This window comes from Pimephales promelas, chromosome 8 (genome assembly GCF_988280905.1).
Source record: "Pimephales promelas chromosome 8, fPimPro1.hap1.1, whole genome shotgun sequence".
NCBI classification, from domain to species: Eukaryota; Metazoa; Chordata; class Actinopteri; order Cypriniformes; family Leuciscidae; genus Pimephales; species Pimephales promelas.
In genome coordinates, this window is record NC_142776.1 from 6,297,251 (window position 1) to 6,439,580 (window position 142,330).

A 142,330-nucleotide genomic window follows, 5' to 3' on the forward strand; every position below is an offset into this window, starting at 1 on the left:
CATTGCATGGGGCGCTCTGGGTGCTGCGGAATTTTGTTTCCATGCTGCCCGCCAGTACACCTTGGACAGGTGAGCGGATTAGCATAGGGTTATCAAATTAACATTTATAGTCATAAAAAAAAACGATCGAAGTGCAATGCCTTAAAATTGTATTTTCATATGAAGTATGTGTAGAACTATATGAATGTGTGTTGTGACTTGTGCATATATACTAATTTTTAGCATTAGCTTTGTTTTGCACTTCATTCTAATCAAACACACCTGATTTAACTCATCAGCTCATTAACCCATCTGATTATGAGCTGATGAGTTGAATCAGGTGTGTTTGATGAGGGAGACAAAGAATACGCGCAGTGTTGGTGTGCCGCCAGGAACAGGGTTGGGAAACACTGCTATAGTGTGTCAAATTGATACAAAAATTCCATGTATGCATTATAATTGTAATAATGTTTTTATAATAATTAGGACCGAGTTTGTTTAACGTATTGAAGTAGCATGTCCTGGCTTTAATTTCGTATTTAATTTACAAGTTAGGGTTCGGTAAGATTTATTTATGGTTTTTCAGAAGAATAAGAAGTCTTTTATGCTCACAATGGCAGCATTTATTTGATTTAAAAATACAGTAAAACAGCAATATTATGAAATATTTATACAATTTAAAATAACTGTTTTCTATTTCAATATAATTTAAAATGTTATTTATTCCTGGGAATTTTCAGCATCATTACTCCAGTCTTTAGTGTCACATGACCCTTCAGAAATCATTCAAATATGCTGATTTGATGCTCAAAAAAAACAATTATTATTAGTGTCAATGTTGAAAACAGTTTTTTTCCAGGATTCTCTGATGAATATAGAAGTTTAAAGAGCAGAATTTATTTCGTAATATTATAAATGTCTTTACTGACACTTTTGATCAATTTATTGAATCCTTTCTGAATAAAAGCATTAATTTCTTTAAAAAAAACAAATTTTGAAACCGAAGTGTATTTGAATGATTTTCCCATTGTAGAATCCAGTTCGGAGTCCCACTGGCCAGAAACCAACTCATACAGAAGAAGATGGCAGACATGCTGACTGAGATTACGATCGGGCTGCAGTCCTGTATACAGCTGGGTAGACTCATTGACCAAAAGAAGTGAGTCTTCCGTCTCTGTCTTTATGAATGTTTAATGTGTAACACTTCAAGGAGTGCAGATCTGGTCATAATACACCTCGGCTGTCTCATTCCAAAAGAATCCTGTAGCTCACCGAATCTTCTCGCACATTTCTCCTAAAGGCAAGCGCCAGAGATGATCTCCATGCTGAAACGTAACTCCTGCGGTAAAGCCCTGGACATCGCCAGGCAGGCCAGAGACATGTTGGGAGGAAACGGCATAGCAGACGAATACCACATCATACGCCACGTCATGAACCTAGAGGCCGTCAACACATACGAAGGTGCAAGGAGAAGGAAAATACTGTTGGTTTCATTTTAAAGCGCCCCTTTAATGCTATTTTAAAGATTCCTCATTTTGTTTTGGAGGTCTCCTACAATAGGTTTACATGCATCCAAGGTCAAACAACACTTTAATTTTTTCATAATATACATTGCAGCCAATGAAGTCCATAGGCTGGCAATATGCAAATAACAAACCTACATAGTTATAAACAGGAATTACAGACGGCTCATTTTAGTAAGTTCACAACCAGATCTTTATTTTAGGGAAAAACTCTATTTATCGTGCACTTTGATCTTTTGCCGACATTTTTACATTCACATGCAGCTATATTACACACTGCATGAAAGATAATATCTGAAAAAGCATAATAGGGGCACTTTGAATGAAAGCTATATATTTGGCCAGCAGAGGTCAGAATAGGCTTAAAGCAAAGATAATGAATGACTGAGAGAGAGCGTATTAATAACACAATATTTTGCTTTTTACAGGCACTCATGACATCCATGCTTTGATCTTGGGCCGAGCCATCACTGGACTCCAGTCTTTTACTGTTGGGAAATAAACCCATATTTCTATCTTACCATGGGTATAATGGACTTTTGTGTCTGTCTCTACAATAAGGGAAACGCTATATCATCATCATCATATGCGCTTAAATCTTTTGCCTAGTAAATGGGTCCAAACTCACATCTCTGTGGTCACATGCATGTCTGCAAAGGTAAATATATCTTCCTTAGGGTACTGGTTTGACATGCATTAATATGTCATGTTACAATGATGAAACGGTTCATGATCTTGTCGTAAAATGTATTACTGAAAGCCATTTCTCCACATTATTCATTTGAACTAAATGAGAACTAAACAATAAGAGATAATTAATAGCAGTTTCAAAATACTACTTTTTAGTTAAACTACTTTAAAGTGCTTGCACTTTAGAGATCCAGTGTGACCCACTGATCATTGTCAATGAAGCTTGTTAATTTTGTTGTATTTATTAAATAAAGTGAACATCACAAGAATGTCACATTCATTCTGAATAAAATCTCGTTTGTTTTGTATGAGTGTCTGTGGGTACATAATGTTAATTAACAGTTAAACATCAGAGTTTTTGTATCTATGTCCATTTTAATAATAGTAAAAGCAGAAAACTATATTCATTGCCTAGAAAAACGAAGATTTCCTCAATAACACTTTAATAACTAACAATTGTAAATCAGACTCATTAGAAAACATAAAAGTATACTACACAGACAAAACACTAAATTTCCTCAATAACACTTTTAAATAATTAATTATTCTATGTTATATATATATAGTATCTACCAGATCATTCCAAAAAATGTGTTAATTAGAAATGCGTGAGACTATTTCTAATCTATGTATCAGTGTCTAAGGCTGCCTTCACGTGCTATAGGCTTTATAGTAAATACTAGTTTCCTATGGTACAAAAAAATGGACGAACTTGAATGGGATGAGCTCGTAATTACGACTTCAGAAGTAGAAAGTAGGAAAGTTCCGATAGCACACGAAGGCAGTTATTACAGTTGGCCTATAACATCTATCTAGAGCAGAGCACGATTTCTGGTTGCCCTTGACTGACCCGTGCGCGCGCCTTGAAGAGATTAAAGCGATGACGCGTCAAATCCACCAATCGTCTCGCTGTCCGAGAAAAGATCATGACCGGTTGATGGTGTGAGATCTTCAAACCTCCGACACTTACATCACAGTCCATCTGAGGAGAATTATAGCTGGAGTGAAATCGCGTTCTTGAATGAGTGCGCCGCTTTGTTTTACTGCATTAAACTGGCATTACTAAATTAATTTTCAAACGACATTATGCGCCTCGTCTACTCACCGACTCATAGTTTCCCGTAACTAAAACTGCCTGGAGGACAAGCAAAGTACATTTTGGAAGTGGAATATATTTTATTTATTTATTTTTGGGGGTGAAATTAGCCGTGTTCCATAATGAACTCTGTAAATATGAGCAGATTGAACGCCTCCATCTACGGGGATCACGCATCTCAGTATGCGGGATTTGAGTCTCCGCTGTACAAGACCTACAGACCTCCAGCCCGGGATCTCATCCAGATCCCCAAAGCCTTGCTCTACCTGATGATGGCCGCGGTGGTGGTGGTCGCTGTCGCTTATGCCATTGTGGGTCATTTAATTAAAGACCTCGCTTATGACATCATAGGTAAATCTTGCTTTGATTGGCTTGCTGTTAAAAGTGGTCGACAATTTGGCAGATTGTGCTAGTCAAGTAAAGATAAATATAGCTAGTTCAAAATTCAGCTAAACTCTATTTAGACCACCATTATGGCAAATGGTTGAAGTTAGTTCTTAGAAAATGCTTTGCATCGTTTGTTTGCAGTTATAACCATTTGATTTTAGTTATTTGAAATTGATGTAGGCCTAGTTATTATTTTAAGAATGCTATTATAGCATACCCCAGACCTGCTTATCTCCATCTCATGCAATAAGCATATGCTGAAAAGTGACATCTTTGCATTGTGATTTTATTTCCATGATACTTGGGCACCTTCCCCACATTCCCATTGTCATCATGTAAAAAGAAAATATGAAGAAAAAAAATGATGTAATGTTTTACAAAACATCTCAACATAATTTTTTTCCCATTGTAATTAAAAAAAAATCTGAATTACAGTAATGAGAAAGAAAACATTTGACACATTACACAATGCATTCTCATCCCAATGGGTCATACATCCAACGCACATGGCACCCTTTAGCGTCAATATAACACGCACAGAGTATGGGTTAGACCACTAGGAGGCGCCTTCTGGCCCAAATATATCTGCGTCTCATATTGACGCTAAAGGGTGCCATGTGCGTTGGATGTACACGTATTGGCAAAAGCGTAAGTATATGACGCCTTGGGATGAGAACGGGCTGCATTACAATTGAGAAAAAATATGCTCTGAAATAGGCTTCACTTTCTTATTTTATCTGTTAACATTTTTTCTTGAGATTCACACATATACTTGCTGTTTTCAGAGTGGGCTTTGGGTCCAGATGAGGAAATCTTGAAGACCAGCAGTGAAGGAGGTGATGATGGTTCAGCGCACATGCCACCAATCCTCGCACACTCCCACCCCAACGCCTTCCACGTTTGGGATCAGGATGATGTGGTCATCCCCCTCTCTGTGGATCACAGCCCTCAGGCCAGCCCTCTTCTGGCTGCCCTTCCATTTATTCCTCACTTCTTTCCCGCTTCTCACAGTGTGCTCAACAGTCCCGCACAAACTCATTCAGGGGAAAACAAGAGCCCCACCAAGACCCCACATGAAGCCTACGTCTTTCCTTGACCCAAAATTAGAGGACATAGCTCCACTCTTTCACACGGATCATTCCACGAGAGAAGAGATGGGACTGATGAAGTCTGAACTACAGAACAATGGCTCACTCTAGATTGCAGTCTAAGACCAATTCAGTCTTAAAATAATATTTCACCAAGAAATAAGAATTTTAGAACAACCATTTTCCATGAAACAAACAATTTTCCTTTTTGGATGAAGGTAACACTTTATTTTGATGGTCCACTTTAGACATTGTACGAACTATAAGTAACTTAATTTGCAACTACATGTCAGCTAGCAGTCATTAGAGTATTAGTACACTGTCTGCTTAAGATCCGCTAGCAATATATTTTGAATCTTCCCAACTACGTAACTTTGCAAGTACTTGCAAGTCAACTTATTCTACTAACTCTAACATAACTACTTATACTCTAAAGACAGTTGGTTGACATGTAGTTGCAATTTAATGAGTAAGAATGTCTAAAGTGGACCATTGAAATAAGTCCCCTCTAAGTCCCTCTCTTTAATTAGATGGACTGAAAAGTTCTGTTCAACGCCCAATGAGGGTGTTGTTGGTGCTTTTCAGTTTGATTGCAAAAGCTGGGCCTTGTCCTGTGGAGCATGTGAGGAGGATGAGTAGCCTGTTCTTAAAATAAGTGCTGTTGACCCTAAACGACCTCAATAAGCGGAGAGCAATGCCAGTCCAAGCCGCATTACCTGCTCTGTAAAATAAGGACAGGGTGAAGACACTGCACGATCACGTCTGTAGGATTGTGCCAATTCAGGAGCAGCCTTCATCCTGAAGCCAAAATATATCCTCAGAACATGTTGGAACTGTTGGATCATTCAGTTCAACTGCAGGATAACCAGCATTCTGCAGTTTATGGATTTGTCTATTTGGAAACAAGTAATTGTAAACCTGTGGCCAGTGAAACTGGATTGGATTCGGAATCCAACATCTTGTTTTCAAGGTGCACTAAGCAAAGGCTTTGTTTACACCTGGTTTTAAGATGCGTTTTGGTCAACACGAGTAGACGAGGTGTACACCTGGTGTTCTAATCCGTCTCTTTTGTCCACTTTCAACCACTTCTGTCCTGATTTCTTTCAGGGGGCCAATGTTTCAGATCATTCGATTCAAAATTCGATGAATGCGACCGGAGACAACGGAAAATTATACAGAGAGCATCAGCTTTTGCTTCTGCTCGGACGCTCAGGAATGGTGAGAGAACATTGAGCTTGATACGGTTTTCTTCTTCAAACCAAACTTGGGACTAAGTTTAAATCCCGTCTGGCTGGAGCGCTTCCCATGTTTACACATTAGGTCAGTAGGCTGAGAGTAGACGGTGTTTTGTGGCTGTTCAAACACATTCGAACACATTCGGTCTCCACTACGAATTTCGAAATTAATCCGATCTGAGTTTTCTACTACCTCTAGGAAGCAGGCCCGTTGCGACAAGGCAAGCAAACCAAGCCCCAAGACAACGACTGGTTAAGAATAAAATGCAACGAGCGCCCCTTTGATAGTCAATGTAGTAAAGTGCAATGACACTGTTATCGGAATCCCCCTCAAGGGGGCCCCGCCCAGTAGTCGCTGACAGCAGCCAGCCAACCACGTGATCTCGGCTGCCGGCAAATTACAAATCCTCGGCAGCCATTATGAAGCGGAATTATGCTTCAGGAAGCAAGAAAAAGAAAGAAGAGAAAGGATAAGGAGGATAAGAAAAAACAAGATAGTGTTAAAGTGATAGTGATAAATGACACTGGATAAAATAGCTCTACTTGTCTTGTACAAATGGTGTAATTTTGCAGCAGGTAAACTAGCAAAAATATGTATGTTAGCTGTCAGCTAAATGCTGCTTGTAACGAACAGTTAGTGCAACTTTTTTTCCGAATGGAATATGGTTACATATGTTTTTTTGACGGGATAAGGACGGCACAGATCTGTTCCAGAATCACTGTTTACCGTATTTAAAGAGCAACTAAACCCTAAACCAACTTTTTTTAGTTAATGATCTGTAAGAATGGATCTTTATTAATACCAGTCATTGATTCGAGTAAATTTTTTGGACATTTGTGTATAAAGTGTTTTATTTCTACAATATATGGTGTAAAAACGTTTTAGTGCTGCCCTCTTCAGGTTGAACGGTGGCTACTGCACTTGAATTTTCCTATTAGATGTCCAGTTGGTACGAGCTACGCCCTTGGCAGTATAAAAACCAGCTTGTTTCGTCAAAACCACTGTAGCGAGTCAAGAGTTGGAATTGCGAGTATTGAAAACGATCAGGATAGGGTGTTTTAGCATCTATTTCGTCTCCTCTATCTCGGCTGGGGTCTGCCCACTTTTCAGCATTTTTCAAATATTGCCAGTGGGTGGAGTCAGGCTCTGACCAGGGGTTTAGTTACCCTTTAATGACATTGCTATAGCTTTGTAATAGGTTTTGGTGAAAGTGGCATAGCATGCTATACTCACTATTCCACCGTGAAAATCTATTTATTCCATGCATCAAACATTAGCTTGGGAAGTTTTTAAGCATTGGTAGTGAAATCAGCTGCATCCCTTGCCTTCTAATGTCCATTTTGCTTGGGGCCCCCAAATTCCTTCAAACGGCCCTGTCTGGAAGTGGTCGAAAGTGGATAAGCTCAAAACCCCTTTAGACCCCGTTTACACCCGTATTTAGCGTCGTCCACTTGTGATCCGATCAACCTAACCGCATCGTAATACCAGGTGTAAACAGGGCCAAAGGCTCTTTTCTTTTTTGCTGTTTTCTCCAATGTAGCCTATATTTGGAGTGTGTTTAGGCTCCAAAACACTTGCAGAGCACCTAATGCAAGAATGTGGATATTAACGAAAATGTTAAGTTGTGTACATGTTGATTACATTTATATATTATACCTGGCCATTGACAAGTATAGCAAAACATTACTTCTGAACCCTGGTGTGTGTTACATAACACACTCTTTTCTATGCATGTGTCGCTCCTATTTCAGTCATGTTTAATGTAATGTAATGCTAAGCTTTGGCACCATTTGAGGATCAGCTTAACTGACTAGCTGGTCAAGAGAAAGAGTTAAAGAGTTTAGTAAGGATGTTATCAGATTACGCTCCCCTTTTTTGCCCTGTGAGTTAAACCGGAGCAGGAAACAGTGACAGATTTAGAAAATCACACCCTCTCACATTTTATACATTTCTATATATAGTGTTGGATTAAAAAAAAGAAATCCTAAAAAAATCCAGTCTGTCATGGTTTCCTCTCTTATAGAATTAGAGTTATTTTATACATATTTACAAATGTTTTCTGTATTCACTCTGTACTTGTCAATCTTTGGACTTAAATGACATTTGAGTGCTGGTGACCTCACCTGTTTAAATAACTGCTTTTATAACTGCATTTATCAAACTTACTGGATATGCTCATATACTTGATCTCATTATATTGATCTCAATATAATTCTATTTTATTTTCCTGTTGTTAATCAATTTGAAATTTATCAAGGATTCAAACAAATGGTCTCAGCAAAAACCCTTTCTCTGTAGTGAAATATAGGGACCAAATGTAACAAATGGGGGTTGGGGATAATTCTAACGCAATATGGTTAAGGACAATTAAACCTATTAGTTACCGGTAGTAGTTCAGTTCATGCTTCAATGTTACAGGCAGCAAATTAGCCTGCAGGTGGTTAGAGAAGGCTTAGCATTACACTAATACTAAAGAGCCACTTAAAATTGCAAACTGACCTGGCACACGCTACTTCATGAGATCAGTCTGCAACTGGTCAACCTCCACAAAATTCAGACCCTTATTGCGACAAAAAGCTATAAATAAGAACTGTAAAAAGTAATTTATGGAAAATAAGCATTATGAATGTTTAGTTTAACAAATGTCTTCTTTTTTGGGGCCTGGGTATAGGCAGGCCCCAAAAAATGGTGTCCTTTACATAATGCTTAAAGTAAATTAAAAGGGGCCACACATTGTAAAGGACTTTTTGAACTGTGAAATCAGGGTTTTAGGAATAAACTTTTACCAGGTTGAATTGAGGACAGTCAGCATGTGCAGAAAGGATTAGGGCTGGCATCCTGATTGCCAGGATATTGTGAAGGCTGATTCAGATTAAATCATGAAGCTTAAAAAACACACTATTCTTTAAACACATCTCCCTAAACAAATGATAAACATTTAGAGCCAAACTATAGATTTCCTTGCAAAAAAAAAACAAAAAAACAATTCATAACAATTCATTTTTATATTAGAAAAAAAAAAAGATCTCTTGAGGATTATTTTAGATTAGTGGCTTGAAGGTGAAAAGAAAGCATATGCTAGTTTAGATTAATGAAAAGGGATTTTCCCCAGATTATCAGCTATGAATCTTTCAGGTTCACCTTGCTGCAAGCGTTGGATTCTGATCTGTTCCAAATAGACGCAAATCAGGTACGGTTAGCAGGTGCCAGTGGCGGAACTAGAGTTTTATACATGGGGTGGCCACTGCTATTTTGGGGGGTACACACACACACACACACACACACTGGAAGTAATTGGGTCACTCTGTTTGTAATAAGTGTTGTTGAACATCCAAAATATTAGCAGAAAACAAAGCTGAAGCACCAAGGAGATAAGATACAGTAGCATGTGTCAGGTTATTTTATTTATAAAATTATTTGGTTACCAACATGCTTTAAAATATCTCTTTTTTTTGTTCATTTTTGGGTGAACTATACTTTTAATCTGACAAAATCATATCAACTGAAATTCCTGAATTCGGGATGTGACTGCCTGTGTCTAGATGCTCTGACCTGTTGCTGGTCAGAGCACCTGCAACTGCAATTCAGAGCACCTGTTCCTGAAGTCTGACCACCCTGACTCTGACTAGCCACAGGTAGGGAGCTGCTCCAGGTTCCAGTGATGCAAGGGCTGGGGTCTGTTTGCAATTGCACCTGATCTGTCTGTTTGTGCTTCTTTAAAAAGAACTCGGATATCTGTCCCCTTCTTTTCATGTTTAATTGACCCTGTTCAAAATATGAAAAATTGAAAATATGATTTCAATCATATTCATTTCTAATAATAATCATCCAAATAACCAACATTAAAAATAAAAATCAGCCACCATTAGCGTTTTTGGTCATTTTCACAATATCTGAACATGTCAAAAGAAAGAACAGATCACGTGCTTTAAAAAAACGGTTCTATTATAGGCCTAGCTTTATGCATCTTTTTTTTATAAACACTCGAATGTTGGTAAGTTTCATAAAAAGCAACATGAGCAAAAAGCTGAGAAAATTGCATTCATCAAAGACTACATCTAGATTCGATTCTGGTGTGGGTTTCCCGTACAACTAACTTATGCTGCCCTACAAAGGCAAAGTGCAGTAACTAACGTTACGCAAACAAAGAAACGGAGGAAAAGGCCTTTAAAGTTTTTATACCAGCCAGTCAAACATGTTATGGGTAGATTATGTGGTAATGCATCTCCGAAACAGGACATAATTTAACCCAGATATTTTTTCACAAGACAGACATGTCATAAAGCCCATTACAAGTCTTAACTCATTTTTGATCAAATATCTATGTAATTTTAGTTACTGCGCTTTGCCTTTGTAGGGCAGTGTGCAGGGCTGCCAACTCTCACGCATTGAGTGTGAGAAAATTCTCACGCTACACCCCCGATTTCTCATGCTAAAGTGTCAAGCCGGTCACTAAAATACCTGAAAAGATGAGTTTATCTATAGTTCCACCCGTTGAGCCACTCGTGATCGACTAGTTTTACCGCAAATTAGTTAAAATATCCTCTAATCTAGAGAGAACGTGCATAGCCTACGAGACAGATGTTAAAGGATTAGTTCACTTTTGAAAAAACTTTTGCTGATAATTTACTCACCCCCATGTCATCCAAGATGTCCATGTCTTTCTTTCCTCAGTCGAAAAGAAATTTAGGTTTTTGATGAAAACATTCCAGGATTTTTCTCCATATAATGGACTTCAATGGGAACCGGATGGTTCAGCTCCAAAAGACAGTTAAAAACTGTTTCAGATGCAGCTTCAAATGTCTTTAAACGATATCAGACGATGAATAAGGGTCTTAACATGCGAAACGATCGGTTATTTCAAAGCTTATTCCAAAAATGTAACTTTTCTAAGGACAAATGCTAGCCTAGCTCTATTCTGTGAGGCGCGTTTGTAACGTCACGTAATACGTAATTACGTTCAAAAGGTCACGGGCGACGTAGCCGGAAGTACAGAATCAAAATCGTCCGACATCGTTGTTTACCGTTTAATTCCTTTTTTGTAAACGGCGTTTGAGTTAGTTTTCACGTTCAACCTATGCGTTCAACTTGTAAACACTCTGACTCTGTACATCTGGCTACGTCGCCCGTGACCTTTTGAACGTAATCCTAACGGCGCGGACGCAAAGCCAGGACTGGAGCCAAAGCCCGTTTCTCTCTGCACTCTAAGCGTTCCGTTATCACTCCGCCCCCATCCACTACGGGTTTTCCAGTCTCACGCACAGGAAAAACGGACGATTTTAAAAGATAAACTTGTTTTATTTTTTAAAAAACTACTCCGATTTTAAAAGATAAGTTAATCTTATTTTTTGTTTTTATGTATAAACGTCTGAATTTATAATACTCAATGTAATGGCTTGGAAAGTATTCTACACGTTTAATTCATTTTCCAGCTGCCTTTACACCCAGGTAAAAAGAACAATTATACAAATTCTACGAACACTTTTAGTTTGCTAACAAAAATATCGTTGTCATTGAACTATGCTGATAACGACCGACTTGCGACCATAGTTGCATAGTTTTGCATAGTTGCCAACGATGCTTTCGGGAAACGCACCCAGAATGATGATCAAAAAACAGTACACGGCATGGTAGCCTACTGTATGCGTGTATTAATGTATTCGGAGTAAACAACCCTGATGCTAAAACTTATTTCAAATATGATGTTTCTTCTGTGAAGATGAAGACAACCATCTCTCGTCCTGTCCTCTGCTACTCGTCTGTTTGAAAAATGCGGCTGCCGCGTGCTGACGAACTTTTTTTTTTTTTTTTTTAAATCAGCATTAGCAACACTAGACCTCACCTGGGGGTTCTAAGCATGCGTCAAAACCGCCGCCATCTTGGAACAGGGGTCTTGTCATAGGAAGTAGCTAGGTAACGCTGATATCTCTGCCTTACTTCGAATTCATTGATGGTGGCAGACTTTTGTGCAGCGTATGAAGTTCACGGATGAAATCTGAACTAGGAAGAATGTTAAAAAAAAAAATAATAATTTTTTTTTTCTTTCTGGAATCAATGATAAATACATGTCTGACCGTTGGAACAAAAAAAAAACGCATTCATGATGATTTATGGTGATTTTATTTGCGTTAGACCTGTGTCTACTACAATGACGCTGATGCATTAAAGTGGAGGGGCTCCCCTGTTTCAAGATGGCGGCTCTATTGACGCATTCGTTCTAATGAACTGCCGTATTCAAGGTGAGGTCTAGTGTATAAGTGTATGATTAGCAACTGCCAATACAATTTTGGGGTGGCACCCGGGGTGGCCAATCGCATGTCAGGGGTGTCCAGTGCCACCCCGGACCCCCCTCTGGCTCCGCCACTGGCAGGTGCCCAACTATCTGATCCTTTTTCTCCCACAAAGCTATTCAAGTTTACATTAAAAGAGCCAACAAAGATAAAAAGGAGAGAGAAAAAGCCCTTGCAACAAGCTATAATATAAGCCATGTATAATTAGGTTTCACAAACAAGTGTTTGGGATTAGAAAGTACCACTACCATAAAAGCAAAGTTATAAACACCATACAACAAATACACAATGGCTAGCATACTCAAATAGCCATAGAGTAAAACTTGGTATGAACACCGATTAGTGTCAACATGATCCATAGAGTTACTAGACTTAAGGGACCAAAAAAGTAGTTTAAATGAGTTTTAATAATCACTTTAAAACACTTACAGGTCTTCAAAACAAACATTTAAAACTTAAAATACTTGATTCAAAAATGCACTTTTAATCAGAAGTGCTTCTCTAATTTATAACATTATGCTAAAAGACCTGGGTCAATATCCCAAAGTCACATTAAAACGCTTTAAGAAATTTCAACCTTAATCATCCTCTATGGAAGTCTCATCACGCCTTTTGAGAACAGCCCTGTAAAGAGAGGTTCCTCTAGCCTGGATAAAAGTAACAGTCAGCTGTTTCTTGTTGACCTCCATGTGGGCAAAGCCACCCAAGGTGCCAGCGTCACCATTGAAGAACTTGAGGTAGCCTCGAGGAACCTGGTTGCGGTGACGCACATCAGGATCCATGAAGTTACCAGCTCCGCTAACCACATAACCGATACCAGACTCCTTGATGTACTGAAAAGGCAAAGTAGAGGCACAAGTCAGACATCTTGAAAAACTAAACTGATCAAAGGTTTCTTGTATACCTACTTGTAGATTGTGATCATGGCCACACAGGTAAGCGGTGGCCTTGTACTTCTTAAGCAGTGGTCTCAAGCTCTTTAGTAGACAGTTGGTTGGCCCATGCTCTGATATGGACCACACGGGATAGTGGCCTGCCACCAGGAGATAATCAGCCTTCGACTTTGCCAAGCGTTCCTCAAGCCACAGCAGTTGCCTATTGGCCTGAACACCACTTCGGGGAGCTCTGGGCTGCTGGTCAAGGAAGTCGTCAGAGTTGCCGCACAACAACACCGTGTCCAACATGATGATGGTCAAAGTGCGGTGTGTTTGAGGAATGCGGAAGTTCATCTCATAGTAGTAGTATGGGAAGTTCCTGTGAGACAGAATGACTGTTAAAACAGGCTATTTGGACAAGAGCGGCGTGTTTGCCAAGCCAACACCAAGCACGCCTGCATTCAGTAGAACAGCAAATTGGATTATGAGCCAGGAAACCAAACTCAATTAGACATGGAGTCCTAGATGCGTTAGCTCACATACCATCTCTTTGACTTTTGGCTGTACTCAATCTGAGCAAGGACGTTTCCTGCATGGTCGTGATTGCCAGCAATGACGTACCATGGAATATTAAGAGAATCCTGAGTGTAGACGTCTTCAAACGTGACCTACAAAGAGCATAACGGGATTGTGGCCTACATTAGACTTCACTCTTGCACTTTCTAATCCCAGCACACAACTAAAAATGATCACGCCAATACTAAACCACTTACAGTAGACATGTTTCAATTCACACAAAAACCCTACATTCATAAAATTCAGAGACTCTAAACACTAAAAGCCAAACCTGGAATCTAGGGTCGTTGACGTCCCTGACGCCCTTATAGTAGAAGTTGTCGCCAAGAGCTAAAATGAAGTCGGCACCCATCTGGGAAGCAGTTTTGGCCATCATGCGGGCAGTGGCCTTTTCTATGGGGGTAACGTAAGGAGGATATGGCAGTCCACCCCAGTCCCCCAAAACTAGGAATCTGATGGATGACTTGTTACCTGATTGAGGCAATAAAAAGGCAGGGATGTAAACATTCTAGAGATTACAGATATCCATAACCCTTAATAACCAAGGTTTGGGTCAAAACACTTAAACCTTTTAACACAAATACTCACTTCCTTTAGGTTCCAGGTCAATAAATGATGAGTTGTAGCAGAGGACCCCAGGGAGAGCAGTTAAAAACACCAGCATTAGTGGTGACGCCATCTGTATGGAAAGACGGAAACAACAGCATCAAGTTCACTACCCAATTCCCACACACAAACACAAAACTCAAGCAATCACATGTTGAAAGAAACCACCTACACCAGCAGCTTTTGCTCTTTGAGAGTCCTCTCTCTACACCTCATTACCTTTCTACAGCATTACCTCTATATTTATAGCATTCTGATCATCCAAAAGCCACGCCTGATTTCAAATACAGCTGTTTTCATTTAACCCGATAATCAACTTTGGGATCGTGATAACCCTGAAGCTGAATAGCATACAACACTCTTAAATTAAAGGTACCCGTGATAGAAATATTTGTTAATGGTCTAAGAAGTGGTCAAAAGGGTATCTTCAACATGGAATGTTCATAAAAATGCAGATTACGGATGATCAGGTCAAAGACCCAGACGAACCAACAATCATTTGATAGGCTTAGATCATTACAAACCAATCACCAGAATGAATCACATCGAAGAAGACTTGAGTGACATTGATTTTTTACTCAACTGTATGATTTAATTGTACATCTTTCTATTCAGGAGACTCACTTGGTTGTTGTGACCAGATCTCCCGGCTGGGAATAAAACTTAATTTCTGCAAAACTTGGGAGTCGTGTCAAATACATTTTGCGCTGCTGAGGAATAGAAGTACTATTCTAAGCACAAAAGACGGCTCAAGTGTGATTTAGGTATTGTAGCGACTTACTTCAGGGAAGTATTGCATTGTATTGTAATTCAGGGAATTACCTCAAGATACTGTAGTATATTATTTTATTATACTTACAGAGGGAAGTTGTTTGAATTGTCAATGGTGAAGAAGTCAGATTTGGTAGGTTGTATTCGTATTGAGAATTTCCATGATGTACCAAAGCAATTTTGAGTTCCACAAAGAACCTTTAGTTTAGAAAACAGTTCTTAAAAGAACCATTTTTCTTAGTGTGAAGAACATTTGAAATCTACTATTTAAAGACCCTTGTGCAATGGAAGGTTCCATGGATGTTAAAGGTTCTTAATGGAACTACAGACGGCAATGAAATACCTTCATTTTTTTTAAGAGCAGCACACTACTCTTCATATATTTTTTTTTTTCACCATATCTGTAGTATGCTAGTATTCTGAATACACAGACATGCAAACATGTACATATATACAATTTCCCAGTGATGTGAAATATGAAATACCGTTTTATTATCATTTAAATGCTATAATTCAAACAGAAAAAAGGGGAACTGTATCCTAAAAGTCGCCTGACTAAACTATAACTGAGAAATAGACAGTAGGCTTGTGGTTATTAAAACACTATGGTTATATAAACTTGGACATTATGATTATCTAGAGTAGATAAATAAGACTCACAATGTGTGGCTTAGTCCTTGAAGTATCCTTGTGTGAGTGATCCTTCCACTAGATGCTCTGTTTCCTCTCATCCACTATATATCAGCTCCCATAGGGATGGGTGTGTGTATGCATGTGACTTTACCATGCAGGAAAAGCATGTTCCTACTGATTCAATGACCACAGACTCAATGACTCGTGACAAATACATTTGTTTCTAACACTCCAAGTTTAAGGTTTCCACTTTGGCATTATACTTCTGTTCTGTTTTTCTGTTCCGTCCCCATTCAGATGCCTGAAACAACCATAGACCATAAATGCAGTTTAAATCATATCAAGTTATTTAGACAACAAAACCCATGAAATGTTTTGTGACTTTTAGTTCCCATCAGCTTTGAGGCTATATGCTAGTTGACAAAATGGAGAGTGCCTGGCACAGACGTTTGGTGACGCAGTCAGCGTTCCAATTCATCCTGGTGTTCAGGTTTTGTGCAGGCCAGTCAAGTAACTTCACACCAGTCAAATGGATTTTGATTTGTGCACAGGATCATTGTGCTGGAATAGAAAAAGGGCCCTCCCCAAAGTGTTGTCACAAAGTGAATTCTCTAGAATGTTATTGTATGGCATAGAATTAATAACTTTTTGCAAATCTGTTAATATCTTATATCTGTTGAGGGATAAGAGGTGTCCACATACCATTCAGTTCAACTAACTCTATATTTTCCTCTATATTTTCCATCAGAGGCACACTTACACAATAATTAACCATGTGCCCAACATGATTTTTTTTTTCAAGTTAGTGTTCATTGACATTTTAGACCAAAAAAATAGTATCCCTATGTTTTTATATTATAAATCAGGCTTTTAAGGCTGCTAAGCGCTATAGTATGATAAAGGAAAATATATATAGCTCATACTTATGGCCCAAACTGTGCAAAAATATGCAATTTGATGAAGTTTTTTTATATGTAGCCAAAAAGTAAAATGATGGGAATAAAATACAATGCAAAACAATGATGATTGAGAAATCTAAATAATAAAGTTTGAAAAAGCCAGAATCATCACGTTTGATACATAAAAAAAGATGTATAATCAAATTGCTTCAGTCCAGTAAGTGTTCATCTTGAAAGGTTACTAACAATATAAAAGTTGTTCATAGCTTAATCACTAATTGGTTTCACAGCACAGGTATACCACAACCCAAAAGGTGGTGTTTATATTTTGTAAAAACATGTTTAAAACCTTTTGTCAAATGAATCAAGAAAGTAATTAAAAATAGAAAAAAAGGTTTATTTCTGCACAGGTCAAATATATGACTTACAACATCCACCTCAGAGAACAACATTTCCTGCACTTGCCTATTTAACAGTGAATAACTACATTCTACATAAAAGACGATACCAAGATTAAACTGAGTAGCGCAAATCAAACCTCTTAAAATTTCAAACAAGGGACAGCTTAAGTGGTTCAAGGAAGTAAACAAAGTCTGGTCATTCTGTTGTCCACATTCAGTCAAAAAAAAAAAAAAAACCTGCTAAAATTTTAGAGGTAAAATAAGAGAATAACTATAAATATACCCTTGGGGAAAAACAGAACACTAATGTGACACTTAATTCCCATTTGAGTCACACCGACCATTCAGGCACAGACAGAACTTCCACCACCCTGATGTATTATTTCCTGAAACTAATGGTGAATCAAAACCATGCTAATTCAGTTACCGGGGTGCAGTTCAAACGGCAAAAGTAACACAAACAGTATAAAATCTCAAAAGGTTTAGAGAGTCAATGTTGCAATTACAGAACTGACTTTTCAGTTGTTTGGAAAAGCATCTGTTTATCCTCAACCTGAGAGAGCAAAGGGAACATTTATCTGTATGTGTAGTCTGTGGTACTGGCTCCACTGCTGTAGCCGCCCAGGTTGGGATAAGCGCTCTGGGTGAAGCTATAGCTCTGATTTGTTGTTCCAGGTGGCCCGAACGCTGCTGTACCAGGTGGTCCACTGTATGCTATTAAGAAGAAATCAAGAGTTTCAGATATTTCTGGCTTAAATTATTACACAGCATGTCAGCACTGAAACTCACCTGCATAATTGAAATCAGGTGTTCCTCCCATACCCATGCCAGCCCCTTGATATCCATAGCCGTAGTCTGGTCCAACAAGAGGAGCTTGTTGATTTGTTGTTTTGCTCTGGTTTTGATTCTGGGTCTGGCCCTGGCCCTGATCGAGGGGTTTTTTGAATTGTGAATAGGATTGAGAGTACTGATTATAATAGCCAGTCATTGGTGGAGGGACAGCCTGGTAGGTGGCCGCGCTGATGGCAGCGGTTGCAGACGGGTCCTCCTGGGGAGTCATAGGTGTGCTGGAGTTGGTAACAGACACAGCTGGGGTCAGTCCAGCAGTAGCGGTGGAGCCTGAAGAAGGAGACAAATGGATAAGAGTTGTTCAGTAGACATCCACGTTAGAGGAACAGGCAATATGCCTATAATGACAAGTCACAGGCAAAGCGTTGATCATCTCCTAACAAGGCCGCATATTAAAGGATTAGTTCACTTTTGAAAAAACTTTTGCTGATAATTTACTCACCCCCATGTTATCCAAGATGTCCATGTCTTTCTTTCCTCAGTCGAAAAGAAATAAAGGTTTTTGATGAAAACGTTCCAGGATTTTTCTCCATATAATGGACTTACATGGGAAGCAGACGGTCCGAGGTCCAAACGACAGTTAATAACAGTTTCAGATGCAGCTTCAAATGTCTTTAAACGACACCAGACGATGAATAAGGGTCTTATCATGCGAAACGATCGGTTATTTCAAAGCTTATTCCAAAAATGTAACTTTTCTAAGGACAAATGCTAGCCTTGCTCTATTCTGTGAGGCACGTTTGTAACGTCACGTAATAACGTTCAAAAGGTCACGGGCGACGTAGCCGGAAGTACAGAGTCAGAGTGTTTACAAGTTGAAAGCATAGGTTGAACGTGCAAACACTCAAACGCCGTTTACAAAAAAGGAATTAAAAGGTAAAACAACGATGTCGGACGATTTTGATTCTGTACTTCCGGCTACGTCGCCCGTGACCTTTTGAACGTAATTACGTATTACGTGACGTTGCAAACGCGCCTCACAGAATAGAGCAAGGCTAGGATTTGTCCTTAGAAAAGTTACATTTTTGGAATAAGTTTTGAAATAACCGATTGTTTCGCATGATAAGACCCTTATTCATCGTCTGGTGTCGTTTAAAGTCATTTGAAGCTGCATCTGAAACTGTTATTAACTGTTGTTTGGACCTTGGACCGTCTGGTTCCCATTAAAGTCCATTATATGGAGAAAATCCTGGAATGTTTTCATCAAAAACCTTAATTTCTTTTTGACTGAGGAAAGAAAGACATGGATATCTTGGATGAGGAAATTATCAGCAAAAGTTTTTTCAAAAGTGAACTAATCCTTTAAGGTCTGTGTAGATTAGACAGTAAGAAAACAATCAGTTCTTGTAATCAACGTTTTAAATGCAGGAGAAATGGGCAAGGATAAAGATATGAGAGACTTTGACAAGGGTCTAATTGTTATGGCAAGGCGGCTAGGTCAGAGCATCTCGGAGCCAGATACCTTCAGGGATCTTGTAGGGATCATGCCTCGGTGGGTAGACGCTTTTTTTTTTTTTAAAGAAACTAACAAGCAAGTGGACTGAAGCATTTAAATGATGTTAGCATACCTGCAAAATTGCCAGTGTTGAATCCTCTGCCTCTACCTCGGCCTCTTCCTCTACCTCGATTGCCTGCATTGTAAGGTAATCCAGCCATACCATAGCCCTAAAGGAAAAACATATACATATTTATTTGAACAAAAGGACAAAATAGTATTAGACAAAAGGCTAAAATAAGATCCTTGAAAACATGTTGTCTTTACCATAGGAGGGAATCTCTTCTTCTTGAGTGGGTCTGCAGGAGAACCTTCTGGAAAGAGCTGGTCTAAAGCCGCAAGTGCTGCGTTGGCTTTGGCCAATTTCTTATTTGATCCAGAGCCCTGGAATTTCTGCCCATCAACCTCCACCTAAAATAGGGAAAAACACATGCACATAAAATATGCATAACTGAAAGTTGTTTAAAGCGAGAACAGCTAGAAAACATGTCAAAGGAGTAGATTTTAGCAGCGGTACTGTCCTCATGCTTATTCAAGGAAATCATCATGAGAAACGAGATTGAGGGCAACGGAAGGAGAACTATTTTTTTTTATATTTAAATCAGAATATATTGCAAATGATTGCACCGTTGCTTACAGTCTGAACTGGGGGTTGAATCACAGGAATATAATCACAGGATCTAGGCTTTGTAGCTGCAGTGTATTGTTTTCCATGAATTAATGCAAACAAACGTATTATATTATATAACATTATTTTAAATTAAAGCTATGGCACACCAAAAAAAATGTAAGACATGCCTCATAATCACTTACAATGCATCTCCAGCTTCATGTGGTTAATACAAAGAAGAGGTGTTCTTGCAATACTGAGTCACCGTAATAAGTGATTTATAAAAAGAAACCTCAGGCTTCTGTCATTCATCATTATGTATTTACGTCATATCAAAGAAAACAAGTTCTAGCTACACACAATTACAGTGTATGTTTAAGAATATAGGACTTTTAAAAAAGACGCTTGAAACATGGAAATTATTGAAACAATTTATTCACATAACATATACTGTTGAGTTGCTCAAGTTGTCTTTGACTGACTGGGTTCCTAGAGAAAAGGGAAAAAAGCTACGTTTTAATAACGGACATTTATTGGACATATGACGAGCGTTTTGTGTCGATGAATTACTGCTAATATTTGTTTCGATATTTTCTTTAGCGTTTATATATTTGTTTTCTGTTGTAGAAAATTGAAACTTTTTCATTTGAACAGCAGGGAAGAAGAACCAGTAAATATAAATCCACAATATATTTAGCACTATAATGTCATTTTACTGTTTGAAATCTTTTCTTGTATTTTTTTCATTGCTTTGTTGTTGTAATTTCAGGTTGCATAAACTGCATCTGAGATGTAAAACTTGGGACTGTTTTTATTTTGTAGCCTCTTATAGCCTCTAATCTCCCCCATTATAGTTAGGCAGGGCATATACAACTAAATTTAACATTCATTATTTTGATTTTACAGTATTGGATTAAACTAAAATTTTCCCCCTTTCCACTTTTATACATAATTTATTCATGCGATGACAAAGCTGAATTTTCAGCATCATTACTTCAGGCTTTAGTGTCACACGATCCTTCTGAAATCAAATATGCTGATTTGATGCACAATAAAATTCTATATAAACAGTTTTGCTGCTTAGTATTATGTGCAAACAGTGATATATATAGCATCCAACATAACACAGGGCGCTTTTGCAGTAACCATCCACTGTACCATTGCATCCCCACTAGGTACCACCCAATATGTCTTTGCAACCCATCACCACTAGCTTTATTCAACATGTCTAACCTCAATGGTGAAGGTCTTGTCATTGAAGCGTCCCTTGACAGAGACAAGTTCATATTTCAGACTTCGCCTCTTCTCGTTGAGCTCCATGACAGGATTCTTGCCATGTTTGGTGAGGATGGGTCCACCCTGCAAGATGAAGTGGAACCAATCATGCCAAAGCAAACTCCCAGAGTGTACAAACACATCAATCCCCAAAGCTCTTTAAGAAGGTCCAGTCTTTGGAAGCTAACCTCAGTGCCGTCATCAGACCCTGAAGGAGTGGTTTCATCGGAACCAGAGGCTGCAGGTGTGGCAACAGACTTCTTTTCATCAGCAGGTTTAGTTTCAGACGGCAAGGGCACACCTAATGCCAGCAGCACCTGTGTGTTGTGAACATGGCATAGACAACAACTGAAATTTACAGTTCATTTTTCACACTTACATTACATCTTGTAAAAATAATAGATCCCCTTTAATAGAAGTCTCAGGTGTCCCCAGAATGCGTCTAAGTTTCAGCTCAAAATACCATTTAATTGATATACCATATACCATAAAATATGATTTTCGTGCATGGATCTTTCACCACCCTATCGCAGTCACACTCGTGTGACATTGCAGTTCTTCATCATCATCATTAAAGCTTGTTATCTACATATCAATCTGAACTTCTGATATACAGAAATCATACACGTCCTGTGAGTACCAGCAGACTCACTTTCTGGGCGACATGAAGCTTAGCGCTGCGTTTGGAAGGGCCTGTAGCCTCATAAGTTATCCCATCCACCTCCACAGCCATAGTAAATTGAGGTTCATGTTCAGGCCCAGTCTGTGATGCCAATCTGTAGAGGGTCCCAGGCCGGAGCTGGTTCAACTTCATTAGGGCATTTGCTGGTTCGCTCTTTTCTGCCAGGTGCAAGCACAGGTATATAGGTCTTATTTCACTGAAAGATGAGACGTGCTATAATTTTCTACCATTAAATATAAAATTAGTGCAGGGTAACAGAAGGGGATGCAAGAAAAAAAATGAGATTGAGACGCATACCTTTTCTTGGAAATTTCGATTTTATGTCAAGGTCCCCAGCATCATAAACTTCCCTTGGTCTCTTTGCTGGGAAATCACCGACTGCAATTTAATTTAGAAGGAAGCATTAAATAGGATAACAGACATTTGCATTTGAGTTCATAATACCACGTCGAAAATGCAAAGGTCTCTCTCTTTAGTGCACCCAAAACATTGACCCATCTTTGTTTTCTGTTATTCAAAAAAATGGGATCACTCACTAATTAACGTTCACATGTTTCAATGTCTAATAATTCCGTGTTCAGAAACTTAGAAAATTACAATGTGAACTACGTCTATGTGAATAGCTTAACCAGTCCAAACAGTTGAAGCTACAGATACAGAAGCAAGCACAGCCTTTTAATTCAAAGACATGGTAATAACACGGTTTTTGAACAGTCTGTTTAGGACACCCGAAAAAGTTGCTTTGGTACCTCTGTGGTGTTCGCCGAGAATTCTAGAGGCTTTGGAATTGAGCCGGTCCATTCCAAGAACTTTGTAAAGCTGCCCAAAAGCTGACAGCCTTAAGGCAAACTAGGGGTGGGAGAAACGCAACAAGTTAAATGTGAAAAAGTCAAAGGTGTTTTCTCAAATGTTAGAAATCTTGTAAATGTAGCAACTTTATTAACCATTTTATTTTGGAGCTTGACAGACATGGTCACCATGAAGAATAATTACTGTATAGAACTGAATATAAAAAATAAATAGTAAAAAAAAAAAATAATATTATATATTACTGTATATATATATAAAAAAAAAAAACACTATATAGGTTTGGAAAGACATCGGGCCAAATAAATAACGATTTGTAAAGTTTATAGACTAGTACACTGTAAAATAAAGTCAAGCTATAGTGTAGGATTGCAAGTCACCTGGGCACTCTGGGTAATATCTTCTCGCTCTTGCAGTGTAAGATGAGCGCCAGCATCAGTGCTGTCTCGCTCACAGGGATCAGATATGCCTGGACCATCTGAAGAGAAGGGTCGTGCTCAGTATGACTCAACACACACCAAAATATGCTTGGACGATGTTTTTTTCCAGTCTTTACCCTGCATTAGTATCCCCGACGCAAGACACTCTAGAACTCTCCGGAACGCCTCTCCAGGTCCCAGCGGCCTCTCGCTGGTTGAAATGGACTTCTGACACAGCAGCTCAAGAATCTGCAGACAGACATATGAATAAAGAGACACATTCCGAAAAATCTACATTTATAAAAACACTCATCAACGTCTGACTGCAAAGATATCTTTTTTGTTGTTTGAGATTGACTCACCCAGCCTTTGAGCGGGGCCCACGTTGAAACACGGGAACACAAGTCCCGCAAGATCCGAATCACAATGACACACGACTCAACGCTGGACACTTTAGCCTGTTAACCCAACAAAGAGCAAATCTGTTTACACTTTATTATGGATCTAGAAAGAACTTCTAGACACTTTTTAGAGGACGTTTTGTATTAAGCAGATCAATCTGGCCAAATTATAGTTTCTGACCAAGAACGAACAAATTGCAACCTGGGTAAGATACATCTGACATTTAATCGGAAACAGGTTATACGCAATTCACTTTAAAGCATTTATGGACGTTTCAATATTCAAACAGCCTTTAAAAGAATTTCTCAGAGAAGCTCAATGTGCAAATATGTATTTTCCCCAGGTCAAAGGTCAGATCAAGTTACAAGTCGACTTTTAGACAAATAAAGACGGGATGCAAACCTGGAACCACTTGGCCTGGCGGAGAGACGCCAGAGAAGCCAGGCATTTCTGCCTGTCCAGAGCGTCCTGCGGAGAGCTTTCCGCGCACGGTTCTAGTGACGAATGGAGTAAGAAGACAAGGTACAGTTTGACCAAGGGGGGGTTCTGCCATCTGGCCAGGGGGAAGACGCAGTGTCCCAGTGCCCACAGGCAAGAGGAAGAGGGGGAACTGTTCAGGAAGTAATCCAACCAAATCAAAGCCTAGTATGCACCCCTGTCGGCTTTAACGATGGTTAATGACCATCTTTACATTACTCTACTTCATTAGACATTTCACCCTCTTCTTCTGTTGGCCAACTGCGCCCCCCCTTCCGAGACAGAGAGTTTCCAGTTGGTCAAAAGTCCAGCGCCCCTAAAACTGACAAACTAGAAGGCTTGGTTGAGAAAGTCAATTTGCAACCACAGGCAACAAAAGCAATACTTAAATTTAAATGAATTCAGATGTGAATAGGGTAAATACTGCAGCAAAATACACGTGAAACCTGTTCTAGACAAACAGATTACACCGGCTTAAGCACAAGTAACAGTTGTTGCATAAAATTAAGTTGGCTGCAATTATCTGAAATCGTCTAAAACAACCACTGTAGAATACATATTTAAAAATCAATCAACAAGCACCTCTTAAACTATGAGCCTACTGACTACTTTTTGCTGCAATGCAAACCCTTCGTAGCGCTTTAGAGGTGACGTTCGGAGGTTTCAACGTTCAACAGTAAAATGCTGAACAGTAGCGAAGACAATACTTGTAAATTAAAAATGCTGAAAGCATCCAGTATTTGGCTCAGAAAGAATTCAGCATCCAACAATTAAGTGCAGCAGGACTGTACTGCAGGACCCTTTATTTTCACTCTTCTGATGGTACTGAAGGTCTTTTGGGTCCTAAAATGAAAGTGTGAGATCATACCTCCAGATGCCTCTTTTTCAACCTGCTCCCTGACCATAGGCGAGGTCAGATGGATGCTCAGTTTCAGCATGGGCTCGTTCGTGCTAGTAACAATAATAGCAGCTTCTTGGATAGATGGAGTGATGACGTATTTCTCCTCAGTAACATCCTTTTCGAAGAAAGTGAGAGGACAAAGTGCATGTCAATTTCCTTTTTCATACATATTGGCTTATTACAAACCGCCTTGCAAGGAATCACACACTTGAACAGTTCTATACATGCACTATTCAAAAGTTTGTAATTGGTAGACTCTTATGCTCACTAACCGTACGTTCACACCACCGCCGGCGAGAGCGGCAAAATTCGTGGACGCTCTGATGTAGATCGAATGCGTGATCTTTTTAAAACTGTATTTAAAGGGGCCGCAAAGCAAACAAGCATGTCAACCGTTATTTTTGCAGAAAATTGATCAATGGAAAGAACTTAACATTTACAGTGACATGTTTGCTAAAGCCATTTGTGTGGTGTGGCTTTTGTGTTCATGGTTAAGTGCTATTATAATTTGCATTCCCGCTGAAAAAGTGTTCTAGCATGAAAATCTTGCCTATAAATAGTGTTGTGCGCCCTCTTATCAAATTCAAATGATCAACCTCCTCTATTTTGCTTGGGAACTATTTAATGTGGTGGGAACCAAAATTTACAGGACTGCGTTCTCTGGAATTCTCTCAAACGGAGCACATCTACATTTTGATTGGTTGCCACGGAAACGCGTCATTGAGTTGACCTGACTTCAACTCTCCTCGCCGCTCTCACCGTCCAAGACGCGCCACGCCACCCTCGCTCGTCGCCGGCGAAAATGAATGACTTCCGGCCACTTTGACGCTCTCGGCGGTGTGAACGCACAGTATGGCTGCAATAATTTGATACAATTAAAAAAAAAGCAGTATTGTGAAATATTTTTTCAATTTAAACTAACTTTTCAATTTTAATATATTTTAATATGCTTTTTTTTTATGGCAAAGCTGAATTGTCACCCGTCTTCAGTGTCAAGTTCCTTCAGAAGTCATATGAAAAAAAAATCGTATTACTTTCTTGTCGTTCATTTTTAGCATTATTTGATGAATAGATAGTTAAACAGCATTTATTTGAAAACATATATATATATTAATGTATTTTCTGTCATCTTACTAACAAATTTTGAATGGTAGTGAATACATTGCCCCTTGCATGTTTATTGAAAACATTATCCAATTTTATAATGCTTTCAAATATCAACACAAGTGTAGTGTTGTTAGCTCTTTTTAACTTTTTCCTACATTAGAATACATTCTGCAGAAAGATGCCATTTGTTCCTCTTTATGGGTCTACTGAAACACAAGCAGAGCTATTGGCAGACATTCATTGTACTGATAATAAAGGATTATATAATGATAGCACTGAATAATAAAAGGTGTGAAAAACCTTAATGAATTCCGAGAGTTTTCCCGAGATCAGCCTGAGCAGAGAACTGGTGGGCATATCCCTGCAGAGCAGCACCAACTCCAACTCCAAATTATCCTTCAGCAGGAGTCCTTTAGCCACCAGGCCCACTCTCAAAACACCACGCAGTTTACTTTGAGGTGAATCACTGCTGGGAAAACAGCATGGACGGCAAGCATGAGTCTATACTTTTAACAAAACGGAAATATAAAGTATCTTGCAATAGCTTAAAGAGATAACTCAATCCATATAATGCCATTGAATGACTTCCATTCATTTGATGCTTTAAAAACAATCACAACACAGTGATTGTAAGTAACAGTAAACCATACGACTCCAATGGATGAATCAATGTCTTCTGAAGTGTAACAACAGGTGTGTGCGAGTATCAAAAATTGCAAAAATACAACTGTTTTTAACTATAAATCAATACTTTCGGTCTATGGTGATACAAATGTTCACAAGAGGGACGTTGTGACGGGTGGGTGACATAAGTGCATCGAAAAAGATTGCGCAGAAGCACGTAGGATGTGAGGCCACCACTTCAATTTAAAAAAAGAAATTATATTTGTCTTACACACACCTATTGTTTTGCTTGAGAAGACATTGATTCATCTACTAAGGTTGTATGCATTACTGTCACAATCGCCTTGTGTGTTCTTTCAAGTGTCAAACAAGCGAAAGACATTGAATGTCATTATATGGACTCAGAGAATGAGAGAATTTGCATTTCTGGATGAACTATATGTTTTAAACATAAAATGAAATGCAATTTTTTAAAGTCTAAATGCACTAGAGCAGATGCCATACCTTTCATCATCAGCAGCACTACTCTCTTTTTCATTTAACCAATCAGAGACGGACTTCAGGGCACACTCCATATGAGACACCATGCTCTGCACTGCATCCAGCTGCTCAGCTGATGGGTACACCATTGTGTGCTTGGCCTTTATATAGCGATCCTCGTTCACAAAAGTTCGCTGAGGCGGTGGCCTCATCGGTGGAAGCGGCTGAGTAACACAAGTGTTGAATTAATGACAGTGGAGTAAAAATGTTGCAGTTGCACTTCATTTATTCATGTTTCTCAATTTCTGCAAATAAATATTGGAAAAAAAGTACTAGTCTTTTAAAGAGTTCTAATAAATATTCTATAACAAAGAATTTGCATTCTAATATTGGCATGAAATACCTCGCCTGAGTGCACATTCTCATCTTCCCACTTCCTGTACTCAACAATGTAATCATTGTACTGCCTGAGGTCTTCTTCATAACACAAGCAGTCATACCAATAACGCAACTCTTCATACCTGCAACAGAACTTCAATTTAGTTTCATTGCATATTAATATTCAATCAAGCTCAGTGTGGCAAGATACCACTCAGTGGATCTTTTTTCAAAAAGATTTTTCCAGATATTTGTGGATGGACAAAACTTGGATTTTTATTATTTATTTAAACAACTTTAAAAAATCCCACGTCTGTTTCAAAAATGTAAATCTGTTTAGCTGTAAGAATAGTTGTTTTACCGGTCGTAGTCGTGCGGGTGCAGGCGGTAACCCTCCTGTATGAGATTATCCCAGTATAACAGCTCCTCATAGGCCTGGTGCTCATCCCAGGAGGGTGGTGGGTGAGGTGGAAGAGGTCCTTCCCTCCGCCTCGTAAAATGTCCCATTTGAGCCATATCCATCAAACAATGATCTGCACACAAGTCGCACAATGTTGACAAACAATACAAAAAAAAGACAAACCCATAAAAACACGCGCGCGCTAATAATAAGCGAGTGAATATAAATGCTTCTCTTGGTGTTCTAAAAAGGTTTACCGTTCTTGGGGTATTTGTTATTTAAACTACAAATTCTTAACACTACAAAGGACAATAATAAAGTATGAATTCGACATAAATCATCAATTGCGTCATAACAAAACATTCGTTTCGGAGAAGCACGCTAGCACGCGCACGAACGAGTCATTTGGTTAAACGCACGACGTGAAATAGCCATTCATATTTACCTGCACAGCTGCTAGAGTAAATAAAAACTCGAAGACGTCTTGTAAGATCACGTTAACTTTAATATTGCGTGTCCGTGTGTTTCTCTACAAATCTAAACAGATTTGTTTTACTTACCATTCGCTCAGTTTATTCAATGGAAGCGAAAATGCTCAACTTCCGGGACACGCTCTGACCCCCGCAGCGCATGCGCACTCAATTTTCAGTACGCCTAGAGGACGTATATGGAACTGCATTCAGAGATTATTTTATTTGAATTATTATGCGTCTGCTGCCTGCACGGCAAATTTTGTTTTTAACAGTGTGAATGTAAAATATGCCCCCCCGGAGGTATAATTACTATTAGCCAGTGCTTTTTGAGGCATTTTCGTATAGACCATTTTGCAAAATGTAAACAACACTGGTCCAGAGATCCTGTTTCAGATTGTAACTGTTTTCTTTATTTCACATGTGAAGAAAACGTCTTAAAGATGTTTGTTCAACTTTTTGATTCAGTTTTATATGTTCTGTTGGTTGTATTTTATCCCAGCTTTTATGTAGTGTTAAAAAAACTGAAACAAGAAGTGCTTCTGGACCAGTGTTGCTTACATCTTGCAAAATGGTCTACAGTCGGCCTGGTTTCACAGACAGGGCTTAGACTAAGTCAGGAGTAGTAAAATTAGGATATTTACGTAGCTTTTAGAAATGGGCCTTAGAAAAAAAATATATAATTCTGGCGTGTCTCTTGAGACAAAACACTTACAGCACTGCGTATTACATTTACATTTTATTATTTTATAATAATAATAATATTATAAGCCTGCAGATTTGTTCAGTGTGCTCCATGCTGCAAATTAGTTATGAAGTAACACATAAAAAAAAAAAAAAAAAAAAACTTGTTTTATATTAGCAACAGAAATGGACACACAGTAATTCACACACAGCCATTTGTTTTGTTTTAGTATAATGCTTTTCAATGTAAAAATACAACAAGCCTCCAAAAATGGAGTGATAACACAAGAAATAAATTATACTATATAAACAACAATTATTCACATGAGCATTTTTTACACAGAAATATGCAAGATAAACATATGGTAAACTTAGCCTCAGAAATAGGCTATAAGTTTACCTCACAGTAATATATTATTGATGATCATGCTATATCAAATCTATCACAGGTTAACATTAGGTGAACATTTCTTTTCAAATACTTATCTGTTTAGTGCCACTTCACTATCATGCCATGTTTCATACCCAGGACAGTCGTAATGGGGAATAACTGGTGACAAATAAAAATAATGTCCCATAACTTAAACTACAAAACTGGCTGAATTGATGCTTTAATTACTAACTGAAGGACCAAAACTGTCATACTGGCATGCATGTTTCCAGCCAAATCCTTATTATTAGCGCTCCATTGGGAGTAAAAGTACTGTTCATCTCATGCTTTATTTATCTTTGTGCAAATTTGCTTGAATACATTCCTAGCATGCGAACATGCTGAAATAAAAGGGAACCACTGAGATCCTCAATGTTATTTGACCAAGTAGGCTTCGTCTTTTTTATTGATGTACACTATGACTCACACTCTACTGACAGGATTCTTCTCTGAGCTGGGGAAGGAATGGATCTCCCAGCAGCGATAAGTGCTTTCCTTAAAGTCTGTTTGACGTTTGGTGATGAGGTAAATCTTTTGGAGGATGGAACGGCGGAGAAGAATGTAAACCCATGGGTCCAGTATCTGGTTCCATGAAGCTATTCGCACCCCCATTATCATCAGGGTCTTATAGATGGCAAGGTCATCTCCAACAGAGCCCTCATACGACTGTTTCACTGTAATTAGGCCAACAATCTAGAGTTAAGAGTCAAAGACAAAACACCATAAGGATTATGATTACACAAAATAAATAAATAATTCAATGCCTTAACTCGTCTTGTGACACTTTGCAGACTCTGCTGTGTGTTTATGTGTTTTAAAGGAGGTGTGGCTTTGGAGACACTCTGAAGGGAGGGTGGGATCTCATGCTTTCAAAGCTAGCTTGCAATTGCTAGCCTCTCCGAAATTGCATGTTTTGAAATTTAGATCACTTCTATTATCGATTGCTATAAGTAGCCCATGTGAAGAGAGTTTCAACAAGCATAACAAAAAGTGTTTAAAAAAAGCTTTAAGGTCCAAGTAATCTATAATCTAGTCAATCTAAAATATTAGGTGTGTCCCGGTTTGCGTACTAATACAATTCAACGCCATTTTTTGGTATAAAGTGAGTAGGATGTTTTACACTGACGATTCAAAAAGAAAAAAGTGTACTTTACACTCAGCAGGAAAGTGAACATCAAGGGACAGCATTGAAAAGCAGTGTGTGCTTTGTTCCATTGCTCGCACTTACCAGAAGGGGGCTCCAACAGACACAAGACGTGAACATTATCCCCACAAGTTGTACCACCATCTCAATATCATGGGATTTAGCTAATCGACGGTTACAGGGTTTCCTTCGTATCCTCGCTAACACCAGAGTCAGTCCACTTATGGTGTTACAGACCAAAGCAATAGCAAGGGATGTCAACCCCAGTCCTGAGAACAACAACACAAAAGCTACGTCTGCCTTCTCGGTATCCTCCAGCACTTTAATGAAACACCAGGTTCCAGGGTACTGGTAGGTGTATGAACCCAGCTGAAAGCAGGGCAGAAGGGCAACGCAAAGAGCTGCTAACCAGATGATGGAAAGAGAGAGTTTGGTCCTTGCAGTCGTAACCAGTGAAGCATGGAGCAGCGGCTTTGTCACACCCAAACACCTCTCAGCTGCCATGGCACAACCAAGAAAGAGCGGACACAGCCCGAAAAACACCATGCTGCCCCCTAGAAACTGGCATAATGGGTCCGCCCTGTTGTATTCTTCAGAGGGTACACCTCCAGAAAGATACATCCTCATGACTATTGAACCAGGTATGACATGTCCCACAAAGTCTGTGGCCACCAGAGAGCCGGCGAACAGGAGAAATGCTTTGGATCGTCGACGTAGACGGGCGTATGCGTTTCCCAGGATGAGTAAAGCTACAATGTTAGACAGGATCCCCAGGGTCATTGACAACATCGCAGCTATGGGGCCGCTCAGGATCGGCCTCTCCGAGGTGACGTTCTCAGGATTGGAAAGTGATGGAGAGGTCGCCTGTCCTTCCCATTGACTGTGATTGGAAAATGGATTGAGTGGCGCAGCGCCTGATGAATTGGTGTGATGCATGGCTAACTCAGTGGAGTGTTTAGCTGTGGGGCTCCCATCTTCATGTAGAGCTGTTGGGAGAGTGGAGAAATATCTTAGAACGGATCATTTGAAAGATAGTGTTAACTTTAGGGCCATGTATACAGCTAACGTAACATTCTCAGAACCTTCTGGCAAAGTTCTCTCCAAGTTTTGAACAAACGCTGTTTCAGTAACATTAAAGGGATAATTCACTTTGAAATTAATTTTTGATATGTTTTAGCTTACCTCAAGGACATCCAAGATGCAGGTGTCTTTGTTTCCACAGTATTGACATTTTTCAGTCAAACCGTTGTTGTCTATCAGTCATACACTGGAGGCTAAGGGGGTCCACCAAAAAGCATGCACAGAGAAGTCAAAATTAAACATGATTTAATGACTCGTAAATGTAAGTACACATTGATGGCCTAAGACATGAAACGAGCGGTTTGTGTGAGAAAACTAACAGTATTTATATCGTTTTTACCTCTTGTAATCATAGCCATGACAAAATGATCTGACGGCACGGGCGCTTCGGTCTGCGCATACGCCGACGTCCCTCTTTGTTTATACCGAGATTTCTGAAGTTTTGCCTTTCACTAAACATATTTAGATATACGGAAAACCACAATGGAAGACGATTTCGGTATATCTAAATATGTTTAGTAAAAGGTAAAACTTCCGAAATCTCCGTGTAAATATTGAGTGACGTCACACGCAAGCGATCACTTCCGGCGTAACATTGAACTGATTCAGTTCGGTTCAGTCGGAAATTGCACAACTGATTCAGATCACTTGGACGTGGCGGTGTACAAGAGGTAAAAACTATATAAATTCTGTTCGTTTTCTCACACAAACCGCTCGTTTCGTGTCTTAGGCCATCAATGTGTACTTACATTTACGAGTCATTAAATCATGTTTAATTTTGACTTCTCTGTGCATTCTTTTTGAGGTGGACCCCCTTAGCCTCCATTGTATGACTGATAGACAACAACGGTTTGACTGAAAAATGTCAAAATTGAAAATACTGTGGAAAAAAAGACAACTACATCTTGGATGCCCTTGAGGTAAGCTAAAATATATCAAAAATTAGTTTCAAAGTGAATTATCCCTTTAACAGAATGTTCATTCAAAGTTATGGTCTTTAATAAAGTTCTCTAAACATTACAAAAAACATTATTTACAGTTTGTGTAAAATTTTTGAAATGTATAGGGTACTTCTATCAGAATGTTAGGAGAACAAGTAACGATTCCATAATGTTTGCAAAATTATATTGGAATAATGGAACGTTTCATAAATAAATAAATATTTATGAAGCTGCAGTCCTCAGTTTTACCTCTTTGTCACCATCTCCGTTCGAAATCCACAATTGCAGTTATTCGCATTATTATCAACTTTACGTGTGAGAATGTGCAGCTGTCAATCACTGTGCCGGTGTGGATACTGGCATTCAGATTCACAGATTTCTTTTTTTTTTTTTTTCAAAGTTTGTACTTTGTTGTCAAATTGTTAATGTTAACAACACCAACATAGCGTGACTACATTTAAAGTTTTTGCATGGGCCGATTGCAGTCTCTTTTTCCAAACACTCAGTCCAAAGTCTTTATTTACAAGTCTTATTTTAGTCTTATTTTACAACAGTTGATTCTCCAGTTGTCACTGGTGATTGTCGTTTGAAGCTTTCTGGATCTGCCATCAAATTGACACGTTTAATTATATCAAGTGCTGTGAGAAAAGGCTATAAATCTTCACCTCCAATATCCTCACTCGCAGAATACCCTACTAGTCGAGACGACTCCTTTATGTGTACAGATGTGACGTAATGACGCAAAGACATGCTCAAATCTCCTGTGGAAATCCACCAGTCACTGGAATTGAAAACATTTTACAAGCTTACCCTTTTGAATCGAGCTAAGGCAAGCAGATAGTTTTGAACACTGGCTGGTTATGTACTTGCTCAAAAATTAATTTTGGATCATTTTTTAACCCCAAACACTTACGGACTGCAGCTTTAAATAACTTAATGGAGATACTAGCAATTTTTTTTTTTTTGTTAGCTTTAAGTGTAGAATACCTTTGCTATTTTTAAGAGTGTGTTTCCATTTGCATTCAACTTAAATATTTGAGGCTTCCGTTGTCGCCAGCTTCCAATAACTGTACAAAAACAGTCTATTTATTTAAATATAATTTCCATATTATTTAGAAATCATAATCATACTGGTTTGAACTTTGTAGTGTAAGCTGTTTAACTGTTTACTGTACTTTGTCATTCTGCTATTTATTTATAGTAGAAGTCTCACACATTCACATAGCTTAGCTACTTTCGTGTTGGAAAATAAGGTGGATATGCCAGTTCCCTTTTAGCAAATATATGCATTTAAAATGTAAAATCTTTCTCTTTCTACCTGAATATACTTACTGAATACTCATACACTCTATGCTGCTCAAATAAGACAACAGTAAGCATTATTGCCAGATAAACGTTCGAAGTATGTTGAAAACAAACAAAAAGTTTCATCATTTAGTAATCATTTTTGAAATAAACACTGCAATTATGCATTTTTTATCCAGTTTTGTGTAAAATGTTGTCACGCCAAGTACATTTTTTTCTGTTTACAGATCAATCACATACAGTGAATATTAAACATAAGGCACACATTTTTCATACAGAGAAAAACTGTAAAAGACTGTAAAATATCTTTTAAGTAATTTTCCTGCAAAACACTCTCAAATGTATGTTATTTTGTTTGTCAGAACTATATGAATTACCATATATTATACAGTAAAAAACCTAAAAGAACCAAGAAGTCCCTGCATGACACATCACATGATTATGTTCTAGTTTTGTTTCTTCTTAATTTTATTATCAGAGGGCTATAACACATTTTGTGTGATATTCATTTTCCGTTTCATAGAGGCCACTAACAATGAACTCTGATTCAGCATATGGCTTTCTATACATTATTATTATGGTGGTTTTCAGTATATTAGGGTAAAACACCATTTTAGGGTAAAAAGCTGATTTTGAATGGTTCAAGTAGACTGGAAGTCATATCATTTGATGATAGGTTCATATTGTAAGTTGTAAAACATACCAATATGCCATTCTGTAATATCTATAACATTGTCACAGTAAATTTCTGGCAACCACAGCTGACAGTTTTTTTTCCTTTTCACCATAAGTTTAAAAATCATGGATAGCTTTTTAATATGACCCAACCAAACTTCAATATCCCATACTTTCATATTGTCATTAAAAAAAGGAAAGAAAATTAAGCTGAAGTAGGGGATAAATATTTAGCCACACCAAATGCTTATGAGAGACACAAACAGGCATGTACTGACAAAGGCTCCTGCAGCCTCAAATCGTTTAACATTCCTCAAGGTTCATTCGCCTGCCTTTGACCTCTCAATGTTATTTTTTAGTCCTGGAAATCAACAGCTCTCTTGAAGAATGCAGCAGTGAGTCATATTTAGTTGGTTATGGATAATTTACAAATCCAGAAAAGATAAAAATAAGTTGCATATTGCAACAAGTTCCTACATGACACAGCATCTTATGTACAACTCAGTGAAGACCAATGCAATGCTTACCGTTATTAAAGAATATCCATTGGGATTAAAATGTCAGAAACCATGAGGATTGACAAATTTTGTATTCTGTTTTGTAAACAAACTAAATATTTCATTTAATATACAAAGTTATTTTTACTTTTAACTAATAATAAAAAAGTAAATTGCTGTTAAAAATAAAATAAAATGATGTTTAACAAAAATTACAAAGTAACCGGTGAACGTAGAAGAAAAAGGGTGCATCGTCATATCCATTCCTCACGAGCGTCATCTTCACTTCAATAGCAGAACAAAAGTAAAGCAGTAAGTTCACATAGGTTACAAAATAGTTAACAATAAGAGGATAATATGTTTTTTTCCCCCTCCAGACTCCAGATAGATTAATATAGTTTCGCGATGGTAGCCTATTCCTCCATCAGACGCACGCGCGTGGATCAGTCGTTTCAGTAGTGTGTTTCTGAAAGAAACATGCCGGTGACTTCAGCCTAAACCCCTCCCTGATGAAACTCACTGCTCTTAGGTGAGTCAGTGTGAATCCCTCCTACCGCTTGAGGTGCATGTTTTTGAGAGAAAGATGCTGCTGCTGTTGTTGTTATTATTAGCCTGTTATTAATGGGTTAATTAATTAATTAAAAATAAAAGTCTTAGCAAGTCATATTACAAACTAACACTTGAGTGATTTCAGACGTTGGCTTGTCGTGATAGTTATTTATACTTTAAATAATAATTAAAAAATGATTAGCCAGCCTATTAATAATGATAAGAACTGTTACAGATAGCCTACCTGCATTCAGCATTAGGGGTTTTCTCTCGTAGGTCTGACCTCGAACATATCAAATGTTTCACCAAAACAGTTTTTTTTTTTTTTTGGTAGATTGAAGACAGGTGTCTGTGTTTGCTAAATTTTTTTTTTTCAACCTGGCAAATTAGAGTGGCTCCACACTTGTGGTTTGGATTTTGACTTGCAGCTAAATTTTTATGTGGTGATATTAAAGAAGGCAAGAGAAAACATTATGTTGAAGTGCCATGGGTGTATTAAAGCAACGATTTATTCTCAAAAACTCAATAGCTATGTTTGGACTTTATTATGCACTGAAGCAATGCGATTTAATTAACTTCAGTTTACAAAATAAATTGGCTAAAGTTGATGCGTTAACACCAACATCACACAGCAATTTAAGCAATGAAGACTATAATGTGTGATATGGTATAATATTATATTAATGCATAATGTAGTAAAATATGTAGGCCTACATATTTGGCCTGATCAGTTTTCAGAACAGTTGTTGCCTGCTTTAAATGAAAAATATCCGTGTGTTACCTTTTACATTTTGGACATGTTATGGGTTACGCCTCATAATCATTTTACTAAGCAAATTTAACTGAAAAGCCCATAAAAGGCTGTTTAATATATATATATATATATATATATATAATTTAGTAATAATATATATATATATATATATACAGTATATATATATATATATATATATATATATATATATATAATTTAGTAATGAGGCACAAAAAATGTTGCTGTCAAAAAGATCAATATCTCTTCCATGACCTATATATTTTTTGTTGGAAAAATAGAATTTTTGTAGCTAATACTTTAAGGTATGTGTTTACAAAAAAAAAATCACAGGAGTGTGACAACTAGCCCCATTCTTCTCTATATGCCATTGAATTAATGCACATTTGTAAGACTGAGTGTATGAAGTGATTTGGGTGTTATCTATTATTTTTAATCTTCTGTGGTTGGTGCTTTTCTTTAATAAAGATGACACTAACATAAAAAAAGGTTTACACAGCAAAAAAATAAAAAATAAAATAAAATAGTAATATATATATATATATATATATATATATATATATACATATAACAGCAGATATTTTCCATTCACATAGCACTATCTATTCTCCAATTCACTTAATAATCTTGTGAATGTAGCCATTTGTATTCTGTTTGATTTCACTCTCCAAGACTAAGTCTGAAAGCCCTGACAGCGACCAAAGTTTTATTTATTTATTTAAAAAACCCACACATGCTGCTTCCTCTCTTCCCATGTCAAACTCCCATGTGAACCTGCAAATTGAGAGCAGAATATGTTTTGAAAAGGAGCACCAAAGAGTCAATCAAGATCTGCAAGACGCATTGATGTTGGAAATCAAGGAGTGCAGGTCTTAAATAAAGACATATTCATTTGAACTGGAATTTATTTTTTAATATAAAGGAATAGTTGATAAACAGATGTTAAAAACAATATAGGAAGAGTTAAAATTAAAAATTAAAATGTATTATTCACTCACCGTCACGAACGGGAATGGGAACGGGTCTTTTCCATACAATTTAAAGTAAATGTTGACAGAACTTTAATTTTTGGGTTAGCTACTCATTTAATATTAATTATTATTTATTAAGTTTGAGTTCTACTAGTAGTGCTGTGCTTATAGGGTTAGACATCTTGGAATAAATTTTTTTTTATTATTTTTAATATGGTCAACATGCTGAGGGTAAATAATCTTTAATAAAGTTTGACTCTAATGAAGTTAGACTGTGGAATGAGGGTGTAGGCCAAATGGTAAGATAATTTCTTTAATAAACATAACAAAATTGCAGCCTGAAATGAAAATATTTTTGCAAAACTTTGAGAGCAGGTTTGGTTTAGATCCCTAGAGCACTCAAAGGGCACAAGTCAGGAAAAGACAGTGGCTCCCAATTTTTCCATAGAGGTGGAACATTGTTCACTACTTGCCAGACATTACAAATCAACCCAGATGCATATTTTTTCCCCTCTGGCACAAGAAGTGAAAACAGGTATTTATCCTGGCATGCACATGGACATGCGGATCCAGAAGTGGATCTCTGTGGATTGGAATGTGGTCTGTGTTGATCAGCACGCAGTTGGTTTCATGTATGCATTGCGATAATAGGCTCATTTTGTTTTGCCACATTCTGCGTTTGGGTTTTTGCTGATTGCTCATTTGTTTGCTCTAGATTGAGGAATTTTGGAGAAGAAGCTCCCATTGGAGCTGAAACAAGACACAAGCAATGGGCTATGTGGGTAGAACTACTGCAGACGCAGACGAGTTTGACGTTATACATCTGTTTTTGTTCCCTCATTTAAATAAAGCGATCAACGTTCTCAGTAATATGATTTCTAAAAGGGCAGAGCCTTCCACTGATTTGTCTCTGTGACATTCACAGTAAGGAAAACAACTAAAGCTATTTCCTCCACCAATTAGAAAAGCATTTACAGATGAGCGCAAACCAAATGTCTTCTCTACGAGGCAGATGTGGAAGAAACCAAGGTGCCAGATGGATTCTGAGTCTTGAAATCATTTTAAGATTGACAACTCCGTCTATTTCATGATGGCCAACATTTGAAAACTTCAAAAAAAATTGCAAATCAGCATGATTATGCCATCATTTCAGAAATTTCTGGTCCCTTAATTGGAAAAGTTAACAAAACAAAAGGAATATATAATTGCTCTAACTATCTGAATTACTTGGAAAGACATGCGTTTCTGTCAAGATCATTCTCAAAACATTTCAAAACCAAAGCCTGAATCGCATAAAATAACTATTAATATTGTGTAAATAGGTCAGGAAGGTTTCTAGAAATAATTCCTGTTGTTAACCTTTATCCTCTGACTGTTTGGCCACAGGCTGAATCTTTGGTTTGAAAGCAAGAGACATGCAAAACCAACCATTTGATCTGCAGCCCAAGATTCCACCCAGCCATGAATCTTTCACAAATCAAATGTGGTTCACCACATTCACATTAAAATGTCAAGGCTTTGAAAACACCCCCCTATTCTATCGCCTGGCCCTCCAAACAGAATGCCAATGCGAAGTGAGGTGGACGGGTCCAGAAGTATGAGAGAAACCACAGGTTCCCATGGCCTACAAGGCTGATCTTGGTCATCAGGAAGACTTGGACAACATTTCCAGTTTTCCTAAAATAAAATCCTTTTTCTGATCTTTCATGTAGTGTGTAGCATAGCTGTTTGTGAATGCAAAAGGTCTGCAAAGTTGTAAAGATCAATGTTTACGACAAATAATGTTTTTGTCTCCTAAAAGAAAGAACCGATTCTGAACTGTGAAAACAAGTCGTCAGCAATTCAAGTCTAACTTCCTGTTAATAATGATTAGGGGTGTAACGATACACATATTCGTCAACTAGTTATAGGCTTTAAGTCCACAGATCAGCAATATTCACCATGATTTAATGTACTGTAACCATGGAAGTTTGGCAGGAATAGTAAAATGCTTTCAAGTACGTCACACATCTTTTACCAGCACTTCAAAACTCAAATAGGCTATTATCATAATTAAATGTTATTTTTAATGTGATGACCAAAACATTATTTGTTCATCTTTCAAAGATAACCCCCATTTATAAAGCTACAAATTTCAAGATATAGAAAAACTCACTTATTTAAAAATATTTGTAAATAATTTGAATTTTTTTAATTGAAGAAATTTCTTTCTTTTTGCTGTATCGAAAACGTACCGAACAGTGACACCACTGTGTCGTATCGAACCGAACAGTGAATTTTGTGAACCATCATAGCCCTTGTAAATGACGTAACGAATATATATATATATATATATACACAGTTATATCTGAGGCTTGGTAGAGTTTGATTCTTGTCAATATATCAATAAGACGGTGTTTTTAGAGTTGCGATTCCACATGCACTTCCAAAGGATGAGGACTGCAATAAAGCCTCCATCGTTACTGTTTATATAACTGTGTATTAAGAGCTGAGGAAGCCTCTGGAGCTGAAATTCAGATATAGTAATATCCAGCCCGTTCTCATCCCAAGGCGTCATATACTGACGCTTTTGACATTTCGTCTACATCCAACGCACATGGCACCCTTTAGCGTCAATATGAGACGCAGATATATATGGGCCAGAAGGCGCCTCCTAGTGGTCTAACCCTAACCCTACCCCAGAACTAAACCTACCATAACCGAACAAAGCTCTTTGCATGTTATATTGACCCTAAAACGTGCCATGTGCGTTGGATTCAGATGAAATTTCAAAAGTGTCACTATATGACATAAGCCACTAAAAGAACATCATATTCAGAACAGAAGAGAGCATTTTCTTCCTACATATACTGCAGCTGTCAGGATAGATAGTTGGTTAGAGATTGCAGACAGACTTTAACAATGTGAGTCATATTATGAAAAGGGAAAAATAACCCTGCGATACCATTCATTACTTAGTTGTGCGAACACAGACACACACTAGAAGATGACCGTTTATATACTTTTTAAATCTGGCACTAATCTGAACATCAGGCTCTGGAAATGAATTTCAAACAATGTTCATAAAAAAAAAGGTGGCAGGACTCATCAGGACATTCTGGTCGGCATGGTCTTCTCTCACGTATTCACCAGCCTCAGGGCTAGGTCAATACTTAAACCTACGCATGAAGGTCTAGCTTAAGGCCACATGAGACAAACGAAGGCTTTATCTTTTCAATGGCAAATCCATTGAAATCAAATTAGGCTTTTAGCAAACTCTTAATTTGCTTACAAAATACACAGTGAGCAAAGCAGTGCAAGTTAGACTGTGAAGGCCTAGGGTACTTGGATCTCATAAATCAATTTTTAGCTATTCAGAAAAGACTGTTATGTACACTTACTTGGTAATATTGATTCAGTATCGGCTCCATTACCAGATAGACTCAAATCAATTAATGGACTTTTCTCACTGTCCCTTCTGCTGATTTATTGTATGCAGTTGACCCTTAATTGCTTAGTTAGCAATACTGAAGCTTGCTATTTTTCATTTCAAGCTGGCATGTTTTATGCGCTTATGAGTTCTTCGAAATGGCTCTATACTTACTTGCTTAAGTAGAGGATTATTACGGAAAATCTTTTGATCTGAATATCACTTTCTAAATGTGGAAAATGGATAATTGCAGTGATAAAATGCAGAGTAAAATGTTGAGTATGTGATAAACAACTGGCAATAATTCTCAGGCCATTCCACACTGGCAATAACAACTCGTGGTCCATTAGATTTGCTGTAATTTGTAAGACTGTCATGAACATAAAATTGAACATATGGTTGGTGGGTGGCGAGAGGACCATAATTACATTGGGAACGATGTGTAAGAAGATTCATATACTGGGGAACGTCCATGGAGTCAACATGAATCAGGCAAATGACCTCAATATGTTTCAGCTTTCATTATAGAATGGACATTGTATTGGTTACCTATCTAAAGCAGTCTAATTAACTAATGATGGCTTATAAATGCTTTTATTTCAAGTTGAGCTCACATAAACGTTCAATGCGCGCTACACTAAAAAAGAAAAATGAATTCTGTATCTAAAGACAACAACCTTGCAGGGTTTCTTAGCCACAGAACTAGCCTGTTTTAATAGCCAAACATGGTCAAACTCTTTTCAGAGACATAATCAAAACCATATCCTGTGGTCTGGAGGTTATGATCATGGCTATTGAATTTACCCTGGTGCATAAAACGCCACTGTTAGGTATCAGATGTTAAATTTAACCAAAGTTCGTTGGAGTAGAAACTTGATGGCATGTCTGGTTAAAACATGGGACAGATACCAGTCCTTTAGTCTCTTTTATTTAAGGTTCAAGATTAAGTCTTGAGTAATTCACATAACATGAAGTTCATGGCTTCGCTTGAAACAGATTCACAAGATGTAAATGGAGAGTTGTTAACAGATGGAGAGGATATAAAGGATGGTCTTAAGTCACTACAAACAATACAACAAAGAAAATCAAACTCATAGAATTCATCAATAAACACATCACGAACATATACTCAATCCAAATAATGAATAAATATCCAATCCAAACAATGCATAAACAAATTCAAACAACACAATTGGCAAAACAAACTTACTTAGCACATCCTAAGGACTCAAAGGAGTGTTCATTCAAACACCCACACCTCACCAATACAAAAGAAACAAAGGAAAGAAATGAGGTCTACTTATAGACCTTGACCAGGGGTGGGTGTATGCACTAGATTTGGTAGTGTAGTCCTCTTGGAATTGTGGGATAAAGTGTCATTTTTTAACTGGACCAAGATTAAATGTGATATAACCTTCTTTTGAACAAACTTCAGCTTTAATAAAGTAATATTACATGAGCAAGAGTGTGTTAAGGTTGCTTATATGTATGGTTTTGATTAACAAAGAGGCTGCACATTTGTGTGATTTTACTTTTATACACAGTTCAATAAACAAGAAGTTGATGTAACTTAAAGGGGTGATGTAATTCCATTTTCATACAAGTTAATTCGATTCTTTAGAGTGTAAATGAAAAGTTTGCAATATACTTTAATTATAAATTCTCATTAGTAATGTAAGAAAACAATTAAATTAGTGAGATGTATGGACGCTATGTGTTTACTGATGTATACGTACTCAGTTTGTAAAAACACAATAACCATAACACGTTGTTTATTACAAATGTGCGATTATGAATTATATTGAGAATGTTGTACATAGAAAACATGCCGTAATGTACCCCGAGTCTAAAACAGCCAGTGCAAACGACTTGCAAAGATTAATATAAAATATACAATTTTACACTCACTTCTTCTGGAGGTTCAGCATGAACACGAACAGTTAGTAGGCTACCGATTGTTTTTTAAGGAGCAGATATTTATATAGCATTTTGTAACTATTTTACATTTTGCAGTTACAAAACAGTTACAAAACTATTTTATAGTTACAACTATTTTACATTTTGTTTACATTTTATTCATAAATAAATTGCACGATCCACTACACCACGATGAAACACCCTTTACGAATTCATACGAAATTGCCATCAGCTAAATAGTCACATTTTCTCAAGAAGGGTTTCCTTCTTGAACGGATCAGCGTTTTGATCGATTCGTTCGAATTAATAATTCAGTGACTCAAGTAATGATGTAACTGCAGAAAGAGACAATGAAGACTAACAGTGTGTCTGAAAGAAAAACAGACAAGCGGAGAGATACATTGAAAAATCCCAGTGCTTTTGGACAGTCAATGATGTTTGACAAATCAGATTTAAGTACAAGTGTTTATATTTAATTTTTTTTAAGGTTTAAGGTATAATTTCTACAGATAATACTCCACTTTCTTTTAAAAAAAATATTAGGAAATGAGCATTTCAGAACAAAGATAGTAGTATCTCAGCCTATATTTGAATAAACAGCATGTTTTTAAAGGCAATTTGTGAAATACCTTGATTGCAATGTTTTCTACATCATAAAATGCATTAAAATATATAATTCTGATGCTTTTCCTGTGGAACGTACTTCGATATGCCTGAAACACAGATCGAATATTGTGCTGGGATAGATGAGACCTTTTAGCTGTCTTTAACCACTTCTCTGCATGATAGCATAAAACATCTGGAAGGTTGTGTGTGTGGAAGTGTGTTTATCAATGGTCATTCCGTGGAAAGCAATAGTTTCATCCCCTTGTGGTATTATGTAAATAAATGAAACTATAATTGTTCTGAACCCTCCCTATGGGTCTTCACAGGGGCCTGTGACCCTATAGGTGGTCACTGGCGGGACAGCAGGGGGTCAGCCAATTATTGTTTGATCTCAAACTAACTTTAACTGCATTACACTAAAATAATGCACTTTTAATGCACTTTATGATGTAGAATTATGATGTAATGACTTTAATGCACTTTATGATGTAGAAAACATTGCAATCAAGGTATTTCACAAATTGCCTTTAAAAACATGTTGTTTATTCAAATATAGGCTAAGATACTACTATTTTTGTTCTGAAATGCTCATTTCCTAATATTTTTTTTTAAAAGAAAGTGGAGTATTATCTGTAGAAAAATACTATAAGTTTTAAATTTTGTATTGACCCAGTCATATTTATCCAAAGCAAGTTAAAAATGAGGACAAACAAATTTAGTAGATTTCCTGCTTTTATGGACCTTGTTCTTCCACAGCTCCTGAGGCTGGTGTCAAATTACAGCTGTAGAGAAACCAGACTGCGAATGAACTGATTTTAGTAATTTGGGAAATCTACTCCCTATAGCCATTACAGGACCTCTGGTGTTACCATTTAATAATGTCAGCTTTCAGGATATGGATATGTGTTCCCATAATGGACTTTAGATAAAAATGAAAAGTCTATATTATCTAAAATAAACTGCTAAGAAAGAGAAACTAAGAAACTGCATTTGGGTAAGTAAACGAAAAAAGAAAAAGAGGTCGTGGTGAGGCAATTTGAAGTGCATGTGGCCAAATTTTACCTACACACACACACACATCAGGACATAGATTTCTTAGTGTAATATCATACTGTACATTTAGTGTTAAGATTTTTTAGCGCCACATTGTCATGGCGTTGAAATTATAAAATTGGATATAACCTCAGAAAATGTTAGAAAACATTTTTTTTTTAATATACTAAAATCATGTTAACATGCATATCTTGTGAGACAGACCTTTGAAGCAGTGCGTATTTTAATGTATACTGATTGGCCTCATTCAATTCCATAGTTGTTGTTTTTATATATATTCTTAAGTTGTTCTGAACCCATATTACTTTAATGATTCTCTCCAGTGTTTTTGATGTCCTTCAGAGCTTTAATGAAGCTTAAGTCTTTTACTGCTCAGGCAATAATAAATGTCTCCGCTGACTTTTTAATTGACTTTATATGTGAGAATTCAAGCTGTGAGGTGTACTGTCCAAAGGCTGCCATGGCCTGGGTTGTTTTTCTTCCTGCTTGACCTGGATGAATTCCTGCTTTAATCTTATTTTTCAAAAGCAGGGTCCATATTACATATCCATAAAGGCAGCTGCCGCTTAATTCCACTTTATCTCATTCTGCCAAGTTTAACACGTAAGTTTTCCTTTGAACTACTCTCCACAGTCTGGATCTGAAAATGACAAGAAGATTCAATCCAGAAGATTGAAATATTTTGTGTGAACTACTCACAAACCCTTCATTTATGACAAAGGAATCAATGTAAAATGAAAGTTTAATACATTTTACATCCCACACAACACCTTAACCACCATTCCCATTCTGATTTATATCCGTAAATGCAACAGATATTTTGTCTTTTGATGAAATGCTAAATACTCCCTCACAGGGTCCAAAGGTCTGTGGTCATATTGAAAATCAGTGATTTAAAATTTTAATTTAAACCTTTAAAAGAAAGGTTATAAAAGAAATGAAATGAGAAAATGAGAAAATACATTAATCATGTGAACTCAAAAGGTCACATTTTAAAGGTGAATATAATTTGCACAAATTAAATCGCTCAAATATTGATTGTTTTCAGACAAGTTTCTCAAAGACTCCCACCCATCTTCTATTGGCCAGGCAAACAGACGATCCCGCCCTGTGATCACACCATTGGTCGAGCCTGTGTTACTGTGTTTGCTGGATGGATTGCAGAATTCAGGGGAATATATTAGATAGGGTAAAATGCGTTTAACAGAAAAAAAGAATAGGCCTAGACACTTTGATAACTGAAAGCATAAAATAAACATACTATAATATAAAAAAAAAAAACAAGTTTGAGCATTTGTAGAGATTTGTGAATGACAAATGGACAAATCTTTGGTGTAGATTCTGTTAGATAAGAACTGGTAGAAAATATTTGAATATAAATGTACACATTTCAAATGTAAGATTCAATTGATCATGTGAATGCATTTACCAATAAATTCGGAAGGATTACACTCTTTTGCATCTGGAAAAGGTTGATGTTATGACCAAAACGCTATTAGTTAATGTCTCTGGCAAACACAATGTATTTCTCAATGGATTTGATCTTTCCGGAGGCTCTGTGCTCTTTGAAGACTCCTGAGAAATGAAAAGTATGTCCAGAGCTATAAATCACGAGTGGACATACATCTCCAATGTGAGATGTTGAATAAAAAGTGAGATGATGAAATACTGTCTCATAACTCAAGCACACACTGGTGTTCTTTGTTGGATTTGCAGTTACGGTCAATCTCTTCTCCTTGAATAAAACACAAATGGTTTGTCTCTTTTGGGATTGAGGGCTATTGGAATTAAAATAAATGTGCAGAAAATTGTGCAAATGGCTGATTTAACATGGACTATAGCAGTTATCTTTGGTGTAAGATTATTATATATGGCTATTTTTGAATGCATACAACATATTTTTCATTATGCATGGCATCATTTTATAAATTGATTTATAAAAAGTATATTTAATTTTGATGTTTATAGCTAGAAGATTACAAATAAATGAATACATACAATACAAAATATAAAACATTTAATATAATATTGTCACATACTGCTGAGCCAAAACATTATGATCAATCACAGGTGAAGTGAATATCATTGATCATCTCCTAACAAGGCCACATATTAAGGTCTGGGTAGATTAGACAGCAAGAAAATAAACCGTTCTTGTAATCAATGTTTTGGATGCAGGAGAAAGGGGCAGGAATAAAGATCTGAGAGACTTTGACAAGGTCATATTGTTATGGCAAGGCGACTAGGTCAGAGTCAGAACAATAAAGGCTATCTATCCCATCTGGTCTGAGCCAACAGAATACTGTGGCACATTTTAATGATTGTTATTTCGAGGAATATGACAGAATACATTGCATCGCACTTTGCTGCATAACCTCAGACCAATCAGAGAGTCTATGACCACTGTCTACTGTTGAAAGCGGCTACAATGGGTACACGACTGGACCTTGGAGCAGTGGAAGAAGGTTGTCTGGTCCGATGAGTCCGTTTTCTCTTAAAGAGTAAAAGTGTGACCCTCTCTGGGGAATGTTCTGCTGGAAAACACTGGGTCCGACTATTCATATAGACTTACATTTGACATGTGCCACCTACCTAAACATTGTTGTTTAGGTAGGTGGCACCTCTTTTTAAAACTTTCAAGAGGCTAACCTTCTTTCACAGAGAATTTGATTAAAAAACAAAATTAAGATGAGTTTCAGAACTTTGTAGCCCACTATGGGATTTGCATAAAGAAAAAGATTCAGTGTGAGAATCAGTCAGTGAAGAAAAAAGAAAAAAAGAAAAAAAGAACTGGAGAAAAAGAGAAGATTAGGCAATGTGAGAAACACAACAAAACAAGTCTCCAGACCCTTTAGAGAGTCATGATTCATAACACAAAAACTCATGGATTCCATTTGTTCATCACAACAACAACGGAAAAAGCTATTTGATATTTTTTATTGCTGGTAAATAAACTCAAAAGACCAACTAAGATGCACCTGCAATTCAAATGCACTTACATTTCCCCAAGTCCCTTTAAATGTTAGCAGAAGGGAATGTAAATACAGACTAAAGAACCAGCCAATGAATGATTCAGCCACTGGGGAGAGATAAAGATATTTATCTATTTGAATATTTAAAAGACAAAGCTGTTTGTCATTTAACCTAATCATGCACTGAATGCCAAAGATAATTAGATTCAGCTTTCTTGTGTGAATGAGTTTTAAAGTATTTTGAAGTAGTATAATAATGTCGTAGTAAACTGAGAAGTTATAGGATTGTAAAGGGGTCATACTTTTGTCATTTTTCGTACTCATACAGAGTTATAACAAAATTACTTCCATTTACACAAAAATGAATGCACAAAAATGGTAAAAGTTTAAGTTAAATTAAAATTAAAGTTTAATTTCTGCCCTAATTTAAAGCTGCAGTCCGTAGTTTTTCCTCTTTATCGTCATCTCTTGTTTGAAATCTGCAATTGCAGTTATTTGCAGAATTATCAAATTTACTTTGATAGGTCTTTAGCGCCCTTGTTAGTGTGCCAGATACCCCGGTTCAAATGAGCGGGTTAAGTTTGGTGCCGTGACCCGGATAGGAGTGAGGTTTAGGGGGGTGAGTGTAATGGACGTAAGCCTCAAGAGGTGTGCTAGTGTAACCCCCCAGGTCTCCGGCGGGACAGTCGGGCGCTCAAGCAAGGAGGCTAAAGACTGCAGCCTCTAACGTCTGTCGCTGGAGCGCCTATTGAGATCAGAGGAGTGAGGTTTACTTGCCTCACTAAACCTCACTCTCATCCGGGTCACGGCACCAATGTAACCCCTCCACCCGGGTCCTACTCAACCCACTCCGAGCGGGCCTCAAACCCGGGTCTCAGGCGGGAGAGTCGGGCGCTCTAGCAAGGAGGTTAAAGACTGCAGCCTCTAACGTCTGTCGCTAGCGGCTGCGTTCTTTCCTTTTTAGCGCCCTCACCTCCCATGCCAAAGACCCCGGTTTGAATCCCGCTCGGTTACAGCAAGTGTCTGGCAGCATAAGGGCCTGTTCACATATCGCGTCTTTTGCACGCACAAGTTCGTTATTTCAAATGTAGACGCGCGGTAGGCGCGCTCATAATGGAAGTGGTGCGGTGCGACGCGCTTGTTTTTTCCAAGCGCGTCCGTGCCGCATCTCTTGCGGCATCATCTCAACTTTTCAGAATGCCGCAAGCGCACCATAAGCGCACAGTAGGTCACGTGACAAGAACCAAATGGAGCGCAACCGCAATTAAGCTTTGGAAAAAAGGAGAATGCGGCGTGCATTTTCTACGCTTTTTTAGGCGCTATATGTGAATCCGGCCTAACACAGCGTTTTTAGTCATTTTTGTGGACCATTTTTGTGAATGGGGATCGTTTTAACAACATTGTTGTCTGTACACGAAAAACGCGAAAGAAAAACTTTTCCATTTTTATATATTGTTGTTGTGTAAAGCACAAAAAAGTGTGGCTCTGAGGTGTGTGCTTTTATTGCGGGATGCTGTAGTTTCTGACTATGATGAGTCTGGTGAACAGATGGAGAGCGTATGTGACTTTTGTAAGACACTTTAACTTAAACTGTAGCTATTACTAGTGAACAGACTTTCTTTTTTTCTCATGCATAAATTGTTGAGGCGCTCTGCCTGGATTTGTCATTGAATCAGTCTGCTTTAAAAATAGCGTATTGGTAAGTCAATGCGGTGGCTGGACCGTCAGAGAGGCCAAACATCAAACAAGCAATCATCTGGAAATGTATTCAGACAGTGTACTTGCTGTCCAGGGTATTATTATTAATATTCAGCCTCATATTGTTACGTGTGCTCACATGAATTATGTGCTGAAACATTCTTTTCATTTAAAAAATGTGACAGAATGTTTTTGAAACTCAGATCATCTTTCGTGAAAGTGTGACGGTATATAGAACATGCCTCAGGACAAATTCAAAATAACTTTTTTAAGACTGGTTTTTCCCCAACAATGATTTATCTATGAAAAAAAACTAGGGTTTCACACAGCCCATAAAATGTCTTTGTTTAAAAAAAAAAGTCTTTTCAAGTTCTGTAAGTTAATTCGTTCGTCGTAGTAAGTTAGTCGTCCGTGAGGGGCTGCCGCTTTAGTTTTAGTGAAGTTGTTAGTAATTTTGTGTTTTTATCAATTTTATTATTTTTAAATATGTAGTTTTGACTACGTTTTAGTTTTTATTTTAATTCATTCTAGTTATTTTAGTGCCTCAAATTAAACTTAATGAATATGTGATTTTTTTCATGAGGGACTCAACATGAAGGCGAAATAGAATCTGGGAAAGTATTCGGGAGAGGGCTCCCTCTAGCGGTTGGATGAATGGATATTTATTTTATCTTAAAAGTAATGACAATGTTTTTCAATTGTTTTAATTTGAATTAACAATAATAAACCTGGACTAAAGTATCAAAAAAGCATCCAAAAAAACAAAACCTGAAAATTTATGAACATACAGTGCTAGTCAGGTAGTCAATTTAGCTAGGCCTGTAAATAAGGATTACTTACACATTAGTGGATTTCACTACAGCCCATCATTAACATTGTTATGTAACTTCCTCTTCTTCCTTCCTCCCATAATTTCACCTTTCCTTCCACTCATTCTGTAATCTCATGGGATGTGCTATCAACTAATCTTGCAAATACTGTGCCTTTCCCTAGTGAGCTGCATAATGAGAAGTGTAAAAAATTAGCCAGCACTTATTGCTGAAATCTCCGGCAAAGTGACACAAAATCTATATTTGAAACTATAACAGCCCCATTATACATTCATTTTATTGAGTTGATACAGCTCATGTTTTATTATTATAATATCATTCTAAACAATATTTGATTGATTATGATCAATCAAGCAATCAAATCAATCAATCCATGGACCAAATATTGCACATGAAATGTAATTGTTGAGATGCAAATCTTGTGAACCTGCAATGAAAAACCCTCAGAGAAACATGCTCACACTAGGCTGAAAATATCCTTGATAAACATGTTATCTTCAATTACATGATGAGAGAAGAACTGAATTTGTTCACAATATTCACAACCCGTCAGTGATGAAAGATACACTAACACGATACATACGTCTTTTTAAGCAGAGATATGCCATTCATTAAAGTTCAAACATCCTTTAGTTTTGAGATCATCTTACCTGGGCTTTGTTTTAGATAGATGCAGTCGGGTCTGTCGTGTCATATGACAGTAGCAAAATCAATGTGTCATCAGTGGAGGAAACTGAAGATGCAGAGAGCAGCATGATGAAAAACACGTTGTTCCTAATAGAAGGACGAGCATAAGAATAGCATTAAAGATATTTTCTCTTGTGAAGATCTAAATTATATAAATAATGCTAAGATTTTCATAGTTCGCTTCCTAATGTAAATTTTTCACTGTGGGTTTGTGTTGACTGCCAAAACTGATATAATCATCATTGCAGTTTATTCTTTTATCATGACAAAAACACATCCATTCAATAAGGTTTTAAATAAACGACGTGAATTATGGGGATTATTTTTGTAGAACATTGTGAAGCAGCTCAAGATGGAATACAAAAAACGACAAGTATCCTCTAAGAGTACATCTGCACTGAGAAACGGCTCGGAGAGCTCCGATTGCAAAGCCACAAGTCGTGTAAGAAACTGTTCTCAGCTGCCAAACCTTGAAGCGTATAAATCATCTATCAAAGATTACAGGCCTCGTTTAAATTGAGAAGAAGGCTTGGATGCTCTACTGCAACTCAATATTGTCATCTCACACAGTTTTAACCTGACTCCCAGACTTAGTTTGGCTCTGATACCTCGTCTCTTGTACTTTGCAATGATAATGGACTTTTTGAAGTCTCCAACACTATTTTCAAGGGTCCGGTGCCTCACTACCTTATATAATCGTGATGGATAATTTAAAAAAAAATTTAATTTGAAAAGGTTAGCCTACTGAACTTTCCAGAAATTCCAGATTGTCCCACTTCAGCTCCAAAGTATCATTAACTATGATGTCAGTAAAGTTAAACCTTTAATTAATGTCACAGCATAATGGGACTGAACTGAAAGTGAAGGGACATGGACAAAAAGTACATGACTAAACCTTATGAACCAGAGAAACAAATGTGCAGCCATCTTTATAATTGCCTATTGTGTTTGAAAATTAGCTGAAGTGGTTTATTGTTGAGTTAACGAAATTATCATGAGCATTCAGCATAATGTTTGAAGCGGGATGTAATAACAAATGTATCGAAAACGAGCGGTTCATTCATAAATCCGAATCTTACCTTCCTCCTTCTGTGGAAAATAAATACTAACAGGAAGACAGAACAAAACAACAGCAGCGCTGGCTGAAAAGGGCGGGAAATTAATTGAAATAGAAATACAATTTTGGTAACTTGCCTATTTTTTTTCTCAACACAATAATTATATATAATATCAAATATATGATGTTAAATACTATATTAGCCTATAGGCTAAGCTTTTTAAGGCTCTCAGAGATAGGCTTAGCATGTAAAGCACATAATAATTCGGTTTTTTTTTTTTTTTGGTGTTGGCCCAGTAGGTAACATCTCTCAGCATTGCTGGTTTCCACTTCACTGCTGGAAGCAAACGATAAGCTACCCTTGAAACATGGGTTTCATTTACATAGGAATATAGCATTACCAGACCTCACGAGTGAAAAAAAGCCATGAAAAAATGGAAAGGAAAGGTAGCTCTGGGAATATCACCATCTTTTATGTCTCAGATACAAAATATAATAGGCTACTTCTATGATGCTGAATTGTTTATGCAGAGGAGTCAGTAGCTCATGACGAACATGAACTGAAATAGACTGCAAATGACCCACAAAGCAGTAAATGAATTCAACGTGTCTTTATTAATTTGTTATTAATCAAATGCAGGTATAAAAAGCTTCAATACTGTATTTTACCAAATTATTAAGCAAGGACTAAGCTTGTCATTAACCATTTCAATTGATTTAAAAACTTGCAAAGCCTGACTAAGAAAATGGTGAAACAGAACCTATATCACACAAGAAACAATGTATATGGAAATATGCAATTTCCACACACATTATTGGAAAGGTACTTAATAGCATGCTGTTGGAGTATAAAACACCATTTACTCCAACCAGACACTGGCACAGAGCTTTACAAAGACAAGTAATAGAATCACACAGTTGACTATTTTAACAGGTACTATGGAAGATATGGAAAAAAACTGATAATCAAAAATACAGTTATAAAAACATATTAACATAAAGACATATCAAAGTCTCATTTAATGCTGAAATGACATGGCCTGGCTTTTCTTTAGTACTGGTTTCTGCTTAAATTTGACAAAAATAAAATAAAACAAAAACACATAATACATATGTATGAAATCTTCAGGTTTTTTTGGCATCGAAAAATCTGATAGTTCACACGTGCGAGAAGTCATTTTCAAAATACTATATTAAAAGGTAAGAACAACAACTTCATTTCAATGACCAAAAGTGGTCTACACTGTTTCTTTCACAAAACATTTTTTAAAACTTAACACATTAAGTACTATTGGAAACTTTAAGATCAGTTTAAAACCGGTTTGAAATCTTGTTAATCAAGAAAACAAAATGTGTTAACACATTATCGAAATACAATAAAAAGTACAATACATTCAAAACATCCCATCTGGAAAACACTTTGACATGTAAGAAACGCTGTGGTCATTATCTTTTCAGTAGTGTCTTGCAAAAATCGTCATCTAAATATAAAAAATAAAATCATCACAGTTGGCAGTTAAGGTCCTGGTAATAGAGCAATATTTGTAATAAAAGAGTCAGTGTAGTGTGATTGCAGAATTTCAAAACGATGAAAATAAAGACCACAGCAGAAAGAGTATCTAGACTGCCTGAGGGCCGATGAGAAGCGGCGCTTCGGTATGACTGAGAGGAGGCTGAGGTGATGAGGTGGAGGCCGAATCCTTCTTAAGCTTCAGGATGTGTTGCTGTAGGTGCATGACCCAATCTTCCTGTATGGACAGTGGCCCTTGGAAAACCTCCTCACAGAACCTATAAAATAATTTAGAGAAGAACACTTATTGTTTTAATAGTGTATTTATAAGCATTTAACGACAATGAGTGAGACAACTATTGATGGGACGTAATGCAGGTTAAATTCAAAATCTTCATGCACCATGACTACAAGCACTCCTTTAAACTTTTTAAAAGGACGAAGATTTGTTTGTTTTAATTGTGTTTAAAGGGATACTCCACTTTTTTGGAAATAGACTCATTTTACCACTCCCCCAGAGTTAAACTGTTGAGTTTTACCGTTTTCGAATCCCCTCAGCCGATTTTCTGATATTTAGAAGAATATCAGTAACAAGACAGTTTCTGGTCTCATTGACTTCCATAGAATATTTTTTTCCTACAATGGAAGTCAATGAGACCAGAAACTGTCTGGTTACTGATATTCTTCTAAATATAAAAAAAAAATCGGCTGAAGGGATTCGAAAACGGTAAAACTCCTATTTCCTATGAGCCTATTTCCAAAAAAAGTGGAGTATGCCTTTAAAGGCCATCTTGTTTTTATTTGGCACTGGCCTTAAGAAACTAAAATAGATACTTACATTTTCTACAAAACAAGATAATTATCACATAAAAAAAATTAAGTGCAATACCAGTGTCCAAATAGAGTGCTGAAGTGATGATGTCACTTTGTAGGACAACCCGGAAGCTAGCGGCGCATGGGTTCCCTCGGTCGAAAAGAAATGCATTTTCCCCATAGACTTTTGGAAAATCGCAAAAAATAAGATCTGTGTTCAAGAAAGGGTTGTGACCCTTACACGTTTTGTCTAGCAAGATAATCTTTACAAGTTAATCCAAATTTTATACATTTTGAAGCCTATATAAAGATTTTAAAAAACACAATCAGACACAATAAAGGTTAAAAAAACACAAGCAGGATATAACTGTGTGTTCTATGTCATAGATCAAAACGTGAAAATATTAAGAGGCTCTGTTCACCAGAGACCTTATTTCAGGCGATTTAGCAAAAACCCATTCAAAAATCCCATAGGCTTTAGAGCGAGGGAACCGTAATGCTAAAATGCTAACTCACTTCCGCGTTTTGGCCTACAGAGTGACGTCGTAACTTTGGCACTCTATACAGGCTTTAATTTGTACTGTACATTGTCTCCCAAAAGAAAGTGTCAATTCTGAACTGCCTGAAACGAGTTATTCTAGTCTTACTTCATTCACAAACCTTCATAGGTATGTAACAAATTTGCGTAACACCAGCCTATGGTCTTCATCGGCTCCCCACTAACAACCTCTACCACTAAAAAAAAATGTCTCGCTCAAGTCGTGCTTGCAAACGTGGTTCGGGTTGATCAGCTACTTCTTCCAAAGTTTCTTTAACAGACTCGGCCTTGAATTGATGCTATAAAATAGACGCCATCATTATAGTTCGTATCACTGTGAATCAAGTGCTGAGGAAGCCTCCAGAGCTGAAATTAAGATATGGTAATGGGCATTTCGTTTCTGATACACGCTGTGAGCAGTAGGCCATTAACAACAGACGGGGCCATCTAACCAATCAAAGCAGAGTAGGCTCTCAGGAAGGAAGGGTTTATAAACAGCATAATAGGGGCACTTTAATAGTCGTGGAGGGAGACAGAGGGAGAATGGGATCAGGTCATGATGAACCACTCAAACCTGCTTCTTTGTAAGCACTAGGGCTGTCGCGGTTATGGAATTTCCCTTGCGGTAATGTTGAGTGGCTCAATAGCGCGATATGCGGTATTACCGCCATTTATTTATTTATTTATTTAATTAATTATATGTTTTTGTTGCTATATAAATAATGTTTACGATGTGGACAAAAACGAGGACATTTTCAGTAACCAATGTAACCGAAACTAAACAGCGTCTACAGTATGCGCATTGAAAGACTTTCACTCAGCGCGCATATTGTTATGACAACGGACTTTGAGCGAGTCATTGAACCGTTCATTCAACGAACACGTTTAAAAAGCTGATTCAACAAGATGTTATTTATTTTTAACTTTGAGATTCAACTTTTCAAGGCTCAGCGGAGCAGCAATGCTGAAGCTGATGCTTCACTTATTAGAGACCCATTGATTCAATGCGTGACTCACTGATTTTATTTCGGCTTCCTTGTGTTGTGGGATGCTGACCAGAGCTGCTGCTGACGCGGATTTATGGGAAAATACCCGTGAAGAGAACGTTAAAATGATGATTCGACAAATTTTTCGCTTCCCTTTGACACGACAAGCTTTTCACGACTTCAAAGACAGACGCAGGTAATTGCACGCGCAGCGCGTGACGCGCTCTGCCGATCTCTTTCATTCACTGTCTATGTGAAGCCTGTAGGCTACACATCACCATGATAAACAGTCTTGTTATCGTTATGAACTTGTTTAACATTCAATACACATGCATTAAGTTCAAAACAAGAAGGGTATAGCCTTATAAAAAAAAAAAACGTGAATATCGCGGTTGCTGCGGTTACGTGCAATCCTCTGCGGTTGACTTGTCAGAAGCGCGGTACTACAATATTGCGGTTACCGCGACAGCCCTAGTAAGCACACAGCTCTTCTCCACTCCAAGACAGCAAAACCACCACGTTTTCAGAACAAATTGATTTGTGTTTTCAACTCACCTGCACTTGAGGGAGTACACCTTCCCAACCAGCTTTACTAAGCTGGTCTCAGGTGGTCTAGGCACCAAGGATGGAATGTTTCCAGCCCGAGAGGGCTTTGAAGATTCAGTTTCCCTGGATCCACTCTCAGAGTGGGATAAATGCTTTGGAGGACGCCGTTCACAGCCTAAAATAAGCACAGTGATTATCACAATGAATAATAATTTTTCCTACTGCACTAATACATAATTTGGAGCTCTAGTATGAGCAAGAAATACACATTTCCCAACCTCGAGGAAAACGAACATTCAGTTCCCTGCGTGCCTTGGGAGTCTGGAATAGGCTGTCTGAGGAACGTTCATTTGATGAAGGACGTTTCTTGTGTGTGGAGGAGGGATGGCTCATTCCTGCTTTGCCATCTCTAGCTGTTGCCACTGTTGTTTTGAAAATCTGGTATACCTGTGGCTGACCAGCAGAGTCTCGAGTTGCTGATGAACTCTTTTGAGAAGCAAGACGGACAGACTCAGAGTCTGAGGAAGAGTACGGAGTGGAGGATCTTTTGAAGCTCTACACCAGAGGAAGACAGAGAGACAATTTGTGAATAGCAAAGATAACCCAAGATGCTGACGACTTTGTGTTCATGCAAATCTTAAAGGAGGAGTTCACTTTTAAAAAAACTTTTGCTGATAATTTACTCACCCCCATGTCATCCAAGATATCCATGTCTTTCTTTCTGCAGTCGAAAATAAATTTCTGTTTGGTTTTTGATGAAAACATTCCAGGACTTCTTTGGGAACCAAACGGTTCAAGGTCCAAATGAGAGTTTCAGTGCAGCTTCAAAGGGCTTTAAACGACACCAGATGATGAATAAGGGTCATATCAAGTGAAACGATTGCTCATTTAAAAAAACAACAACAAAGTTTAAGTTTTATAAGCTCAAATGCTCACCTTGCTCTGTTCTGTGATGCGCGTTCGTGACTCTCCTGTTCGAACGCGTTCATCAAAATGAACGAATCTTTTTTCGAGTCAATTCGTTCATTTTGTAAGTTGAATCACCAATTGACTCAAAAAAAGATTCTTTCATTTTGATGAATGAGTTTGGACAGGAGAGTCACGAATGCGCATCACAGAACAGAGCAAGGCGAGCATTTGTGCTTATAAAACTTCAACTGTTATTTTTTTTTTTTAAATGACCGATCATTTCGCTTGATAAGACCCTTATTCATCGTCTGGTGTTGTTTAAAGCTCTTTGAAGCTGCACTGAAACTCTCATTTGGACCTTGAACCGTTTGGTTCCCAATGAAGTCCATTGTATGGAGAAAATCCTGGAATTGTTTTCATCAAAAACCTTAATTTCATTTCGACTGAAGAAAGAATGACATGGATATCTTGGATGACATGGGGGTGAGTAAATTATCAGCAAAAGTTTTTTTAAAAAGTGAACTACTCCTTTAAGAAGGAACAAAAATACTGTAAAAGACAAATAAATAAGTATTTTTGTCTTATTTTCCATTAAAATATTTGTATTAAAAATTAAGTTTAATTTTACTTGAGAGGAAAAACCGCATAAGATATTAAGATTTGTTTTTTGGGGGAATATATCTATGTTTTAAGTGTAAATCTAACAAACTTTAGTGAGTTTATGCTTAAAAGATAAAAAACATCATTCTAGTTACTTAGGCAACAATTCAACCTGGACATACCTTCTTAACAAAAGGCAAGTCCCCCCTCAAGTAGCTTTTGTGGAGCTCTGCTACCTTCCCTGGCTCACTCTTCATCCAGGCCTTCAGGGTCTCAATAGGAGAGCCGATGACCTTCCAATCCACTCCCTGCTGCCTTAAGTGGGCTCTTGCGTGACTGGCCAGTGCCTTGCGATTCTCAAAATCAAAACCACAGAGTTCACAGGTGGCATCACAGCCTACAGCAGAAAGGGAAGAGAGTGGAGAACACAAGACATGAAAGTAGACATTGCATTACCATCCAGAATAATGTCTGGATAGAGTCAGCTTTGGTCAATTTGTCCTTAGGAACTTAATATTTAGAATGAAATACTAATGTACTTATAATACTATATATATGCCACCTTGATTAAAAATAGAATACTCTTTTGAACATACCCTTTGATTACGTTTACAAGTTGGATAGGTGTCTATGAGCAGTTTTTGGGAGGTTGTAATGTTAGTTACTAAGAGACAAATAATTCTTGGTTCAGCGTACCTGTAGTTGTGTCGTCTGAGGCAGGTTTCTCTTTTTCCACAGGTGATAGAGTAAAAGTGCGAGGTGAGGATTCAGTTTTTTTCAACTGCACTGCCGTCCCTGAATCAGGTTCCGGTTTGATTAGGGATGCCCGTTCAGAGTCCTTCCTCTTCATGAGCTCATACAGGGCCTCTATGGGCGGGACTTTCAGCGACCACCTTGCTCCCATCTGTCGTAAGTGACCACGTGCGTGACAGGACAGGGCTTTACGAGTATCAAACATCTCGCCACAGTAGTCGCAGCATATAAACTGTTTGGGCTCTAGGTTTTCAGGCTTAGGAGCTGAGGAAAGCAGACAAGGCAAAAAAAATAAAAAATCTGAATTCAAATGGAAATTGTACAATTATGTAATTATTATCTATTAATTTACTAAATTTATACTTTTAATCCTAAAATTAATGGCACACCTAAAGGGGTGGTCACACTATAACGTTTGCTCACTTGACTTCCATTTATGCACATGTGAATACAGGAAACAGGAAATGCAAAATCATGCAAATTTCACTGCATTTGAAAGTTCAAGTTTGGTGAACTCTGACTTGCAAATTAGAATCAGGTAAAGACATGTGGCCAACAGAAGAATGTTTCGTCATGGCATGAATATCTCTTTGCTGAATTACAAGAATTCAAACTTTAAAGCTGCAGGCTTGTAGTAAAAGGGAATTGACTGTATAGTTGTAGTCTAGTGTGACTATGTCTTAAGGATGGAAAAATCTACAAGGTTTAAGGTTGAAATAAATAGAAGGAAAATAATACATGCACTGTAGTTTTTACGCACCGATCATGGATGATCTAAAGGTGTTGGAGTCAGTTGGAGGTGTTAAAGGGGTGGTGAGTGCGCTTTGTGGCTTTGGAGATTCGATGATAGAGATATCAACTTCCACAGGTTCGTCCTTTGGTTTTGGGAACACAGTCCTGGAGCCTTTCTTGGCCTTTGGAACTTTGTGAGGAACAGGAGGAGAGGAAGACTGGGTGATGGGTTTAGGGAATGAGAGGAGAGGGGGCGCAGAGGGAGGTACAGAGGGGGATACCGGTGGGGTCAGCGAGGGAGGCCCAAGGGAACTGAGAGATCCAGCAGAACTACCACGTTGGGCCATCACCTCTCGCAGAGTGGCTATGGGAGACCCGTTTACGGACCACTCGGTGATGCCCAGCTGGCGCAGGTGATAGCGGGCGTGACTGGCCAAGCTCTGACTCTTCTTAAACTTCTCGGGACAGAATTCACAGGCTACACCTTTAGATGACTCGCCTTGAGGGTAAGAAAGAGGAATAGAGAGCAAAGTATGTTCTTTGTAACATAACTCAATGTGCATATTTGGTATTAAAGACAGAGGTCACAAACATAAAAACAAATGGTTTGTTGGTTATTGGATGTAAAATCATGTCTTAATGCCCTCTTGAGAAGAAGCTTAAGGTTAACTGTGCATCAACTGCATTACCGTTTAAAAGTTTAGGGTTGGTAAGACTTTATGCTCACCAAGGCTGCATTTATTTGATGAAAAAATAAAAACACAAAATAAAAAAAATGAAAACAATTTATATTCTTACCTCGAGAGGGTGATTTAAATACAGCTTCTTTGTCAAGCGGCAAGCCCGCCGAATCTTCTGGAGAAATCTTCTGCTTCTTCGCTGAGGGAGGTGATATCAATTCTGTTTTCTCAATGAGAGGTAAAGCCTCTGAAACATCTGCAGATATCTTCTGTTTTTTGGTTGGCGGAGATTTCAATTCTTCTTTACCAATGAGGAGAAAGATCCCTGGAACATTTGAAGAAATTTTCTTCTTTTTCTTTGAGGGAGGTGATTTCAATTCTGTTTGGGGCATGTTCCCTGAAACATCTAATGAAATCTTCTTCTTTTTGGCTGAAGGAGGGGATTTAAAATCTGCTTTCTTGCTGAGGGCCAAGTTCTCTGAAACATCAGGAGATGTCTTTTTTTTGATCGGGGGAGGTGTTAGACGAATGGATGTTAGTCCTTTAAACGATAGAGGGGTAAGAGAGGGGTTTTTGCTGATGGATGATGAGGTGGAAGGAGCGGAGGAGGGTGAAGTGTGATCCTCAAAGTCTGACTCTTCCAGCTGCCCAGCACTGGCCTTTTCCTGGAATTCCTCGCTCTGAATAATTTTATGGAGCATCTCAATGGGAGCACCTTTAGACTCCAAATTCACACCAAACTGCCGCAGGTGGGCCCGCGCGTGACTGGAGAGACCTTTACGGGTCTCGTACCAGGCTCCACATAATTCACACACGTGGACGTCATCCCTCGCAGCGGAATTGTTTATCATAGTTGCTGGTGAAAAAGCACAGAACATGTCAAAATTGATTTTGTATGCAAGGATTGCTTCATCAGATTAAAGGAACACTGCAAGAAGATTTAGCATTAAGCTTTGTATTAGTAGAAAACTAATAATATAATAATATTTAAATATAAAAATATAATAAAATATTAAATATAAAACTGTAATATTTTCGAATTACCATGCTTTCCACCCTCATATACCCCTGAGACGAGAGATTTAGGTATTTATTGTCTGAAAAAAAATCCTCCAATGATGCATAATGACATCATTTGCATCATTGGAGGATTTTTTGGCCAGAGGCTAAAGACTACAGTTAGTAGTCTGGTCTGCCGCATGTTCTCAACCCGCCCATAGAGGGTGGAATCTCACTCACAGAATGTACACATAGTGTCAGCCATCTTTTTTTGGAAGCTAAGCTAGCAGGCTCTTGTTCTGTGGAGAAAGCCGAGTAGTAGGGGTTACCATACTCTTTGTCCCAGACATGTACAGCCGTCGATGTCCGGGATTCAGCTTTTGCTTTCTGCAGTCGCCATTCATTGTTTACATGTCAAGCTTTTGTTGCAATCTAACTGAAATCATTCCGACTGGTGAATCTGAATGTAGTGTTTACATGAACACTAAACAAGTGATTTGAGAGATACAAGACCGGTGCGTCTCACAGGTGTCGCTCATCGGTAATCACGCCACCGCGCCTCACGTTGTTCTCCCGCGGCCCTAGCCTCATCCTGCTCGCCACAGTAAACATGATGAATGGCGACTGTCGAACGCAAAAGCCGAATCCTGGACGATCTCGAAACACATTCAGGGCTCCAGGCTAACTTTTCCAGTGGTTGAACTGGTGCTACCAACTTTCTCAGTTGGTCGCACTCGCACCAGCATTTGATTTGGTCGCACCTTTTTTTTTTTTTGCATGCATGCTGATGAATAGTGGTTTTAATGGACCAAAGCTAGTAAAGGCTTTCTGGGTTGCAGCATAAATACCTGTACTATATTAATTATCATTGCCAAATTTCAGGATTTTCATGGATTTTGGACAGTAATTTTAATCTGCAATTTTAAGCATTTTACATTTGTATTATATACAATCTATCCATTTACATTTGAATCATAATCTTCAGTGTCTATCTGTCTATCTATCATCATCTTTCTATCAGCATCATCTTTCTATCTTTTAAAAATCATTAAACACTTAAATATATGCATTCCATTTTAAAAGATTAGAGTATTATAATAAGCTAATACAGATTTTTCGTTATCAAAGTTTATAGTTGTAACAAAAATCAGAAATCTCACACTCATACCTTCTGCATTTTATAATAATTTCCTTTTCCTCTGTCGAGCGATTACTCTCATCTAACCGGCGAAAAGACGTAGGAAGGGGCGCACTGTTTCGTGAGACATTTTAATTTTTATATGCCTTAATTTGTTCATTCGTAATTGGCGCGTTCCACCATCAGTGTGCAATGCGCGTGACGTCTACGTTCGTCAATAAATAAACTGCACGTGTCTTGCGGAAGAACACTGTAGCCGGAGCTACTTCTCTCCATTAATATCTATGGCGAGTCAAGCAGGCACTTGGCAACTCCGTTCAGCCGGGGTCATCCGAGTCGACCCCGGGATAAAATCACGGTTTGGAAAATGGATTCATGATGTAGCCTACTCGTTCATTTTGAACATAAGTTACGGACTGCAGCAGCTGATACAACGGCGTTCTCTTGCGCGAGCGTCCACTCGCACATATGCGACCACATCAAATTTTAACTCGCACATTCTCAAAAAATGGTTGCAGTCTGGAACCCTGACATTTTCAGGCAGACTCATTGCGGAGACTCACTAGTAGCCTAGACTTGTTGTTTAACTACTGCGGCATCCTAAGGCAGTGAAGCAAGTGCATTCTGAGAGTTGTTGTCTTTCATCCACATAAGCCAAAAATACATTTTCTGGCTTTTCTCAGTCTAGAAAGCTTCAAATTCAAAATTTCTTCTACATAAATGACCTTTTTTATATACACATTCATCTTTTCAGAGGTGAAGTATCCCTTTAACTAGCTTGCTTCAGTGAGTTGTAAAATTTTTTTTTTTTAAATGGATCCCACTTCCATGCACATACCAATACATTTTTAATACTGTTACTTACTTAAATTGAGAGGAGCGTCTGTTTCCTGAGGGGCCCAGAGGGGCTTGGCTGAGGCCAGTGAGAGGGAGGTAGGTGGGATGCCATCAATGAGCCTGGGTTCAACAGCCTTGAGAGAAGACAAGGCTGAAGATGGAGTGGACACCAAAATCTTCTTTGAAGATGCTTTATGAGGCTTCCCTACAGCAAAAGGCGAAGAAGAGTGACCAGAAGCTGCTGATCCTTTGACAGCAGAGGGGGAAGATGAGGAAAGAGCATATTTTTTCTTTACAAGGTTGGATATTTTAATCTTTAATCTGGGTCCAGTGTCCTTTTTCAGTTTGTGGGACTGGGGTGTGTATTTTTTAACAGGGCTGGCTTGTTTTTTGAGCTTGGGTAGAGTTCCGCCTCTTTCTTTCATCAGCTGGCACAGAAGGTCTATAGGAGCTCCACTGCTGTCGGACACAGACACTCCCAGCTGCCTCAGATGATACCGGGCATGACTGGAGAGACCTCGTCTGGATTCAAAATTGCTCCCACAAAACTCACAACTATGGATGCCTACTGTAAAAAAGTGAGATCGAATAAACAATGTCATGACACCAGAATGGAATATAAACTAATATTTGACAGAATGTTTTGTCCAGTTTTCCTGATTGTTTCTTTGACTGTGACATAAATACAACAGTCCCTCCAGGATTTGAAGATTTTGCGATCACAGAATGTAATGCAAAATCAAGCCAACTCTGCATTAAATAAAAAGCTCCCTAAAAATGAAATTAGTGAAAGTTGAAAGTTTCAAGAAGTTAATGATACTATTAAACCACAATATGTGATGAGGAATATAATGTACTGTATATTGGGGTGAGTATTTGCTAGTCCCATAATGCCTGATTTCAGCAATAAACAAGTACATTTATTATTGGACTGAATATGCATTATACTTACTGATTCAGTGACAATGTGCAAACTGTATGTTTGTGTGTTTTCAGTAAAGCAAAAATATGAGCATGTTTATGCTAGTGTCACCACTGCATAGAATTTCAGTAATTACACACATATATATTTACAGGTAATTCTACTCTTACAGTCACTAACACCAATTACATAAGTGCATCATGATTATTGGCGAGTTTCCACTGCACAAAAAATGCACAAGTATCGCCGAAATTTGAGAAAAGCTGCTGCTAATTCTAATTCTCTTCATTTTAGGCTGCAAAAATCTAAAAATAATCCTGGTGAGACTGATAAAACAATCAATGCTGATCACCCAACAAAAAAAGTTCCTGACAGTTTTAGAATGACATAAGTGTAAATACAGACAGCATTTTATTTTTGGGTCAACTATCACTTGAAAGAATACATCTTAAACTGTCAATTTTTTAGAGTTAAGGCTGAAATACATTACACGACTTTTCAAATCTGAACAGATTTTAAAATATTAGGCATCATACACTTGACAACTTTGTAAATGGATAGAGCAAAAATATGGAATCATAATAAATAAATCAGACTATGTGATCATCATACACTACAACTTATGCCCAATATCTACAGATTGACTGGCTTTGTCTTTAAGCAATCTGGCAAAAATCTTGGCAAAATGCATGTATCTTGGCGTTACTTACAATCAGAGTCATCCAAGTCTTTATTCAAGACTGGTTCCAGACACTCTTTGGAAAAGGTAGCAGTGGTTGTCTTCTTTGCCGTGTCCGATGCTGTCTTCTCCATGGCTGGAATCCCTCCCTGGCACTTGTAGAGAAAAGCAGATTATACATTTAGACTTATCTTTTTTAAGAATGCAACATATCTAAAAAAAACAAAAAAAAAAAAACAAAACAAAAAAAAAAACAAATAATTTTCATAGCTGAAAATTGCATTGGTAAGAAATAACAGTTCTTACCAAAATGCAATAATAACTACAGCTATTACTACAATAAAAAGTATTACATTAATAACATTACATCAGTAAATATATTTGTATGCATTAACCATCAATGTAATTAAAATACCTTATAAACCAAAACAACAAAAATCTTCTGGATTGTCCTTATAAACAGCATTTACATTTATTTATTATGGTTTTACAATATCAACTATTGCATTTAAGCGGGAACTATGGCTACCATGGTGATCTTTTCGTGATGTTTACATTCTATGACACTGACAAGGCACCATTGCCTTGGTTTCCTGAATTCTCTCGTTTCCATAGTCACGTTTTCAAATATACTGGATACATTTGCTCAGAATCATTTATTTTAATCACGACTGGAGTCATTATTGCAATGCAGTGTGCTTACGATAAACCAAAAACAAACCATTTAAACACAATACACGCGCACATGCAGCTAGCACGAGCTGATTATTGATCAGGGACTGCAAGTCGAAACAAATTTTTATAGTGTGCAAAGCCACAGCCTCTGACCTATTCGGCTACACGTAGCTAACTATATTGAAAACAAAATGTTGAAGCAGATAATGGTTAAAATTACCTTAAAGTGGCGAGGTTTCTCTAACAGGAACAAGAGAGAGCAGGCAGGCACTTTAATCACTACAGCACAATCGAGCTAGGCAAAATCAATCGATCCCTCATTTAGTAAACATTACATGGACGAATCACAGAAGCGTAGTTGCTATTCAGAACTAAATATTATGCGTTTTCCATTTAAAAAAATCACAACGAATGTACTGTAGATACATTCATTTTATATCATTATCGTGTTAAATGTGAAATTTAATGTCACACAAAGACAAAGAGGTAAAACCCGTGAGGGTAAACCGCAGGTGAGCGCCTACACACCAACACTAAGAGGATATCGTGCCTTTTAGAATAATCTGTCATGTAACGTAACGTTATGTGACTACGTTTAGTGATATTTTTGGCGGAAAACAAATTTGTGTGTTTAATTTTTCTGTCATTGATTGGTTGCCTCCAAAATATTAGAAGTAACCTAAATTAAAGTTTTTCACTAGGGGGGAGTAAGCCTATCTTATTAGCATCTTGTTTTACCTATTTTCACAATACATCTTTTAACAAACTTTAAAATAATTGTACTAAAATATATTCTAAAAAAATACTTTAAGTACAAATTCTGTGCATTTAAGTGTATTTATTTGCACTCATTAAAATATATTGAGGTATATTTTAACTGTGTGCTGAAATTATCATTGTAACAATGCATTAAAAGTATACTTTGAAAATACATTATACTTTACAATAGTATTTTGTACAAAGTATAGCTAATCGTAGCAAGCTTCTGGCACCTAATCACAGCTTCTACAGCGCAGCATCTGCGACAATTTTGGATGAATACTCTCTCGGCTTAGAGCTTTGCATCAAAAAGGATAGGCCTATCAGTTTTCATTCTCAAATCTGTGAGAAGCTGCCTTTGTACCCAAGCAGAAACCATTCTGTCTGTTACCTCCGGAACCTGACCTGCAGTTATGGTGTCCCTTAACTCTTGGAGTCTTGTTTCTAAAAAGCAAACATATACATTCACTTGCACTTAAAAGGGCTATACGCAAGATGATTATGATCACCAACAGTTATACTGTGAGTCTGTAGTGGAACTGACAAAACATAATGCTTGATTATGATTAAATAAATGGTGGAAATTGGACATTGTAGTGTAATGTTACTACTGTACTGTAACACTCAGTATTCTCACCAAGACTTTCCAGGATCCCTTCTTCTGGACTGAGAAGCAGCTGCAGTGACAGTCATTTTGCTTAACACTTTGATTGATCTTGTGCAGAACCCAGAATATTGCTTTAACAAGGCGTCACTTGCAAATTTGAGGGTATCCAGTATCTTTGAGTTGGCCTAATTGCAGTTACTTTTTACAACAATTACAGTCAAAAGAATAACAGCGAAGATTCAGCTTGGTTTGGTTAATTCACATTTTATTTGTGGATTGTCTACAAAACAGTTGATAAAAGTCTCATGCAGATACTTAATGTTAAACTAGAAGATCAGGACTAAAGATTAAATGCACAAATAGGTGTCCCATTTTTTTTTTTAAATTTGCAGTGATTGCAGTTAATTTTTCATTATTGCAGTGATAACAATATTTGGTTTATTTGTTACAAGTCGGTAGCAATGTAAGCGTATTGTTACCAATGAATGAAAGAAATCTGACAAAGGCTACTAGCAATGCAAAGGGGCATCAACCAGTACATTCTATGTTATGTACGTCTGTCTTATGCCATCAGCGTTAACTGCATAGAGTTGGTGCACATCTTTCAACAACCCAGCAAACTGCTCCTCCTGTTATCAGACACACAAATGCAAGTGTTAACTTAACCATAACATAAGTACAAGCCTGAATTAATGATGTGCATTTGTAAAACTAGAAAGGGGAGAAAACCTTTACTTACCAAAACATTCATGCGTTCAACTGCAGCCACAGCGACATTCAGCTTTCTTTCGTCTTCCTCCCTTTCCTCTTCTATGACGCCCAGTCTACACAAACATAAGTACAAACATCTCAGTTGTCCTATTTGCATTTACAAATGAACAAATTTGTACTTATTTTAAGCCCAAATTACCTGAAAGCTGCACTGGCCAGCTGTTCCTCACGGATGGCTAACAGATTACGGAGGTCCTGAACCTCTGCCTGTAGCTGTGTATTCTGGTCTTGGCTCAGGGCTATGAAGTCTTCTAATCGCTTGGCCATCTCCAGCTCGCGCTCTGTCACCTGCTCCACTCCTAAACGCAGCTCAGCCAACTCTTGCGCATGCTATGGCACACCACACAACTTCGTCAATATTCTGTGGCTTTTTATTACATAATTTCCTCAAAGTAATTTCTGATAAACATCAAAGTAGAGGTCAAACGTTCTTTGTTCATGCATTCAAATACACTTGATGGCCCAAACCTATTGCTTCTAGAGTATGCAGAGTAGACCCACCCTATCTAATGTGCTTGTGTCCTCTTGCTCTTGCCCTGTTTTTTGATGGGACTCATTGCCATCTTTGATTTCCCAAAAAACTCTTGCTGGTCCGGTATTGGGTTTCATGGACTACACACAAACAGAAAATACACATATACATTTATTTGATAGCAAATCATTGGCAAAATGTCTGGTAAATTTTAACCAATCTTACTTACATTGCTGGGCAATGTAATTTCCAAACTGGGAGCTTGGTCCGGGCACTGCGTAGGTAGCTCTTCATTGCTTGCTTGCCGCTTAACTGGTTGGCTCTTCTGCCGGGATGGTCTGTTGGGGACACTGTAAGCCCGCTGCACCTGCTTCCGCTGACGTTCTTTGACTTGGTTGAATTTTGAGTCTACAGGAAGCTGCTGCATGGAGGTTTGCAATGGACTGTACTTGGGGAGATCCCTTGGAGGTAAGTATACAGGCTTTGGTGTTCCATGACTGCTGTAAGTAAAAGTACTTTTAAACAAACATTGATTTTAAAGCTTGATACAGCTTCTATTAAGCCTTGCCGGTGTCCAATCCGGCTCTTGGAGGGCCAATGTCCTGTAGAGTTTAGCTCCAACCAGCTCCAACACACTTGCATGGACACACTTCTGGTGAATCTGAAGACTTTGGATAGCTGGTTCAGAGTATTTAAACTCAGCTGGAACAGAGTTGGACACCCCTACCAGGCGAATTTGGTTTATTTTGGGTGTCTCAGTCAGCTCCCAAGGTTGTGAATCAATATATCAAGTGGTGCAGTGTGGGACATTTTAGAGAGTGAACGTTTCAGTGAAGCAATGGGACAGCCCTTCAAATGGCCAACTCCCTGATCAGTGCCCTGATACTGGGGAGCTGATTGATACACCCATTGTAAAATAACCGTACCTGTTAACAGGGATCTGTTGAACATCATGATCAAGGAATTCTGTGATCTGGTTCAGGATTGAAGGCAAGGGTTGTAGGTTGTCTATTTGGTCCTACAAATATATTTGAGATGTTTTATGAGATGCAAAAGTCAGTAATCCCATAGTCTTCTGAACAAAGATCACAGCAAAGGTTTAAATGAGACCTGATGTTTTGTTACCTGTTTCATTACAGAGATAATATCCACCAGGAGGTTGTGAAGGACCGCTAGACGAAGGGGCAGGTCTACATAGCCATCAAATCGAGCCATGGCCATTTCACTGTCTGGATCAGATACTTTCTGTAAGAATCCTCGCATAGGCTCCCAGTGTTGTTCTAGAAACTCATTCATAAAAAACATGTACTCTTCCTTTTCGCCAAACCTGGTGGATATTGAGAGAAAATGGTTCTTGTTGATCATATATGAAACAAATCATTCAAAATCGCCATTTCCAAGTGTAATCCAAGACCTGATGTAAGTTAACAGGAAGATGCTAATAAATTTGGCTTTAGAGATGGGACTCACAAGGTGCAGTTTGCAAGGTTTTGAATGACCTTGGCTGTCAAAGTAAGAGTGCGAAGGGTGTTTGTCTCCGGATAGGGTTGGGTAAGACCGAAGAGTGATGGACTGAGGATTGCTGGGCATAAGAATCGAAGAAACAGAGATGCTGATATGAGACGGTGTCCGATGTCCGTTCGATCCTCACAATCTGAGACCCAACTGGAAAAAATTTCATTCAGCTCTGCAGGGAATGACCTGTTTATAGAAAGGAAAGAATCGATCATTTAAAAATAATTATCCATTGGAAGATTTCTGACAATTTATTTTAGATTAAGCGGACAAAGTACATCTATTTACTGTTATTATTAGAGCATAAAATACTTGCGCTAACAAATACATTTTTAAATATATTTTTGTAGAGTGTGTTCTTTTAGGTTTATCTTACTCATGCATGTCTGTGATTCTCTTTACAACATCCCCACACATCTCCTTTAGATGTCTCTGGTTGATTGGTAGATCAGAGGAAGAGCATTTTTGTGGGTCTACCTCGCAGCTCTCCCCTCCACTATACAGTCTGGATATAAAGTCGCCTATGGGGGAAGATTGTTACATAGGGGATTAGAGGTCAATAAAATGACACATGGAGTTTTATAAGAAGGGATGCAGTAGAATATTCCTTACCAAGTGTGTCTATGAGATACTTCTGGCCCACTAGTTTCATATATTCATCAATAGCCTTTGTGGCCAGTGTGTTCTCTCTGAAAATCAAAGCCTCATTGTCTCCCAAGCGCTGAACTTCTGCACTACCAAGATCAATCAAGAACTCCTGCACAAACAAAAACCATTCAGATATTTTGAAAACGCTTATCTGTCTTGTCCAACAATTACTGCTGTTGCAACTCACCTTAGCTTTCCCAATGCTCTGGAGCACATGAACAAGTGCTCCTGCCAGTTCTTCTTTCTCCCGTACATTGAGAAGAGGTTCCAGGCTACTGCACATACCCACATAATCCACTGTGACATATTCAGCAAATTCCTTGTACCTCTCAATAGGCAGGATTTTCAGGTTCTTAAATTTGGCCTTGACTCGAAGTGAAGCCTGAAGTCCAAGTTGGTCCTTTGCTGTACTTGTTCCTGGGGGCTTGTAGGGAACGATGGGGTACCACTTCTCTTGAAAGGCCCGTCCTTTTATGTCTGCTAGAGCAAGAGCCACACTTCCTAGAGGATGCAGCATGGAGTCATCCTTGGAATGGCGCTTTTTCTTGGAGTCTTCTTCTCTAAAGAGGTGCAGGGTGATCTGGGTGACTGGGGGCAAGTTGTCAAGTTCAAAAAATTCGCCCCAGAATATCTGGCAACCTCCTGCAACACCACCACCATGACCTGTACCAGCTGCACCAGATCCTCCGTCAACTGCTTGACTGGAGCGTTGGACGGACTTCCCAACGGCCCGGCTACTGGTACGAGCAAACAGTGTACCATCAAGGTGGACCTCACAGTAATACCGCTTCTTTGGGGGAAGGTCTTTTGCTTCATTAACCCAAAGGCTCAGGGAGTTCTCAGTACGCTCACAGTTGTCCTGAAAGAACAAGAAGGTATAAGACAGTAAAACCATTTTCATTATTTCTAACAAATACTGTTAGAATAACAAATAATGCCAAATTTGGATGGACTATGGAAGAATATGTGGTACCTTATTTGGATGTGCAGTACGACGTAAGTCCTCAATCCAGCGGTCTCTTTCTGCAGCTGAACTGCACCCAAAGCAGTGGTTATTCTCTGAGTTTATGACCTTTTGCGAGTTGGACGAGAAAATACACACAGAAAACGAGTAATTTGTTTGGATTGTGTATAGACATAACGATTTGAAAATTTAAACATGGTTTACACTTCATTATTCAAAAGCAAAGCCTACCTGAAAACAGTACTTTTCCCCTAGAATAGAGCTGTGGACTGGCCTGATGACGGTGGTCTGGTCTGCATTCAGATCCAGGCTTTTTGCAGCACTGACTGGAATGGATAAAGATTCTCTGGAACCGTACCTTGATAGAAAGTGTGAAAGACTGGTAAATGGCATAGGATATCAAACCATCACATAATATGTTTGTTCCCATTGACATTAGACATTACTACAGAGTGAATTTGGGAAAAATCCGTATTTTTCGGTATTATTTAAATTATTCTCCACCTTCCAGCACCACTTAGTCCTGCAGTATTGATCTGTGTGCTGCTTTTCCGTTTATCATCACCCTGTAAGCGGCGCTTGATTAAGTTCTAGCATGAGAATGAAAAAAAAGAAGCGGCATGGAAAAAATCAATATATTTATGCATGCATTTTGTTCAGCAACAGTTTCAGATGGTACATATTTCTTAGACATGCTAATGTATACTCACTCTGACGCCTCCATCTTGCCCTTTTACTTTGGTACCACTTTGGGGTACCACAGGATCTGGATTTAGCTCTAAAGAGAGAAAGAGAAATGCTATTTATATTAGATCTTGTGCATGTACTGTATGTCTTTCTGTTTATTTCAGTCTAGTAGGATAAAATACTTTCAGAAAGACAGATAATCTCAGTGCAATCGCAGATTCTGAAACCATGACAGGAAGCATATCATTTCCTTCCTTCTTATGTGCATCAGATCAATAATTTCTAGTTTAACAGAAAATGCAACTTTGTTAGTTGAATTCGGTTAATGTGGAACAGAACAGAAATCTAGGGCTTATTTCAAAAATTGGCTATTATTTGATCATCCATGCGCCTTTATGGAGGCTGGAGACCAGACGAGCAGTATAATGCACAGGATGTGGTCCCAATTTTTGGACATACACGATTACGGGGGTGAGGGGTTAACTTTACATGCTTTAAATAAATCACAATTAAAAAAGCAGCCACTGTGAAAATGAATGAGTCTATAAACATTTTGTGTCTGCTATGTAAAAGAAGTCTGACAGTTTGCATGTTGAGATGAATTTTCAAAGCAACACAAAGTAACTTAGGAAAAAGGACAAAGTGCAACCTTAAAAATTACAACACATACAGTCGGTATTAAATTCGGGAGAAGGATGCCTTCAACAGGCTTTTAGGTGTCTGTAGGTCGTATGACGTGCATGGAATATAAAACTTTAACAGAACCAGATTTGGCTTATGCTTCTAAATGTACCATCACAATATACACAGTGTCAAAATTTAGAAGGTAGATGACTTATATGTTCCTCTAAATGACCAGATCTAAATTCTACTAGATATTTATGGAAGCTCAAAAATGTTATTTTCTTCTTTCCAGTAAATACAGATAAAGATGTATATATATATATATATATATATATATATATATAAATCAAGGTCTAAGGTCAGGCGCCGCTTAATAATCGTGTCGACTCTCTTCATGTAGTAACAGCTTAACACATTAAATTTAATAAACTATTCTATTTAAAAGCAGTAATCATTATATATATATGTGCTTTGCTAAACAACTGAATTAAATGAAAATGAAGACCAATTTAAACTCAACTGCATTCTGCTGTCTCCTTAAATTTGTTCTAATGCTGATTGTTTTTCACATGCATTATTCTCTCTAGCAAAATAATTCGATTTATTCATTTAAGAAGGCAAAATTTCGTTCTTACCTAGTGCCCCTCCACATACAATCCAACGCCTGAAACCCATGCTTGGGTGTAGCTTAGAATCAATTTTCCTTTCAGAACGCAATACTCATAAATGTGTCATTTTTTTTATTTTTTACATTTAACCAGTTATGAGGGTCCTGCATGATTATGTTGAGTGCTAGATAGTCTCAGTCATCATCTGGTATGGAACACCCAGTTTTGATGCTATCTTCAGAAACTCAAAGGAAGCAATTTTACAAGCACACGCAAACATAACCACGTCAACCATTTCCTTTGTGAATATCTTGCTTCACTTTAGTCGCTGACAGGCAGCCATGGGCTAAATAGGGACAGATGATATCTCTCATCTCTTAAACTCATCTCCAGCTTTTAAGTGGTCATGGACACAGAGAACTTTAGACTGTACTTCAATTAAGTGTACTGCAGTCCCAACAATGATCTTCACAAGTAATACAGTAATGCACTTCTTTGTTGTTATTGCTTAAATAGTGGTATTTGAACCTTTTTTTCACACTAACTATATGTTATATGAAAGATATAGTGATTGAAATCATATCAATAGATAGGCCTACATTTAAAAATATATAGGCCTACTCTGTTATAAATTTATTTGAGGACAACCTCTAAAATGACCTTGAGACCAGTCGGTTAAAATTAAAATTTGATCAGAAATGGAGGTTCTGAGAAAATATACTATGTTGAATCTAATGCAATGACATTCATACATTTTTAAATGATTGATTTAAAGGGGACATATCATGCAAAATCCACTTTTTTTAGCCCTTAAATGCATTTTGTTGTATATTTGGAGTGTTTACAAGTACAGAAAAGATGAAATTATTCTCTTCAGGTGATTCGTTTATATCTTTATATTCTGTTTTGGTCATATTTTTCAACCAGTTCAGATTTTTCTGTTGTCTATGATGTTTTTTGAGCAAGTGCGTCACCGTATTTGCAGCGGAACTGCCAAATAAGGACATTGACTACCGGTCCAACACTTCGAGCAATCCGCCATTATTATTATTTCTCGCTCAGATTTTGTAGTCCGAGCTCAATTATGTAGAAGTTACGAGAGGGCAAGTCAAAATGTTCGGTTGTTGGATGTACGTTAGTGACCTGAAGCACTTAAGGATTCCCACTTTAACAACCTCCGCCAGTATAAAGAAGGGTTTGCTGATTGACTTCGTCTGAATGAGAGGTAAATTCCTTCTATCTTTGGAGACGGCGAACAGAGCATTTCGATAAGCTGTAAATATCGTTAATAAAAATAAAGTACTTTACTTTCTTAAAACACATGGTGGTCATGGTTTAGCAGTACCTTTGTCTTTCTTTGTTTTTGTTTTGAAGTAACGTTACACGTATGCAGTATTATTGTTCTTGAGTTTCATCAATGGTCATTTGCGTTAGCTGCGTTGTTTTCTGATGCTTTTCTAAACGTATCATATTGTCAATACAGATTTTTTTTGTGGTAAGATTAGACCGTAGTCATTTATCTTGTCCGTGTGCTTGTTTTAACAAGAGAAATAGTTGACTTTCACTAATAACACAAAACAGTTAACTCGCATACCAATACATGAAGAGGTTGTTATGTTCTGCAGGTTCGTCGTCGTCTTTATCAACTCGCTCGCTCTGGCTGGAATATGTAAGGCTTGATGGACAAGTCTTCTGTTGTTGACATTTTATTAACGTGTAAATAAAAATGTTCTTTGAAGGTTTCGTATACTCGTATATCTCCAATCAAACTACAATAATGGCCGAACGTGGGGAGTTGAACTGACCGTGAACTCATCGACCTGGAGAGCGGGCGGGGTGTGACGCATCTCCTTTTTATTTAAAGGGGACGCATTGAAACGGGTCGCTCAAAGACGCACATCAGAAAAGGGGTAGAAAAGGGGCCTGTGGAGCTATAATAATGAGGAATTCAGACCCAAGCATTGCAGTAATGTTTTATATAGACGAATCCGGCGAAACTACCGGAAGTAAGCGGGGCGCCATTACTGAGCTGTTGCTGGGTAGCGTTGCGCCATTGCCTCCTATTGTTTTAGTTGCAACTTGCCTCCACTGGAATAAACAGCCCGCGATTTACGACTGTCACTAACGTTACAACGTTATCCCTTGTATAATGTTGAGTGGGTAAACAGTTTCCGTTATAAATTGTTTCAATGGTGGCAGTAAAATTTCAATTTTGAAGAGAAAACGAGTGCCCCTGTCTGGTGCCTGTACGGTTTACAGATTTCCTGGGCGAGTACAAGACGTGGACATTCGCGTATAATAACAATTATTTAATGACATAAGTAAAAAAAATATAATAAATATGTGATATAGTGATCAGCAAAATCTCCTCTCTTGCTATTTTTTCTATTCAATTAACATGCTATGGTCATTAAATGGCTTTCCTGAGCTAAATGTAACATTATGTGACATAATTGTTTTCCTGCTGTTATATTGACCTCTTTCCATGGTTTAAAAACACTAATTGGTCGATATTATGTATACTTTCTAGCTGTAACGTTGCCTTACCCTTGCCTGTTGCAATGTGAAAATGAGATAAATAATGGACACAAATGAAAAACATGAATTTGTTTATTTGATTTCATTCATTTATTTATTTATTGTTGCCAAATGGACAGATCTTTTTATAGTTTCCTCGTTAGCAAACGTTAGCCTAGCTAGCTTGCCAAGCTATTTTCATAAATAACGTTAATCTGTAAGATCGTTTGTACCTTCATCTGTGACTGGAGGCCACTGCAGTCACAGATCAAACCAACAAGTCATTCTGCCTGGCTGAAGCTGTCATCGAGGGTGAGTTCGCGTTATCACCGAGGTTTGTTTACATACCGGTGCATATGTCTATATGCCTGTGTAACAGCTCAGTAATGGCGTCGCCACAAGATGGCAGCCTACACAGAACGCTCGTCGGATTCGTCTATAGACCACAACGGTGTGATTTATATGTAAAAATGAATAATTTAAAAGCATGATATGTACCCTTTAAAGCTACACTGTGTCATTTTTACCCCCATCTAGCGGTGAAAAGGTACATGACCATCCAGTGAATATTAGTTTCTGTTCCTCTCAATTCCGATTTCGTTTTAACTCCTAAGGTGGCCAATGTAGTCCAAGATTAACATGGCTTCCAGTTCGACCTCGTCCATGAGTGTTAACTCAAACGTAAACGCGAAGCTTGAATTAACGGGTATGTCCCTCTTTGGCTAATGTACTTTCAAGATGGAGGGTCAACATGGCGACCGACATTAGAACCCCTTACCCGTATGTATTTTCAGTGGCATATTATACACTCACGAGAATACTTTATTACTTGAACGAAGTACATATACGTTAATGAGCACATAGATTTTTGAAAGAAGTGTTTTTAGCTAAAAGAGTTACACAGTGTAGCTTTAAGTGTAACTCTGTGATACTGACCAGTGTGACTTCCACTGATGTTCTGGAGACTGACACTGGAGAGACAACTGCTGGCCCGGTTCCGTACCCTCATCAAAGGCTGAAATAAATCCAAAAGATATATTGATATATAGGCACCAAGTTCACCTTAATTCGAATAGCGCTTCCAAACAAACTGGACTCGCACATCAAAGTCACTTTAAGGGCATACAGTACATCCAATATCTTAATCTGAATAACGTCTCATCTGTTGGCATCATTGAATGTGTCTGTAGTCCTTTACCTCCTCCTCGCGTGGGATAAAAATCTGTCCATCTTGAAGAAAACAGTTGCTTATGTCCCAAACTGGAACGTCTTGTGGGGGGGCCCAGGAGAGCCGAACAGGCTCTTGGACCACATTTTCAGGCTCTTTGTCTTTTCATAAAATGTAAACAAGAAATATTTCAATTAAAATGGCCTAAAAGCTTTAAAGACAAAACATGCTATGACATTGTAATCCAGTTCCAACATCACCATGACTTAATTAGTTAAAATAACGCCAGCCATCATAAGTAATCCCATTAACATCCAATTATGTTTAGGTCATTATCCTTTGGGTACAAAGGAGGAAAACAGTTTCTTGTTAAGAGCTTCTGTGTTAGTTAATTTGTAGTCTATTGTTCCATCTCCATCTTGCACATCCTGTTGTTGCACCCTCATTATTTAGCGCCATTTAGTGGCATCTTCATGTACAATCCTTTACAGGGTTAGAAAGTAAATTAACACTGTCCAACAGAAGTTGTCTTTCTAAGAACTCTACAAAAACCCTCATATCATTTAACAGATTCAACTTTATAAGCTTATGTTTTCAGAACATTTAGCATTGATTGAATATAAAGCTCTTACCATGCTCTGCAATTTGAGTACTCTGTAAACGCGGTCTCTTAAACTTCTGTGAGACCGTTTGCAGGTACTTTCGAATTTTCCCCTTCTGTGTCATGTCCTGGAGGGTTGTCCCTGATGCCTGTGCATTGGAGGACCCAGATGTTGAAGAGGAGGACAGGACCGAAGATAGGAGGGACCCTGGTGGCTCTGAAAGAGCTCTGCGGAAAGGGTTTTTCCTTGAAGTTGCCGGCTTGTCTGGTTTGGAGGGGCTTTCGGCCCCTCGAGCTGCAGTCGAGCTCTTTTCCCCGGCATCTTCACTCAGAGCTTTGCGCCAACTCTGCATTTTATTCCATTTGTTCGAAGCCCCTTTCTCCAGCCTCTCGATAGCCCCCTGTGCCGGCGTCTCAGTCTTGGCTCCCGTGTGCCACTTGTACGTGTTGAGTAGCTTGCCATCCTCTGGTTGCCGCGGGTCTTGATCAACCGGGCTGTTTTGTTCAGAAGACAGTTCCATGTTCTCCTCAATCTGTGGTTCTGACTGCTCAACACACGGTTCTTTGTTCGTACCCATCTAGATTTCTTCTCTGTGACCCAGTTTTGTGAACTCTTATGTTTTGTGTGAAATGCAAAAAGTCTTGTCGCACCTCAAAGTGTATGGTTTCCTCAGCACTTACCAGTTTTAGATGGGTTTTTTTAAACGTGTTGTATCTTCCTCAAATTCGAGTGCTCCGGATCTCATTATCTACTCACTTCACCTATTGGCCACTTCCTCAGATTGTTTTGTGCATCATCAATTTCAAAATTCTGTCTGTTCACTAAGGTCTTTTTGAAGGGTTAACTCTTATACTCACAGTATATGGTCCATAAATATTTTTTTGGCTTTGATAAATTGGTGCTCGTTGTTTTAAATGATGCAGCCCTTTGTGGTCCCCAGCTCTTGTAGGTTTAAGTCTTTTTTTTCAGTGCGTACTTGTCCTCCTGCATTCAGGAAGCCAGTCAGTTTGTGGGTGGGGAAATCAGGTTATGTTCACAGGTTAAAGAAAGACTAAGAGATTAGGATGTTTCCCAGGCTGACCTAACAAGTATATGTTCTATTCCACGTCCTTCTTATTTATGAAAATCTAAGAAAGCATAATCTGTCATGTGATCTTGTTTTGTTCTTATTATAGGCCTATATACATCTTGAAATGGTATGACTGTGACTGGTAAAAATACAATTATTCTAGCGTTACATAATCAAGATTACATTTTATTGATTAAATATGAACAAGATTGGTCGTTTAATCGAAATACCTGCTTGTTTTGTTCAGTGACGGTTAAATTTCCTGTCACAACAGCAGCACTTCCTGTCTCACTATGGGTCCTGCTATGAAAACCACTTCCTCTCGTGGTAAAGACTAAGTAATCTTCTCAACCTTTTCTTGAATTTAAACTGCCACATACAAAATTCAACATGTAACAGAGATCACGCTCTTTATTATTGCACACATCATTCTCACTTACATGGCATTTTAAGCTTTTTGACTCCCAACCGATGTGCAAACTAATGCTAATGTCACGTTTTATGCAGATAACCTTACATTTCAGTCATCCTTTTAACTTTGACATTATATTTTAAATTATATGTATTTTTCATTAAAATGAGTGGGTTTTCGAGTCATTTCATGTCAGTGACAGCAGATGTCCACACTGTTACTTTAAAGGATCCGTATCCTGTGAAAAATTAGTACAGACACATATTGACGTGTTAGATAGCATGACAAATATTTCCGGCTACATTTTGAGTACAGAATCATACATACTTTATAGTGTTCCCAGGTGGTTATCTCAGAATACAGGGAATCTCCTGGGCAGTCAGTGGCTACTACTTGTCTATGTCCCAGAATGGTGTAATTCTCCTGGAGGAATCCTTTGCTCACTCCACATTTGACCAGATGATGGTGCACAAGCTCCATATCATAACGGTAGGGTAAATGAGTGCTGTAGCTCCCAATGAAAGCAACACCATACCCAACAGTATTACGCCCCTTAGTATGAGCTCCTGCCCACGTCCAACCTCGACCTTCGTAGATGAAACCATCAGACCCAACCACAAAGCTTGGAGAAACACATAGATAAATAACACAGAATGTGATCTTTTACCACTTTTAAGTATTTGACATTATATAAACATTATAGCTGTTCCAAGACCAGTTGCTGGCTAAGGTAGCCTCTGATCTTAAAGGGAGTTCACCCAAAAATGAAAATTGTCGTTCCAAACCCGTAAGACTTTCGTTCATCTTCGGAACACAAATGAAGATCTTTTTGATCTGTTAGTTTTCCTAACTTTTTGAAGCATCAAAGTGGTACTTGCGTAGCTATCAATGGAGGGACAGAAAGCTCTCAGATTAAAGCAAATAGATCTTTATTTGTGTTCCAAAGATGAACAATAGTCTTATGGGTTTAGAACAACATGAGGGTGAGTAAATACATTTTTTGGTTGAACTTCCCCTTTAAATGTAACTTTTGAAACTTTTTTGAAATGACATAGCCAGAAACTCTGCCATCATTCTAAAATCACTCCTCACTTAAAGCTACACTGTGTAACTCTTTTAGGTTATTCTTAGCTAAAAACACTTAGTTCTTTCAAAAATATTAATGTATATTTACTTCGTTCAAGTAATAAAGTATTCTCGTGAGTCTATATTATGCCATTGAAAATACATACGGGTAAGGGGTTCTAATGTCGGTCGCCATGTTGCCCCTCCGTCTTGAAAGTACATTAGCCAAAGAGGGACATACCCATTAATTCAAGCTTCGCCTTTCACGTTTACGTTTGAGTTAACACTCATGGACGAGGTCGAACTGGAAGCCATGTTAATCTTGGACTACACTGGCCACCGTAGGAGTTAAAACGAAATCGGAACTGAGAGGAACAGAAACTAATATTCACTGGATGGCCATATACCTTTTCACCACTAGATGGGGGTAAATATCACACAGTGTAGCTTTAAGGAGCAATTAGCATTAGTATGTTGCTAAGCTAACATTGCTAAAAAAAAAAATTATTCAATTGATATATTTAAATGCACTAAACTATTTCGGATTAAGACTTTCCAGTACTGAATGAAATGGATCGCTTATCCGCTGTTCTGGGTTTATTATTGGATAATGTGGGATTTGTGGGATATGGGATTTCTAAATATGTCAAGGGCAAAATGACAAATGTAGTAGGCGTCTCGATTACCACGCATACCTCACACACATTCATACTATATAGAACATACTTTTTTTAAATGTCGCAAAATAATTACTTATTTAATAAAAGTAGGGTAGACTGGATACAGTTGGAACAGAGGGACAGTTGAAACACCTTAAAGGGTTAGTTCACCCAAAAATGAAAATTAAGTCATTAATTACTCACCCCATGCTGTACCAATCCCGTAAGACCTTCGTTCATCTTCGGAACACAAATGAAGATATTTTTGATTAAATTTGAGAGCTGTATAACTACCACATAGGCTCCTAAGGGAATGACACTTGATGGCCCAGAAAGTCAATGAAGAAAATGTTTAAATATTCCATGTGACTACAGTGGCTCAACTATAAGTTTATCAAGCGACGAGAATACTTTTTGTGCGAAAAAACAAACAAAAATAACGACTTTATTCGACTATTCCTTTTCTTCCTTGTTGGCCTGAAACGAGACTTCAATACGTTTTCCACGACGCATGCGCGAGAATTGCGATCTCCTTCAACTACTTCAGTTCAGTTCTCGCGCATGCGTCGTGGAAATCGTATGGTACAGCATGGGGGTGAGTAATTAATGACTTAATTTTCATTTTTGGGTGAACTAACCCTTTAACATGTGTGTGCATCACTTCTTACCCGTGATTTTTTGCTCCACACATATATATTAGGATCCTCTTCGATCGTGGAAAACTATCATGCAAGTGTGGAGCAAAAATGTGCATTGATGTTATTTAAGGTGTTACCTGTCCCTCTGTTCCAACTGTATGTGGTCTACGCTGCCAGAGTGTGAGACACACTTAATATTATCAAAGAAGTTACGTCATAGCAATGTATTCTGGGATTGTTTTCTCACAAAGAATCATTTGGAACAGCTTTCACACTGGACTGCCCACCTTTGTAGGCAGTATAGGTTTGGGAATGGAGCACATTTGACAGAATCTTGCTGAAGCAGATGGTACCTGTAGCCTAAGTCGTACCAACCCCGTTCCTTCTGGTGGAAATGTTGCATTGCCCTCATATTTGCGGAACACGTCTGAAGGTTTAGACAGGGTTTGCTGGGAATATATGTGTGGTGAATATACAGATACTGCAGGGGTGGAGACAGAGGGGTGAGAGGAACCCTGGGCGGCGCTGCTCCCCATATACATCTAGGAATGATGGCAGGACACTCTGAAAGAGGGTTACACATTTGTCAGCTTGGTCACCAAACACCAGAGTTTAAACAGCCAAGTTTATTTGGTCAACTGGACGTACCTGCACTTACCCATGTAACGTAGCACAAACTCTTTAATTCCCTTTTCTATAAGACTTTCCATCCCAATGTCCCCATGTTGTTGATGAGTATCTAGTGCATGTGCTACCTTCTCTTGAAGCAGTGATGAATTTGTGATCTTTTTAAAATTATGTCTGCGATAGCGACCTCTCAGAAGAATATCTGAGACATGATCCAACTCTTCCATAGTCGCTGAGTAGTAGCTCCTCAGTAGTGTGCTTAAGTTTATTTCAGTGCTGTTAACAACAGAAAGGTGCTTCCCAAGTATGGCTCCGTCCATTCCACCATGGACCAGAGCATCAGTGACCAATGATGGCACGCCTGAAAGAGTAAAAACCATAGGTGCAGATACACTGTCCCAACAACCATCCGGCCCAAGTTGCTCAGGTGGAGTTGTATTCCGAAACTGCAGAAATGACAAGCCTAAGTTCCTGGCCAGTGGGAGTAGGAAGAAACCGTGAGGCTGGTTACTGTATTCTTTAGCTCGTAGCCCAGATTCAAGACCTAAAAGGAGGGGAGCAAGGGCAATCGTCGTGCCATCAGGAGTCAGAACAACTCCCCTCTCTTTGTGATCATCTGTTATGAAATGATGAATGGCTTGGTTGAAGAAATTGGAGAGATTGTGGTTTATATTGAGGAGCTCTGTAAAGCTGTTGTTTTTGTAGTGAATTTCATCTCTGTTGTCAGATGATCCCAGAAAATCATATGTGATATTGTCACTTTGGTCTGCAATCTTGTGTAGACTCTTCATTAAAGCCAGCGGACTTAGTCTTGGGTTTAAATCTTCTAAATGTGTCACAGCATTGATGAAGTTCTCCATGTTCCTCAGATGAACTGCTGTAACTAAAATTATAATAAAACTTTAAGCGACTTGCCTTGCACATTCAAATTAAAATGGCCGTGCCTGCTCTAGTATGGTAAAGGCACACTATGCAAGATTTGTACCATAATATAACAGCTTCAAAGTCGTTTCGGTGGTAAACAAAGTCATAGTAGAGCGAATCATCCTGGTAGTAAAGCTTGGGGGGGAAGCGGCCGGAAAAACCAGCAAAGCAAGTTTGAGCGCGCCCCTGACAAATCTCGCGAGAATCACGAAATGCTATACGGCAACGACGTCACACACATCAACAACAACATATGAAGCCACTTGCGCGCATCCAAGAAAACTTGGTCAGAAATGTCAAGAAAAAGGAAAAGAGAATCGGACCGTGCTAGAAACCAGACTCACTCGCTCAGGCTTGGCTTTCACTCGTTGGCGCGAGCTTAAAAGCAGCACTGGATGCAACAACGACGCTGACCTGGTGATCTTGTTGATGGACTTGTAAGTAAATCTCTTAGAACGCAAACACGTTTACGAATATGTTGTATTGTTGTAGCTAGCTTTCGATTACCAGAGCTGTAAGCAGACTTCCTAACAAACATTGGTTTCTCTTAGTTTTTTTTTGTTTTTTTTTTGTTATGTTTTATTGCCTAGCTTGCCACAAGAGCTAGTTTGCCAGCTGAACTCAGGTGTTGTGATGTGTATTTATCACATAACGTTACTCCTGTGTCTGGTTCGGATTTCTTACCGCGTACGTACTGTGCGAACTTTAGCTGACTAACATTGCACTTCCCGACTGTAACTTTTCTTGAAATTGTGTTGATTGTGAATCAATTAAATCTTGACACTGTTGATGTTGATTCCAGCGATTACCATGAGGACATAGTCAATATCTCACATAATTATTAAGATATAGACCATTTCACAAGATGTAAACAACACTGGTCCAGAAGCACTTCCTGTTTCAGTTTGTAACTGTTTTCTTTATTTCACATGTAAAGAAAACATCTTAAAAATGTTTGTTTAACTTTTTGATTCAGTTTTAAATGTTCTGTTGGTTGTATTTTATCACAGCTTTTATGTAGAGTTAAAAAACTGAAACAGGAAGTGCTTCTGGACCAGTGTTGTTTACATCTTGTGAAATGGTCTATAAGCCTAGAGGTTGTAAATAGTGTAATTGAGCACAATTTGCTAACTATTATGATAAATTGTAATAATCATGTCTAATGAAATCATAACGGCCAATGTTATGAAATAATGCGACGTACATTTAACTTTATTGATGTCATCTGACATTGCAATCAAAAAACACAAAATGAGATTATACATTACTCCTACACTATAGGCTATTTACCTCTGATTTAGTAGCAATCATGTAAAAAACGTTATAAGCCAGCAAACGCGATAGGCAACTTCATTATTAGAAAGTAGTTTAACACTTGACATATAGTTATTATTAACTTATTACCATCATAGTTCAGTAGACTATTCAGTAACAGGGGAGTTACGGTTATTTACAACAGTGCAAGTACACCACAGCGGCTCTAGGGCTCGCTGTTTCACAAAACATCATAGCTGTATAGTGTGCATTTAAAAATAAGATGGATACATGCTGAACAAAGCAGAACTACAAAGACATTATCTAGTCAGTCTGGACAGGAAAAAAAGACTAAATATTACTTTAGTCTGACTGCAATCAAAAGTGCTTGGAAAACAACATACTATATCAAATTTATAACTGGAAATTTGAATATAATTAAACAGAACATTTATTGTTTACATACCTGCGCTTTGAATGACTATGCACATTGCGGACATGGTAATAATCCATAGTGCTCCAGGTGTCATTATCAGTACTAAATATTACTTCTTGCTATGTAGTGCTATGCAGAATGCAGTGTATGAGTACTTATGCTGAAACACCGAAGGCAGGACACTCCAAATTCTGCAATGTAGCATCAGTCAGGTGGTATTCCACCATGATAAACATGTTTGTGTGGTATGTCAGAGCATGTGTGTACTCTGATGTGAGTAAAGGTCTACCCCAGAATTTGAATTTAGCTACAAATATTGATTTTTCGATGGCAGTGACAGACGTGCTGTTCTGTTGCGTAAGGAGGAGTACTAGGTTACTGGAAATGAGGGAGGTACAGGTCATAGCCAGATGTTGTGTTTTATAATGTAATTGCAAAAAAAGTAGTTGAATGTGCATTCATTTATCTGAAGACTGAGCAACAACTGTCTGTATTTAGTAACGATGAAGCCACTATTTTTCAATGAATGTGTTGATTTACAAGAACAGCAAAAAAACGGCCAAGAGAAACATTGAAGTTAAAGCAGCAGCAAGTGTTTTGTCAAATGATAGTTCACTTTGAAATTAATTTTTGATATGTTTTAGCTTACCTCAAGGGCATCCAAGATGTAAGTGTCTTTGTTTCCGCAGTATTTTCAATTTTGATATTTTTAGGTCAAACCGTTCTTGTCTGTCAGTCATATAATGGAGGTCTATGGGGTCCACCTCAAAGAGCATGCACAGAGAAGTCCAAATTAAACATGATTTAATGACTCGTAAATGTAAGTACACATTGATGGCCTAAGACATGAAACGAGCAGTTTTTATATCGTTATTTATAACAGTATTTATATCGTTTTTACATCTTGTAACCACAGCCACGTCCAAGTGATCTGAGGGCACGGGCGTTTCAGTCTGCGCAAGCTCCGGAAAGCGCTGGAAGTGATCTCTTGTCTGTTGATATATCGAAATTGTCTTCCATTGCAATTTCCTCGGGTAACACTTCTGAAATCTCTGTGCAAACAGTGAGTGACGTACATGCACGAGAGATCACTTCCGGCGCTTGCGCAGACCGAAGCGCCCGCGCCCTCGCGCAGACCGAAGCGCCCGCGCCCTCAGATCACTTAGTCGTGGCTGTGGTTACACGAGGTAAAAACTATATAAATACTGTTTGCTTTCTCACACAAACCGTTTGTTTCGTGTCTTAGGCCATCAATGTGTACTAACATTTACGAGTCAATAAATCATGTTTAATTTGGACTTCTCTGTGCATGCTCTTTGAGGTGGACCCCATATACCTGCATTTTATGACTGACAGACAAGAACGGTTTGACCTAAAAATATCAAAATAGAAAATACTGTGGAAACAAAGACACCTACATCTTGGATGCCCTTGATGTAAGCTAAAACATATAAATCAATTATTTCAAAGTGAACTATCCCTTTAATAATAACTCCCATTGTTTTGAGAGTGCTGTTTGAGCTGCAAATAATGATTTTAAAACAGTACGTTATTACGTTAGCCAAAGTTTTTGAACGTATTTTAGTAAGTTAAAGGTTATCATACTTAAGGCTTGATGGTGTCCTTTAAGGTTAAAGTATGGCATTTTGACATGTAAAAACAAAAAAAACAAGAATTTTTTTTTTTTCAGAATTTATTTCATGTGCATGTGGTTTCACAAATGTATAGATAAAAGTAGATAAAAGTGAATTAATCCATTGACATGTAATTCCTAATGTACTGTAGATTGTGTCAAGTGAAATTACTGGAAAAATAAAATTTATATACTGTTTACATTTATAAAAGTTCTTTTACAGGCATTGTCTGTCGATAGGATGGTATTTGGTTGCTTTCAGGGTCATATAGGATAACGAAAACCACAATATTTGTCTGTTAAAATCTTTTGTTTTATATATAATACTTCTAGCAAACATTCAAAGGGAACATAAAATGCTATAGAAAATTAGTTTTCCGAGGTACCTGACTGTATGATAATATAATAGTTACATGATATATAATTACACTTCTGGCACAACACACACCTTTATTTATTTTATCCAGGATGTGTAAAGCGGATCATTTTAATGTTAGAAAAAAATCAGTCAATGTATCCAAAATTCAATTTTGTGTCTAACTTGTCTGAGCTGTATGCATTGCAGGGATATATACCAAATAAATGAGAAAGTGCAGTATATTCAAGGACAATTATGCAGTACAAAACAGTGAACAGCCATTTACCCGCAGTTGAGACACAAATTTGAGACATAAAAATACAGATGGTCTTTTACCCAAGATCAAAAACTAGGTGTTAGGACCACCAGGTTTCATTCATACATTTAAGAATAATTAAAGAGCCTGAAAAAAGAATACATAAGTCTCATGGTGCTATACTGGAACATGAGCATATTTGCAACCACAGAGGTCAATGTAAAATTGGGGGTTGTGTAAATAATATAACAAAAAAAACTATTAAATCATGTATGGGGCAAATGCCTGGTCAAACAGCAGTGCTTTGTTGCAGTCAAACGAAACATAATTATGATCTAAATAATGACCTTTGGAAAAGAAAATTGTGGTTCTCTGATAAGAGGATAAGAATACCATGTTTGGACAGCATGGTAAGAGGCATTTATTCAGTAGATTTGGTTCCGTTGTAGTCACTCTGCATGTCCGCATCATCCTCTGCAGCATCAGAGCTGTCAATCATTCCCCGTCTGCCACCTCCAGAGCGCCTCGCTGAACTGCTGAAGGATGATGGCTCATTGCCTCGCCTGAAAAGTTACAGCAAATCTTAGTATAAAACACAAAACTTTCAATGTAGTTTAGCCCATAAGCAGCAAGTTAAGTTTCTCAAACCCTTTTGAACCAAGGAACCAATTACATAATCCCAAACTGTTCACAGGAAGCCCATAGGAAGTCAATGTGATATAACTTTTTTTTAAATAGGATTTTATTTCTGAACTTCCAGTGAACTATCTTGTAGTGTGATCTACAGCAATTTGACATGACTCCCAACATGCTCAATTTGTCTTCCATCCATCCATCCAAAGTGGAGCACCCAAAGTGTTCCCATCCCAACAAGGGGAACATGAAAACTTCTAGGTGGGATTCAAACAAGGGACCTTTTTGCTGTGAGATGACTGTTACCTGTAGGGCTGCACGATTTTGGGAAAAAATACCAATTTTAAAAATGTTGTGATTTTTCTGAATAAATAAATAAATTGCTCTATAATGCTTTAAAATGTAATTAAACAAAATCCATGTTTTCTGTAGGGCACAATTTGGCCAAAATTTTGTGATTAGATTATTTCAGTGTGGCTTCAACATAATAATTATATTATTATTCCTACAAAAAAATAGCAAAAAAAACCCTAAATTACTATTGTAGTATTTCACTGCAAAAAAATAAGGCAAGTTAGCATTTGAGCGCAATTCCAAATACATTGAACACCGATCCAGCCGGATCATCTCCATAATGACCAATGCAATCTGCCAAGTGCAGCGCAAATTTTTTTTAGTTCACCCAAAAATGAAAATTAAGTCATTAATTACTCACCCCCATGCTGTTCCAACCCCGTAAGACCTTCGTTCATCTTCGGAACACAAATAAAGATATTTTTGATTGAATCTGAGAGCTGGATCAGTCCTACATAGACTGCCTAAGGGACTGGCTCTTGACGGCCCATAAAGTCATTAAAGAAAAGGTTTAAATATTCCATGTGCCTACAGCGGCTCAATTATAAGTTTATCAAGCGACGAGAATACTTTTTGTGCGAAAAAAACATAAATAACGACTTTATTCCACTATTCCATTACTTCCTTATGGGCGCATGCGCGAGAACTGAGACGAGGACGTTCTCATTCGTCTACTTCTTGTTACCGGCTGCTCACCGCTTAGGAGTATTACCGCCACCTTCCGTATAAAATGATGATCCATATATAAGGCGCTCCGGATTATAAGGAACACTGTCGTTTTTTGAGAAGATTAAAGGCTTTTAAGTGCACCTTATAGTGCGGAAAATACGCTAATTGAAAAGCGTATGTACAGCGCGCATCTTCCTCTGCTTGTAAACAGAAAGTTTTGCGCTTCCAGCTATATCAGCACATCATCTTATACGGTAGGGGGCGGTAAAACTCCTAAGCGGTGAGCAGCCGGTAACAAGAAGTGGTCGAATGAGAACGTCCTCGTCTCAGTTCTCGCGCATGCGCCCATAAGGAAGTAATGGAATAGTCGAATAAAGTTGTTATTTATGTTTTTTTCACACAAAAAGTAGTCTCGTCGCTTGATAAACTTATAATTGAGCCGCTGTAGGCACATGGAATATTTAAACCTTTTCTTTAATGACTTTATGGGCCGTCAAGAGCCAGTCCCTTAGGCAGTCTATGTAGGACTGATCCAGCTCTCAGATTCAATCAAAAATATCTTTATTTGTATTCCGAAGATGAACGAAGGTCTTACGGGGTTGGAACAGCATGGGGGTGAGTAATTAATGACTTCATTTTCATTTTTGGGTGAACTAACCCTTTAAAGATGTTAAAAATTTCAGTAACAGCACATATGTGAGAAAAAGCGATGTCACTTCTACAACAGCATACTAATGTGTAGATCAGTCGCCAGAATTCAGCCACACGCTTCCTTTACAGTGGAAATTAGAATCAGATATATCGGGAAAGATTTGTTAAGGTTAAAGGCAGCGTTAAAACCTCATTCGTAAACCTGTAAACAGGCTAAATGAGGTTGGTTCAAAAAACTGAACCATGCTTTGAGACGGAAGAGGGAAATATGGTGTAATATGCTAGTCTGAAAAATATTGAAGACTGTGCAAGAATGAGCCCTCCATCAAGTGCATTAAATTAGGATTTAGAGGATAATAATAATCCATCATTAATAATAATTATACAATTCTTTGAATATAGATCTGGTCATGGATGCTGATTGGTCAATAAATTGTTTCTGCTGTTTAAGTAATCTATATAAATTGAGCGGTTTAATCCAGGGGTGAACGCTTTATATGATGAAAAGATTTCAGTTCGTCACATATAAACATCAACGCTCAAATTTGCATGCTTGATGTGAGAAAACCAAAAAAGTTTGTTTTCACGTCACACAAGTATGTTTATTGCTGGAATGAAACGGAAGTTGCGATAGTCTTTTCTTCACTGACATATATCTGAGTGATATATGTATATAATGTAAATCGAAATTCGATTTAGTCTATCAGGAATTGGTTGGTTTGTTGTGGTTTGGTATTGGTCGATCTCATGTGAGTGACAGGTTGTCTCGCTTTCACACGGCATGAAAGAAGAGAAGAGATTCCAAGAGGGATCTTCATTTGTGTTTTGAAGATGAACGAAAGGCTTATGGGTTTCGAACGACATGAGGGCGAGTAAATGATGACAGATTAGAGATTTTTCAGTAAACTGACATGTGATTGTTAAAAGATATGTAATAAACCATATTTCACTCTTGCAAGCAGGAAATATATTTGTGAAAAGTGAAAGGAAAGATTTGTGAAGAGTACATCTTCTGTGTCAAATTTTGAGCACAGAGGTACCTGGATAATCACTGTGTGGGTTCAGGATTGCCTCTGCAACAGAGATAGACAATCCTCGGTTTGCAGTTTATAAAAGGAAGGGATTTGGGCTACGCTAACAAGCGCTAAAAGTTTATTCATTACCCAAAGATTTCACTACTTCCTGTTGTGCTCAACCCCGTTGACATTAGACGCCATGTCTTTCGTACCTGAGTTTGCTCTTGAGGGTATTGACCTCACGGCTCATGGCATCATTGGTCTCTGTGGCCTCATCCAGCTCTCTCTGAAGCTTCCTGCGGGCCGCAGTGATTCGCTGGGACTCCTCCTCGCTCTCTTCCAACTGCCTCTTCAACTGTTTGACGCGAGCATTCGCCTTATCCGCCTGTGAAAAACAAACACTTTTCAGCCCAAGCACGGACAGCATTGTAATATAGTTATAAAGTCATTTTCCTTTTGACTGTTGGTGTGATTTATGGGGAAAGAGGACAGAGTATAGCTAACCTGGTCTTTGTATTGTTCTGCTTGTTTTCGTTCATCCTCCACTTGGGTCATAATATCTTTCAGTTTCTTGTCCTTCTGACGAACTAACTTTGCTGTGTTCTGCTTTTCTCTGCATTAGAAAGAAAAAAATCAGTTTTCAAAATCACTTTTTTTTACATTTCTTATTGAAAACAGTTTTGCTGCTTAATATTTTTGTGGAAACTGTGATATTTATTTAGGACTAATAATTGCAAGTTTAAAATAACAGCATTTATTTATTTATTTTTCATCATCTGTTGTATTATTTTTCTATTTAATGATTTATTATTTACATTTTTAAACAAAAGGTATTTCTTTCATAAATATATTTATTAGCATAAAAAATCATTTTCCTTTTCTATTTTGTTCATTGTTTTTTTTTTTTATGTATTTGCGGGTTTTTTTGTATTATGTACAGGATTTTTTTTTTTTTTTTTGCATATGATCTATGACATACAGTATGATCTCAAAATGACTGACCGGAGAAATAAATAAATACAATACAATATCTTACTAGTGGTAGTATATGAATATATGACTTGGTGGTTAAAGTATTTTATGTTAATATGAAGGGTTAAAGTATATAATATAATACTTATTATTATTGAAAAATGTTGTTTACCATTATAAAGCCTTTTTACTTAAGGCTTTTTGTTTATTTATTTATTTGTGTATTTAAAACTAATTATTAAAAGATTTTCTGGAAAACATTTACATTGTAAAAAAAATCCTTTAAAAATGTATTGATTTTGAACACAGTATTAAATCAAATTTAATTTGTATAGCACTTTTCAAAAGAAATATTTATTAAACACTTTTAACTATTAAGCTATTAACTATTAAACACATTTACAAACAATTTATGAATGAGACATGAATACATATATTTCCTCACAAAAATTCAATGTGTGAAATCTTTTTCATTTCTATTAACCGTTCTCTGCTCCCCCTTAACTACTTGCCTGCTCTCCTGCTCAACTTGTTCCTCCAATTGTGCCACTTTGGCCTCAAGAGCAGCAATTGAGGACTTAAATTTGGATTTAACTTGGTTCTCCATCTCCAGGAGTTTAGCTTTCAGCTCTTTATTCTGTCTCTCCATCAACTGTCTGGCGCTCTCGTTCTTTTGGGATGTGGTGCGTTCGGCCTGGAGCTCGTTGGTTAGCTGGTCAACCTGAAGGATGTAGAAAACAGCTGAGCAAATGACACGGTTTTCATACAAATTACAAAGTCTCTGTAATGGCATTTCCATTGATGAGTGTGTTGGCTACACATTTTACACCTTCACTTAAAGGGTTAGTTCACCCAAAAAATGAAAATTCTGTCAGTATTTACTTACCCTCATGTTGTTCCAAACCTCTATGTGTTTATTTGTTCTGCTGAACACAAAGGAAGATATTTAGAAGAATGTTTTAATCAAACAGATCTCATTCCCCATTGACTACCATAGTAAAAAATACATACTATGGTAGTCAATGGGGAATGAGATCTGTTTGATAAAAACATTCTTCCAAATATCTTCCTTTGTGTTCAGCAGAACAAATAAACACATAGAGGTTTGGAACAACATGAGGGTGAGTAAATACTGACAGAATTGTCATTTTTGGGTGAACTAACCCTTTAATATATAATTTATATATTTTTCAAAGTTTTGAAATCAAAATGTATCAAATTTTTCTTGATATCTGCCACAGATGGTCATGGCTCCATAATATAATACATGTACCTGCTGGGTACTCTTCCTTAGCCTGTCATTGAGCATCTCCATATTGCCCTGCTCCTCCTCCAGCTCTTCCTCCAGCTGTTGAATCTTCGCTTCTAACCGTCTCTTCTCGTCAGACAGCGCAGACCTTTGAGGTTCAGTCAAGCCACACATCAGTTTAAATCAGAATGTGCTTAGAGCACATTTCTGCCGTAATGTTTCGCTTCATAATCTGTGCTGGAATGTCTAAAAAGTGATATATACTCTGTTCCCATACAAACAGTCACACTAAAATATGTCTACTGTTAATTGTAACAGTGAACCACAAGTTCCAACGGAAGTCAATATATCAGAGTGTCATAATAAATTCCACAGGATTAGAATATCGCTGTGATATTTTATGTTGTCATACTCACTTTCCAGATGTGTTGCTGGCCAACTCATCAGCCAGTTCATCTCTCTCAGCTTCAGCCTGCTTTTTAGCCCTCTCAGCTGCAGCAAAGTCCTACATTCAAAGAATTTAACTGAACTCTTCAATAATCAAGGTGAGATGATCATGCAAACCCATTAAACTTCTTTACATAATTTAAATTGCCCCTTAAGATTTTAAGTATTGCAAGCATTTCAATAAATACAATGAGTTTCACAATTTTTTATTTTGTTATGTTCCATTGTTATTGTTAAACTGATCTATATCACTCTTTTTAATTTATTTCCAAAATATACTATTTCTGTATTTGCATTTCTATCACAATCAAACCCTCTGCAGTTCCATCGTGAACCCATAGGGGTTTTGTGAGTCCTTAGTTGGGAAACTCTAGCCTATTCAAATAATCCAGAACTGTATTAGTTCGGAAATAATATATTAGTTGGTTCAGTGTGTCACCTCTTGCATCTGTAGAAGTTCAGCCTCCAAAGTCTTGGCCTTCCTCTCGTTCTCCTTGGCACTGGATAAAACTTCCTCTCTGGCAGTTCGAGCATCATCAAGCTCTCTTTGGAAGTCCTTCATTTGAGCCTAAAGTATTCACACCAAAGTAAAAGTAAAACACCTAAATAATTACTAAAAACTATTACATTTATAATGAGAGTTCAATAAATTCACTAGGGCTGTCCCCGACTTGAGATTTTTCTAGTCGACTAGTAGTCATTCATTTAAGCCATTAGTCAACTAATGTTTATATTAATTTAATTAGTTAAATATATATGGAGAATAAATTCATATGGAGAATACTAATCCATAATGAGTGTATAATAAATATAGGCCTAATATAAGATATAGCCCATTCCATCGCACGTATAAAGTTTACCGAAAAGCACCGGCAAAAGTAGCCTATAATTTTGAATGTGTCTGAAAAAATAGCAAGGAGACATTTTAATTATTATTTAGGAATTTTTTTTGTGTGTCAGTGTCGGTGTCAAGTTCACAATGCTGTCTTGCCATCGTCGCAGTTTAGTGGAGGCGTCTTAAGAGAGGTATACCTTTCATATGGATTATATAAGCAGAGAATATATCTTTTCGATTGGAACTTTTTAAGTAGACATTTCAAGCTTTCTTTAGATATGTTTCTCAGGTCTGCGAGGTCAATACGCTGAGTTTCGGTTCATTTTTGTGATACGCTCCAGTTCACAGAGACAGAGACGGCAGAGAGCACATCCTGTGCGTTTTCTTTATTTTACAAAGGCACAACCTTTTCTTTGTATTGTGAATTTACACAATATCAAATAATATATTACTCTTATCTGTATGACCGAAAATGAAGGAGATTTTTAAGTTGTTTCCGCTGTTGTCAGGAAAAAGTGAACGTTTGGATTTCCTGGCTGACATACTGTATTTACCACAAAGAACAGCTGTTAAAGATTTGTCCTTCACATACTGCGACTAACCAAATAATAAAATGACTTTTAGGGGGGGCCAGCCCTAAAATTCACCCATGTATAAAATTTCGTTTTCACCTGGAGCTTGCGGAGCTGCTTGATCGCCTCGTCTCGACCCTTGTTAGATGTCTCAATCTGGCCCTCAAGGTCTTTTATGTCTCCCTCCATTTTCTTCTTGGAAGCAGCTATTGCAGTCCTTTGCTTGCGCTCATCTTCAAGTTCAGTTTCCAGCTCACGCACCTGTTGGTAAAGATGTTCGTTTAAACCCTTATACACATGGATGTGGATGTCACAGTGTGTGCGAAGAAGAGGTACTGCACCTGTTTGACCAACTGCCTCTTCTTCTCCTCCCCTTGCTCATCTCTGCCCTGGAGATCTCGCTCAAACTGCGCCTTTAGAGCCTGCATGTTGACTTCTAGACGCAATTTTGCATCCTCTGCAGCCTGTAATTCATCCTCCAGCTCTTCCAACTGAGTCTTCATCTCTTCTACCTGAGCCTCCAGGCCACGCTTTGACTTCTCAAGCTCATGCACCTAAAATTTGAAATTGAGTTTGATTGAAATTTGGAAGATTTGCTTCTGTTCTGATTGCTTTGTTTAATGGTTTACACTCTGAACTTACGCTCTTGCCCACATCATCTTTGGAGCTGACCAGGTCCTCCATTTCAGCACGAAGGGCTTTATTGGCTCTCTCGAACTCCTCACGGGCATCTTGAGCTTCTTCGAGAGCTCTAGCTAAAGACAGAGCCTTGGTCTCCTTCTCTCTGGCCTCCGCCTCTGCACGATCTCGCTCCTCTGCATACTTATTAGAGATGCTCTTCTCCTCAGCAAGCATCTGAAAGAAAAAAGTAGAAGTGAAGATATGTCCACACCCAATGGAAAAACAAGTCACTGATTAAGTAGACATATTGCACAATAAGAGATAATCAGAAACCTGATCAAACTTCTTCTGTTTCTTCTCAAGATTGGACACCAGCTGTCTCTGGTTGTCCAAGTCCATCAGTGTGTCCTCAAGCTCCTGTTGCAGTCTGTTCTTGGTCTTCTCAAGCTTGTCATAGGCTGCTGCCTTCTCCTCAAACTGAGTATTGGATGCCTCCAGGTCTCTCTGGAGCCGCTTCTTACCCTCCTCTAAAAGTTCTGCATTACCCGACACTTCTTCCAGCTTCTTCTTGAAGTCAGAGAGCTGTGGACGCAAAGGATATTCAAAAGGTAAATATTGGGGTGTGAAGAGAGCAAGACCACACATTGTTTACCTTAATATCGCTAACCTTACCTGAATGTTCAATGTGGACACATGTCTCTCCACATTCCTCTTTGCTTCTGCTTCCTCCTCAAGCTGCTCCTGTAGGGCATTGCGCTCATCTTCCATTTGTCTTAGTTTGGTCGAGAACTGGAGCTTTTGTCTCGTCTCTTCAGCCAGCAGCTCCTAAAAACGTCAGAGTCAAAATCCAAAATACATTAAGCAACAACTCAAACCCTTTCCACATCGATAAATAATTGTGTCAGCTTAAAGCTTCTGGTTTAAAGCTATGATTAAAAAACACTCCATAACATAGCACATACTTGTGTATCTTGGACTTGAGAACTCAAGCTTGCCACATCCTTGCTAAGCTTTATGTTCTTCCCCTCTGCTTCATTAAGAAGGTTGGTAACGCTCTCCAGTTCCACCTGTCAAAGAACCGCATTAAACACACGGTGTTTGCTCTGAGATCAAAAACCTTGACTTATGAGCATGTCTAATAATACATCCTCCACCATCACTCACAGTAATTTTAGAGACCCGATCACCCAGCTCAGCTTTCTGCTTCTCGCTGTCATTAAAGCGAGACTGCAGGTCAACAAGCTGTCCTTCCACTTTCTTCCTCTTGTGTTCCCCATCCTGTTTGGCTTGAGCGAGAGAACGGATCTCCACGTGAAGTTCTGATGTCTCCTTCTCCAGAGCTTGCTTGGCTTTCTCCAGGTTTACCTTCACCTAAGAAGCATTTTGTATATATATTTGCATTTACTCAATACTTCAGAAAGCCAAAGATGCCAACAGAAGATATGGTGGCCTACCCTCTTGGACTGCTCCAGCTGCTCTGTAAGCTCCTCCAATGCTTGGGTATGTTTCTGTCTCATCTCTTGCACCTGAGCCTCGTGGACACGGCTCTCGTCATCCATGGCTCTCTTCAAAAGAGTCACCTCCTGCTCACGTTTGGCCCTGAACAAAGCGATCAGGTCAATGGTGTCTAGTAAACCGTTTCTCAATGTGTAATATATTAAATGCACTTCAGATTAAAAATCAGTTCATAATTACCTGAGCTCTTGCTGAGTAGCTGTGGTGTCTAATGTGTCCTCCAGCTCTGATTTGAGAGCTTCAAGCTCTTCTCCTAAGTCTCTCTTGGTCTTTTCAGCCTTGTTCCGGGCAGCCCGCTCTGACTCTAGGTCCTCCTGAAGATCTGAGATGTGTCCCTCCAGCTCCCTGATCTTCTTCAGTGCATTGTTTTTCTGAGCTGCCTCATCCTCCATTCTGATGTAAATGCAGAGAGGTTTGTGAAATATGACATGATAGCACCTCCAAATTAGCATAATAAATGAAAAATCGGCAATTTGAATTTTGAATATCTGTATACCGTGCCAGTGCAGCCTGAAGCTCCTCCTCTTTCTTAGCAAGCTGGGCTTTCAGATCAGCAATCTGAGCTTGAAGTTCAGCAATCTGCTCCTGAAGGTCATTTGATTCACCCTCCAACTTTCTCTTGGCTTTGTCCAGCTCTTGTCGAGTCTTCTCCTCTTTTTTCAAGCGCACTGTGATAAAAAAAAAACCCATATATTATCACTAACTGAATCATTTAGTAATCAGACATTAAAGTGATTGATTTCCAGACAAACATTATATATCAAAGGTACATGATGGACAAACCCTCCAGTTCTGAGATCATTGACTCATGCTTATTCTTCAGCTTTGTCAGGTTTTTGGATTTTTCTTCTTCTTCAGCTAGGTTTGAGCTATAATCTGCTACCCTTTCTTCTAGAAGCTTCCTCTCCTGCAAACAGAGTACTTAAAATTGAGTACACCAAAATTTCCACCACCACCGCCAAAATATGCCATCTCGTTTGAAGTCAAACCTTCAGTAATTTGTTGTTATGGTCCTCCATCATCAGGATATCATCTTCTAACTTTTTGATCTTGGCATCACATGTAACCTTCTCCAGTTGCAGCTTCTGACGAGCATCCTCTTCCTCTTCAAGATGTTCCTCAAGATCCTTAGAAGATTCATTGAGAGATAAGAGAGAGACTAAATAGTAGAGTTTAATCTAAGGACAGAATTCGGAAAAGCACTGATTGCCTGTGAATGAAAACCAATAGACGATAACCTACTCTGATCTGGTCGTGCATTTTCTTCTTTTCCATTTGTAGGGCTGCACCCCGATCCTCCTCTTCTTCCAATCTGGCCTCCATTTCATGCAAGATTTCCTCAAGTTCTTGTTTCTTGCTAGCTAACCGTACTCTCATTTCCTCTGCCTCTGCATAGAGCTCCGTCTCAGCCTGCAATTTCTCCTGGAGCTGGTTTCTTTCTTCCGTAAGCTGCAGATGGAAGGATAGTATTGTTTGGAATCAGTGTTTAATGAAATGGCATTTCGTGTAGAAGGACAACGTCGGGATGTCAGCATACCTGCGTGTGTTTTAGTGAAATGTCTTTTAGCTCGACTTCAAATTTTTGTGCAGATTCTTTCACCCTTTGGAGCTCCTCATCCTTCAGACTCATCTCCTCCTCTTGGCGTGTCACCTGCAGGAGAGGCTTTACCTGTGGGCATTGAGGGAAATGTGTTTAGACAAGTGTTTTTGCTAGAAACAAATTGTTTGCATGTTAGCACCATGTTCAACCAGTTGTGTCACAGGGAATTAAAACTATGTTTATAGTTACATTGTTCAATTGCTAAGTAATGTCTCACCTTGGTGAAGAGTCTCCACCACTGCCAGTTCCTGAGTTTTAGATAAGCAGCACAGTTCCTCTGGATCACCTTCATAGCTGTCAGCTGTTGCTGCCTCTTAGCAAAGGCCCTACACACGGTTTTAAATAAGAATAACTCAAATTGCATAATACGGTTTTGAAAAATACTATATTTGTCAATTTAACTCACTTTCTAGCTAGGAATCCCCTGGCCTGCGCCTGGAAGGCAATGATTATGACCGTAATCTTTAAATCGCGCTCCTCTTCCAGCTGGGCCAGGACTCCTGTGCGGAAGAAGATTTTGCTCTGACCAATACGGTACAGGTTTGGGTCCAGGTCCAGGTGCTTGATCTACAGAAAGGGTTAGGTATAAGAAAAAAACTTTTACATCATTATTGTTGTATGATGCTCTTTAACAAGATTTCATTGTATATTATCTTACCATGAGACAGCAGGCCTGCTTGCCATCCATGAAGCCCTTTGGAATAGCATTCGCTGCCAAGATCTCATATCTGTACGTAAAAGGTAGAATAAAGAGAATTGCATAAGATACAATTACCTGTACCATGCAATATATTTGGCACAACAGAAATACCACACTTGTATTGGAACACAAATCTAAATCCAGGTTGGGATGGGGTTTTTTTCCCATCTTTCAATGTGATTCTAGAGCAGTGCTTTTCAAACTCATTTTGTATGTCTCCTTCATTGGATACACCCATTTCAACGCTGCATCCAAAATTGCGTAGTGTCTGAGAAGGTATACATTGCAATTTGAATTTACTTTTTGACCGTTAAAAAGTACGATCTATATAGTATGAATATGGGTAGTATGAATGAAATTTGGACGTACTACATCCTCCATGTTGTTAATGTCACGTGACCTACTAGTCAGCTGCGCCGCTTCACTTCCATTCATAAATCTCCCCCCATGGTCTCACAGGGATAGTAAAGTGTCAATCAAATGCACACTTCAGAGTCTCAGGGGAAGTAGTAGGTCATCCGGTGACTTTGCACCTTCTTTTTTTCTCGATTACGACGTATTCGGAAATACTTCTCTTTTGGCGTACTGTTTTTCGCTTAATAATTGTAGGGAAGTATTCGATTTCAGACGCAGTGCAAGTCTATGAGCTAGTGAGTAGAGTCAGGCCAGGCCAGTCCAGAATGTGCAGTTGTAGGAGGTCCCCAGGACAGGTTTGAGAAGCACTGTTCTAGTGTATTATATACTGGTTTTACAGTTGATATGCAGGTAGATAAAGTCAAAAATAAGGAGCTACCCACCGCTGCCGGAACTCTTGGAAGACAATTCTGTTGGGGAATCCTTGGCGGCAGATACGAATACCTTCAAGCACACCATTACATCTCAACTGTTCAAGAACCAGGTTGGCATCCAGCTTTCCTGCCTACAGGTGAAAAATGTACCTTTAACACAACTAGTCTGATAATATACTCTATTGCCCAAAAATCATTGGTTTTTCGGTCAAACCGTTGTTGTCTGTCAGTCAAATAATGGAGTTTTTAAAAATCTATTTCTAAAAATCCATTATATGACTGATAGACAACACCGGTTTGACCGAAAAATGTCAAAATTGAAAATACTGTGGAAACAAAGACACCTACATCTTGGATGCCCTTGAGGTAAGCTAAAACATATCAAAAATTAATTTCAAAGTGAACTATCCCTTTAACATGGTGTGCAATAGTGACTTACCCGTTTCTCATGGTTGGGGATAATGCAACGGACAAAGTTTGGCTGCGTGTTGTGCAATGTGGTCATTAGCTTGGCCAGAGACTCTTTGTAAAGCTGACCCACAGTACGGAACATCCCCTTCTTGGTTTTAGAGGCACTAGGTGCAGAGCTGTCTGACATCTTGGCAATGGTTTCCAATCCAACCACACGGTCAGCTGAGAAACAGAAAATATAGAGGATATCAGCCATTATTCTTATCTCAGTCATACTTCCCAATATTCTGCTATGATTAAGCAAAACAAAAAAAGTGAGAACATACACCAATAATTCAGTGGTCGCAATTGACTGGTCTGCAACCATTTTTATCAACTGTATATTTAGTTTTTAGACATTTTAAGAGATATAAGAAGCTCATACTGACCATCCTTCCACAGATCTTGCACAAATAGATTGGAGGAATTATTTAGCAGTGATGTAACATTGTCATTTAAAGGGTCCATGTTCTTGGTCAACCATGATGTGGCATTGTAGTCCACCTAATTGAGCGAGAGTAGGTTTGGGTCATAATATTCAATACAGAGTGAAGAATTCGCTAAGAATTAACTGTGCCCAATGATACATTACGTTACATACAATAAAGGTAAAAATGATTTATCATTCCTATAAAGACGTTATCTTGAACATGTTTATATCGCCAGCCTTTGCTATATATAAACTATATTTTAATTAAACCATTTGTCTGTGATGCAAATTTGAAATTCGCAGTTCAGAAGAGAAAGAGCGATCTCTCACGCAAAGCCACAGCACGCGCAACACGACAGCCCTGCTTAATGAGTGACAATGAGGACAGAACTAAACATTCAACGTGGTTACACTTTAGATGTGGGATATTATTCTAATGTATTTTGTATTTCGGCTTCCAAAGATTATAAAAAGAAGATATTTGAGATAAAACCGTTAAAAAGCAAGACGCATGATCTGTCCAGCTTAACTTCCTTTAGCCTACTTCACAGCACTGCGGAGCGCTGTCAGTTCTTCCTATTAGGAAGTTCCTAAAACCCAAACGTACCGTCAGAATCAGCACGATCGGCGATTGTTGCAAAATGCTGTCTTCTACTGTTGCAAGATCAAAAAATGGCTATTAAAAACACAAAAGCCTGCGCAAGAGCCTGCTGTTCATGACTGCAACGAGACAAGAAAAGAAGCCTACACTTTGGGCTTCGTGTATCCTTAACTATCAAATATACATAAAAATGTCAAAATGACCAGCTATGAGATTCACTTAAACACAGTTTATTCACTTAAACACAATTATGTCTTAAATGGACGTAAATAATAGGGAGAAAATGATTCAGTTACCGATTAGATTTGCTCTCGGTCTTAAAGGGGCAGCAGTCTAATAGCCTAAACGTGCTGACGATTCAGCCATTAATGCAAATCAAACAACAAAAGGCAGAGAAAATCACTCACAGCTTTTGAATGAGTAACTTTACATTTAATAAGCATTAATCTCTCTATGATAAACTATACAGTGCTATTTTATATTTGATTACTAAATTAGGTTTCTTTTCAGACAGAAACAATTACCTGAAAAGATATGTTAGTACACCTTCCTGAAATTAAAGCACTTTGTATATAATTTGTATCTTTGATTAATTGTATTCTTGTGTTTGTACTTGTTTTTTTTTCTTATAAAAAATATATATTTTTCTTCGTTTTGCTTTTTCTATTTTACATTTCAAAATATAGAGTTTAATTGTGTTCTTAATTTAAAAAAAAAAAAAAAAACACCAAAAAGAACCGATAAGAATACCGTTAAAGTACCGGATCGATAAGCGGTATCGGTAAGAGTAGTAATACCGATAAAAACTTAACGATACCCATCTCTAATCACGATACAGTCAACATGTAAATCAGTAAATGTATCTTTCAAAACTCACCCGTCCAGCATAGTGAAGCACAGAGAATTCTGTCTTGTCCTTCAGTTGCTTAGGTTTAGCAAACTTAGTATGATTAGCATGAGTGTTGCAAAGTTTCTCCACAAAGGAAACATCTGTTGCCTTTGGAAACCAACACTCTTCATCCAACAGAGCCAGGATGCCTGGTGGATTGTTCTGTGGATGAGATTCAGTAAAAGTGAGTGACATTACGCACTGTAAAAATAAGACATCATCATTTCAGCCTAAAGAATTTGATACAAGCCATCAAGCCAAATGCATTAAATGAAAAGACATTGGTCACCATGCAAATTTGTGCAGGAAGGAGTTGGTTCAGTTCAAAACAGCAAAGAACACACACAAAAACTTACCGGCCTTTCAATAAGCTCAATGCAAGGTTGCAAATCTAGCCCAAAGTCAATGAAGTTCCATTCGATGCCTTCACGTTGGTACTCCTCCTGCTCCAGGATGAACATGGTGTGGTTGAACAGCTGCTGAAGCTTCTCGTTGGTGTAGTTGATGCAGAGCTGCTCAAAGGAATTGTCCTAAAGGAGAAATACAGTAGATGTCATTTGCACAAACACTTTACAGATGTTGTTTACCAAATTGAATTCTTTCTTTTTAATTTTTCCAAACCTCGAAGATCTCAAAGCCGGCAATGTCCAAGATCCCCAGGAAAGAGGCACCCTGACGTTTCGTCTTGTCCAGTGCCTTATTAACCCTTAGAAGGATCCAACGGAACAAACGTTCATACATAGCTTTAGCCAAGGCTTCAGTGGCAAAATCAGCCTGAAAAGGAAAAAAAACATCTTATTGATTATAAACCTGTCCCTGAGCAACATAACACAAATTCCACAACTATAAACTCTCTCTTCACCTGTTCTTTAGTTTGGGCCTTTTGCACAACCTCACGACCCACTTTAATACGTGGCGTCAGAATGGCTCTTGTGAAGTCCGTCACATTAATGCCTTGGAGATGGCAAACTTTCTGAGCAGCTGAGAATGAGACACATTTCAACAGTCATTTAGGTTTGTAATAATGATTTGAGCCTGAGATGTCTTTCATTTGCCATTTTCCCAAAGGTATCTGACCTGTGTTGTCCGGCATGGTAGCCTGTTCCTGGTTCCTTTCTTTCTTGAACTCAATGTTACCCAACTGCAGCACAGTTGAGACTACTTTGAGGACCTCTGACAAAAAGAAATAACATTTATGAGAATTGATTATCTTTTCAAAGACTCCAAAACTCTTCATTTTGAGCTTAGCTCATATGTTTGTAAAAATAAGCGGAAAACGTGTATACCATGTGTATATTTTATTCTATTTGATACCTGTTCTTTCTTCAACAGTGAAGCCCATTATATCCATGGCCTCCATGGTTTCATCATACATCTCATCATCCTGGTTGCCTGGAACCTGAACATGGCCAGCCGAGAGGAAACGGTACTTGCTGAAGTTTTCGAGTAAAAGCTCCTCTGCCAATAGAGAATAAAAATCATATGACGGATCCCAGCAAGAATGTCAGTTCTGAATTTAGTCAAGCTGAAAAATTGTAAAATCTACCGCGTAATGTGTCCTTTGTTCCTGCTACCATGTAGTAGAAGATGTGGAAGGCTCTTTCTGTTTTTGCTTGTCTGATACAGCGAGATTTCTCCAACAGATCTGAAGTGGTTTGGACATTAAGGTTAAATTCTGCAGCATTATTTTAATTATTTAACTGTTTAATTAACATGGCCTATATATTAAGTCTTAAAGGATACAGGTCTCTATGTTGGCTCCAACTATGAAACCTGTCACATCAAAGTTAATGCGGATGAATTTGCCCTGTGAAGAAAAGATTGTCAATCCATACATTAGTAACAGTCTTGGTCATTCTAGTTACATCTGCTATCATATATCATTTGCAAACTTACGAATCGGGAAGAGTTGTCATTCTTGATGGTCTTGGCATTACCGAAGGCCTCTAGAATTGGATTGGCCTGCAGTAGTTGCTTTTCCAGCTCACCCTACAGTACCAGGGTTAAAACGTAATGAGAACCAATCCATAGAAAACAAGTCAAGGAGGAAAAAATGAGAAGAGGACATGCCAGAAGATTGGAATAAAACAAAAGAACTCAGATGAAAAGGCTCTCCTTTAGAGTAGACAATTCAACATTTAATTATAAATGTTTGGCAAGTTTAATGCATTTAGGTGCAAATTATTTCTTCAAAGGCCTGAAGCAGTATTTAAGATGCAAGTACCTTCAACAGTGCAAAACAAAGTAGGTCATGTCAATTTAGATGGACATAATCCCCTTAGATCTAAAGAGTGATATTCTATTAGCTGCCAAATCTCAAGCCTGCCAAGTATGCCCACCTCATACAAGGATATCAAGAGGAGCAGTTGAGGTCAGTGTGGAATACTAAGCATGGGGAGAGAGGACATTTTAATAGGGTTCATGAAATGGATCTCAATTAGGCCTTTAAGAGTTCACTTAACAGGATAAACGTTAATCTGGGATGAAACACCAAGTTCTTAGAGAGAATAGTGCTGCATTTGGTTCACAAAGCTATTGGTGTCATTTAACTTCATAATCAGGCCCTGTTTTACACCTGGTTTTAAAGGGATACTCCACTTTTTTGGAAATAGGCCCATTTTACAACTCCCCCAGAGTTAAACAGTTGAGTTTTTACCATTTTCGAATCCATTCAGCTGATTTCCTGATATTTAGAAGATTATCAGTAACCAGAGACTTTCTTGTCTCATTGACTTCCATAGTATATTTTTTTTCCCTACTATGGAAGTCAATGAGACCAGAAACTCTCTGGTTACTGATATTCTTCTAAATATCAGAAAATCGGCTGAATGGATTCGAAAACGGTAAAACCCCAAGGTTTAACCCTGAAGGAGTTTTAAAATGAGCCTATTTCCCAAAAAAAGTGGAGTATCCCTTTAAGATGCGTTTTGGTTGATCAGATCACGTTTTGTTCTCTTGTATCCACTTTCAACCACTTTTGTCCAGATTTCTTCGAGGGGAGGGTCTATAGGCTGGTAAATGTATTGGCTTTTTCAGATATTTCGATCGACTGGACAAAATAAGCAATTTGCATCGGAACACGACCAGAGACAATGGAAAACAAATGGAGAGCAGCAGCTTTCGTTTCTGCTCTAACGCTAAAACCCATGTTAGATGTCAGGAATGGTGAGACAACATTGTGCTTGGTTAGTTTTTACTCTTCCATGCAAACTTGGGTCTCCAACCGACAAAGTTTAAATATTGTCGGACTAGCTTCACAAAATGTTTACGTATTAAGTCAGTAGACGGTATTTTGTGGCTTGGTTGAACACATACGACCACATGAGCGTCTACACGATGAAAGCAATCCGGTCAAATGCATTTTCTACAAGCCCCAGCTATGGAAGTGGTTGAAAGTGGACAAGCTCCAAGCATTTTAGACATCGTTTACCTGAGACCTCATTTACCTTAGGCCTGTATTTAGGGTTGTCCAATTGTGATCCGATCGACCAAAACGCATCTTAATTCCAGGTGTAAACAGGGCCATACATTCTAATTTTTAGACTTAAATGAAGCAGAAAAAAGTTTTAACCATGACACAGACTCTCAGTTACTTTCTTACTGAGCATCAAAACAAGAAAAGAAAAGAAAAAGAAGATATCTACCAGAGGCAGCTTGCCGCTGAGAAGGATAGAAGATCCCTGATAGCATCAGACACTGACAAAGAAAAGTAAAGTAAACTAGAAAAGAAGTAGAAAGAGGGACTTTTAGAATGATGGAGACAGAGAGACTGTTGACAGAGAGATTGCTGGGAAGAAAGAGGACAGAGTAAAGACTATATAAACATTCTTAAAGCACTCGGATAAGTTCGACAGCTTCTTTCATTGGTCTCAGGGCAGAGAGAGAGGCACATTAACTAACAGATGACAGTTTCATTGGTCCATAGAGTGCCGTTCAGAGTATGTGAGTGGTGCGGAGTGGAGCTGCGATATTTTTGAAAGTCAGGGCATTCATGTTTTCTATGGCTGACAATGAACATAATATCCCACAATGCAATTACATAATAAGAATTCAACACATTTTAAACTATTTTAATAGACTATTATGCACTCAAAAGGAAAGAAAGATGGGATTTGTGAAATATTATCAGACAAAAATAAAAAATGACAAAGTGTGGGGAAATTTAAAGTTGTCGACCAAGTGTTCCTCTAACATTAAACTATAAATCGAATCTTCTTCAGAATTCGAATCCACTAATGGATCATCTTAAATATTCATGATGCTAAAAAACATACAGAAGGAATACAATAGAAGAATAATGTAAACTCGGAGCGAGTTTCTCTCATCAGTGAGTGGAGAATGAACGACAAGCGGGAAATGGAAAACCCAGTGTAGAGTTTTCACTCCACTCACATACTCTGGTGTTCTCTCTCATTTACATGCAATTAACCTTAATTACATTTAACTGAAAGAAGAACTAATCATTTCAACCTTGAACTTTAAAGAGGACTAGTATGTAGAAGAAGAGTTTAGTAATTTTCGAAGTAGTGCATTCAAGTAACGAAACTACTTTTTTAGGAACCAAGAACAACTACTATGGGCATCCCTTTTAAGCTCATATGCATGGCTGTTATGCATAAAATGTCATAAAAACAGCTATAATTTCCGCATTTTTGTTTCCTGTGTCATAAGTACACATTAAACGCAGATCTACATTGAGGTGGGATTTATATTCCTAATGCCCACACATATGAGCTTGACAGATGATGCAAGTGATCAAGGAGAAACGGGAAAGGATATGAGATCGTTTCAAAAGGCTATATATTGGCATGCACACACACTGTGCTCAGACAGACAGTTTCAATGCCAGGCATCCGCTCTGGCAAAGAAAAAGTTAACCACATCTCAGATGGGGGAATGGCTCACACGTGCTATAACGACATAATCTTGATATTATTATTTTAGTATAATCTTTTTTTTTTTTTTAAAAACACCATGCGAACACTTAGGCACACTGTTTGTCTACAATCATTTGAACAGTAGCCATACAAGTGGTTTATTCAGATGGTCCCTCCATGTAAGACTAGTCTAATGTCACTCTCAGTGAGAAACTCAAGCATGCAAACTCTCAAACCCACACAAGAAGAAATTTTTCACAATCCTTTTTACTCACATAGGCAAACTGTTGTCCTGATTGTTGCTATTTGAGGAAATTTATTAAGGAAATTGTCATTAGATGAATGCGGACAAAGGGCATTCTGTTGCATTCACTGGTTCTCCAGTCTTGATTTCCTTGAGATATTAAAGGCTCAACAGCAAATAATATTTCAGTATTATAATCTTGCGATAAATGGAATATGAAACCGAAAAAGTGTTCTTATCTGTTCACAATATGACCTTTTCACATCATTACTCAAGTCATTATTAGAGGATTCAAAATGTCAGACTCTGATCTGAAGGAACAGGGTCAAAGCAAGGGCAAAGCATAAAAATGATGACTGAACCCATCAGCACTGGCTTGAGGAGAAGACAGAGGTTAACAAAGATGGAAAGAGTTTTTTCCAGAGCGTTCATACTTACAGCGCTTGTTTCTTTCTTGCCTTTGTGGGACGAGGCCACAACAGCCAAATACTGGATGACTTTCTTGGTGTTTTCTGTCTTTCCAGCACCTGATTCACCACTAGGAAAAAAACAACACTGAATGACAAAACTGTGTTTTCTTCCATTGAATAATACTAGGTAAATAAAAAAATCTTACTGACCCCCAAACTTTTAAATGGTAGCGTAACCAAAATGATTTGAGTTTTTAAAAAATATGCATGCATTCGACATAAAAAACAGAAATTAAACAAAATGTTATATCTTTAAACATCGATAATTTACTTTGTTACAAGAGCTTACAGTGCACAATGCGCCTTCTATGATACGAGAGAGATATTACTGAGCCTTCATGCTGACACGCTAACATTTCCATATTAGGAAAACCGAGTCTGGGATCCACAGGGCCAGTGCAGCCGAAGGGCTGAATCTCTGGCAGGAGCAAGAAGCCCTCAGATCACTAAAGCCATTTAATGGAGAACTTTACACAGCAACGTTTGTAAATCCACAGATTTTTACCATCTATGATAAGGTATAGTACAATTCATGATGATCACAGTCACTGTTGCCAACAATGTAACCAAATGGTGATTGAAGTTTTGGACAATTCCCGTTCACGAAATTAGATGAGAGATATGGGAAAACACAAGTATATTTTTGCTTCAGATCAGTGTTTTTAACAATCAATGCGATTTTACCAGTTTAACAGCCCATGTGTTTTAACTTTGGGTGGTTATTCCCAAATGAATCATTTGATAATAAAAAAACTTTGCTTTGAGACGGCTTAAAAAAGTGTCTTCATGGGAAAGTTGGGCCAATGCGGAAACATCCTGATGTCATTAGAGAATTCCGTGCCTTAGCAACAGTTGCCCAAGAGCAGTTTAAATGGCTTCAATTTCCTATTCCACGCTCAGAGGAAGTTTACAGACAGTATCTGAGGGTGCCTCCCACACTGACACATTGCATCAACACCATTTTATTTTAACATCCTCACATTTCACAGCTGTTTTAGTATCACACAGACGTGAAACAATGATATCGCCTGTAAAGATCACCTTATGTCTATTCAATACTATAACAGTTTTTTTTTCAGGTTTTGTTGTGGGGCCTCTACATGCAGCCTCATTGAAAATGCCCAATAATGACTCAACAAAACAAACACAAATGAAGTCAACATGCAAGATGATCTGGATTTAGAATCAGGGCAGGGGGCCCGTTTCCTGCGAGTAGGTCGACTCTGAAGAGACATGACCCTTGGGTTCATCTGCCTTGTGTTCCCAGTGCCGAGGACATTTTGGAAAAAAAGGTCACAGTAGAAGGACTCTTAGTTTAAATGATGTCTACAGTCTATTAATCATGTTTATATTTGATAGATGTCGTCTTTTTAATTGTTGAATATTATACTAGAAGGAACTTATAACAGTGAGTTCCAGATTGAACATTAGTCTTAATTTGTTAAAACTGTTAACTTTAAAAGTGACGTGACATGAAGTTCAAGAATGTTAACCCATATTTGGAATTTGTCCTCGCACACATTAAGAGCAGTGAGTAGTGAACAACACACACTGCAAACCGTGGGCAGCCGAGGAGGGACTGGGTGTTAGATGCCTTGCTCAAGGGCACCTCAGTCATGGATATTAAAGGGGAAAAGAGCACTGTTCATTCACTCCTCCTGCCGGAATTGAGAATCAAACCAGCAACTTTCGCGTTAGAGTCTCTAACCATTATGCCACGACTGGCCCTCAGGCAGGCAGGTAAACAGTATTAACCACTGTCAGATGACATCAGATAACCTTCTGCAACTTAAAAAATCCATTTCAAACACCATTTTTATTATTTATATTAAGTGCCATGTAGGGTATCAAAGGGAACAGAGGATACATACACCTTCAAAATGAAAGCATCTTACATTGGATTCTCGGCGCACTTCAAAACAGGCCTTCTCTTTACGACTTCAGTCAATCAAGTTCAACTTTAGCACATCTAAATCTATTTGCAAGTTAACATGTACTTGCAAAGTTACTTAGGCTATGTTTACACGGAAACGATTCTGAAGAGAAAACGCAAAAGTGGCGTTGCGTCATCACTTTTTATTCTGCGTTTAGACGAGCGTTTTGTGTTGGAAATCCGCGTGCAAATGGTGACGCAAAAGTGTGTGAAATTCAATGTATATGCACTCCAGGCGGCTAGGAGTGCATACTACAACAACACCAAGTCCACGTGCCAACGTACAACCTTCACTGTCAAGCAGACTTTTGCGTTGCGTTTTTACCCTTTATACGGGAACGCGGCGGTGGAGCGTTTTTAAGATTTCCACTCTGGAGAGTGGTTTCACTTTTTTGCGTTTTTAAGCCTCAAAAACGCCGTCGCCGTGTAAACGAATGGCACATCCGATAAAATATTTTTACGTTTTCACCCGCGAGCGTTCTCGTTTAAACAGGGCCTTAGTCAGTAGAATGTCTGTTGGGGAATATACAAATAAAGTGTTAGCAGATCTTAAGCAGACAGTCTACTATTACTCTAACGACTGCTTGTTGAAATGTTGTTGTAACTTATAGTTAGAAGAATGTTTAAAGTGGACAATTTAAATAAAGCGATACGAGACTGTGTTTACAAGTAATAAATGCTGTTCGTTTTCTCACACAAACTGCTCGTTTTGTGTCTTAGGCCATCAATGTCATTAAATCATGTTTAATTTGGACTTCTCTGTGCATGCTCTTTGAGGTGGACCCCATAGACCTCCATTATATGACTGATAGACAACAACGGTTTGATATCTAAAAATATCAAAATTGAAAATACTGTGGAAACAAAGACACCTACATCTTGGATGCCCTTGATGTAACATATCAAAAATTAATTTCAAAGTGAACTATCCCTTTAAAAGCCAGTTAGACTAAAAGCAGTTACTGCAGTGATGGAAATAAAACAATGAAAAAACTCACGTGCAAAGAATAGACTGGTCCTCTCGATCTGTAGAAAGAAAAGACAGACATTACAGCGGCCCAAGGGTAACTGTCAGGCTGTTGCTCATGGAAACTGCAAGAGAATATATCATATCATTTTTGAACATCATGAAATACATATGGTCTGCTTTTAAGCCAAGAAAAAAAATCTTTTTTCTTAAAATCGGCATGAACTCGAAGTTGCGATAGTCTTTTCTTCTCTATTATTCAAATGAAATGGCTTAAAAAAATTGATTGGATCGTTGTGGTTTGCTATTGGTCAATCTAATGTGATTGACAGGTTGCCCCGCCCTCACGCCAGTAAACACATCATCAGAGAAGAGCTGAGATGTCACTGCAAAAGGGAGGGGAAGTTAATTTGATTAAAAGTTACAAGAGTACATAATTATGTGCATGGATAAATCATTTATAATAAATAATGCAAGAATATTCCATAAAAAAAACCCAAGACTTGTCGATTTTGATTTCACGGTCACTTTAAGTCAAGGCATATGAACTGTAAGATCAAATTCCATTAACATTACAACATCGAATAATACACATAATCTAATCATCTTTGATGTTTTAGTGCAGAAATTTGATTTGCAGAGAAAGAAAAACTGACTCCACTATTCTTGGGAGATGCAACACAATTCTCAGTGAGTTCAGCAATGGGACAATCATTGATTCATCCTGCTAAATTTAGAAACTGAAAACCTTCTCAAATGATCTTGGCTCCATTTATGGTTTTCTGATCCTAACCGTACACCACAGAATGAAATAAAAAAAGACATTTTTTATTATAAAAAATAAAATAAAATTTAAAAAATGCGATCCTTTCTAACCAATTCTAAGCCAATGAAGTTTCTTATCTATGATCCTGGAGACTGGACGGACGCCCAACCAGCTAATCAGCTGAATGTGAGCTCACCGGTTCTGCTCATGTACTATAGAAGCTTCTTCTGTTGTAAACACAAAGAATAATCATTGCTCATTTTGGATATGACTTAAGCTGGGCAGGTTTCCACATACAACATGGAGTCTGTTCCCTTGTTTCTTCCTAATTAAGGCACAAATCGAGGCATCCGGGACGCAGAAAACCAAATCTAAACACACCGATGGGGAAACTGCACCTCAGCCAGACTGTTTGACAAAAAGCAAGATGCACAGGTATTGTTTTATCCAAGCTTGTAGAAAGTTATGCATTCAAATCAAATCCAATATATGCCATAATATAAGTATGCCATACTTCAAATCTTTTCTATTATTTTCCATTCCATCCAATAAGGGCTCTTAAAGTTTTGATTTCCGACAAGGTTACCCCATTTCACACTTGGTTGAGCATGGAAACCCTGCTGGACTTCAAAGGAAGATCAGTTTAAGCCCCTGAGCAGGAATGTGAACACTTGATCATGCTGGATTTTTACTCATGTCACTGAGTGTAACAGTTCAAGATATTGCTACCACAGGAAGCCCTCAAAACATGCTAGACCCATAAGACTTTTTTTTATCTTCGGAACACAAATGAAGACCTTTTTGATGAAATCTGAGAGTTTTCTGTCCCTCCATTGACAGCTAAAAAACTTCAAAAAGAGTTTGTACTTTTAATCCATACGAATTTAGCGGTTTAGTCCAAATTTCAGTATAGGGAGCGCGGGGCACAACCTAACCTGGGGTCAAATGAAACACGGACCTTAATTCGTTATACATTTAACCCTCTGAGCACTAATGTGTTTTTGGGGTCCTTGAGATGTTCTGACATGTCCTAACATTAGTACTTTTTTCAGTTGCTTATGCACAACTGAAATTACACTATATTTAGCAGAAACAGGGCTACCATAATATATGAGCAACATGTATGTAAATGTTTGTATTTTTGAGAGAATATTGTTTATGCGTGGTTATTGTAAAAACTAAAAATGAAAGTTTCTGAAATACGGTCACAAAACACATACTAAATATGCGTCCAGAAGACTTTTGACTAATGGATGTTGTTGCCTAGGGTTTTTTCTTCACAATGATCTGAAAATCATCCTAATCGTTCACATAAAACTGTGATTTGGGTTATATAGTGAAAAACATTTCTTTGTTGGACTTTAAAATGTTTAAAATTTAGTTTACTATGCATTGATCGCTTGCTTATTTATTAAAAATATGGCCTGTTTTTAATGCAATAAACCCTTTAAATTTAGATTTTAAGCTCATTTGTATTATTATTACTATTAGTATTATTAATAATAATATTTTTACATGCAGCTGCCACACACAAATCAAATTCAATTGCAATGCATTATGATTTTATTTATTATTATTTATTGCAAAACTGTGCAGCCCTTTTCTATGTCTCTATCCATGATATTGATCCATAATAGAAGGATGATTGGATGAGGGATGAATGTATGGATATCTACAGTATCTGTACAGAGGCACAAACAATATCAAACTATACAAATAAAATAGTGCTGAATTATGTGTCCTCTCTCTGTTACAATTAACCCTGCAAATGGGGTAAGTTGTAACATTTGCACTTCTGTCACTTTCAATGTAACTGTACAAAAATGGTAGGTCCTAGAAAAAAAATGAAGGGTTTGCTTGTAGCTGAGATGTATATGTTGCTTGTGTGAAAAAATATTAATCTAACCTAATTATTTTTTATTTAATTGAGCCAAAATCCGTTAGGTTGTGCCCTGCTCTCCCCTATCTGTCAAAGGAGGCTCAGAAATATCTCATATTCCATCAAAAAGATCTTTATTTGTGTTTTAAAGATGAACGAAAGTCTTACAGTTTTGGAAGGTCATCAGGGTGAGTAATTCAGGATTTCAATTTTTCATCAAAAGATGTTGACTGTGTTTATAGGTGCTATAACTGGACAAATTTTGTGCTATGAACAATAAATTAGCATCTCACTTCATATAGCAGGAAATGTTTACAACATTTAGGTATGATCTGCATGAATAAGGACATTTACAGCCAGGGTTTAAGCATGATTTTTCAGCACGTCTAATGTGGACGGAGCAGAATTACTCTTGAGGAACAGCGTGACAGCACACCTTCTTACTTCTGCTTTTTGAAAGCAATTTGTTTTGAAAGTTTAACTGTTTCGCATGAGATAACAGTTTCTGAAATTTTCCATTGCAAACTTTGCAAAAAGTTTTTGTTTTCTTGAGCACTCATCTATCTCGTTAAACTGATGCATCAACAACTTCATTAGCAACACTTCTAAAAGCTGTAAGACTTGGGGTGTAAGATATCTTGTGGTTTTTCTTCTTTTCATTTAGCACCTAATTTCCCTCACTAATAGCTTCAAACGTCTGTGGGTAACAACAGCTGTTTTAATTATTTAGAAAGTGTTTCAAATGGCATTAGATGTGTGACCTGCTGGCACATATGTGCATGCACCCCCCTCACACCACTAACGGACCTGTTAACAAGAGCTGTCACACTCCATTTCAACAAACACAAATGACATTCGTTGTTATAAAGACACTCTACACTGTTCTGTTGTCAGTTAGTGAAATAAAAATGTCTTCCGGATTCACTTGCGTTTTAAGTTTCCGACAAAGGCTATTGTGAAATCCAAACATTCAGATCTAAAGAGAAGCAAGGTCCAGCAGTGCAGGCCTTACCTTGCATCATGTTCCTATAGGCGTTGTCCGTGATGGAGTAGATATGGGGAGGGACCTCGTGGCGCTTTTTGCCTTTGTACATATCAATGATCTTCTCAGAGTAGATTGGCAGCATTTTATAGGGGTTCACCACCACACAAAACAGCCCAGAGTATGTCTGAAGAAAGATAACGTCTCAATTTTCCACTGTATATGAAGTGTTATGAATCCATCAGGTAAATGACAACAAGGAAACATGGCTGCACAAAGTTAGGATTAAGTCTGTATATATTTTACTCATCATAATATTTGAAAGCTTAGGCAATGCATGTTCCATATGGAAGACTCTTTTCCCCAAGATTTCCTCAGAGCAAAATGTCGTAAACTAATGGTTTGGAAAAGCATAGTTTGGAGGCCTGTGGTTATGTAAACCTCTCACTCTTGGGGAATGTATACTTCCTCTTTCTTACACTTAAGTGCATTAGATACTGCAAATTCTCAATGCCATTTTAAGCAAGATTATTTTGGATTGGTTCGGTCACAATAAAGTTATTTTTAAATGTTATGCATTGGCTGATAATAAAATGTAACGCAATGTGATGTAATAGTAATGTCAGCAGGGGGTCAATGACAAATATGAGTGTCCAAGATAGTTAATAAAAAATATTAATACAAAATATACTCCTATATATGTTGGTTTCATTTGAGCTTGAAACATTTTCAACATATTAATGACTCTAAAAATGTAACCATCAAGTAAAAAAAATAACATATTTTTCACCTTGAATACACGAGAGTGTACAGTGTGATATATACGTATCAAAATCGAGTATCAAAAATAAAATTGTGCAGAGGTACAAGCATTTCATCCTTTCAATCTGGCTTTTATGATATCTTGTCAGCTGTATCACTCTGATATTTTTAGTTTAGAAATTTAAAATAAGGTGTATTGAAGTCACTGTATGTATGAATTGGATTAAAATGTATTTTTAATGAAAAAAAGTCACGTCAACCACTGACCCTAAGTCAAATTTATAAATTAGAGAGCATGTTTATTATAATTTACTAAGCAATTATGATTACTTTTAATATGATTTAAAAGCACAGTGACATACTTACATAGATGAGCCCCGAGTAGTATCTCTCCCTCAGGTTGTGCAAAACAGAAGCTTCATTCAGGCAGGTGAGCTCCGCCATATCCTCCACCTTGCTGAACTTGGGTGGGTTCATCTTCTGGATGTCATCCTTGTTGACTGTGATTTTCTTTCCGTTGTCCACCAGCTCCACCAGGACCTCATCACCATGTTCCTCTTTGATGCTGGCCGACTCAAAACCATGTTTCTCAGAGGGGACCCACACCAGCTTTTTGGCGGTCCAGTCTGCCTGTGCGACGGGGCTGTTAATGAAGTCTTTGTCCGTGTAAAGGAATTTCTCGTCCTCACTCAAGCCCTTTTTCGTCATTTTGGCGCTGGGTTAAAATATCTACAAATTTAAGAGGAAAACAGATTTTAAACACAATGTTTTCTTGCACAATATTGGCCACAATATTGGATTTGTGCAATAGACTAGTTAGCACCACAGACATTGAGGTCCCAATAAAGAAGTATGACCAAATTGCCCATTCCCAATATCTGATATTTGAAAATATTAGACAGTTTTAAGAGTTATATTTTTGATAGGCAAACTGTCAGCTCCAATATTTGATATTTACCACTTCAAAATCATTGGTTGAGATGGTAAATCAAATTAAAGAAATCAGGCTTTACTGTTCACAGTAAGCATACACAAATTCCAGCATGACGCTTTGGTGAAAGAGTGTGAGGTAAGATGTGAGCAACTAAACGACAAAGTTTTTGTGAAATCATACAGTAAGTCACCATTTTATATTGAAAATATAGGCTGCCATTTAAGTGATTAATGTAACTCAAAACCGAATCTGATTAGAGAGTCATCTAAAGTCATTAGACAGTGCCAATGGAATATGTAACACTTTATGGATGATTTTTGGATGTGGTTGCAATTCACTTTTGCCACAGTGTACTAAGTTGCCAAGTTCACCAATCAAACAAACCCTCTTCCTAAACAAACATTACACAGGTCACAGGGGACATCATTTAGATGAAAGGATGCGAAAAATGCCTGGGAAATATCAAAAATGTTGTCAGTATTGATCAAACAATCCCTCAGTCTGACCAAAAACTGTGCAAAACATATCCCACTGGGAAAAACATATATGATGATGTGATAATCTCCACAGCAAATGCTGTTTTTCTTGTTTCTTTTGGTGTTCAGCTGTGGTCCCGTGCTGCAATGACCATATAAGGCTGCCTTTGAGTCAGTGGACGCTCTGTCGACCTAAACAGCAGAAGCAAGTGAACTCCCAAACAAAGCCCTTATAGGGAATAGTATGCCTCCAGTCGGACTCACAGTTTACTCCAAAATGATAACATTAGGCAGGGACAGTCAGAGGCTGGTGGGGGTCTAATTTTCCTGCCACTTTCCCCCACCCTTCTTTTCCTCTGGGTGGCTGATATAGGGAAGTTTACACAAGTATTTTCGAGTACAGTACAGTTGGCAAACAGCAGGTGCAGCTTTGGAGCACAGAGCTTTAAAAGCAATTTCGGGAAACAATATCCGAGCTATACGCCTTAGATATGAACCGATTTCCTCCTCCGTTTATAACCTATTGTTTATACATTGTATGGTCTAATAGCCTAACAAAAACAGGAACATATTGTACCCACTTACTGAAATGATACTGTAACTTTAATAATAATAATAATAATAATAAAAACTGCAGAATTACATTTTAAAATTCACTCTAAACAATACTGGGTTGTTTTAAACCAAATTCGGGTCAAATATGGACAAACCCAAATGTTATAATTTAAAATTTTAATCCAGCTTCAACTTTCACTTTCAATTGTACATTTTTTTAGTTACATTTTTAACCCAACATTTGGGTTTGTCCATATTTGACGCAAATGTGGGTTGAAACAACCCACCATTTTGTTGGTTTAACTTAAAAAAGTAAGTAACCTGGTTGCCTTAAAATTTTAAGTTGATTTAACTGGAAAAATTGAGTTAATACAATGGAGATTAATTTAATCACCAGAAGCTCAAAATAATAAGTTATCTCAACTAAATACATACATTATTTAAGTTGATTTGACAAAAGAAAAAATGTTGTGATAACAAGTCTTGAAAATATATTTTTTTTTACAGTGTATAGCTAGCAGCAAATTTGCAAGAAATTTGCATAATATCTAAAACCAGTGTTGCACTTGCTCAGTTTGTGATGTAGAAAAAAGACTATACAACATTAACATGCTTAAAAGATGCAATATTGAGAGTTTCTGAAATGCAAATCTCTTAACTGCTCCACCAGTTTTTCAATCCACATTCTTTTGTCCAAATGACGACAAAAAACATCCATTGAAAAAACAACGGAGGGAAAAGGGTCATTTAAATGTCCTGTAATCGTTTGGGAGCGAGACAAACAAACAAAGTTTCTCTATGATAAGCTGATTTAATTAAAAGTGGGAATTTCCTGTGTCCTGAGAAATTCACAGCCCCATTTTTTGGGGGGATGCTCCTTCATTTCAGCACTTTAGACTCTTCGAGTTTTCAATGAGATTTTCATGGATCAGGAGCTCAACTGCAAACATACTGCAAATCCTACCTTAAAAATGTAAGGATGCGTTTTATTAAAAAAAAAAAAAAAAAAATCTGACATTTTCTTGCATGGCAGAACTAAAAGGTAGCAAAAATCAGGGCCCTTGGCCTGTGTTCAAGTGGGCCTATAGCCCAGAAAATCATGTGACCATGTTGTGCGGGTGGATTTTTGTGACCCCCGGTCCTGTGAAAAGTTTCCTCCTCTCTTCTCTACTCCTCCTCATCTTTTTTTTTCATTCCACCCATATGGTTTTCTTTTTCTCATGAGCAGCTGTGTAATTTCAGTCTCTTTTATTAACGTTTATATTGAGATGGATGTTCAAACCAGGTCAACGGGAGACGCTTTAAAGCTGTTGCAATGACAACATATACTGAATATAATGCTTCCAAGTTCAGCCACATTTAAACAACATGTTGCCATTAATACCCATGAAGGCCTTTTTTCACCAAAACACACATTGATTGTTTGATAAGAGTGGATTAAACTGTTAAGACAGTAGTCCAGCTACTGGTTTTAAGAAACAAGAGTTCAAGTAGTCTGTCAGGTGATGCAGAAATGTGTTAAATCATTAGAGTGACAAGTAGGTAACCAGCCTATAACACAAATTTGCTAAAGCCAAAAACACACCTAGTAAACCAAGTAAACTGGTAAAAAACGATCTAACCAATATAACTGTTAAACTTCCTTTTTCTGCAAAGCCAGATTAAAACTCACTTCTGCTACACGCACACACCTTTTATCATTATTATAAAAGATATTCCCCAAAAAAGCTGTCAGAAATGTATCCAAGCAATGTAATTCAACGGTTTGATTTATATAGATTTATAAAAGGCACACATAAAGGATTGTTTTCCCAGTAAATGAAATAAACCTTTAAGACTTGTGAAAAAAGTGAATTCCACTGCATGAGTTGTATGGGTCACATGTATGATACATATGCTTTTGTATCCCTTTACAGCTCAGTTACTTTTATGTTATAGAGACAAGTGAACAAATTATTCTTTAAAAATTCCATAAACGAAAGAAAAAAAATGTCCATAATGGACAAACCCAACCATTGGTTTAAATTAAACAGTTTAAACCTAAACCAAAGGTTGGGTTTGTCCATATTTGACCCAAATATGGGTTGAAAACAAGCCAGCAGTTTTTTGGAGAGACATGGCAGATGAGTAATTGTCTTTTATTCTATATGGTAATACAGTTTAGGTGATTATCTCTTTAAATTTCCAAAATTACACCCATTACTCTTTCAGAATGCCTCTTAACAATGTTAATGTTACTGATCAAGACATTAACGGATAAGTGATGACAGTCAATGACTACTTCCCCTGCACTTTACAAGATCACAATTCTTCTTCAAAGACTTCATCACACTATTTTCTATGGTTTGCTGCCGTCGGTCTATGCATGTCATCACTTCAATGGGAAACGAGAGGACAGTCAGTTGACTCAGTCTGCTGTTCACCACAATCTTCAGCAGAAAGCTGCATTTGACAACCATATTTGGAGAACAGGAAACTCTTTGGTTTGTCAAGCTCACTGCTTCTCTCATTCTACGCACTTTCTTCAACCATTTCCTATGACAGACTCAGCTGAAGTCAAACTTATGCATTAATGGATGAATAGGCATGTGTTCACAAGATAGCCTACTTTATAATGATGTTTTGAATAGAAAGTCAGAGATGTACGAGTTGTTGAAACACTTTGCTTTGTGCAATAAAATACGATTCTGTCATCATTTACTCATCTTCATTCTGTTCCAGACCCACTAGAAGTAGAATGACAGTCACCATTCACTTTCGTTGTATGGAAAACAGATGCAATGAAAGTGAATGGTGACTGAGGCTGTCAGGAACCAACATCCTGACATTAATATATTTTTATGTTTCAATGGAAAAAAAAAAATAGTTTTACAGTCAAGTTTGGAATAATATGACGGTGAGTTAATGTTGACAAAATTTTAATTTTAGGTAAAATATCAGTTTAATGGTGGCATAAAATAACTGAATGAACAACTGTCAAACACATATTTCAAAGTTATTACATGTTGACAGTTTCGAGATTCAGTGAATTATTAGCCTACTGTTTTTCTCACACAGCTCAGAACCAAAGCATTTTTTTACACACTTGACACTGTTTCAACTTAACCTACTGGCATTCAGTCAGATGATTCACAGTAGACTATCGGAAAGAGTGCAATGAATTATATAATGAAATATTAGTAATATCGCTGCATACTCACAAGGCTGATGAAGAAATGCCGCGATTTGGAAAGTTAGGGTTTGGAGAGTCCTGCGACAGTGAGGTAGGCTACTCCAAAGACGAACAGTCCAAATTAGACAGAAAAGTATGAGAACATCATTTAAACGGAGATGCGGATGGAGTGGGCGGGGCCTCACAATCGATCCGCGTTGTTATTGGTCAGTGCGTTTTGACATTTCAGGTGAAAGATAGTCTTTTCGGTCGCATCCATTTAAATGTCCTGTTTCAACACTATGTGAAACACTTAAATGTTACAAAAGTCCGATTAGAGTAAGTGCTAAGTTTTCAGAAGGCACTAATGATGAAAAAAAGAGAAATGAAAGTTAACAGGAATTCATCAGTGCACGGTCTAATGCTCCGCTCATATTTTTGCTTAAGCAGAAACGCCTTGAATTAAACACACATCTCAAATAACATAATCTTAATATCATTATATGATGGTAATAAATGTTATTTTTGGAATAAAATTACACAGATTTGATGTGTGATTTGTGCTCGCTAATTCTGATTTCATGCATTTTATTATTTTAGCCTACTTAAAACACATCATGTTTAATATTCAATAAATTAGCCTTTTTGCATAATATTACAAATTGAAAGCTTGACTGGAAATGACACGTAACATAACATTGATTTTTTTTCAGTTCTTCACACATTGGGTCTCAAATTTCATCTTAAGCATGCTTATTTCATTGATACAGTTGTAGCTATACACTAACTTGAGGGGGGAAAATAATAACGGACAAAATTGCTTGTGGTTGAAATGAGGCAACAATGGTGACATTTTTTTAAACAAATATTTAAATGATTTTCACACAATTTTGATTAGAATGATCCAATTCTTTGTATAGTTTTAAAAATGTAATTCATATTAAATTATATATTTTAATGCAAATTTAGTTGCACAACACAAATATTTGTGGCAAATGAAAAGTTACTGATTTAAAAAGGTTCACCCAGTTTTTTAATTCTGTATTAAATTTTTTTTGTATCCCAATCTTATTCCAAAACCATATGCCTCTCTTGTAGAAACACAGATGTTTTGCAGTATATGTTTAAACTGCTCTCTTCTTCCATTCAATGAAAGTGAATGGCAGGAGCTGTCAAGGACTACTAGAGGAAAGAAACAGAAGGAGCGAAACAAGAAAGCAGAGATTCCCCAGCCTAGACTACATGCTATACGCCACATCTGGACGAGGCGAATCCCCTGAGATCCTTTTTGGGACCCTTATCACTACGCACATCACATTCCGTCCCCTCCATTCCCACAACGGGCTCCTTGCTATCTAATGGAACTTCCTATATAAGGACAACATCATATTGCGTCCAGTAAATCACGTCTGTGATGTTTCAGGGAACAGGACCGTGGCTGGTATGCTTCGAGGCCTTGCTGCGGTCCAAAAGAGAGATGGAGGAGAAAACAATGCCTGCAGAGAAAGAAGCGCCTCTGTCACTGGTCAGCATCAAGCTTTACTGGATGTGCAAAGGGAAGGAAGGGAGGTAGAGAGAGTGTCTTGGAGACAGATGGTGAGAGTGAAAGTGAGAGAGGGAGATGCACAACTCTAGGTCTCTGTTGTGCCATATAAGGACAATGGGGTCTGCCTGGAATCTCGACTGTATTCTGTGTTTAGAAGGGAACACCGAAAGACTTGGATCGAGTGACTAAATATGGTGCAACAGCAGTGTCATTGTTAAGACAAATAGGCTTTCATTGGGATATCTTTTGACTGTTTACTCACCAACAATAAACTTCGGGGGACTGCAGACTCTCATTCCGGCAAAGACTATACCAATTAAGGAATGTGAGGTATTGCACCTGCTCATGCTGTATCCCACTGTAGAAACAGATATTTTGAGATATGTCCAAGCTGCTCTTTTCCATAGAGTGAACGTAACTGGTGACCAAAATTACAAAATAGTTTGTGCGACTAATTGTGCACTATTCCAAGCGTTATGAAGCCATACTTAAAATATTTTCATCAAAGCTTTCAAATATGCTCCTTTTTTAGGTTAGGTGATCATGAAGAAACAATGATTGGTCTTGAGTGCGCTGTATTTGAATATTCTCGAACACAAAAGACATTGGAAAACCATGGCAGAAGAGAAGATTATCAGTGAATAACAATGCACACAAAGATCTTGTATGTCTTTGAAAGACTTGAAATACGGTGCCTTGTAAGGTCAATTTTTTCATTATACTGTGTTGTACTGTTGGGAGTGCAGCAACAATATTTTTCTAAACTTCCCTTTCCATAAGAAAGTCAAGACTCATGAGGGTATACACTGTAAAAAAATAATGCGCTTTATTATTCAAAAAAAAATTTAAAAAAAAAATGGGGCAACAGTTTAATTACAAGCAATATTTTTAATTCAATTGAACAAATTAGAATTGATTAATTATTAAAATTAATTCCTTAAAAGTTAACCATTAAAAATGACTAAAACTTACAAAAAAACGTACATTTAAGTTGCCATTATGGTGATCAGTGTTTGTTGTGCTTGTTAACAATGTTGGCAATATAAATAAAGATTTCTTAATTATTCTTTGACATCCGTCTGTTATTCAGATATTTTTGTTTCATTTTTTTGGTATAAACTTTACTCATTTTAAATGGTTAACATTTGAGGAATAATTTGATTAATTTTTATTCAATTCTAATTTGATTAATTTAATTAATAATATTGCTTGTAATCTGTTGCCACAGATTAGATAAAGCACATTCATTTTTACAGTGTAGTTAATGCTTACCGAATTTATAGTTTTGCTAAACAATTCCTTATTTTCAATAAGTGAAAACCAATAAAATGTAGGAAAGAAATTACAATATGCAGACTTATACCAGTTCTGAAGTCCTCTTCAGCTGTGCCCTTAGTGGAAGAACACTCTATCAGGAATTAGTCCTGACAGACAGTGTGTCTAAAGGAGAGGAGGGAACGGGAAATATGTGCTAGATTAAAGCTAAGTGAGGCACATGCTGTTCGTCTCCTGAGACTCATCCAAAAACTCACTTGGAGTGAAGCCGTTCCCAGTAACTGGAGCATTAAGATTTGCCTACATTAGTAAAATGGAATGTCAACACCCTAGACAAAATCTTACAAGGTGTGTACCCATAGATACTAACTCAGGAAATTACATGTATAGTGAATTAAAAACTTCTTTTAAACAAAGAAGAACAAATATCTGTTATCTACAACCTCTATATTTTCAGTTCAGAAAGAAATCCCAAGTATAGATGTAAACACCATTTTAGAGAGTCATACATGTTTGGATATATTTGTCCCTTTTGGAATGCAGTTAGCAGCGGGAGAGCAAGCAAATATTTGGCTGCAAAATATTTCACATGATCTATCTGTTGATAACCTTTTACTGAAAGAAAATGTACCAAGACAATGCACTGGGAAAATTTCATCAAGCTTCCAACGAATCGCTTTATTACCCCTTATCTGTGATGATAATAATAAGTGCAAAAAAGATATCAAGTGAAGTATTGAGTGAGTATGAGGTGACTTACCTTTTAAGGAATAAGTGGAAACTTGAAGAACTTGGCAACAGATGATGTTTACAATGTTTGTGAGCTGCGCTGTTTTAAGGTGAAAGAAAACCAAACATAGTACTACAAAACAACTGCGATTCTTAAGTTTCTCAGTAGAAGCACTTAAGAAATTAAAGAATTATTTTTGTCTTTCGAAGTACAAGTACTTTCTGATGATACAGACAATTAATCAGTCAAAGGTTCGCTAAGAGAGTAGCTTAAACAAGAAACTGTAGTTCAAATGTCATTCCTAGATATGTTGGCTTTGGCAAGATGAAAAGAGAGTGAAGGATGAAAACCAATCAAAAGAAAGAATGTTCAAAGTTCAAGGACCGAGGGATTTATCAGAAAGACTCATGAAGCTATCTGAAAATCTAGGCTTGTTAATGTACTCCCATTTTAAGATGAAGACTCAAAGCACTTATCTTAAGATTAGCTTACCATTTTCAACCCAGACTGCTGAAATGACCAAAACGTGCATAATTGTCATTGCTAATGTTGTTAAAATCAGTAACAGATATGTGTACAAAAAATAACGCTGTTATTTTACTGCAAATGTAAATTTAATATTGCATGTGCAAAATTTAACATCGAACTGTTCAAATTCAAAATCAGACTATTTACATTTAATACATGAGGAATATGACTATACTGTAACGGACTGTATTTTTCTTAAGAACCTAAACTGAATAACTAATAGCATGAATATAGAACACAACATTAAAAATTAAATGTAGATATATTTAATATCTAAAACCAAAGTGATAGAATATTTTAGCCTCTTTAAAGGAAACTGTGCCTATCTGTGACGACATCCTCTTGTATGTTGGTTCTTGATGCCTGCAGAAATGAAAACACAACATCAAGCAGCCGAACGGGATGAAAGTTGTTCAGACTTATGAAACTAAAAGTTACATTTACACAAATTAAAACAATATGTACAAGCAATGTCAAACTCAAGCCCTCTCTTACAGTATCCATCAGGGTTATGACTCTGCATTGAGATGGCCATGTGGTTCTTGTGAATGCACTGTTGCCGAGCCTTTTAGGAAGAGTTTTCCTTTGTGCTCGTCTTTACTGCTGAGGAAATGATGGAGCAATCCATACATCAGTGGCCTAAAACAGTAAAAAAGAGCAAAACAAAAAGCATAAAGGAATGGTTCACCCAAAAATGAAAATTCAATTTTTAGAGCTTGACGCCCCTGGTGACCATTCACGGGATAGTTTTCCCCAAAATTAAAAACTTTCAATTTTTCAAACATGTAAGACTTTTATTCATCTTTGAAACACAAATAAAGATATTTTAACAAATAAGATAATTGACAATCCACACAATAACCACTTTGATGCCACAAAAAGTTCATAAAGAGATCGTAAAACTAATTCATATGAATTAAGTGGTTTGTTCCAAATTTTCAGAAGAGACTCGATCGCTTTATATGACGAACAGATTGAATTTAGGCTTTTATTTACATACGTATAAACATTGTGGTAAACGGAAGCTCAAGCATGTTCACTTGATGTGTGGGAACCAATGGGCTTCTGTAAGAGGTTTGTTCTCGTGTGTCAACCACACTGTAAAATGATTTGTAATCACAACATTTTTTCTTTTGTCAAATCAACTTAGATAATTTATGTAGTTCAGATAACATAATATGTTGAGTTTCTGGTGATTAAATTAATCTCCTTCATTGTATTAACTCAATTTTTCCATTTCAATGAACTTAACATTTTAAGGTAACCAGGTTACTTATTTTTTTAAGTTAAACCAACAATATTTTTTTTAGTGTAGGTTCGGTTGAGCTTCTTTCGTTTATTTTGGCTGATCAATGTTTATATGTGAATAAAATCCTAAATTCAATCAGTTGATCATATAAAAGCGACGAGTCTTTACAGAAAATGTGGACAAAACCGCTTAATTCATATGGATTAGTTTTACGTTCTCTTAATGAACTTTTTAAAGTGTCAAAGAGGTAGTTACAGTATGTGGACTGTCAATGGAGGGATAGATATCTCTCAGGTTTCATTAAAAAAGTCTTGCGGATTTGGGACGAATTGAGGGCGAGTAATTGATGACAGGTTTTTCATTTTTGGATGAACCCTTTGACTTTTAATTTTACAGAAAAGAGCAGCTTGGACATTCTTCCAAAATGTCTACTTTCAGGTTTCACAGAAGAAAAAAGTTCAAAGTCAAAAGGTGAGTATATGACAACTTATTTTTAGGGTGGTCTATTCCTTAAATATGCAATGAATACAAGTTTAGATAAATGGTAAATGGACTGCATTTTTATAGCACTTTCACAGATCCAATGGCCACCAAAGCGCTTTGCCTCACATTCACCCATTCATTCACCAACGGTATATGAATCAAGTGTTTTTATAGATAGATAAAGGGTTTATGGTGGTAAGAGTGAGTATTCGAGTAACACCATAGATGTTGGTCTGAGCAAGAAACTCATTCATGTGTTAGTTACATCTAGACTTGACTGCTGGAGTAGTGTTTTGGCTGACTTGCCAAAAATCTCTATCAAACACTTATAATTAGTTCTGAATGCAGCAACAAGAATGCTTCCTCGTACCAGTAATCACATCCAGGACTTAAATCACATCACACTCTGCTTGTGTCTTGCAGAAATGATTACAACAACTCTCTTATTAAATTTGTTAATGTATCCATGGTGTTGCGCCAACATTCCTTGCTGGTCGTATTTAAAACATGGCTGAAAGTGTCAAGTCATATTTGACTTACTACATATTCCCAAGCATTCCCAGTGCACTATTATAAAATATCACACTCAAAGAACTCTTATTTACTCTGGATTCATTGTTATCCTATATAATTACATTTTCTTTTCTCCTTACTTTGTTCTGCATTTTAATTTCTCTTAACTTTCTTGTCATCTCCCATGTGCATGTTTGACCTGCCAACATTTTACTGTAACATTTTACAGTAACAGTCCATCACACTGACTCTGGGCCTCCTTATTGTTGATGTCTGTACTGTACACTGTAATTCACTTTGTAAATGCTCATTTAAAAAGTGCTCTATGAATGAAGTTTTACTTATTTGTCACAATCATACTTACACTGCTTTGGCACTTGAATCTTCTGCGACGTTGAGCTCATTGGCCATGAACTGACGGTCCAAGGGAACTTCAGGCTGACCTGATTCTGATACATCATTTCAAACAAATCAACATTCAAAGGTTTGTTTTTATAATGCATTTTATATTAAATAGTTAATTCACACAAAAAAACGAAAAATATCCCTTAATTTACCTACCCTCAAGCCATCCTAATTGTATGACTTTCTTCTTGCCAAACACAATCAGAGAAATATTAAAAATACCCTGGCTCTTCCCAGCTTTATAATGGGAATGAATAGTACATGAGATTTTGAATCCCAAAAAAGTGCATCCATCCATATTTATCACTTTATAAACTATAATCACTAGTTTCCGGTAATGGCTGTACACGAGTAGTGTTACGGCGGAAGAGTGACCTCTGACCTGACGCATAGTGTAGGATGTAGTAGTAGCATAAGCTTAGGTGAGAGTAGTACGCTCTCTCGTGGTTCAAACAAATAATCCTTGAAAATGTCTCTGTAAAAGTTCTTGTTTCAGACTTGCTTCATGACCAGTGTTTTGTTTTGCTTTATTATAGTCATGCATCAGGGAACTAGACTCGCGTATGGCCATTACGGGAAGCCAGTGATTATATGTAGCTGATAAAGTTATAAATATAGATATTTTTCTTACAAAAATGCATCATTTCGATTTGGTTCGATACCTGGGGCTGTGTAGATTACTTTTATGATGGATCATCATGGATGGATGCACTTTTTTGTGCTTCAAAAACTCATGTACTATTAACTTCCATTACAAGGCTTGGAAGAGCCAGAATATTTTAAATATATCTCCAATTGTGTTTGGCTGAAAGAAGAAAGTCATATACACCTGGATGGCTTGAGTTGAGGGTGAGTACCGCTAAATTATGGTTTCATTTATTTTTGTGTGAATTAACTTTGATGTGTATAATGAGTGACCGTGCATATATGGTCTTCCTGCAGTGCTCATCTGCTCACCTGCGGTCAGCACTGATGCAGTGTATCTATACTTATTGAACTCCAGATATTCTCGGATCAGTTCATTGATCAGCAGGTTCTCGTGCGACAGTGGCGGGCGCGGCGTGTTCTGGTCATCCAGCGCGCTGAACACCTCCGCCCGGATCCTCGCCTTCAGCTGCCCGAGCACCCCACGGGCCTCCAGCGTCTCCTTCAAGGCTATAGAGCCGATTCATGTGAGAACAGAGAGAGACAGCAGTAGATTAATGTGAGAAACAGAGAGAGACTGCACTCAGCTGGGCTAACCTAGCGTTACACAACAACTGTGGAGAGATTTGGTGCTTTGGTTTAAAACAACAACATGAATACTATGAAATGTAACGATGGTAGACTTGACAAAAACTGTCAAAATAATCATAACCACTATTATATAATGCATTATTTCAATTTTTGAGAATCAGCTCACCGCTTTTCAACTCTGTGATGGTTGCCATTGAAACCCTTCTGCACTTCTCAGACGCTTCCGCTAGAGGTCAGATTGCGCTTACTACGTAAGTTACACGATTGGACTACTTAGCCATTCCACTCTGGCAAGGGACGTTAGAGAATATTCATATTGGTTTTCAAAATAGCCTATGAAATAATAAATTTCTTAAAACAAAGTCGCTTTTTTACCTTTATTATCCACCTTTAAACAACAAAAAACATTATCATTGTTTAACACAAACACCATACATTCAAGCATCACATCATCGAAGGAGATTAATACAAAAATAACTATGTGGTTAATCAATATACATTGCAAGTAATTAAGAGAGTTTCATTGTGTTCATTCTGTCCGTTTTTCCGACTAATTTGACCTGTTATGTCAGTGGAAAGATGACGTGAGAGCCACTTGACGTCATGCGGAAGAGAAGGTGGATTGGCAAATCTTTCTGCTTGCGAAATTCTTTGCTCGCTTTTGTCCCGGAAGGACAAGCCTTTTCATGGTGTCAGTTGTCGTCATCCTTCGTGCCAAAACAACTTCTTTCTAGACCAGGCTGTAAAATGGCTGGAACAGCTTTAAAAAGACTCATGGCCGAATACAAACGTAAGTCACTTATTGGCAATTATATTTTAAAGGCAGCGCAAAGCTAGTGCTTGTGAATTGTGGATTTTACACTGTTTTGGTAGCAACAGTTTGGCAGCGGTTGTCCCCTCAAGCAGACACGGATAACGTTACTTCCAGAACTTCGCTGACATATGATGACAGTATGAATTATTAATAGGTTGTAAGCTATTTTTTACAGTCTATGGTTGTAAGGCAACAGAAGTCGCACTGAGCAAACCGAAACTGTATTCCGAAACTATAAGTCTAACGTTAGTGCTGTCACTGAAGGAAACTGTGATGATGACGATGTTTAATTATAGTTCAGCATATTTACACAAATACAGCTAATTTATCTCAACTCCTTTCATTTTTTCCACAGAACTAACTCTCAACCCTCCAGAGGGGATTGTGGCAGGTATGAAATAGAGCAGTTACTAAACTGCTCCATTTACCCTGATTTTACCGTACTAACTTAACTTATCTAATGATTTATCTATATTGTATGAATATTGACTGAGACTCATTTCATCCCTACAGGGCCTGTAAATGAGGAGAATTTCTTTGAATGGGAGGCTTTGATTATGTAAGTGGCCTATTATTTTATTTTTTCATTTTTTTATTTGGTTAATTTACTGCGTTTGCGTGAGAAAATGTGTTTCTTGAAATTTTAGCGACAATCAGATTTCCTCTGCCATGTCTAGTGTGACCCAGCAGAGAGGGCCAATACGCCATAGCTTGATTTCGCTCATTCAGTACAGTAAATCTTTTATTATTCTTATTAATGCATTTAATTTGCAGTGTACTGACAGAACACAGACATTAAAATGTTAAAGTAAATAAAAATATATGATGATAATGTTTTTTTTTTTTTTTTTTACATTTTTCTTAATTATGTTGAATGCTCCCAAAACAATAGACCACAACTCCACAACTTCCAATACTGATGGAATCTCTTTCACAATAATTATTTTCCCAGCTGATGAATGATAAAAACTTTGACAACCAATCAGAATCCATCCTGAGCTCAAGCATTTAAAGCAGCAGATGACATAACTGCAGTTCATGCTTATAGTGATGTCCTATTATTAAGAAAAGTAATAGCACACCTGTCCTCAGCAGCTGAAAAATTGAGGTGTCGTTTATGTCTGTATGTAGATTAAGCATGAGACAAGTTACTCGTAGAATAATAACACATGTAAAAATATCACATTTATAGAAATAAACTCTCAACCAGGACAAGTGGTTTCAGAGCTTCTGGAGTTTTCTCATTGTGCTTTGTGTTTTTAATCCGGTTCAGGTTGCATTCACCTCAAAAATGTAAAATGACACTGTGAACTAATTGAATCACTATAAGTCACAATAGCTATGTTTCCAACCAAAGTTTTGAATGTATCTTATGTGCAAAACTGGAATATTGCATAAAACATTTGCATTAAACATTTCCATTCCATGTGTTCAAGAGAAAGAAATTGTCACTTCCTGGGAAACTGTTGCAAGATATCTTTGCAATTGTGGAAGCCACTGTGGCTCATCATGTTATCTTGGGTTTGGTGGTGGATATCTGGTGTTTGGGAATGTAAAATCATGTTAGACTGTTATGGGAGGTCATTATACCTAACATTTTTTGATAACAGACTTTGGCTCTGGCATTTCAGAATGGTCAAACCAACATTTGAGATGCTGTGCAATTTGATTTGTCCACTGGTTAGTCCAGTTATCCAATATCATCCTCTGTTAAGGCAAAGGTTTTGTGTTTTTTTTTTGTTGGGCATTAAAGGGATAGTTCACTTTGAAATTAATTTTTGATATGTTTTAGCTTACCTCAAGGGCATCCAAGATGTAGGTGTCTTTGTTTCCTCAGTAATTTCAACTTTGATATTTTTAGGTCAAACCATTGTTGTCTGTCAGTCATATAATGGAGGTCTATGGGGTTCACCTCAAAGAGCATGCACAGAGAAGTCCAAATTAAACATGATTCGTAAATGTAAGTACACATTGATGGCCAGAGACACAAAGCGAGCAGTTTGTGTGAGAAAACAAACAGTATCATTTTTACCTCTTGTAACCACAGCCATGTTCAAGTGATCTGAGAGCGCGGACGCTTTCGGTCTGCGCATGCGCCACAAGTGATTCAACGAAAATCGTCTTCCATTGCAATTTCTTGTATATCTAAATATGTTTAGATCTTCACAGTGAAAGGTAAAACTTCCGAAATCTCTGTGTAAACAATGAGTGACGTACACGCGCGATAGATCACTTCCGGTGCATGCGCAATTGGATGTGGCTGTGTTTACACGAGGTAAAAACGATATAAATACAATTTTCTCACACAAACCACTCGTTTCGTGTCTTAGGCCATCAATGTGTGTACATTTACAGTACGAGTCATTAAATCATGTTTAATTTGGACTTCTCTGTGCATGCTCTTTGAGGTGGTGACCATAGACCTCCATTATATGACTGACAGACAAGAACGGTTTGACCCAAAAATATCAAAATTGAAAAAACTGTGGAAACAAAGACACTTACATCTTGGATGCCCTTGAGTTAAGCTAAAACATATCAAAAATTAATTTCAAAGTGAACTATCCCTAGGGATTCATTTGGTAAATGTGTTTCATTGTAGTTTAGGCACATGTTGTCTTATTCATTAAGTGATGATAATTGATTTTGATTTTGGATAAGACCAAACAATGTGTCCTCCGGTAAACCAAACTGGTGGTTAGATCAGTGGTTTTGACTGATAAGTTTTTAAGTGAAACTTATTGCCAAGCATAATAAGGAACAGTGTCCCTAGCAACTCCCCGACAGCTGTTCCACAGATACGGAACTGTGCTCGTTTGATGCGCTCCTCATCATGATTGCCGATCAATATCTGCCCATAGAAACAGTATTTGATAGACAGCTGGATAAGTAAACAGAAAGAGATTTGCATGTTAAATGGGCCTTTGAGAACGATTCCATTAAGTTCTACCAAAGCTGTCAGTAAATCATTCAGATTTATGAAGTTGTGTGATTTTATGATTGTGATTGCGCAGTTTTTTATGTTTAAGTACAAGTATTTTATGTGGAAGATTGTAAATGTTTTCACTTGCCTCATATTTTTAAGCGATTCTCGCAAATAAACATTTGAAATAGTGTTTGTCCTCAACCAAAAGATGCCGTCAGACTGGATTTTTCATTTGCGTTTCACCTCTGTGCATCTAATTCCTGATGTTAATGATTTTTATTATATTCTGAAAAATTAATTTCGGAGTGAATCATTCTGAAAAGATGCCTGTGTAAATTAGTGTAAGTGTGCTTTCAAATTTCTAATAAAACTACTGAATGCTAGGGATTTGTGGGTAATACAGTAATAGCTTATCCAGACATTATAGCTGCTACTCAGGGGGGTTGAGGGGTCACTACTGGAATGCTTCAGTTCATTGTTTCTTTATTAGCTCTGTTGCAACACTGAGCTTTAGAACAAAGCATTAAGTGATTAAAAATGAATAAATGGCGGTCCTGCTTGTCTGGATATATTGCATCACTTTCTAAAATCTGTTCTTGTTTTCTTATTTTAGGGGACCAGAGGACACATGTTTTGAGGGAGGTGTGTTCCCTGCCATCCTTAGTTTCCCCTCAGACTACCCCCTCAGCCCCCCCAAGATGAGGTTCACCTGTGACATGTTCCATCCAAACAGTGAGTGGTCTTTATTCTGGACTACACATTCAGCATTCAGACAGTGTATGTGGGGTTTGGTGACTCAAATATTCATAAATGTCAGATTGCTTCGGTATCACTTTACTTGAAGTGGTGTGCATAAGACTGACATGACACCTTAATAATCATGACATGACGCATGACACAAGTTTTATGCATGTTTATGACAACTGATATTAAGTGTCATTCGCTCAGTAAGTTATGACATTTTTAAAGCAAATATGACATTGTTTGAGATGTCTTTAAGACACCTTGACATAAACCAATAGATCATAACCTGTCAGTGTCTTTGTCATGACAACTTGACATTACTAAGACAACACAACCTGTTATAAACATGACAAAGCAGATTAATGATCAAACTTAAGAAACCACTTCGCTTTATGGGTTAACATTACATTAAACTGTCAGATGGTTGGTTTTGACATTGGCTTTCATGAGGCCATTATAACATTTTAATGACAATGACATTTTAATAGTTGAGGTCACGAAGAATATTCATGACACAGTTATGATGGCCTCATGTTAGCCAATGTCAAAGCCAACCATATGACAGTTTAATGTAAAGTTAACCCATCTTTTAACTTAGAGTTTCTTTCTTCTGTTGAACAACAAAGAAAATATTTAGAAGAATGTTGGTAACCAGACAGTTGATGGCATCCATTGACTTCCATAGTATTTTTGTTGCAGGTTAGCCACCACAACCAATTAATGTGAAAAATTAAAGTGCTCAATATGTATAAATTAAAAAAATGTCTGTCTTAAAATGTGATTTTTAAAAAAAACGTTTATTGGGGTTTCTTCAAAGGTAGCATGTTTTTTACAGTAACTGGGTGATAAGAAGGAGCGCAGGCAGTGATGCACTCTGTGTGTTCGGGTTGAGGGAGAATAAAACGATTTGCGGCACTCCCGCAAACTAGAAATGTCTGAATAAAACAAACCAAATACATTTTTATTCATCTGTTGCAGAAAAGCAACAAGAACAACTAAAACAAAATAGAAACGATTTATAGGCCAGAGTTTATATTTATAACATGTTTGCAGCATTGAGTGATGTAGCCAATCACAGACATGTGTGTTGATTTCTAGGAACTCTTCTTGGAGCATAGACCAGGCATTGACAGTAAAAGCCTGGAGTCCCTTTTATGATGTCACCCCCAGCCTAGTGGAAGGGAGGGGGCGTGCTTAAAACCACTGTAAAACGTACCAACTTTTCATATTGTATGCAGCATTTTGGTATTAAAAAAACAACATAAAAAACTCTTATATTTATGTTTAGTAAGCACACATTATCTTTGCGGAAAATTGAACCTGCAATTTACACTTTAAATGGAAGTCAATGGATGCCGTTAACTGTCTGGTAACCAACATTCTTTAACATATCTTCTTTTTTGTTCAATAGAAGAAAGAAACTCATACAGGTTTGCAACAAATTGAGGGTGAGTACACTTTTGCAGTGTACACCTCCAGGTTTCTCAAACCTCCTGGAGCAGGTTCGAGAAACACTTAGGCCACGTTTACACAAAGCCAGGTATTTAGCAAAACGAATATTTTCAAAAATAACATCGTTCACACACCCGCATAAATACGCCGTCGAGCGCCATCATAACTATGCCAAACCTACTGGCGGCTGTGTAGGGGTTAAGGATAAAGCCATGCAAATCAATCAGAATTTGCACTTGCTGATGTAGACCCCAAAAAGTGTCTGTGAACGCAGCCATAGTAAACCCCTTTCCTAATTAGGCCTCCACTGCATAAACCTTATCTTTTGTGATTGTTAATATCATTAGGTAAAAGTTCATACATAGATTAGTTATTGTTATTATTTATTGGTAAATTAACCAAAGGATGAATTAATTATTCAAAAAATAATCGATAGATTATTCGATTAAACGAATAAGAAGACCATACCCCTCCTCCAATAGATTAATCGATTGAAATAATGAGGGCATTTCCTCTGGTCCTGCTGGTGGGTGTGTGGACAGGGAAGTGGGCCCAGATAAAGGTCTTCCTGCAGGCCACAGATAGCAGCAGACCAGCCTGATGTCCTCTGATGGTGCCGGGGCTCTGGAGGCGGTTATCAGAGCTGGACGGCTCAGATTCTGATCACTGTCCTCATCTGTGGAGAGAAAGAGGAGATAACATCAGCTGTGCTGTTAAGTGGCTGATACCGTGCAGTGCGGGGGTGGCTTCATTCAGGCCCGATCCAGGGTTAAAAATCTCGTCTTTATTTGTGTGCTAGACCATTTTAGCAGAAATCGATGTTCTTTTGATCCTTTGAGGGCCCTGACATCTATTCGTAATTGCCATTTCAACTCTTTTTATGGCCTTTTTATAATGAAGTGGGAGAATAGTTCATTCTGTGGGATGAAATGCAGTGAATTGATCCACCATGAGTCGGTTTGTTTCAGCTGCAGCATAAAAGAGTCAGACAAAAATGCAGATATAATCAAGTCGAAAGTTTATTCAAATGTATTCAGTCAATCGGCAATGAAGACCGTAAAGATGTCTAGAGGACAAAAGGCAATCGAAAACTCAGAACAGAACTTCATAACTTGGTTGTGGTGTGTTTTTTTTGTAGTCTATCCAGATGGACGTGTGTGTATTTCAATCCTGCATGCACCCGGTGATGACCCCATGGGCTATGAGAGCAGTGCTGAGAGGTGGAGTCCCGTGCAGAGCGTGGAGAAGATTCTGCTGTCTGTGGTCAGCATGCTTGCCGGTCAGTCACCCTTCACTTAATGATGAACAAACTTTTTTCACAATTGAGTTGTCTTGATCCTTCTTGCCTTAAAGTGATTCATGAGAGATCAAGGATAATTATTTATTTATTTATTTATTTATTAGGATCCCTATTAGCTGATGCAACAAAATGTATCCGCTACTCTTCCTGGGGTCCACACAAAACACAAATAAGAACACACTACACATTTAATACACAGATTAACATTACAAAACATACACAACCAGTGCACAATCATACACTGAAACCACAGATTCTCATAAAATACAGATGTACATATATACATGCATATATATATATATATATATATTATTTATATATATATTATATATAAGTATCACATATACTAAACTCTATCTACCTCTATGATCTACTTCAGATATATATAAACGCTGCAAGTTTTAAAGGTTATGTTGTATTATATGTACTGTGCATATATATATACTTTTTTACTGTAAAGTAATTATTTTTATACTCTGAATCCTGCATCATGGGTTTTTAATGTTTTAATACCTTTTATTATTGGTAACACTTTACTTGAAGGGGTGTGCATAAGACTAACATGACACCTTCATAATCATGACATATGTTATGAATATGAAGGAAGTTTTATACATGTTTGTGACAACTGTCATTAAGTGTCATTCGCTCAGTTATGACATTTTTAATGCAAATTGTTTGCAATGTCTTGGTAATGACACCTTAACTTTATTAAGACAACACAACCTGTCATAAACATGACATAAGACTTTAGAAACCATTTATCTTTATTGGTTAACATTACATTAAACTGTCAGGTGGTTGGTTTTGACATTGTCTGTCATGAAGCCATTATAACTTTTTAATGACAAATTCAATTAGTACCACTGTAGTTGAGGTCAAGAAAAATATAAAAAAAAATTGAACTGCCAATGTCAAAGCCAACCACATGACGGTTTAACTTATTTTTATGTCAAGTTGTCATGACAAAGACACTGACAGGTTATGATGTATAGGTTTATGTCAAGATGTCATAACAAAGACATCTTAAACAATGTGATATTTGCATTCAAAATGTCATTGAGCGAAAGACACTTAATGACAGTTGTCTTAAACATGCATAAAACCTCCTTCATATTCAAGACATGTCATGTCATGGTTATGACGGTGTCAGCCAGTCTTATGCACACCCCTTCAAGTAAAGTGTTACCTTATTATTTACATCTCATCAGTGCCTATCCTTAACTAATTGTAAATAATGATCTATTTGCTCCTACAGAGCCCAATGATGAGAGCGGAGCAAACGTGGACGCCTCCAAGATGTGGCGTGAGGACAGAGAGCAGTTCAATCGACTAGCTAAGCAGATTGTGCGCAAATCTCTAGGTCTCTGACTCTCTGTATGCAGACACACTCTCACACTCCTGGACAGTGAGGATTGACGTTTGTGAGGATACAAACTCCCTGCGGAAGCGTGAGTGTTGTAGTGTGCTACCCCCCCTACCTCCACCAGTGTGAGCACTTTATTCCCATCCAGGCTTTCATACTCTCGTCCCAGTCTCGCCCTCTCCTGCGATTGGGTGGATGCGTGGACAAATGGCTTTTGTTGAAAAAGGCAAAATGTCATGCGTTCACCGGACATTGTTTAATAGAGAGTCATGCGTCATTCTCTGAAACGTTTTTCACAGCCATTTTGGGCTGCCGGTTTGTCTGTCATGCCTGTTACACGTCTATAGATCCAGCTGGAATGCAGCTTTGGTTTGATGACAGTATGCTGATGCATGCTCTAATACCTCCTAATAAAAGTGAGGAAATCATACGACGCAGTGACTATCACATCCACTTATTTGTTTATGAACAGATTGTATTACAGACTGATCTTTTAGGATTGTGGGAAAAGATCATTTCTATTGATGGAGATTTAATAAATGTTTTAATTACAAACATTTGATTACATTTTATGTAGAAATTTGGTAATGCACAGATAAGTCAGTGTGTTTTGTCAAATTTTACTTTTTGCATTTATTGATGTTTTTAGATTCTGCAGCAAAGCTTGAATTGTACAGCTTTCAGCATAAAGACAGATCAAAATAATTGATTTAAACCATCATCACTTCAATTAAGAAACGTTTCAGTTCTTTATTTGGTATTTTGCCTTTCATTTGTTCTCAAGGATTGTATAGCCAAATAAAATCAATAAGTGTTTGTGATTTATGAATGTCTTCTGTTATTTTATTATGTGTGTAAAATCCAAAATGGTTTCTGCACACTTCTGATGTTGCTGGAACATTTCCAGCTTAATTCATGTCATGTAACGGTAGGATAGAGGGGTAAGCTTCCAATTTACTTCCAATTTGGTGGGAAAAACTATAGTAATTTAGTTCCAGTTTAAGAAAACTCATTACCTGCCATGTAGAGAATTTCCTACATGCACTTTCTCCTTTGCTGTCCTCTCTCTAAATCATCGGCAGCCGTATACAAAAGACTCCTTTAAAATACACTAGTATTTAAGTGTTTAATGTTTATTACTGTGATGGAAAAGCTGAATTTTCAGCGTCATTGCTGTCACGTGATCCTTTAGAAATCACTCTAATGCTGATTTGCTCAAGGAACATTTCTTAATATTATTAATTATATTAAAACCATCTGTTCTCAAAAGTTTTGTGGAAAACATGTTTTTTTTTCTTTACTTTAATTAAAGTTGTTGGAAGATGTAATATAAGTGTCTTTAGTCACTTATAATCAACTTAATGGATTCTTACTGAATAGAAGCAATCATTTCTTTACGTAAAAAAAGAACGCACTGACCCCACGCTGCGGTGGATATCAAACCTGTTTGGTTTGGCAGAGCTCAGTCAGGATTTGCAGAATCTGACCACATCAGAGACTGGATTAACTCTTGTTATTTTTAATGGCATATCAGCTGATGTGGCTCATTATTGGACAGTTGCTTCCGTGTGTATCTGCTTCACCATCTGCATACTAGACCGCAGGTTGGCTTTACTGGCAGGCCAGAAGCTGTTCTTCTGTACACCAATTGCCTCCCACACATTACTGTAATTGAATGTCAAATATGATGACTGCTGTCATTGCTGACAAAACAGCCTCTGATCACCTCCCACTGATGGACTCACACAGTCTTTTTCTCTTAATGAACAATAATACCAAGCATAATGTGTATATATATATATATATATATACACTCTAAAAAAATGCTGGGTTGTTTTAACCCAATATTTTGGGTAAAATATGGACAAACCCAGCCATTGGGTTACATTTTTAATTTTGTTTTGGGTTACATTTTTAACCCAATGGCTGGGTTTGTCCATATTTTACCCAAAATTGGGTTAAAACAACCCAGCAGTTTTTAGAGTGTATACCATTATACCATTGGCACATTATACGAATTATGCCAAATAAAGTCAAAACAATATTGTGAAATGTTATTTAAATTTTAAATAACTTGTGTTCTATTTGAATATTAATAGTTTTGATGAATAAAGTTCAATAGAACAGCATTTATTTAAAATAGAAACCTTTTGTAACATTATAAATGTATATACTGTTACTTTTTGACAAATATGTAATAAGTTCTATTTTATCTTAATTATCCCAAACTTTTGAGTGGTGAATGGCTTCCACGAAAAAATACAATCAGGAAAAATCTGTATTCAACATTGATAATAAGAAATGTTCCTTGCATTTCTATTTGCACTTATTATTATTTTGCAGCAACCCCCCAATAGACTTATAATCAAACTTGTTCAACATCTATCAAATTCAAAGAGCAAGACTGTGTCCATCTCTTCTGCAATCTCCTCAATAGGAGCAGAAACCCTGCAGTTGATGAGTTTCCCTGTCTAAACATGTCTGATACTTCACACACAGTGCTGATTCAAAGCACAGCTCAGCCCCGGGGTCAAACGGAAGACCACAACATCTTTCAAAGAAGAACATGACACACACCTCTCTCTATCACTCCTGTCTCTCTCCATCATGTGTTACACCAAACCTGAACTATTTGATCTGAAACAGGTTCACTGGTCTAGTTTGTTGTTCACCCAAACCTGAGACTGACGTCATGCTTGACCGGCATTAACCAACAGAGCTTTGGTCATTTGATTCTGTGTATGGTTCACAATATGTTTTGTGAAGTTTTATGTAGCCTACACTTCAAAGGAACTCACCTACTAATTCTTTCCAGGGCTGTTAATATGTCTTAAACATTTTTGGTATAAAATACCCACATGGTAATTTTCTTTCTATTAAAAGGAATTAAATAAAATTAAAAGATTTGAATGGATTTAGGGGGAAAAGAGAAAGAAATACTGAATTTTTTTGTAAATCAGTTTGAAGTCTTTGCAAATATTTTTATTTTAAAATATGCACCCATTCAAAGCACAACAACTATGTACTAAAAATGGAAACGTTTTTCATTTGTCTTTCGCGGCAATGTACACTACAAAAGCGCTGTATTATGCTTCCAGGCCAGTAGTTGGCGATGTTCCTTTGTATAGAAAAACTATTTCGCCTATTGACTATGAACACATAATGCGCATGATGTCACAAATTCATGTTTTTGTAGTTTACACGGAGATGAAAGTTTTCAGAAGCTTGCATTTTCATGCCCCAAAATGCTGTTGTTGTGTAAACGAACAGTCAAAATACATAAAAAGTTTTCCATTTTTAGTTGAAAATGGTGTGTAAATGCCCGTTATTCTTTTGCCTATTATCCTGTTATTATCTAACGTTCCCCTAACGTTCCCGTGTGGTTCCTATTTGGTTATTTTTTTGGGAACCAAATAAGAACATTCTGGGAACGTTCCCTGTAGGTTATTTTTAGGTTTAATTTTATAACCTAAGAAGAACGTTCTGGGAACGTTCCCTCTAGGTTATTTTTCCCAGAATGTTCCCCTAACCTTAAGGGAACGTTCTATTTACGTTAAGAAAACTTTCCTGGTGAACCAATAGGGAACGTTCTGGGAACCAAAAACTAACATTCCCAGAACCTCTTGTCTCTTCACATTCATTTATGAATTACATGAATTACAGAGCCTATATTTTTAATTCAATTATTGGGTGTGACAATTTGGTCATAAAAAATGTAAAGTAAAACGTTTTACTTTTAAAACTTTTTGTCAAATATTGGGGTTGGAGTTATTAGAGGGGGTGTTATAGATCGCTTTCCTAATGGGATTAAAATTTCATTATCTCCTATGCAGGTTAGGAAAGCAGGATTCTCTCAGGAGTTCATGAACTAGTTGCACAACTCTTTAATATCGGCCTACACTGACGTTACATATTACATGAACTGTTTGTCAAAGGCCGTTGTTCTACTTACAAAAGAATTTCAATTGCTGTGTTCCTCCTCTCTAATGTTCCTTCTTTTCTGCTGACTTTGATGTGAAAAAGACTTCAAGCGACAAAGGTGAATTGGGGTCAGTTGAACTGCATGCTGGTCTTTAGCCTCAGATGTTGCTTTGATTAGCTCACAAACTATTAGCAAACCAAACAAAACAACTATTAGCAAACCTGCTATTCTAGTGCGTGATCATGTACGGTTTGTCTTGAGTGGTCTGTTGTGCTTTGTTATAGATTGCGAAGGCAAGCATTGCCACAGTCGCTCATATTTACAGGTAAAACCGACCGCAAACAGGCATTTTTATTAGCATTTACTGCACATCTTATCCTATACCATCTATACTGCTAAAAGATGAATGTAGTCATGTGTGTAGGTTTGTAGAATGTGTGTGCTAAAGAAACTCTTGCAGTTGACTGTAACCTAATATCTGACTCACTAATTAGTCACACCATTTAGCCATTAGTGGTGTGTACATCCCAAAAAGTACCAGAAGAGGGAGAAACCGAGAGAAAAAGACAATCATCCAAAACAAAAATGTCTGGGAAAACAACACTGGTGTGTGTAACAGCTTGTTGAGCAGAGGTCTGGAATATCTGGACTTGCTTCACAGTGGATGAGAAAATCAAATTCTCATTAGAAAATGCAACTAGGCTATTTAACGTTTTGATTTTCTGTTTCTGTTGCTGCTGTATGGTCTAATGGTAGGTTCAAGTCATGTCAGAAACGTCTTTATGTGTTGAATGCATATGTGTGGAATGCCATCACAATATCATGAGAGGGAAACTCAAAATTAAAATGTTCGAAGTATAGACCTTATGTAGCCACGCCCCTTTTCAGCGTTGCGCTCGTTGTCTTTTGACTTCCGGTCTGTATTTCCACAGTGATCTTGCATAGGTATGATTGAACTGCTCATAAAAAAAAAATCCCATTCGACATTTGTTAAGACATCTGCTTTACAATGTTTATGATAAACATTACAATGCGCATGATAACTTTTGTTAACTCTACAATAAGTAAATCCACTTCACCAGCTACCTCGACAGTGATGCCATAGAAATATACAGAACCGGAAGTTCAAAGACAATATTCTAAAGATGACGGCGCCCACGTTTCTCTGGTGCATAATTAAGGTAGAATAAAACCTTACTCTTCTGGAAAATGATAATTAAAGCATGTGCATCAGGTGTGTTTTTGCTTTTTTTTGTTTACGGGTCTCTTACAGGTTTGGAACGACATTAGGGTGGTCTTACCCGTAAAACCCGTAATGTGCAAAGTCATTCAACACCATTGAACCAGACAGTCTCAAAAACATGGTTTAAAATCGCTAGTGTTTCGGACATCACAAACTACCTTGTAACCAATCAGATCAACGTGTGATCGTCTACAAGTGGATCTCAGAGCTGAGTGAGTGAGTGGGGGCGGGGCTAATTTGCATATTCATAGAATCATGAAGCAATATTTAGTATACTAAATGAAGCAAGGGTTTAGAGTTACATTCAGCTGTTTTAAAGCATGAAAAAATCAATGAAAAAAAAAAAAAAAACGTTTAAACATCATTTTGGTGACCAAAGATGAGTTTTAAAGGGATACTTTCCTTTTTGGAAATAGGCTCATTTTACAACTCCCCCATAGTTAAACAGTTGAGTTTTACCATTTTCGAAACAATTCAGCCGATTTTCTGATATTTAGAAGAATATCAGTAACCAGACAGTTTCTGGTCTCATTGACTTCCATAGTAGGAAAAAAATATACCATGGAAGTCAATGAGACCAGAAACTGTCCGTATACTGATATTCTTCTAAATCAGAAAATTGGATTCGAAAACGGTAAAACTCAACTGTTTACCTCTGGGGGAGTGGTAAAATGAGCCTATTTCCAAAAAAAGTGGAGTATCCCTTTAAGTGATAAAATGATTGATGGGGGATTTTAAGACTTTTAACTTTGTATTTCAAATCATTTATCTTTTTTAAAATGCTTGTTTCAACGTACACATACATGTTGGTAAGGAGAATTTTGACTACAGATCAGTAAAGGACAGCAAAAAACAACAAAATTACCAAAGTGAGACTGAACCTAATCAGGACACCAAGAGTGACTCCACCCAGAGGAAGAAAATAAAACAGAGAGAGAGAGAGAGAGAGAGAGAGAGAGAGAGAGGGGGGGGGGGGGGGGTATGAAGCAATGAAATGCTGAGATTAGGACCGCAGGAAATCTCTCTCTCTTTCTGTCTGCCTTTTTCTCAGCCTCTGTACCTCCTTCTGAGCCCCTCCTCTCATGTTGGTTTCATTTGAATGTCTCTCTAAATACACCACTTTTGGCCCCTGAGCTCTCAGTTGTAATTCTGATCTGTTAACATGCTCATCTGACCCTGCAGGTGACAGGTAAATTACTGTAGCTGTTTTCTGATCGCCTCTACGCACCTGAGCAACAGGGAACAAGAGGGGAAAGGCACAAGCTTGTGGATTTTCAGGACTTTGATGACAACTTTCAGAAACATTTAGGCTCTGAC

General features: G+C 37.7%; 12 protein-coding genes across 20 annotated transcripts in view; 4 read left to right on the forward strand and 8 right to left on the reverse strand.

Annotated features, from left to right (window-relative positions):
• gcdha (glutaryl-CoA dehydrogenase a) overlaps positions 1-2,472 on the forward strand; it is a 7,962-nt gene extending 5,490 nt beyond the window's left edge. The window contains exons 9-12 of the mRNA XM_039663817.2: positions 1-69; positions 1,013-1,138; positions 1,280-1,440; positions 1,931-2,472. The exon at positions 1-69 is cut by the window's left edge and continues 35 nt beyond it. Of these exons, the coding sequence (XP_039519751.1) occupies positions 1-69; positions 1,013-1,138; positions 1,280-1,440; positions 1,931-2,004 (430 nt within the window). The 3' untranslated portion in view covers positions 2,005-2,472. The remainder of the gene's footprint in view (positions 70-1,012; positions 1,139-1,279; positions 1,441-1,930) is intronic.
• An 856-nt stretch (positions 2,473-3,328) lies between these two features.
• Positions 3,329-4,910, forward strand: LOC148977636 (uncharacterized). The gene is made up of 2 exons (XM_089133808.1): positions 3,329-3,639; positions 4,461-4,910. Exons 1-2 carry the CDS (start codon positions 3,411-3,413, stop codon positions 4,769-4,771), a joined length of 540 nt encoding a protein of 179 aa, XP_088989934.1. The 5' UTR covers positions 3,329-3,410; the 3' UTR covers positions 4,772-4,910.
• A 7,768-nt stretch (positions 4,911-12,678) lies between these two features.
• acp5a (acid phosphatase 5, tartrate resistant a) lies at positions 12,679-15,902 on the reverse strand. Of its 3 annotated transcripts, none has more exons than XM_039663814.2 (6): positions 15,778-15,902; positions 14,329-14,419; positions 14,012-14,211; positions 13,708-13,832; positions 13,198-13,543; positions 12,679-13,122 (listed from the first exon to the last, which is right to left on the reverse strand). In XM_039663814.2, exons 2-6 carry the CDS (start codon positions 14,417-14,419, stop codon positions 12,868-12,870), a joined length of 1,017 nt encoding a protein of 338 aa, XP_039519748.2. In that variant the 5' UTR covers positions 15,778-15,902; the 3' UTR covers positions 12,679-12,867. The 3 variants fall into 3 exon arrangements, with proteins under 3 accessions (XP_039519748.2, XP_039519749.2, XP_088989935.1); XM_039663815.2 differs by lacking the exon at positions 15,778-15,902 and adding an exon at positions 14,519-14,570; XM_089133809.1 differs by lacking the exon at positions 15,778-15,902 and adding an exon at positions 14,515-14,550.
• Positions 15,903-17,025: 1,123 nt separating this feature from the next.
• On the reverse strand, positions 17,026-28,624 carry ilf3a (interleukin enhancer binding factor 3a). Of its 3 annotated transcripts, none has more exons than XM_039663813.2 (19): positions 28,517-28,624; positions 27,918-28,089; positions 27,582-27,699; positions 27,203-27,402; positions 26,375-26,540; positions 24,935-25,082; positions 23,992-24,083; positions 23,550-23,645; positions 23,325-23,436; positions 23,149-23,246; positions 22,711-22,810; positions 22,259-22,339; positions 21,932-22,119; positions 21,468-21,596; positions 21,238-21,363; positions 19,662-19,805; positions 19,468-19,564; positions 17,840-18,169; positions 17,026-17,764 (listed from the first exon to the last, which is right to left on the reverse strand). In XM_039663813.2, exons 2-19 carry the CDS (start codon positions 28,076-28,078, stop codon positions 17,625-17,627), a joined length of 2,526 nt encoding a protein of 841 aa, XP_039519747.2. In that variant the 5' UTR covers positions 28,079-28,089; positions 28,517-28,624; the 3' UTR covers positions 17,026-17,624. The 3 variants fall into 3 exon arrangements, with proteins under 3 accessions (XP_039519747.2, XP_039519745.2, XP_039519746.2); XM_039663811.2 differs by having other exon boundaries at positions 26,375-26,543; XM_039663812.2 differs by having other exon boundaries at positions 26,375-26,543; positions 28,402-28,530.
• A 658-nt stretch (positions 28,625-29,282) lies between these two features.
• ptger1a (prostaglandin E receptor 1a (subtype EP1)) lies at positions 29,283-50,735 on the reverse strand. 2 transcript variants are annotated; one of them, XM_039663809.2, is made up of 3 exons: positions 50,610-50,735; positions 30,769-31,670; positions 29,283-30,233 (listed from the first exon to the last, which is right to left on the reverse strand). In XM_039663809.2, the coding sequence occupies exons 2-3, from the start codon at positions 31,618-31,620 to the stop codon at positions 29,964-29,966; spliced, it is 1,122 nt and encodes a 373-aa protein (XP_039519743.1). In that variant the 5' UTR covers positions 31,621-31,670; positions 50,610-50,735; the 3' UTR covers positions 29,283-29,963. The 2 variants fall into 2 exon arrangements, with proteins under 2 accessions (XP_039519743.1, XP_039519742.1); XM_039663808.2 differs by lacking the exon at positions 50,610-50,735 and adding an exon at positions 35,213-35,632 and having other exon boundaries at positions 29,284-30,233.
• A 1,564-nt stretch (positions 50,736-52,299) lies between these two features.
• On the reverse strand, positions 52,300-65,369 carry wiza (WIZ zinc finger a). The gene is made up of 10 exons (XM_039663807.2): positions 65,241-65,369; positions 64,377-64,500; positions 62,773-63,312; positions 59,889-60,626; positions 59,119-59,589; positions 58,302-58,622; positions 57,788-58,002; positions 56,375-56,651; positions 56,106-56,271; positions 52,300-53,491 (listed from the first exon to the last, which is right to left on the reverse strand). The coding sequence occupies exons 2-10, from the start codon at positions 64,477-64,479 to the stop codon at positions 53,323-53,325; spliced, it is 3,000 nt and encodes a 999-aa protein (XP_039519741.2). The 5' UTR covers positions 64,480-64,500; positions 65,241-65,369; the 3' UTR covers positions 52,300-53,322.
• Positions 65,370-66,634: 1,265 nt separating this feature from the next.
• rasal3 (RAS protein activator like 3) lies at positions 66,635-78,327 on the reverse strand. The gene is given in 19 exon segments (XM_039663803.2): positions 66,635-66,991; positions 66,994-67,015; positions 67,126-67,210; positions 67,297-67,487; positions 67,659-67,769; positions 67,859-68,129; positions 68,556-68,647; positions 68,755-68,956; positions 69,100-69,330; positions 69,521-69,665; positions 69,757-69,901; positions 69,980-70,651; positions 70,766-70,864; positions 70,988-71,114; positions 71,261-71,346; positions 71,467-71,534; positions 76,129-76,207; positions 76,391-76,521; positions 76,993-78,327. Coding segments are annotated over 19 exon segments (3,333 nt in total). The 5' UTR covers positions 77,540-78,327; the 3' UTR covers positions 66,635-66,962.
• Positions 78,328-78,424: 97 nt separating this feature from the next.
• On the reverse strand, positions 78,425-84,566 carry pglyrp2 (peptidoglycan recognition protein 2). The gene is made up of 5 exons (XM_039663806.2): positions 84,077-84,566; positions 81,464-82,315; positions 81,159-81,369; positions 78,771-79,065; positions 78,425-78,681 (listed from the first exon to the last, which is right to left on the reverse strand). Exons 1-5 carry the CDS (start codon positions 84,138-84,140, stop codon positions 78,661-78,663), a joined length of 1,443 nt encoding a protein of 480 aa, XP_039519740.1. The 5' UTR covers positions 84,141-84,566; the 3' UTR covers positions 78,425-78,660.
• A 1,546-nt stretch (positions 84,567-86,112) lies between these two features.
• Positions 86,113-119,478, reverse strand: myh11a (myosin, heavy chain 11a, smooth muscle). Of its 3 annotated transcripts, XM_039663801.2 has the most exons (43): positions 119,331-119,478; positions 114,532-114,894; positions 113,434-113,590; positions 109,808-109,835; positions 106,845-106,944; positions 106,438-106,464; positions 103,182-103,274; positions 103,029-103,092; positions 102,832-102,930; positions 102,600-102,743; positions 102,363-102,458; positions 102,148-102,266; positions 101,907-102,059; positions 101,642-101,815; positions 101,274-101,447; positions 99,755-99,869; positions 99,355-99,548; positions 98,925-99,046; positions 98,086-98,155; positions 97,834-97,994; positions 97,645-97,753; positions 97,365-97,496; positions 97,070-97,276; positions 96,817-96,954; positions 96,611-96,734; positions 96,324-96,495; positions 96,008-96,220; positions 95,767-95,911; positions 95,477-95,683; positions 95,275-95,379; positions 94,985-95,137; positions 94,646-94,894; positions 94,334-94,546; positions 94,033-94,245; positions 93,791-93,952; positions 92,724-92,852; positions 92,254-92,342; positions 91,862-91,985; positions 91,101-91,309; positions 90,121-90,229; positions 89,829-90,001; positions 89,641-89,673; positions 86,742-86,856 (listed from the first exon to the last, which is right to left on the reverse strand). In XM_039663801.2, exons 2-42 carry the CDS (start codon positions 114,871-114,873, stop codon positions 89,649-89,651), a joined length of 5,832 nt encoding a protein of 1,943 aa, XP_039519735.2. In that variant the 5' UTR covers positions 114,874-114,894; positions 119,331-119,478; the 3' UTR covers positions 86,742-86,856; positions 89,641-89,648. The 3 variants fall into 3 exon arrangements, with proteins under 3 accessions (XP_039519733.2, XP_039519734.2, XP_039519735.2); XM_039663799.2 differs by lacking the exon at positions 89,641-89,673 and having other exon boundaries at positions 86,113-86,856; XM_039663800.2 differs by lacking the exons at positions 89,641-89,673; positions 106,438-106,464 and having other exon boundaries at positions 86,113-86,856.
• Positions 119,479-123,438: 3,960 nt separating this feature from the next.
• Positions 123,439-127,570, reverse strand: cep20 (centrosomal protein 20). 2 transcript variants are annotated; one of them, XM_089133810.1, is made up of 5 exons: positions 127,413-127,570; positions 126,968-127,165; positions 125,970-126,054; positions 123,826-123,999; positions 123,439-123,723 (listed from the first exon to the last, which is right to left on the reverse strand). In XM_089133810.1, the coding sequence occupies exons 1-4, from the start codon at positions 127,438-127,440 to the stop codon at positions 123,870-123,872; spliced, it is 441 nt and encodes a 146-aa protein (XP_088989936.1). In that variant the 5' UTR covers positions 127,441-127,570; the 3' UTR covers positions 123,439-123,723; positions 123,826-123,869. The 2 variants fall into 2 exon arrangements, with proteins under 2 accessions (XP_088989936.1, XP_039519726.1); XM_039663792.2 differs by having other exon boundaries at positions 123,446-123,723; positions 123,856-123,999.
• A 309-nt stretch (positions 127,571-127,879) lies between these two features.
• On the forward strand, positions 127,880-136,673 carry ube2g2 (ubiquitin-conjugating enzyme E2G 2 (UBC7 homolog, yeast)). The gene is made up of 6 exons (XM_039663849.2): positions 127,880-128,036; positions 128,416-128,451; positions 128,574-128,619; positions 131,600-131,718; positions 134,321-134,461; positions 135,741-136,673. The coding sequence occupies exons 1-6, from the start codon at positions 127,994-127,996 to the stop codon at positions 135,851-135,853; spliced, it is 498 nt and encodes a 165-aa protein (XP_039519783.1). The 5' UTR covers positions 127,880-127,993; the 3' UTR covers positions 135,854-136,673.
• A 5,460-nt stretch (positions 136,674-142,133) lies between these two features.
• tspeara (thrombospondin-type laminin G domain and EAR repeats a) overlaps positions 142,134-142,330 on the forward strand; it is a 19,465-nt gene continuing 19,268 nt past the window's right edge. The window contains exon 1 of the mRNA XM_039663794.2: positions 142,134-142,330. This exon is cut by the window's right edge and continues 485 nt beyond it. The gene's annotated coding sequence lies outside the window, so the exon portion shown is untranslated.

Bases quoted from the DNA above. Each gene is read 5' to 3' on its own strand.
- LOC148977636 (XM_089133808.1), top strand. From the start codon at position 3,411: ATGAACTCTGTAAATATGAGCAGATTGAACGCCTCCATCTACGGGGAT. The intron at 3,640-4,460 runs GTAAATCTTGCT...TGCTGTTTTCAG, and splicing joins CCTCGCTTATGACATCATAG to AGTGGGCTTTGGGTCCAGAT.
- acp5a (XM_039663814.2), bottom strand. From the start codon at position 14,419: ATGGCGTCACCACTAATGCTGGTGTTTTTAACTGCTCTCCCTGGGGTC. The intron at 14,212-14,328 runs GTGAGTATTTGT...TGCCTCAATCAG, and splicing joins TGACCTGGAACCTAAAGGAA to GTAACAAGTCATCCATCAGA. The intron at 13,123-13,197 runs GTAGGTATACAA...TTGCCTTTTCAG, and splicing joins GCCATGATCACAATCTACAA to TACATCAAGGAGTCTGGTAT.
- ilf3a (XM_039663811.2), bottom strand. From the start codon at position 28,078: ATGGATATGGCTCAAATGGGACATTTTACGAGGCGGAGGGAAGGACCT. The intron at 26,544-27,202 runs GTATGGCATCTG...CTGTTTTCCCAG, and splicing joins AGTGCTGCTGATGATGAAAG to CAGTGATTCACCTCAAAGTA. The intron at 19,565-19,661 runs GTAAAGACAACA...TTTTTCCTTTAG, and splicing joins AGAAGAGATTCCCTCCTATG to GGCTATGGTATGGCTGGATT.
- ptger1a (XM_039663809.2), bottom strand. From the start codon at position 31,620: ATGCATCACACCAATTCATCAGGCGCTGCGCCACTCAATCCATTTTCC. The intron at 30,234-30,768 runs GTAAGTGCGAGC...TCTTAACTCTAG, and splicing joins TCTGTTGGAGCCCCCTTCTG to ATTGTTGGCCTAATTACAGT.
- wiza (XM_039663807.2), bottom strand. From the start codon at position 64,479: ATGGAGAAGACAGCATCGGACACGGCAAAGAAGACAACCACTGCTACC. The intron at 58,623-59,118 runs GTGCGTAAAAAC...TGCTTTCCTCAG, and splicing joins CTTTAGATCATCCATGATCG to CTCCTAAGCCTGAAAACCTA. The intron at 56,652-57,787 runs GTATGTCCAGGT...CCTCTGGTGTAG, and splicing joins ACTTGCCTTTTGTTAAGAAG to AGCTTCAAAAGATCCTCCAC.
- pglyrp2 (XM_039663806.2), bottom strand. From the start codon at position 84,140: ATGACACCTGGAGCACTATGGATTATTACCATGTCCGCAATGTGCATA. The intron at 81,370-81,463 runs GTAAGTGCAGGT...ACCCTCTTTCAG, and splicing joins GTTTGTGCTACGTTACATGG to AGTGTCCTGCCATCATTCCT. The intron at 78,682-78,770 runs GTATGTATGATT...AATTTTTCACAG, and splicing joins CCACCTGGGAACACTATAAA to GATACGGATCCTTTAAAGTA.
- myh11a (XM_039663799.2), bottom strand. From the start codon at position 114,873: ATGACGAAAAAGGGCTTGAGTGAGGACGAGAAATTCCTTTACACGGAC. The intron at 103,093-103,181 runs GTAAGTTTGCAA...TTTTCTTCACAG, and splicing joins ATGACAACTCTTCCCGATTC to GGCAAATTCATCCGCATTAA. The intron at 97,277-97,364 runs GTATGCTGACAT...TTCCATCTGCAG, and splicing joins TTTCACTAAAACACACGCAG to CTTACGGAAGAAAGAAACCA.
- cep20 (XM_089133810.1), bottom strand. From the start codon at position 127,440: ATGGCAACCATCACAGAGTTGAAAAGCG. The intron at 127,166-127,412 runs GTGAGCTGATTC...TCGGCTCTATAG, and splicing joins CATCACAGAGTTGAAAAGCG to CCTTGAAGGAGACGCTGGAG. The intron at 126,055-126,967 runs GTGAGCAGATGA...ATGATGTATCAG, and splicing joins TGCATCAGTGCTGACCGCAG to AATCAGGTCAGCCTGAAGTT.
- ube2g2 (XM_039663849.2), top strand. From the start codon at position 127,994: ATGGCTGGAACAGCTTTAAAAAGACTCATGGCCGAATACAAAC. The intron at 128,037-128,415 runs GTAAGTCACTTA...TTTTTTCCACAG, and splicing joins ACTCATGGCCGAATACAAAC to AACTAACTCTCAACCCTCCA. The intron at 128,620-131,599 runs GTAAGTGGCCTA...TTCTTATTTTAG, and splicing joins GAATGGGAGGCTTTGATTAT to GGGACCAGAGGACACATGTT.